Source organism: Falco rusticolus, chromosome 3 (assembly GCF_015220075.1).
Source record: "Falco rusticolus isolate bFalRus1 chromosome 3, bFalRus1.pri, whole genome shotgun sequence".
NCBI lineage: Eukaryota > Metazoa > Chordata > Aves > Falconiformes > Falconidae > Falco > Falco rusticolus.
The window spans coordinates 115,319,874-115,462,142 of NC_051189.1; the positions used below are offsets into that span (position 1 = coordinate 115,319,874).

General features: G+C 49.3%; 3 protein-coding genes across 14 annotated transcripts in view; 1 reads left to right on the plus strand and 2 right to left on the minus strand.

Moving 5' to 3' along the window:
• Positions 1-9,036: 9,036 nt before the first annotated feature.
• Positions 9,037-48,454, plus strand: RUNX3 (RUNX family transcription factor 3). Its single transcript, XM_037380522.1, has 5 exons — positions 9,037-9,365; positions 10,368-10,524; positions 15,282-15,386; positions 33,860-34,024; positions 46,176-48,454. Exons 1-5 carry the CDS (start codon positions 9,105-9,107, stop codon positions 46,697-46,699), a joined length of 1,212 nt encoding a protein of 403 aa, XP_037236419.1. The 5' UTR covers positions 9,037-9,104; the 3' UTR covers positions 46,700-48,454.
• Positions 48,455-84,236: 35,782 nt separating this feature from the next.
• Positions 84,237-117,373, minus strand: CLIC4 (chloride intracellular channel 4). Of its 2 annotated transcripts, XM_037379584.1 has the most exons (7): positions 117,214-117,267; positions 113,886-114,077; positions 98,318-98,427; positions 92,563-92,688; positions 91,108-91,214; positions 89,307-89,488; positions 84,237-88,479 (listed from the first exon to the last, which is right to left on the minus strand). In XM_037379584.1, exons 3-7 carry the CDS (start codon positions 98,371-98,373, stop codon positions 88,315-88,317), a joined length of 636 nt encoding a protein of 211 aa, XP_037235481.1. In that variant the 5' UTR covers positions 98,374-98,427; positions 113,886-114,077; positions 117,214-117,267; the 3' UTR covers positions 84,237-88,314. The 2 variants fall into 2 exon arrangements, with proteins under 2 accessions (XP_037235481.1, XP_037235480.1); XM_037379583.1 differs by lacking the exon at positions 113,886-114,077 and having other exon boundaries at positions 117,214-117,373.
• Positions 117,374-135,228: 17,855 nt separating this feature from the next.
• Positions 135,229-142,269, minus strand: part of SRRM1 (serine and arginine repetitive matrix 1) — a 20,001-nt gene continuing 12,960 nt past the window's right edge. For 7 of the 11 annotated variants that reach the window (XM_037378980.1, XM_037378979.1, XM_037378981.1 and 4 more), the window contains 6 exons: positions 142,006-142,047; positions 140,068-140,172; positions 139,263-139,724; positions 138,171-138,357; positions 137,248-137,442; positions 136,046-137,034 (listed from right to left, as the gene is read on the minus strand). In XM_037378980.1, the coding sequence (XP_037234877.1) occupies positions 136,930-137,034; positions 137,248-137,442; positions 138,171-138,357; positions 139,263-139,724; positions 140,068-140,172; positions 142,006-142,047 (1,096 nt within the window). In that variant the 3' untranslated portion in view covers positions 136,046-136,929. Of the gene's footprint in view, positions 135,990-136,045; positions 137,035-137,247; positions 137,443-138,170; positions 138,358-139,262; positions 139,725-140,067; positions 140,173-142,005; positions 142,048-142,269 lie in introns of those variants that run through there. The other 4 variants (XM_037378983.1, XM_037378982.1, XM_037378978.1 and 1 more) reach the window with 3 other exon arrangements.

Below are 142,269 nucleotides of genomic sequence, written 5' to 3' on the forward strand. Positions count from 1 at the left end.
TTTCAAACCTCTTTCTACCTTGACAGCCAGCAGGCACTAACCCAACACACTGCAGAAACCATTGCTCGGGCAGGCGGTATGACCATCCCACCCTGTGCTGGAGGAGATGAAATAGCCTTAACACATCCAACAAGAGCAGGGGCATGGGAATATGCTCCTGAGTTGGGGAATTCACAGCTTATCTCCCCAAACTTTCACCGGAGACATCCCACCTCCCGCCCCCAACCACCTCTGGGGTCCCTCTCCTGCGGTTCGGCGGGTGAGCAAAGCCGACCCTCGCTGCTGGGAGATGAGAAGACCCCAATCCTGCCAAGATCCACCCCACCTGAATCCCACCGACGGCAACGGACGCAGGGAGTGCCGGCTACAGCAGGATGGGCTCGTCCCCATTGGATTTTGAGATACCGAGGATGCGAGCGCCAGCCTGCCGGGGCTCACAGGGCTTTCCTCGGGCTATCGTCACGTCTTGTGGGGCTGGTTGAAAGCAGGGGCTCCTCACTGCTGGAGCTGGGATGCACACACGGTGCTGGGACCACGTTGTGTGGCAGGGCCTGGTGCGGGGGGTTTGCCACGGCTGGTGGGGGGCAGATGGGGGACCCAAAGCACTTGCCGCAGCGCGGCCGGGGTCCTTGGGGAAGGCAGAGGCAGAGCTGCAGCTTGAACCCAGACGTCTCGCTTGCCCCACTTCCTTCTCCCAGAGCCCACCCTTCTGCCAGCGGGGGGCTGCTGCTTGGTGGGAGGAGAAAACAGAAAAACATCCTCCAAACCCACCAGTTTCGGAGGGTCAGGCAGGCACAGAGTGGCTTAGAGCCCAGGACATGGCTGAGGCTGTGTTTTGCAGATAAGATCCCCTCTCTCCGCACAGAGCTGGCTGCTCCTGCGAGGCTGAAAGCCGCTACCGTTTTGTCTGGGCAAGTTCTCCATTTCTATCGTCTCCAGCCCCAACCTGCTGTCAAACTGCTCCAGCTTCATGGGCTGCTGTCTGGGCTGGGGCGAGGAGCCTGCTGGTGGTGTCAGCCAGCTGACCCAGGCAACAAGCACCTCCTGCTCGCATATGAACTTTTATAAGAATCTTCTGAAAAAAAAAAAAAAAAAAGACAAAAAATGAGCTCAGTGAGCGCAGGGCTGGAGGGTTGATGGAGGCAAGCAGGCGCAGTTCCCATTCCAGGCTGCTGGAGATGGATGAGGAGCAGTGATTTAACAGCAGTCCCTAAATAATGTTGCGTTTGATTTGTCTGAGTTCATCGCCAGAAACCAGAAAAGTACCTTCTGCGTCGTTTTTGGCCTCTGACTAATTCCTCCGAGTCGAGGATTTGTTCTGTGCCTAGAGGGATGCGTAAATGCCGGGTGAATTTGCAGGCTGAACCCTCTTGGGGGCTTGTTTTCTGGAGCAACTCTACAACCGCCAGACTTGTTAGTGGGGGGTGTCAGGCAAATTCACATCGATGAGAGTCTTCATGAAAGAAAATGTTTTCACTGGAGAAAATAGTCTGAGGAGGGAGCAGAAGGAACGCAACTCAGAGCCCAGCTGGTCAAAGCAGCCCAACGGCAGCCCTGCTGCGAAACAGCATCACCCAGAGTTATTCATAGATGTGAAAGTATTGAATAATTGCAAAAAGCAGGTGAACCTGGAAGAAATGGTGCAGACCTGAAGGACAATTTGTAAATTTGGAGGTGCAGTCCTGGCACTCCTGTTTGCGTTTCTCCAGCTGTATGCGATGCCGCTTGGTGCAGACCCCGCAGCTCCATCGCACTCCCTTGCTCCAGTCGGTCCCATTCTTCTCATGTCTGACCCCTCCCTTTAAATAGCAGTTTTGGGGGGCTTTTCCAAACCACTCTTTTGCTGGAGAACAACTAGCAGCCACCCTGTGCTGGCACCACTCTGCAAAGCTCATCTGCCTGCAGACAGGTGGGGAAAACCCTCGTGCAGATGGAAGCTGCTGGATTAGGCACGTTTATAAACGGCGCATTTATAAGTCACCTCCTGTGATCTGCGTTCCTCCCAACCCACCGGCTTTGCCACTGTCAGGGCTCAACCCATCCCAGGGAAAAGAAATGGGGTGACCACCTTGGGGGGAAGATGGGGAGAGTGTTGGGGCTGAGGCAGGTGGGGAGGAGGTGCCCTGGTGTCACCAAGAGCCACCACAGGCATGCCAGCAGCTCTCCCAGCAAGGTGTCACAGGCTGAGGTTTGGGGGGAAACTCTCCACCTCCAGCAAGAAGGCATTCCAGGGAGGGTTTGGGAAATTCAGCAAAGCTGCCGCGAGGCATCTCCGTTGCCCTGTGGCCGGTCAGCGTGAGGCGGCATGACCCCGTCATCCTGTCCGGAGCAAGATGCAAACGATGCACGAGGCTACTGCAGAAAGCACATCTGTGGTCTGCCTGGTTAAAGGGGTGTCCGGTGTGGTCTGGAATCAGTGGGGTGCCCTCAGGGTGACCAGGCTGGTTCTCTTTGCAGTGCTGATGGCCAACAGGGAAGTTAAACAGCTACGGTGTGTTCGCACTTGCCTGTAAAGCTGCTTTTTGCTGAGACGTGACCCTAAGATGCTCTATCAGACCTGACCCCAAAAGGAAACAAGTTCCCTGTCTGATGCCAGCGGTGGCCGCAGGCAGCTGCCACCCCCTCCTGCCCCGTTTCTGTCCCCACATCCAAGAGGAATTTGCTGACACTGCAGCCCTGAAGCAGCTACACCTTCGGCTGAGATCTGCTCACAGCTGGGTGCCCTTCGCAGGGCGGCAGGTGGACGTGTGGGAACGTGAGGGGTTCCCCAGCTTTGCTTTCTCTCGTCATGTCTGACATCCCCAAAGGGACCCGTTGGCAGCCGGTGCCCGGTGCAGCCTCGCTTCACCCCATCAGGGCTCGAGCACGTACCCCAGCCGCTGTTTCTGTGTGTGGATGCAAGACCCTTCCCCAGAGTCCCTGCAGGCTCCCTGCTGTCCTGCAAACCTCAGGGAGCGCTGAGCACCCCTTTGATACCCACCATCACCCCAACATTTTGGGCCAGGCTGTAGGGAACAGCATTGAAAAATGCTCTTAGGGAAACACCATTGGATGTTCAGCCACTGCACGGGGACGGGAGGCCAGTTTTCCCACCCCACTGGCGATGGGGACAAGCGATGGGGCAGTTTAGTGAACGCACAGCGATTTTCCGAGGCAAGAAACGGCTTTCTGCAGCCTCTTTCGTGTCGCAAGAGTGCTTTGCTCAGCACGTGCAGGAGGATTTCCCTGTGCCCTGGCTCTCTGCGCTCTGCTCAGAACCCCTTCCGTGACAGCAACTCCTGTGAACGTCTCTCCTTGCAATTAGAAATTATATCGTGTTTTCCTGCATCCACCCCGTTGTACTTTTCTCGTCGTCATGTGCCTTTCGGTTCCTCTTTCCACCATCCAGACGTTTCCCCTTTTTCTTTCCTTTGGAATTTTTTTTATTTCTCCCCCTGTCGCGTTTTGGGTTTTGAAAGGCTGGGCACCGCCCTGGGATGGCTGCGACCGCTGGCCCCGGTGCTCGGTCCCTTCCCTCCTGGTTTTGGCTGGGCTGGGCTCCAGGGGCTCTGGGGAAGGGGCTGTCCAGGGGTCCCAGGAGCCCCACAAAATGCTCACCATGACTTCAACCATCTGCTTTCCAGCATAGGGAACAGACACGCTGGAGATGTCTTGATGCAAGAAGAGTCCTCATTGCCCGTAGGGTCTGGCAGGAGGTGTCGTGCCCCCTTAAAACCCCTCCGAAACCCCCGAAGAGAGAAAAACTCCCATGAACTTGAACAGCTCTGAACAAAGCCCAATGTTTCCAGTTGTTCTATCCACCTTTGGGCATTTTTGGAGGAGATGGGATGTCCTTAGGTGCTCCATAACCTTTGCATGAATAGTTCCTTTTCTCTGCATAAGCACATTCTTAAAGGAGCATTGGGCTTTCATTCTCCACTTACTCCAACCGTCGTACTTCTCTGTTCACTTGTTTAAATCAAGCATAAAGCTCTAACTGTTCTTTGAATATTTATGACTAGTTTTTATCTCATGCCATGCATACAAAACATACTTGATTTCTTTCCTAAAAGTTTTTTCAAGTGCAAAGTTTTAAAAACATGTGGCTTTTATTGCAGGCAGGAATGAATAACAGCATTCCACCAGTAACCACATTAAATGGAACAGTAATATTCATATGCGTAAGGGCAAAAGCTGCCTTGTTTCCTATTTGCAGTTGAACTCTGAAATTAATTAAGAACTAAAAGGATCTGACAGTCATTAGGATCTTTTAAAAAGGAGTGGAAGTGGCAGATGGGACCCACGCTCCAAAAAGCTCGTCCATGCTATCAATAGCACAGAGGATGTGAGCCCTGAGCATGCTCCTCATTGTCGGGCCGGTGTGGGGAGAGGAGAATCGCCGTCCTGAACAATGAAGAATGGCACTTTGGTGACCTCAGAACCGCAGGATTCACGTCAATTGCACTCGTGCTCCTAAGTCACTTTGCAGCTTGTGAAAATGCCGTCTCATCCTGTCGGTGCCGCACACGCTCGAGTATTTGCTCTGCACCCAGAGCGCAGGGTGCCAGCCAAAGGCTGGTGCCAGGACAGTGTGGGTCCCAGCTCCCTGGGCACACTGTGGGAGGGAGGATAAATCCCCCCAGAGCAGCAGCATTGCTCCTGGTCCACTCCAGCGCCTGTGCCTGGGGCTCACTGCTCCAGTCCCTGCGTGGCCAAGGATGTGGGTGCAGGTGCAACACACGTGGAGTGTCCCACTGGGGACGCTGATGGAAATGAGGGCTGGTAATAAAGTACACTGGTATAAAATGGGGAGAACTGGAAGGACAGGCAAGCCCCAAAGCTGTAAGAAGAGTCAACGGGCACTTCTCCTGCGATGGCCTTTTCTAGTCATTCAAACAAAGCTGAATGAAACTCGGCCCCGGGCAACCAGGTGGGAATCTAACATTGATCTTCCCCGGTGACAGCATTTCATGCCAGGATCTGAAACTCTTGCTAAAGTCTTGCTTCTCCTCCTCCTCTTGCTGCCTCAAGCAAGGATCCTGGATGCTGGGGCTGCGTAGGCAGACAGCAAGGTGGAACCTGGCAGCCGCAGCTCCCGTGGGGTTAATGGATGTCCCGGCTCAGGATTTGATGTCATGCTGCAGCCCTGGCCTTGGGAGCGGGTGCTGGGATGGGTTCCCCCACCACGGGCATCACCCAACCCCGGGGCCAGCAGTGCTGAGCAGAGCCCGGTGCAGCCCTGCTGGAGTCGTCAACAGGCTGCTCCTGCTGCTGGTGGCTCGCCCGAGCCCAGGCTTCCCCTGATTTATGTCTGGGGCAGCCACTGCCTTTTCTCCCCCCCTCCCCCGTTTCCCCTTATTTCTTCCCTTGAGCCCCACAGCTTCCTCCCGCAGGAACCTCTGCCTGCAGTGCCCATAATTGCCCCATGGGAGCCCGTTTTAGCGGCGACGATCAGGGGTTAAAAATTGTCACCATGGTGCACCCCATTGGACCCAGCATCTGTTGTTTGATTTATGAATGACTAGCACGCTCCCTCCCTGCGTGCTGCTCTCAGATCCCCTTCCCTTCGCTACAAAACAGATCCAGACACCCGCATGGCCCTACTGAGCGCTGTGCTCCTGAGAGCTCTGAGGCAGGGTTTGCGATGAATTTTTAATAGAAAGCTTCCTCTAAGCCTCTGCGCTCACTTCCTTGCCGTCGAAACGAGTGGCTCTGCTGCTAAAGAGCAGCTCAAATGAATTAAAAACTCCAGAGGAGCCTGTAAGGGAAGCAGTCCCAGTGAGTAATGATTTAAAGAGCCGCTGACCTCCCCGCAATGCGAACAGTAGCTTTTAAGTATTTGCAAAGAGGCCCATACAAATCCTGGGTCTTATCCTCTTATTAACCTCCCCTGGAGCACGGGGAGGGTAGCGGAGGAATAATCCCCATGTGTCGATGTCTCGTAGTTTGTGGAGGACCAGAGCGGTGTGACGTTTGCCCCCTGCCCGAGTCTCTGACTCCGGCTCTGCTGGAAAGGATGATCCAAAGGAAAGCTAATTCCCGTGAGGGCACAGCAGGATGGGTGCCCGTGGCTCTGGGGTAGCTTTGCTCACCTCAACCCCTCCTTGCAGAAGCAAGCTCTGCACCTCTGGGGGTCACCACCCAGTTTGGGGCTGGGGGAAGCCCAGTTCGCCACTGCTCGGTGTGGTTGGCGTCTTGTTTTATATCGCTGCCAGCTGGCAACTGGCTTTGCACCGACACGACAGGGAAGCAGGGGGCTGTGCAGCGGGTTATGGGGGTAAGTCTGCATCCCAGCACCCTGAAGTCAAGAAGCAGCAGGGGTGGGAGGCCAGAGGGTGCTGGAGAGGGCGGCTTTTGGATAGAGCGGGATGCGGTACCCTGCGCACCTGGGATTGCGTGGGTACTTGGGGATGCAGGCGCATCCTCAGCCAGGGTACTTTGGCAGGGAGTGCTATGTTGCTTCGAGGACCCCGAGGCGATGTAATGAGGGGCCCTTTCCAACAGGTTGCTCCCAGTATAAAAAATGGGTTAGAGAGATTTTAGACAGCAGGGCTGTGAGTGGACATGGAATGGACAAAGCCACCGAAGCAGGAGAAGGAGGGAATTTAAACCTGGAAGCAGCCATCATACTGCAGGGAGACAGCTGCGCTGCTGGGACCGAGCCTGAAACCACCCCATGGATGCTTGCAGGACAGGGTGGGCAGCCAGCATCGTCCCCCCACCCTGTACCACCCCAGGGCTGCATCTCTGAAGGGGGGGGGGGGGGGGGAGGAGGAGTGGGTGACACCCCTGGGGCTGCCCAGGGGTGCAGCTGGGGCAAGGGCGGTCGGTTCAGAGGCCGGCGGGGGGGGGGGGGGGGTAGTAGTTTGTGGGGGGCAGTAGCGCCCGTGGAGGGGTCAGCAGAGCCCGTGGGGGGGTCAGAAGCGCCCGTGAGGGGCCCAGCAGAGCCCGTGGGGGGGTCAGCAGTGCCTGTTGGGGGGTCAGCAGCGCCCGTGGGGGGCTCAGCTGAGCCCGTGGGGGGATCAGCAGCGCCCGGGCCGCCCCGTCGCGGACCCCTGGCGCCAACTAGCGGCTGCGCCGCCGCACTACACCCTCGCCGCGCATGTGCGGTGCTGCTCCCCGTCCCCTCCCTCGGGGGGAGGGGGACACCGGCGCGGGGTGGGGGGACACACCGGGATGGGGACGTGCCGAACCGGCGGCAAAACCCGCCGTGGGACCATGGGTCGGTTCTCCCCGCCCGAGGCTCTGGGTTTTGTGTGCCCCCGTCCCGCTGCTGAAAGGGGGGCGAAAAATAGAACCAAACCCGTGGCCGCTTTCACCTAAAAAGGGCAGGATCCAGCGCCGGTAACCGCGGGGGCCGCCCGACGTGCGGGGCTGGCGGCCGCGGCCCCCGCCCCCTCGGGGCCGCCTGCGCGCGGCGCTGCCCCCGGCACCGGCTCGACGGAGCCGCCTCGCCCGGCGCGGCTCCGCGGGGGCCCGGCTGCTCTCCCGGGGGGGGCGCAGCCAGAGAATCTCCCCTCCTCTTGGGTAAAAATAATAATAATATATAGAGATATCTACCTTTTTTTTTTTTTTTTTTAACAAAACCGAGTTTTTTCGGGGTCTGGCGAGCAGCGGGACGCGGAGCACGGGCCGGGCTGGCCCCTCCGGGCACTGCGGCTTGCGGAGGAAAATGCTTCATTAGTTTGTGGAGGGAATTCAGGAAAAAGGGGGATATTTTTGCTGTTGGGGTTTTGGGGTTTGGGGTTTGGTTTTAGGGTTTTGGGGTTTTTTTGCTTGTCTTAAGGAAAACTGCGTTTCACACCGCGCAGCCGGGAACGCTGCAGCCCGGCCGGCTCCGCTCAGACGGGGCCGTCCCGGTCGCTGAACGGCAGGGGCGGGCGGAGCTCAGCCCCGCCGGGAGCAACCGGGCAGCGGGCCCCCCCCGGCTCTGCCCCCGCCTCGCCCCCCCGATTCTGCCCCCGCCCGCCCCTTGGTTCGGCGGTGCCGCGGCCGGGGCTCCGCGGGCAGCCGCGGAGCGGAGCGAACCGCCGCTTTCGTTCTCTTCCCGCAGAACCGGTGGCTTCGCCACGAATTTTCTCGCCAACGATTCCGGCCGAGGCCGCCGGCCCTGCCCGCAGCCGCAGCCCCGGTGGAGCTGCCGGAGGCGCTGGGCGCTGCGGGCGCCCCGGGACGGCCGGGGATGGAGACGGTTGGGGTTTTTTTAGGGGGGGGCAAGCTGGGGAGCAGCGGTTTTCAGCGCAGGCCGTGGGGCCTGCCGCCCCCCCTCCCCCTCCGTCGGGCACGCGTGTGCCGATGGTCCCCAGCGCCTGCCCCAACGGCCCCCGCTCCCCCCACGCTCCGTCCCGCCACGGTCGAGCCCCCGCGGGAGGCGGCAGCGGGAGCGCTCCGCGGCGGGGAGGCGGTGGGGCCGCGCTGCATCCCCGGCCGCTCTCGGCCTCGGCCCCAAACCGGCCCCATCGCGCCCCACAGCCCTCCGGCGGCGGCGGCGGCTAGAAGCCACCGGGGCCCCGACGTGCGCCCGCCCCGCCGGTCCAGCTCAGGGGGAGGGCGTGGGTCCCTTTGGTCACGCCCTTTTCGAGGAGACCACGCCCCTCCCCGCATTTCCCCGCCCCTTCGCCCCTCAGGAGCAGGGTGGTGGGCGGGGAGAAGGCCCCCCGCGGCCCCTCCATTGGCGCGGCGCCCCGTCCGTCAGGGCGCGGCCCGCCCCCCCGGGGCCGGCAGTAAATACGGTACCGGGCGGCGCGGCTGACACTTGGGAGCTGGTTTCGGGGCCGCCCGGAGGAGGGGACCCGCTAGCAGCCGAGGGCGCCCGGCCGCGACGTGGCTCTGCCGGGGCTCCGCGCCGCCTTTCCCCGGGCGGGGCGGACGGGACCGCAGCGAAACCACCGGGAGCGAAGCCCGGAGCCGGGCGGGAGCGGACACCCCGCCCCGCTTTCCCCGAGCCGCCCCGCCGAGGACGGCGATCTGCCGGGACGGAGCGAGGCAGCGCGGGGCCCGGCCGCCGCTGCCCCCGCCGCGCCCCCCCACCGAGCCGCGCCGCTGCCGAGCGGTGGGCACCGGGCCCCGCCGGGTCCCTCCTCGTCCCCCCCGGCCGCGGCGGCTCCCTGACGCCCGCCGTTGTGATGCGTATTCCCGTAGACCCGAGCACCAGCAGGCGCTTCACACCCCCCTCCACGGCCTTCCCCTGCGGTAAGATGGGCGAGAACAGCGGGGCGCTGGGGGCGCCCGCCCCGGGAGCCCGGGCCCGCCCCGAGGTCCGCTCCGTCGTGGATGTACTGGCCGACCACGCCGGCGAGCTGGTGCGCACCGACAGCCCCAACTTCTTGTGCTCGGTGCTGCCGTCCCACTGGAGGTGCAACAAGACTCTGCCCGTCGCCTTCAAGGTAAGCCGGGAGCTCCGGGGCGAGTTGCTGCCGGGCGGGTGGCCCCGGTGGCTCGCAGGGACCGGCTCTGTGCTTGCCCTCTGCCCCGACCCACTCGCCTCTTTCCCTCCACCCCTTTCGCTTCAGCTCGCTCCTGACATCACCTTCAAGGGAGCTCGGTTTATTATTTTTAATCGTCTCCGCATTGCCCCGCGGTCACAGCATCTTAGATATTCCGTACAGTTAGGAGCTCTCAGGCAACTTTGAAGTTTAATGAGAGTGGAGGTTAATTACCTTTCTGGGAGAGGGAGAGAGGCAGGGAAGGCAGATCTAATCTGCAAAAAAAAAGAAAGCGAAGAGCTGAAGCGTCGGCACCGGGCTGCGCTGCCCGGGCTCCCCGGCTCCGCTCCCGCGGGACGGCGTGACCCGACGGGGCGCCCCCGGGCCGGGCGCTGCCGGGGCTGGGCTGGGGGCAGCGGGGCTGGGGGGAGCGAAGCCGAAACCCAGCGGTGGGGGGAGCCGGGCAGGCCGGCAGCGGGGGCCCGGGAAGCCCGGCAGGGCTGCGGAGGTGGGGGTTGCCCACCGGGTCCTGGTGCCGGGGGCTCGGGGCTGCTCCCCGGGGTGGGGGTGGGGGGTGAGGGCTTTCCCACCCCCTCACCCGCGGGTTCCGCGCTCCCCGCCGCGGCCGGGCTGGGCGCGCAGCTCCGCGCTTGGCAGCGCTTTTTCCCCAAAAAATCAAACAAAAATAAAAGCACAAACACCCCCAGCGGGGCCGAACGCGGCCTGACCCCCCCGCCCTCCCCCGCGGAAGCCCCTCTCTCCCTTTAACCCCTTTTTTAACTCATTTTCCCCGTTCCCCTCCGAGTTTTCAGCCTTCCTCGGGAGTTCGGCTTGCTTTTGGTTTTGCTTTGGTTTTTGAGGGGAAGGATTTAGACGGGGCTGGGGGGGAGACACGCACACCGTAGGGCAGGTTAGTTCTGCCCGCAGTTAATTTTAGCCTAAAATCCTTTCGTCCTGCCCTAGGTCGTAGCCCTCGGAGATGTGCCCGATGGGACCGTGGTCACGGTGATGGCAGGGAACGATGAAAATTACTCGGCAGAGCTCCGCAACGCCTCCGCCGTGATGAAAAACCAAGTAGCAAGATTTAACGACCTCAGATTTGTTGGGAGAAGCGGCAGGGGTAGGTACCGGCCAGGAAATGGTTGCTTTTTTTTATTATTTGCCTTTTTGGAAAAGAAAACCAATATTGAGTTTTGTTTTGTTTTATTTTAACGGCTGGTGGTTTCGTTGTTGCGGATTGGGCTTGTGTAGGGAGGAACCGCGCGGGATGCGGGAGGGATGCGGGAGCGGCGCTTCGTCTGCTGCCGTGGTGCGGGGGAAAAAAAACTTAAAACCCCCTTATTAATAAAGCCTCGGCGGTGGGGCGAGGCAGCCCAAACTCAAATTCTGCCGAATTTCTCTCCTCAGCGAGATAAAAGGAGGCGGTGTGTGCTCGGTGTGTCCCCTCCGCAGGTGAATGTGCTCAGGGGCAATAACCCACCTGGGCAGCTCGGTGGGTTTTGGTTGTTTTCTAATTTTTTAAAATTTGATTTTCACTATTTTTCAAGTAAAATAATAGCCTGGTGCTTGGCATGAGGGGCATGCCGTGGGCAGGGTGCGGAGAGGCTCGGTCGGTCGGGAGATGCGGGCGCAGGGCAGTTTCACTCGTTTTCTCCACGCTTGTTGCATGGAGAAGTGGGACAGAAACGGAGCTTTGGGGCTGTAGAGGTTGGCTCTGTCATCCAGCTTTGAACGGGTCACACTGCTGGGTTTTTCAAAACAAACCGTCAAGGGGGTCGGGCTGTGCCATCGGGGGAGAGGGAAATAAATCCCCAAAATGCTGAACGCCAATGGGTGTCGGGGTGCCCTTCCCTCCTGACTGGTCCCTCGCAGACCTGAATTTCAATGAGTATCGATAGAATTTCAGCGTTTCATCAGCCTTATAAACGCTGCAGCTCGAAGCACTTAATTGTTCATTTAAACCAAAATAAGAATACTGTATTTCAGTGACCATGTGGCAGCATTTTCTCAACGGCTTCGAACATACACGCACAATGTCAGATATATTTTGACTTCTCTGCATTAATTAAAAGCAGTGATGTTAGGAATTATTTGCATGTAATAACTGTTTACTTGTTCCTCTTTATGAAACTTGAATAGTTTACATTCTTTCATACATTTCCTTTTTCCTGTTGGCTCCTTCTCCATGTTGCAGTTTCTTTAAAACTCTGCACTTAACTGGTTGCAGGTTGATGGATGGAAAATGTTTTTCTTTTATGAATTAAGCTTTCATTTCTGTAATCAATTATTCTCTTAGACTCTTTTCTTTCTGTGTGTGTGTGTTGGGTTGGGTGTTTTTTTTTTTTTTTCATCCTCCTTACACAAATTTCCAAACTGAATGCAACCCAATCTCAGCTTGATTCTTGAATTCATTATTAACTTAATTCCTTTGCATTCCCAAGCTCTGAATTAACAGTAGTTTACAGTTTTGGAAAGCACTTGGGTGAAGAGTCTCCTTCCTCCGGCAGAGTCCGGGCAAATACTCATTACAGCAGTGGAAAACCTCCGCTGCCGCTAACAGGCTTTGGCGTGGGGAGCGTAACTCAAGTGCTGAGTTGAATATTTTTTTTTTATATCTCTATATACATATTCTTGTGGAATGAGGCTGTGTAATATTTGCGAAGGCATAACCTTGTCAGGGCTCCCTGGGGCTGGCGTGAAGGCGGCGCAGTGGGGTTTTCTCGCAGCGTGAAGCGTGTGCTTAGCTCCCCGCGTACGGCCGTGCTGGCCCAGAACGGGCTCTTTCAAACCGATTTAGTGTGAAAAATCGTTTTTATTGAATTTTTATTCTGGGTGTCACACTTGCTTTCCCCTGTTTGGTTTAATCTCTGAAAGCCTGGTGCTGGTTGAATTTATTCTGGCAGAAATGTGGCTTCGTTGCAAAATGTTTTGGTGGAGCAGAGCTCTGTGTGTCTGCGTAGAAATGTTTGTGTAAATCCGATGTGTGGACGTGTGCATCTGTAAACACATGCGGTCTGCCCGCCGTGAGCAGCCCGTACGTGTGCCTGAGCTGCAGGAGCCCTGGAAAATTGGAAGCAGAGAGGCTCTCGTTTTGAAAACAGGACTTGAAATAGTTCAGATTTGGGTATTTTTTAGTAGTAACGTGTCTGGGATTGTTCCCCGGCACTGTGAGCTGGGAAGAACAAGTCCTTACGCCCTACCCCCCACCCCTAAAATTACCATCTCCATGTGGAAGACAAAGGGAGGGAAGAAGGACCAGTTTCCCCCTGGCTTCACAAAAAAAAAAAAAAAAAAAAAAAAAAAAAAAAAAAAATTAACCCCCCTTTTCTGCTCATTGTACTGTGTAAAATGAAAGCCAAGGCCAGCGGGGTGCTGTGATGCTGCTGCACCCCACCACCTGCTCTCCCAGCTGGAATAACCTCACACACTCCCCCACCACCACCCCCCCGGAGCATCCCCCAGAGTCGCGCGTCCTCCCAAACCCACCCAGGAGCTGGGATCCAGCCCCACGCAGCCAGCGAACTGCGGCCGGGGCAGGGTGGGAATGAGTAACTTCAGCCCAGCTTCCCGAGAAGGCGGGAAATGAGTAAAAATGATGCTAAGTAATAATTGTCATTTTCGATTCGTGGGAGGATTTTTTTGAGAGCTGTTCAGAGACACAGAAACGGCCTGGCTGGCTCCACGGAGCGGCTGTCCTCCCTGGAGAGGGATTCCTGTCTGCAGCGTGCAGGGGTGGGGAACAGAAATGCAGGGAAATTATTTCACGTGGAGGATGAAAAAATTATTTAAAAAAAGAAAAAAAAAAATCAGATGCAGCAGCAAGTAGGGGAGCCGGGCACAGAGCTGCTGGGCTCCGTGTTCTGTGTCTCACGCTGGGCTTGCCTGCACGCTGCCTGCTCCCTCGCATGCAAAGGGGCTCCTTCCCTTGCCTCTCCTCCCGCGGAATTTCCTAAATAATTGCTCCTAATAATCCTCATCCCTGTGCTCTGGTTCTGCAAACGTTTTGCCAACAAATACTTCGTGTTGGTTGGGTTTTATGTGGCCGTGCAGGCGCCTGGGAGCCTTCGTGCTCCGCAGGCTGTGGCAGCACGGCTCTTCCGTGCAGGTTGTCAGCGTGACAGTGGGGATTAAAATTGTATTTGGGAAGGTTAAAAAAGGAAAAGTCCTTTTTGTGCAGAAAAATGAGCTGAAGGTTTGTGCGCTGTTTAGTCCTGGTTTAAATGCTGAGGCTAGGGAGGGATTGATGCTTGCTCTCTCCTTTAAAGCCAGATTTTTGCTGTTTTGCTCCCTTCCCCACGACTCTCCCACCTGGGATAATTGCAGGATGTTCTCCAGCGGAGATAATTTCATTTTTATGTGTATTCTTTTTTTCCTTCTAGCTGTATAAATACGATTTTGTTTTGCTATGGGTATTCTCAGGTCCAACTCTGTAGATAGGTGATGGTCAGGATCTGAAAACCCCTAATCCCTTTAGGGAAAAGGGAAAGGAGGTGGTTTCTTCCTGCATATATTTGTGAAATAAAGGCTGGAGGAGTTGAGGGCTATTGCACGGGCATTTCCAGCCGTATTCCTTCTGGGGTTTATACCTCTGAAATACTCGATACCTTTGAAATCCCACAGTGGTTGCTCTTGGGGGGCTGGTTAGAGTGGTTTGCTCCCTGGCGTTTGCAACCTTCCCCCTTTACCCTTTACCTTTACCAAGGGATTCCTGAACCTTGGAGGCTGCGGGAGAGCAGAGGCATCGAGCAGGCGATGGCAGCCGATGATGGGCAAGGAGAGGGCAGAGGGTCTGGGGTGGGGGTGCTGAGGCCGCAGGAGGTGAATGGGTTTGGGGTCGGGGTGGGTGCTGGGAGAGGAGAGCAGGGTGGTACCAGGGTGCAGGTGTGATAACACCCTCCAGTGCCAAAACTGTGTTCGGGCTGCGGGTGGAAACTTGTTCTGCTGAGGCAAGGGGTCACTGTTGTGTTCTTGCAAAACTGGGCTCCCAAGAGCCTTTAGCTGCTCTACCATTTTTTCTTATTTTTTTTTTATTTAAAAAAAAAAAAAGATTACAAGCTCGGTGCTTCAAAAGCATCTCCAAAAGCCCCCGCGATGGCATCTGAACTCTTTCCCAGCAGTGGGTTCCTGCTCTCTCGTCAGGGCTGGGAGCAGGGTATGGTCCCCGCAGCCAGCGGGACCACCTCTCTGGTGGCCACTTTGGTGGCCAAAGCTGGCTGGCTCTATTCTGGTTTTGTTGTTTCCAATTTCTGGCCCCCATACATGGGTTGTGGGTGCCCATGTGACCGCGGCGCAGCTCCCCACCAAACGTCCCCGGGGTGGGTGCAGCCACAGGACCAAAGCCACCAGGATTCCCCTGCTGATGCCAGCACCCATCACCTGCAGACCAATGCCATCTCACCAGCTTGCTCCTGCAGGACCATCCCATGGGTGCCAGGACCCAAATCAGTCCCCTGCAGAGGGGGTCCCGCATCCAGCATTGTGTGTCGGATTCCCATGGGAAAAGGGGAAGCATCCGGGAAAGCACCAGGAAGCTGCTGTGGGTGGAGGGGTCGATATGGGGACAGGGCAGGGGGGACTGGGGACACAAGTGACTTTTCCATCCAGGAAGGTCTTGGCTCCCGCTCTGAACTGGGTCCAAGCCTGTCTCTGCTGCAGCCAGCTGAACCCCAGCGGGAGCCGGCCGAGCTTTGTGTCTCGGCAATAATGTCTCATAAAATTAAATGATGTGTGTGTTGGAGTTCGGTGGATGTGGATATTTGTGTCTGAGCTTGCTCCAGCAGGAGCCTTTCTCTCCCACAAGGGCTGAACCCACATGAATACCCTCATTTCTCTCGTTGATGTGTGTTTTTATTTTTTTCCCCGCTTCGCCCTCCTTAGGAAAAAGCTTTACCCTGACGATCACCGTCTTCACCAACCCCACCCAAGTCGCTACCTATCACCGAGCCATTAAAGTGACCGTAGACGGACCCCGGGAGCCACGAAGTAAGTGATGTGTTTTATTTGGCAGCCGCTGAGCAGCGAAGGGGGCGTGTGGGGGGCTGAGCTCTCTGTGGCCAAAGGATGCAGGTTGCCCCTGCAGCCAGGCAAAGCCAGGCAGGGCAGGCATCGTTTGCAGCGTGCAGGGCTAACGAGCTGGCATTGGCGTGGCCGAGAGAGCCCGTGTGACTTGGCTCCTTTTATTTTCTATGCATGGCAGAGCACGGCGTGGGTCCCTGCCTGCTGCCTGCTCTTGTTGCACTCCGTATCCCATCGTGGAGGGATGGTTTTATAGGTCCAGTCCGCTATAAACGGGTGGGATGTGGGATGTAGGGAAAACGCTTCAGGCTTCAACAGCAAAAATACAAAGAGCTTGCACCTGGTGGCGTGCAGGGCATCGCTGGCGAGGATGCAAAGCCAGAGGTGCTGTGCCTGGCTTTGGAGGCTGGTTTGCTGATTCTTAAGCTAAAAATGTTTGCAGGTTTCCTTCGTCCTGTGCTTGTATTTGCCTGTCTGTCCGCACGGGCCCAGGAGAGCACCTTCCCCTTTTGGTTAGCGGTGGTTTCGTTTTTGGGTTGTCAAAGGCTCTGACCGGCAGTGCCCGCGGCCGGGGGCTGCGCTGCTTGAGAAAACCAAAGAGACGAGTAAACCGCAGAAATGTCTTTCTGTTTTGATCGAGTAGGTGCTCCTGGGTGCAGGACGGTGCCTCCTGGTTGAGGGTGGCTCTTGGTGAAGGTGGCTGTGAATCGCCCTCGCTGGGTTGGTTTTTGGCATCGGGCTGGTTGGAGCTCACCTTGGCATCGCCCGTGATCCAAGGAGTGCAAGGAAAGGCTCCGGTGGCATCAGTGGGGGAGTTTTCCTTTTGCCACGAGTAGGATTTGCTCTGTGGAACCTCCTGTGTGGTGGGGCCTTGTCCCCAGGGCCTCAGTCTCCAGCTTCTTGCTCCCACTTTGCCTTCCTGCTCACTCAGCACCACCCTGGGGACTATAAAGCAGAGTTTGTTCCCTTTGCGTGTAAAGCTGTCAGTGCCCAAATTGAAGGGAAACTGTTTGATCCTTCTAAATATGCTTTAGAAAATATTTTCTGTTGATGCTGTCGTTGGGCCATCGGTGCCCCTTGATGTCAGGCCAGGTGGAGGCTGTTACCTCGGTGAAGGAGTTTTATTTGCTTCAGGGTTTGTTGGATTTTTCTTCCCCCTTGATTTTTATTTTGGAGCGTGAAAAGCTTTACGGGAGCCTGTCGAGCCGCCGGGCTGGATTTGCAAAGCTGGAATCCAGGCGATGCTGTGCTGTTGGTTTTTCTTTTAAGCCAGAAACACAAGGCAGGTCCCTGTTGTGGGGCTGTGGCAACAAGCAAACGTGGGTCGTGGTGGGTGCTGCAGCCACCAGGAATGGGCTCAGCCTGGGGCTGGGAGGGGAAAGCAGGGAAGGGTTGGGCAGGGAGTTTCACAACTCTCCCAGGTCAGGAATAGAAACCAGGTCTCCTGACTCTTGGCTCAGCCCTTTATCTGCTGCATCAGATCGCCTTTCTAATAATAATAATAATCAGGAATACATAAATAATAATACAAGGTAAGATAGTCGCTACTCTGAGCGTTTGGTTTGCTCTGACTTCACCAATAGCCAGTGCTCGCCAAACCCCTGCTGAATCATACCTGCTCCTCCTGAATTTCAACAGCTCGGCTGATCGCTCCCGATCTTTCATTTACATTTTCTGATACAGAGGCGACGGCTTCCCAGCCAGACGGGGAGCTGGGGGGCTGAGCCGTGGGCATGCTCGCCCTGTGCTCTTTGGGTTGGGGCCATGCCTCTGTTTGGCATAATTAAGCAAAACTGGAGGATGGAGCAGCTTGCCCTGGCTCTGCCTCGGTGTGCCTGAGGGATGCCCTCCCTGGGATGCCGTCCTGGCCTGCAAGGTCAGCAGTTTACTGCTTTCTTTTTCTTTTTTTTTTTTTTTTTTTTCTCTCTGATTTGTGGACCTCAAAATGTTTGTGCTGGGGTTGTAGGCACCTTGAGGAGGACTGTGTGGTGGTTAGTTGCTGCTTATGCCCTTAGCTTGTGTGGACACCAAAGGTTGATCTCTTCCCCCATCCCTACAGCCCATAAATTGCTGATTGAAGGAGTTTAGACCCAAGTTGTGGGGCTTTTTGTATTTTTTCAGATGATCATAGACTTGTTGGCAGTGAAGGTCATATTTTGACTCCTAGTTTGTCCCTGGGGCTTGACTATGTGATTGATGAAAATGCAGTGTCTTGCACCGGATGAAAAAAAAAATAATTTAAAACAGTCTTTTTTTTTTTTTTTTTGTGCCACAGTTTGGTTTGCGTTTTCTAATGAACATGAAATTTTAAAACATATAATTACATAATGCCCTTTGCCCTTCCCTCTCTGCAGTCCTCTGCAGAAACCCTTGGTGTGGAAATACCGGCTGCAAGATGACCTGGGCTCCTTCATGGAAAACCACCGTGGTTTTCCTGGTTATCCTGCCACTGGGTGGCTCTCCGGCATAGCACCCCTTGGTGCGCCGGCATCCACCAGGCTCGCCAGCAATGGGAGCCGACAGAGCCCAGTAATAACCAGTAATAACCACCTTTGGCCAAACACCATGGCTCGCGCTGCCATCCCCTGCTTGGCTTTGAGAGGCGAGAGCTGCCAGGAAGAATTGCAATTTTTATGTGTGTGTATATATATATTGTATACACTTTTAAGCATATACGTATGTAAACGCATACATATGTGTGTATATATCTGCATGTATATGTGTGTGCATAGAAATATATGTGGTTTTTTTCACCCTTCTCGGCTGTAGTGCTCAAATGAGTGGGACACAGTGTGTGTTGGCTCCTGTTGAGCAGGATCAGTGCTGGCTGGGACTGGAGGCTGGATGTGGGGCTGGCGTGAGTGGGCAGAGAAGCACCCTTAATGTGGAAAGAATTGGCCATTTGTCTTGGTATCCTGGGAAAGCCCTGGGCATCGTCTTCTCAGATGCAGTGAAATTCCTCCAGCAAACGTTCTTGTGGGGTTTTTGGGCCAGAAAGGCGGCTGGGCTCCACGCCCCACCTCTGAGCATCCCATTCATCTTCCACCCCTGTCCCATCGCTTCATCTCAGCCCTTGAGCAAGTCTTTTAACTAAAGCTGCACCCAGAAAAACTTCTGAGGAGTTTAAATTGAGTTGAGATGGGGAAGAAATCGCAGGGAAGCGGAGAACAACCAGAGCCCCTTGTGGGTCTGGGGGATGAAGCCGGGGGGGGGGGGGACCAGGAGAGCTGGACCATGGTGCTGAGGACCCCCAAGCACATTCCTTTGAAGGACCCACAGCCAAGCGAGGAGCAGTGCCAGGGCTGATAAAGTGGTGGCTTTGGCCAAGCCGCTCTCGGCTGCGCTGCCACAGTCCCTGAGCATCCCCAAGCCATCAAGCAGCTCCCTCCCAGAGTCCTGCTCCCTCCCAGATATAATTTTTTTTTTTTTTTTTTGCATGCTCAAGCTCTTTCTGGGTTAGATCTGGAGAGAAAAAGGACATTCTGTCAAGTTGGCACCTTAGCTCTAAACAAATAGCACAGCGGGTGCCAAGTGTTGACATACTTTGTACAAACAGGAAGTAATAAAATATTTGAACTTCCTGTGGAATTTCCTTCTTTTTTTTTTCCCTTTCTCTGCAGTTCTTTATTTAGCAAGAACCCAACTCAGCCGAGCTGCAGCCCTGGTGCAAAGCCCTGTCGCATCCACAGCTGCTTGCAAAATAATCCACAAGAAGCAGAACATGGAAAAATGAATAGCTGGAAGCTATACAGGGATGTTTAGTCTGTTCCTGGGTAAATGGGAGCATCTCCAGGGCCTCCCCCATCACACCCACCTGCTGGCTGCCTTCCCTTTCCCTTCCCTTCCCACTGCTCTCGCCTTCTCTCTGCTGTCACTTCTGCTCTCCTCCTCCCGGCTCCCCTTTGCAGCACCAGCCCCTTTCTGCCCATCTCCTGGGAACTCTTGTGCAAAGTCTCTTTCTCTTAATTTTTTTTTCTTCTCTTTAAATGCCTTTCCCCCCATCCTTGACTCTTTTTTTTTTTTTTTTTTTTTTTGCTGCCATTCCATCTTCCTTAACCTCTCTCCCTCCTTCCGAAATCTCTTCTTCCCTTAACCCCTTGTTTCTGATTTCTATCCCATCCCTGCTGTCCTGGCCGCTGTGTTGAGGAGGAAGGGCAGAGCAGGAGGACTTGATCACTCACCATAACCCTTGTGGGGAAGCACATCTATACTCAGCCACGCTCGTTTGGGCTAAACCCATCCCTCTGGCTGCGAGCATGCACGGATCCCTGTGTGCCGATGCCGGTGTGGTGGGAAGGGGTGCAAGGCAGCAGCGCTAGGATATGCAGAGTCTTTTCTGCTTACACGGTGAGGGCTTGGACCACGTTGAGTTTAAAATTGCTTTCTGAGGTTCAGTGCTGCCGAAGTTTGGGTGAACAGAGCTGGTTTTCTTCCCCTGGCCAGCAAAGAAGGCGAGTGGAGGAGGGAGCGGGATGCTGGAGCGAGGCACTGGGTGCTGCAGCCCTTGCCTGGCACCACGGACCTCCCCGCTCTTACGTTGCGGTTTAATTTTCTCCTGTCCTGTCCTGAATGATGAAACAGGTGTGAGGAAGGGAGGGCTGTAGCCTGGGTTTCCCTGTCTGAAGAGCATGGGGCAGCAGGGTCCCTGTGTATCCCCCCCTTGTTGCCCACTTGGCCACAGCAGCAGCGCGAATGCTTGTGGCGGTGCTGGTTTTTGGTCTCTTCCTGCCCTGCTTGTTTCAGGTGTGTGTCCCAGATTCGGTGCTTTCAGTCGTGTCCTCGCTTGGTGTGACAGGACCAGCGGTGTGTCCCCACCCTGCAGCATCTGCTGGCTCGGGCAGCAGGATGGAGGGGGCTTGTGGCTGGGCTACCACCAGCCAGGCAAGAGCATTTTGTATCCCCTTCTCCCACCGTGTTGTCCCTGCAGGGTTTTTCTGGTGGGTCCCCATCCTGCACAGGCACAAATCCCCTCCGTGCCGCTCTTCCCTCCCCAGTAGGTTTCCTGCCCTCCATGTCCCTGGGGAGGGAGCAATGGGGCCATGCCAGGAGTGGTGCCACCCCACAGGGGACACTCCAGCGGCCACTGCTCCCAGCGTGGCCCTGAGCACCCACTGCAACCTCGCGCGGCACGTAGCCAGCGGGTAGAAAGGCTTCTCACCTCCCACGGCTCTGAGTCGTTTCCAAGAACCGCTGCTTTTTGCTTTCATATTTTTGAGAGCCTCAGCTGGGTGAGGGTTTCCCTCCCCACCTGACCCCTGCATGTGACATCAGCCTGAGCTGCAGCCTGGCCCCATGCTCTCGGCTGGGAAATTAAGAGTTTGGGATTTGCAAAGGGTGGAAACTCCCTTGTCGGTGCCTGTGCAAGGTGTTAGTGATATCTGTGTCCCCAGGGTGCTGGCAGGCAGTGGGTGCGAGGCTTTGGCTTGGGTGCTGGCTGCCCTTGAGCGCCTTATGCATTGGGGGTCTTGGCTTCAAGTATGGGGTAAAAAAAACAAAAACAAAACCAAAAAAAAAACCCCAAACCTGGAAGAAAGATTGACTGTACAGGGGAAAATCCTGTCTGTAAATCCAGCCTGAAGATAGCTTTGTCACTCAACAGCAGCGTCCTGGGGTGGCTGCGGGAGGAGGGGGCACCCAGAGCTGGGGCACCTGCTGCAACGGCATTTCTTCCAGCAGCGCTTGCACTGCCCAGGTGGCAATCAGGGAGGAGAAAGCGTTGTATCAGCACTTACTGGGGATGACACATACCTTGCTGTGGCTTCTCTATCCATCTCGAGGCCGTGCTGATAAAAGCAGCACCCTGAACCACCCGGTCCTGTGTCGGACCCGCCAGCCCGGACACACCTCGGCACCGCTGCCCACACACCCCTATCTCACTGCCTCCATCTCTGTTCTCATCCCACGCCCAGCGCCTCGCTGGCCCCAGCTCCCCGCATCCAGGTGCATCTGCCAACCACCCTGAAAAGCCTCTCTCACTTTTTTTTTTTTTTTAAAATTTATTTAAGGTGTATCCGAATTCATTTTTCTTGAGCTCAGAGGAGTCTGTGCGGTGGGTTTGGTGTTTTGGTTTTTTTTCACCCTTTTACTCCTAGTGGATGCTCCAGTTTGAGGCTAGAGAGAAAAATGGTGCGCAGGACCGTGCTAGCAAGGCAAGTGGTCCCCCGCTGCTTTCCCCATCCCTCGTGGCTGTAGATGAGTCTGAGATTTACTACCAGAAACAGCAAAAACTGAAACCCCGTTTTACTTAGGGAAGGGAAAAGAGGTGCAATATTTCACCCCTAGTGAAATATTTCATCAGAATAAGCTCTGCAGAGACCCCAGTACGCTGCTGACAAACAGAAATCACCAGGCATCCCCTGTAAGATGATGCTGCCCTAGTTTGAGCCTCCCATCCTGCCAAATTTAATCTGCAGATGTGGGGCCAAGCACCTGGGTTTTGCATTTGCCGTGGGATGTGCTGGGACGCTTCAATGCTTTAATCGGGACAGTTGCACATGTGGAATTGGTCAAAACGTGTGGAATTGGTCAGCTCATGTGGAACTGATCCACGCAGTCAGCGGTCACTCCTCAACACCATCTCGGCACCGGGCTCGACCCCCAAACCAGCTCCGCTCTGCTCTGCAGCCCCCAAGCGTGGCAGGGGTGTTTATTTGGAGGCGAAGGCAGCTTGCCCAGAGCAGAGGCTGTGCTGTGGCTGGGGGAGGCTGAAGAGCAGAGTCGGCCCCTCTCACTGTGGCAGCGTTCAGATTTGGGGGGTTTCAGAGGTGGGGGCTTCCCCGTGGCATGGACTTCTGTGCTCCTGTTTGTTTTTCCTGGGATACAGCAAACTCGATTCCTTTAGCAGTATCGTATTTTCATGCCTTCATGGCTTAAATGCCATCAAAAGTATAAAATGATGTGTTTAATATATTGCAGCAGTGGTTATTTCCTTGCTCACTTTGGGGTTGCAATGTCTTTAAAAGCACTGATGGATTCTGGGGAGATTTGTGCCTCCTTGGTAATTGCTTGTAACTGAGAGCATCTCTTTAGGGCTTCTCTCGTTTGCACCGTTTTGAGGGGGGGGGGGGAAAGAAAGATGGAGCAGAAACATGCCTGTTACCTTTGAGGAAAGTGACTGATCCATTAGTTCCCATCCTGGCCCTGCCGTTGTGCTTCACGGAGGGGAAATTGCGGCACTTTTGGTAAAGACCGAGCCGCTCTCGGGGAGGAGCAGAGCCGATGCCAGGAACCCCACGGCAAAGCTGTCGGTTGCCCCCGCAGCCTGGTGGGGGTTTTGTCCGACCCGTCTCAGGATGCTTTGTTGCGTGGACCTGCGTAAATCTTGTAGGTTTGTGTAAATCCACACCGTGCTTCCTCCGCAGGGCAGGGGAGGAGGGGGCTAAAAAAGGCTGTCTTACAGTTTTGTTATGATTTGAAACAACTCTGAGAGGAGACAGGGACCTGGAAGAGCTCGGTGGGGTGTGGGAAGGTGTGGGGCAATGCATCGTGGCTTTCCAAGATGCCAGCTTCATGAATCTGGAGAAATAAAGTAAAATCTGTAGCTCTCCCATTCCAGGGACACGGGGAAATCAGGATCTACCAAGCAGCAGCCGCAGGTGCGAGTCAGTGAAGGACAGTCTAAAATAGCTGAGGACGAAGAACAGGGAGTGGGGCAGGTGGGTGGGATTATGGGATGGGAGCCAAAGAGGAGCAAGGGCAAAATGATCCCCTGCTGCTGTGGTCCTACAGGCAATTTTGAGACCCCCCCCAGTCTGCGGTGTGCCTAGGGCAGTGACATCCTGTTTTTGCTGCGCCTTTTACCCTCAGAGATTTGATACGGCTTTGGCAAGTGCTTGGAGAAGGGAGAATAAATTATTAGAGGGTCTTGTGCTTCTCAGAAGCTCAAATAGAGACCCAGGACGGGGGCTGCGTTGTGCCAGTATTGTACGACTTCAGATCTTTATCTTGGCAAAAAGGCTTCCTTGTGGGGATACATAAAACTTGAACTTGAGATGTTTCTGTAATTAAAAGCAGGCTCAGTGCTGAAGTGCTCCCGTGGGGTGATAGTTTTGGGTATTATTAGGGTCTTTTGTTTTATTCCCCTGCTTGTCCTTAGCTAGATATAAATACACAGACATTTCCCAGTTTGTCCGGGAATTAGTAAAAATAAAAGAGGAGGGGGGGAAAATGGTGACGAAAAAGGAAAAATATGAGGGGGAAAAAAAAAGGAAAAAAAAGACAGCTAAATCAATCAAACCAACAAGATCATTTAAATAAATAAATGTCCTCACCACTTCCTGGACAGTTATTTGTCGATGTAAAATTACTATAATTTGTTCTAATTTAAAATGCGGTGCTTAAAATACGCTGATTTCCCACTTCTGGAGACCAGTCCTCTTCCCTGGGGAGGAAGAGGAGGAAATCCTGAGCGACACTTTCTCACTTCCTCGTGAACTCTCTGCCCTGGATGTGCTGCAGCCATCTGAGGTGGGTGTTTGAAGAAACCCGGGGGGCTCCGTACGACTGCCTGGGGGCTTCGGCATCGCTCCTGGGGGCTGGTGGGCCACCTGCCATGGTGCTTCCCCACCGTGGCCCAGGCGTGATATCCGTGGGGATACCAGGCTAATCCCAGCCGTGCTCCAGCCTTTAGTTTTGCCAGATGGAGCCTGTGGGTCTCTGCTTCTCCCCACATTGTTCCAGCCCTGTGGGGGGCCCTACCTGGAAGAGCAACGGGCTCTGGATGGGCCGTAGGCTTTTTGGGGGTGTGCTGAAACCAGGCAGGCACAGGAAATTCTCAGTGAGAATGCAAGGGATTGTAATATTTTAATTTTATCACTGGTTTTTGTGTTATCCCTTCAGCTGCCATTAGGGTTGTTGGCGCCTGGGATGGGGCACTTGCATGGACGGTGCCCACGAGCCCTGGCCGCTCCGTCCCTCCTGCACGGGGACTGTTCAGCTCCATCTCACCTTTCCCTGTCCCGTTTGCATTTTGGATGGAGACAAATGAAAAGCAAACGTGAGCGGGCTGGGCGGGTGGCACGGCATCGGTGCCACCACTGCGCACCCCACCAGGCAGCTTGAGGGGGGCACGGTGCGCTGCCTGCTCTCATCCCCCATCTGCCAGATCCCTGAAAAACCTCCGTAACACCCTGTGAACCAGGGCCCTGGCAGTGAGCGGCTGGGCAGGAGGCAGAGGACAGGGTTGAACCCGCATCTCCCGGAGCACGAGCACGGAGGAGGCCCAGAAGTGGTGGGGCAGCAGCTGGCCCAGGGTGGGGAGTGATGAGGAGGTGCCGGCGCGAGGCTCGGGGCTCTGCGTTGGTGCAGGAGCCCTTGCAAATCGGTACTTGCTGCGAAGGAGGGTTTCTCTGTTTGTATTCCCATCGCTAATGTGTTTTGATCCCAGCGGGGAAATTTGCACCCTTTGGTATCTGCCGAGACGTCCAGGGCATTGTTTTCTTGCAGAGGCAGTTCGGACGCTGTTGATACATGCATCGAAAGCAATTATGTTAAACTACCTCCTCCTCTAATTTCTTATAGGCACTGCTATCCAGTTAACCCCTTCGGGGTCCAGTCCTGCAAAGACAAGGCGAGGGGGAATTGGGGCTCTAGGGGTGGGTGGATAAATATCCCTCCGGGAGAAAAGCAGCCCAGCACTGGGTTTGTGTGGGTCGGGCTTTGCAAGACCCCCCAGCATCATGCGGGACCCGCTCGCCCCTTGGCAGGGCTCAGGGAGCCCCAGGGGATGCTCAGGTGCCAGGGGCTTGCACAGCATTCCCTGGGGAAAGCAGAGCGGGGACAAAGGTTGCCCGACAGTGCTCAAAGCAATGGGTGTGCATCACCTGAGCCTTTGGTGTTACAGCTCCAGGCTGTCATCCCGGCCTCAAAAGAAGTATTAATAGAGCAACCAAAATTATATGGGCTCTGGTAAATTCACTCCTCTAATTATTTTATTTGCCCCATATAGTAAATTCCACCTCTCCTTTTATAATCACTTGGTGCATAATAACTTCAAGATCATTTCACTTAAAAATGACCAGTATTTTCTAAGCGAAACACTATTGGGAGTCAGAATGGGGAAATTATTTTTGCTTGCATTGTACAAAGAAATCTTTGTTGAAATTGGTTGCGACACCTCCCGCTTTTGAAAGCTTCGGGAAAACCCCAGGGCACAATTCTCAGCTGGGGTGGAAGAAGCATACCTGCCTCTGCTCTGGCTTTGAAAATAAATCAGAATTGAAGAAGTGGGCATTGATAGTGTATTTGGAAGAGGTTAAAATGGAGCAAAAGGATCCTGTGGTAGATGGGGAATGTTTGGAGAATTAAATTTCACTGAAGGCTTCTTCCAGAAGGATGTCGGTGGTGTTTCGATGCTGGGCACAAGGGTGAGTTGTGCCAGGTGTTGTACAAATAAATAGCAAAAGAAATTCCCGCTGGGTCCAGCAGCACGGCCCAAAGGGAGCTGTGCAAAGGGGCAGATGGGCTGGGATGGCTTGCAAGTGATGGGACACGTCAGCACTAAAAAGGAGTATTTGTAAGCACTGCGGCAAGGATGTTGGTGAGCTTCACTCCTTTGCAAAGGGGCAATGTTTTACCCTGTGCCTCAGTTTACCCGTTTGTAAAGCAGATCTAATAATTTGGTGGGCAACAGGTGATGCAGGAGCACTGCATGTGTGTGGAGGTTGTTGTCAGTGAGAATTTATCATGCTGTAGCTGAGACTGCATGTGGCAGGGTTATCAATGAAGTGCAGCCCTGCTTCCCTCGGGTGGGATTTGCAAGCTCGGAGAGACGGTGCAGAGGGTCACAGATTGGAAAAGAGGGGGGGGGGGGGGGAAAGTCAGTGCTAAAAGGCAAGTTTCATTTCAGGGAAGACAACAGCTAAAGGACCAGAACTATCAAACAAAACCACAAGATCACATCAGATGTCAGGGCAGGACACATCTTGTTTCTCCCTCTCGAAAGGGCTTATCAGCACAACCAATCACTTTAATGATGTGGCAGAGGGAGGAAGAGGATTTGACTCAGAGTGAGACGAAATGTAGATCCTAAGACCCTTCTCTTCCGCTGCCGGAGACCAGTCACCTGTTCTACAATCAGCCAGAGATAAATCATATCCTGCAGCGGAAGGTGCTTAGACATGATTTTGCATTATTTTATTTTACTCTTTCCAGTGAATCTACGCGCTGTAGTGTGAGAGGAGGGGACAGGGGAGGAAGAAGAGGGACCGAGCAAGCAGAGAGCATCCCCGGTGCCTGTCTCATCCTCTGAGCCCTTGCACCAAAGGTGATGGCAGCAGGAAGGTGCTGAGCAGCTCAGCCCCGTGCTGCTGTGCCTCCCCGCACGGAGGTTCCCAGCTGAGCACATCCCGAAATTGCGTGCAGGAGCCGGCAGCAGCTCGGCAGCCCCGGAGCCTGGCACAGCCCCTCTGCCTGCAGTTAGCTCGTGCACAGCTCCGCTTTTTTGGCTTTGGAAGAGCGGTGTTGCAGAAAGGATGAAGGGTGCTGTGCAGGTCACGTTGCTCTTGGGCTCTTGCTTCCACCGTTGTGCTGTGCGTGCTGGCAAAGCTCGGCAGGAGCCGTAATTATCGGACATACCAGCCAGTCTCTGGAGATGGAGCTTGGAGCTTAATCCTGGGATCGGGGGATATTAGCATTCAAATGTCAGGGCTCAGCTCCAGCTCTGTCCTAGGGTGAAGGGGAAACCCAGCACTCGAGATCCTCAGACCCTGAGAAAGTTTGGGTCTGATCTGGGTTACTGAGAGCTGCCATAGCCAGCTGGCTGCCCGGCAGCCTCGCAGCGTCAGGTACAGCTCATACCCATTAGCTGTACCACATTCCTTGCACAGGTCTGAACCCAGCAGATGGTCCTCCCCATCCTGGGCAGAGTATCCTTAGCCAGTGTCACCCGAAGGAATTTGATGTGCTTGCCCTAATGGAACAGGTTATTAACTGGGAAAAACCAGCTATACTGGTACCACGCAGGTTCCATTTCAAGTTGTTAGATAGCAGGCATTAACTCACTGTAAACTGGCATCACTCCACTGATCTAGGTAGTGACAGCTAATACATGCAGTTGAAAATCTGATCTCAGACGTGACTGAGGCAATACCAGATGGATGTACTTGAGATCCGTCTCCTTTCTCCCAAGCACCCAGCTTTGAAATCTTTGAATCGGGGGGTTTTGCCTAATTCCATGAGAACTGGACCACAGCCCATAAATGAATTTTGCCTTCCTGGAAATGGGAGCAACTGCAGAGAAGTCAGCGAGGTTGGTGGTTTTTGCACCCTGGTATGAAAGCTGCTGTATTTCCCACAGATCTGCACCAATCTGCTGGTTTGTGACACTCGACGTGAGATTTTCAGGTCTGCAAATCAAAACTTTTAAAACCCACCTAATTCACTCTCTTGTCTCAGCGTCAGGCTTTCAGAGGTCTTTAAGGATGGAAAGATGCAGGAAAGCACTTGCAGGGGTTTTTCTGCAAGGCATGAGTGGGCTAAATGCTTAAACCTGACAAATTTTACCGAGTGTATCGCCGAGAGTGCCCCCAGCTTTCCCTGTGCTGTGAAGTGTTTTAGGTATCTTTGCATATCTAGAAAGACTCCGTCTCCCTTCTGAAACCCTGGGAATGGGGAGCTGTGTCCTTCAGGAATTTGTGCCGAAGGTGACTGGAAATTTGGGCGTGATGTTCCTTTTGATTTGAACATGGGCCACAGCTCTCGCATCCCAGGAGCTTTTGGAACTGCTACCTGGAACTGGATTTCTGTTTAAATAACTGAATTAATGCCCTGCTTTGTTTTCCTTCCAGAGGGCTTAGTTTTGGGGTGTCCCAGTGCAATAAAGGACCACAACAGGATTTAGCAGGAGCTGCCCCACTTGCAAGGGCTCCCGTGGCAGGGTGGGCAGGGAGAGAGGCAGAGGCAAAGTCAAGGGACTAACCCAGAAGCGAGACGAGATTAGGGGCTTGCAAAGGCAGCTAATCAATACCAGGCTGCCTAGAGCGAGCATCTCTGCCGCTGCTGGAGCTTCAGACAGTAAAAAACCTACTGTAAATGCAACATATCTCTGTGCTTCCTGCCAGCTGGCTGCGAGCCAGCCTATTTCCTTCAAAAAGAGGGATATTTATTTTCATCCTTTTAGAGGCAGCCAATTCATCTCAGACCACCACCAGCTAAAAAAGCTTTATAAATTAGCAGCTTGCATTTTTATTTTTTTTTTTGGTAATTCTCTCCCCCACCCCCTTAAATATTATTTTCCTTTCGTTGTTCAAGTCGGTGTAAATCCTCTGCCAGGACATGCGAGCCGAGGCGCATTGCGACACACTCCCCTTTCTCTCCAAGCTGGAGAAAGACAGTAGCGGTAGTGTCTCACGAAAGCCAGAGGAAACCAAAGCAAAGCCTCGCCGTGACTGATTCTCTTTCCAAATGGCGTAAGCAGGCCAACTTCAAACATGTGAATAACGAGTTATCTGTGCTTGACTTTGTTCGGCAGCAGAAGAGACAGTTCCTTCTAATGTTTTCCTCCTGTGAACTTCTGGGCTTCAGCTTTTCGAAGCCGGCTGAAGTAGCGTTGGCACTTGCTGGCTGCTGCTGCTCACCGGAGCTCGGTGGAGATCTCCACCATCCTCTGTGGAGACATCATGTTTGAGTTCCTTCCAGCTGTGGACAGCCCAGTTCCCATCTCCACGCTGTCCTCCCCTCCCTCTTCCACTGGCCGTGGGGCTCCACCAAGTTCTTCTTGGCTGGGAATTCCCCATGGCGAGTCTCGAGCCAGAGGTGGGTTTCCAGGGAAGACCTGAGGGATGCTCATGTGTTGTGTTAGAGGTATGCAAAGATGAAACCACCCCAACATCTGCTGTAAGGGACAGACCTGCTGTTCCCATAACGCGGGCGTTTCACATGTGGCTTGTTTCTGGAGCACATGCTGGGACTTGATAGTCTCGCCGATTCTCAGACTGGGAAAAAATTCAACCCTCTGTAGAGGATTGGCGCGTCTCTCTGAAGTACCTATTTTGAGGGCTACAAGAGGGATTTGAAAGGTGTTTTTGTGCATTGAGATGGAGTTTTATCCACTGCTGATTGCTTTCTTGTGGTCCATTCTCATAGACGTGTAGAGACTGAGCCGCTGGGTTGCGCGCAGCGTGGCTGCGCGGGCTGCTCCTGGTGAGCTCCTTCGTGGTGAAGCCGTGGAGTTTGGCTGTTATTATTTGAGCAGAGTCTCGGGTGGAGGATGGGGGGAGCTTGCCGGTGGGTTGCTTTGAAGGTGGACAAATGGAGGCCTCTGTGGCCGCTGACGGCTCGGCTCGAGCTGCTGCCCCAGCCCACACTACCATCTCCTGGTTCTCATCGTCCCCTCAGCGGAGCTGAGGAAATGATCTGCAAATGTGTGTGTTAATGAACATCCCCCCCGAGCTGAAACGCTCCGCATTTCCTTCACTCCAGCTTGCCGCCAGCGTTTCACAGCAAGACGCCTGGGGAGAGCCAAGCCACTTCCCACATCTGCTCGCCCGTCCTTTGGTAGCACGGTGCTGTGGTGGGGGACGGAGGCAGACGTGACACCCAAATCCGAGCCCGCCGAGCTCAGAGAGCAGGCTGTGCAGCTCCTTGGCTCTCCTGACTGTAACCTCAGCTACACCTAAACACAGATAAATCAGGGGACTGGGACCCCCGGGCACCCCAGGGAGTGTTTTTTCAAATCAAATCTGCCAGCTCTGAGATTTTGGTATCACTCAAGCCATTAAATTCCTGGAGCCCCTTTCTACCTTTGATCAACTTTATATTCTGCATCTCAGTAATGTGGAGAAATAAGCTGCTTTTGGTGAACACCATAGACAGCCCCCGCCCCCCCCCACTGCCTGGAAACCCCATCCAGGGTCCCAGCTCTGGAAGCCACATCAGGTTGCACACTCCTAGAAGGAAGAGCAGGGTCTTTTTGGTCTTTGAAATGTTTTAATGCAGAAAACATGTCTTTAAATCATAGCTTTGAGGGCCTAAGCCTCAGTGCGGTGCACACTGTTTCGCTGTCTGCATTCCAAGGAAACACCCAAAACTTCCAGTATGCTTCTTATTACTGGCCTAAAGTCTCAAATTCACATCGGCTCGTCTAGCTGGGAAGTGTTCAATGGGATCGCTCCTTTGATATGCTGATACAGATCTTGTTATTGCATCAGGATCGTAGGTGATCTGTCAACGTTTACATCATGTCATGTTCAATATCGGACTTAACTGATGCAGAAACCCGATCCAGCGTTAAAACCCTTGCGCTGTTGACAAGAAGTGCCTCAGGTCAGTAGCTGCCATCGTTTTATAGTACTAAGGGCTGTTGTTTCCATAAATATTGACCTGCAAGCCAGTGCTAGCACAGCTGGAATTGCAGTGCAGGATCTTCAAGCCCACAGCAGGTTTCATGCCCCAAAATTCATAGGTCAAGGCGATGAAAAGACTTCTCAGCCAGATTTCTTGGGATAAGGTCTGGAGCTGTTTGAAGTTGATTGAAAATCCACCCACTGGCTTCGGGAGGCTTTGAGTCAGTCCTTGGGTTAAGCTAGAAACCACCTTCCTCTTCTCTAAGGTATGAGCTATTGTTCACTTGACGGCATTGGTTTCCTCTCCGTGACAGCTGTGGGTAGATGGGGAAGGGCTTTTAATGAAGCCAACCGCTGCAGAAATTAAAAAGCTCAGGTTGTTCTGATGAAAGAAACCCATTAATAGTGATTCTCTCTTGCGTGACAAAGTCTGACGTCTCTAGCTCTAAGTGACAAGTGGCAGGAAGTTCTGGGGAGACAGCCTGTGCTAAAGAGGGTTGGCAGCCCAAGTTGCTGGGTTTTAACTCATTCGCTGCCTTGTTTCGTATGATTTAGCACTGCCAGGTCCCACCCGTGGAGATGGGGTGGGATACTGGGCTGGGAAGTATGGGAAGGGTCCTGATCCCACCACTGCTTTCCTCTGAGTTTTCACTTCTAAATGCATTTGCCTTGACTTTATATTTGCCTCAAGTTTTCTACTTTCTTTTTATCGGGATAGTTTTAGGATTTGAGGGCTTTTCCTGGGTCTCCCTGCAAACCAGCCCCTTCTAGAGGATGTAAGTACAGCACTGCTATTTACTTGAGGCTTAAAACCCCCACGGGGCTGTGCCTGCGTTCAGACAGCGTGAGGACCTGGGCAACCACAGCGCAGCATGATGCAGCCACATGAAGCCCTCAGTTAAGTCGTACAGCTGAATAATCTTTAAAAACATTATCAGCATAGGCATCGTTTGATATAGTTTTCAGGATTTTCTCTGTCACATGCCAGATACTACTGCAGGATAGGATTTCAGCTGAGATAGAGGCAGAGGATTTCACTGCCATTAAATTTCTGTGGAACTTGGTCTTTGAAGTTCTTCTGGCTCCTCTGCTAAGCTTTGCCTGAGAAAACTGGTTAAAGGTAAACCATGAACCTATTTTTCTTTTTCTGTGCTCAAACGTGTACTGAAATAACAAAATGTGGACCAAAACAAGATACTTCACTGCACATGCTTTCCCCCCTGGGGAAAGCACAAATACTGTGTGACAGATGCCGCTTGCGTCTCCGAAGGCCCTCAGATAACGCAGAGATGCCAGAGGTCTAGGGACACACAGAGATTCAAAGAGATTGTTTATGGTGTCAACTTGAGGTTTTCTTGGTTTACTTCACACAGCAGGGAAAATATATTTTCAAAATACCGCTGGGTTTTGCTTTCTGCTGGGAGTTCGTCCTTACCAAGTTTTGCTCTCTGGCGTCAGCACGTTTGGGCTTTTACACACCTGGGAGCTGGGGGACTGTAGAGTTTGAGGGGGATGGTGGGGCTCACCTGGATGTGGAAGTCCCAGAGAAGGGTAGAAGCCCCTCAAAAACTGTGGCTGGGGGCACTTTGCTGTTGGGGTACCCATGGAGCGACGCTGTGGTAGGGAGCTCAGTGGGGAGCACGAGATCCCCTCCTGAGTCAGGGCTCTCGTCTCCCGTCTGAGCCGTCCAGCGTCTCCACAGACAGCCTGGCAAGGGCAGCCTGAGAGCGATGAGCCAAGCGAATGCGAGATCAGAAGATACCAGACATCAGATTTAAAGAGGGGGAAGTCTGGGGACTTTCTGTGACTTCGCTATAAATTGACACTGAGCTCACGCTACGCAGATGTGAGGGGGGAGGGAAGAGAGGGTGCGAGCAAGAGGTGGCTGCATTTTTCGCCTTTTAAATGTGTCACTTTTCTTCTTAAAAGCCACCAAGACCTGAACTTGACTTGGTGGATGTTAGGCCGTCGGGCTGGATCTGATAAGGCCCAGCTCTCAAAAGAGCTGGAGAAGGGTTTCTTCCCAGCTCCTCTCCTATCTCCTCGGCATGCCTGCACACCTCCAGTGCCCCCGAGCTCTGCTCTCGATTCCGCCAGGATAAGGCATTTGCCACCTTGGGAAGGTCCTTTCATGGCAGGTGCAAAGAGCTGGGGGTGTTGCACGGCTGTCTGGCTGCGGCAGGTAAAGAGCAAGGAGAATCCAAGGTCTGAACCCAGCACGGGTGTAAAACCGAAGCAGCTCCAGCTTCTCTGGAGTCCCTCCAGCTTTGTGCGGGTGTAACTGAGACTGGAATCCGGCCCAGAGAGAGTGAAGCTGTTTGGCGATGATTAATATAGTAAAATGCAAAAGTTATGTATCAAGTGTATTTCATGCGCCTCTTGCCTCGGGACAATTAGCATAAATTTAATAATTATTGCCCTGTGCCAGCAGCTGCTACCTAAGGAGCTGGGAGTGCTTTACAAATGCTTATTAGTTGCTACCCTGCCTGGGGGAGGTAGGTGAATAGTCTCCCCGTTTTATGGGTAGGAAAAGAGGAACAGAAAGCAGCAGTGAGATGGCCAAGGTGTGGTACCAGGGCGGGCTGCTCCCATCCCTCCTCCTGTGCCTTCTCCAGCCCTGACTGGCCTTGACCCTGTTGGGTGGGCAGAGCTGGGGAGGGGACTGGAGTAGGACGAGCGTTTCTTCTTCGTGCATTGAGCAAATGCTGTAGAAAATACTTAAAATTCAGTGTTTCTTTTGCCTCTGTCAGGAGATGGGGTTTCTCCTGCCTCGCACCTGTCTCCCCTCCTTGTTCAGAGTGAGTGAGGGCTGGTGCAGGCTGGTCGCTTGGGCACGGCACGGGGCATCCTGACGCTGGCCCCCACGTCCCGCTCCGTGATCGGATACTGACTTGCCAGATGATCTGGGGCCTCCTGCACTGGGTCAGTCTGTGTCCCTTCTTTGGCAGGCTTCATCTGTCTAAACCGCGAGGTCTTCCCACGTGTGTGTGCCGTGCAAAGCCCCGCAGGGAGCCGAGCTCTGCTGGCGCCACCACGCATTACCCCCGTGCGAATAATAGCAAACCACAAATACAGAGGCTGCGCTGACTTTGTGTGTAACCAGGGTGCTCTAGCCAAAGGGTAACTGATTAGATATCAGACTCTCTTATCGTGTTCCAGGGCACAGACAAAAGCTAGAAGACCAAGCCAAACCCTTCACCGACCGCTACGGGGAGCTGGAACGGCTGCGCCAGTCCATGAGAGTCACCCCAACAACACCCAACCCCCGTGGATCCCTCAGCACCCCAAGCCACTTCGGGTCCCAGGCTCAAACTCCAATACAAGGTAACTGGCTGGGTGTCCCAGCCTGGCGTCGCACCCTGAACCCTTGTGCTCCCCACACAGCTGGGCTGGGGCTGGAGCCGTCCCAGCAGAGCGAGCTCCCCCCCGGGGCGTGTGTTAGGGCTGGAGTCCAGCTCTCCCCTGGGTGAAGAGCCCTGCCTGGGGGACAAGCCAGCGAGAGGTTTGCTTGGGTTTCTTGACCCTGGAAGCCTTTTTGCTCCTACTAAATCATCAGATGGCTGCTGAATCGTAAACCCAGGCCATTTCGCTTTGTGCACCATGAGATACAGGGTCTTAGGAAAAACCGAGCCGTTTCAGCAGGAACGCGAGGGAGATCAGAGCAACATACTTTGAATCCAGTAGCTTCTTTGACATGAAGGCACCCGCGTAGACGGTTAAGCATCAACTAGAAAGGGTGTATTATACTTTACATGCTAATACAAATGGTTTCTTATCTTGTTGCATTGTGTTTATGCCAAGTCTGGTGATCCATCACCCAACTGCAGCATAATTCCCCACACGTATGCACACCTGCATGGGCGCACGCGTGCGCACACACACACACACACAGAGGCTTTGCTCTTCCTGTATTTGCTATTGGCATAGCTGAGCCCTCGGGCATTCCCTGGGAATCTGCATTGTAGCTTGTTGCCAGGAAAGAGGTAGGAATTGCCACCGGAGCTACCCAAGAGAGGTCAGTCACCTGAATTCCAGCCCCACACTAAGCATTGCGTTTGAAAATACCCAGTGCCGTGCACTTGCTTCCTACGCTTCTTAGCCCAGCCAGATGCCACAAGGATATAGTCGGAGACCATTCTCCTGTCCATGCGTGCGAGGTGCTCCCTTTCCATGCATTTGTAATCTCAGTGGTGTTTTTCTTTGAAAATCAGCAGAATTACTAACGAGGATTTAGGGGTTAGTATTTAGAGCTGTTTGCTTTTTGAGTTTTGGTGAGAAGTGGCCCTTCTTGGAAGGCTGCGTATGAAAAGGTTGAAAAGCTTTTGGGTTGCATTTTCAGAAGTGCTGTAGATGTTTGAAAACCTCAGTGTCATTGGCAAAGAGGGTGTCTCAGGTGCAAAAACATGTTTGAAAACGTTACCTGAACTGTAAAAGCTGCCCCACTCCTCCCAACCCCAAATTACAGTGAAAATTTAATTTATTTCTCATTGAAATGCAAATCTGCATGCTTGGAATTTTCATTGATATTAGCACAGTTTATGAGAAGAACCCGGGCATTTTGTGTAGGATTATCATTTGATTTTTGTTTAAAAGAATCAAGAGGGAGAGAAAGAGTTTTATAGGCTCACCCCATTGGCTGCATAATAAAGAAAGAGATTCTTGGGAGAAGAAAAAAAGATGCGTATTTTAAATTAGCTCAGTCCCCTGTAGTGCCAGAAACCCAAAGAGCGGCTGTTTGGAGCAAAGAATCAGGTGATGACACAAATTCAACAAGAAAAAAAATGAAACTGGCCACAATCTGCTGTCCGTGCCAAATTCCCAAATGTCAAGTGACAGCAGGAGTGGAGACACACAAAATTAGCCATCTAAAATCATTCCTGCGGAGTAAATCCAAAGTACCAGGAATGCTGCAAAAGGCAGTTCATGCACGCTCTGCTCTTGGCTTCCTTGTTCCCAAGTCGGAGGCACTGTCTTAAAATTACTGTGGGTTCTTACCAGCGTAACTGGGAGCAGAATCAGCTCAGTAATTTTAATCTCAGCCCTGTCCTTTTGACACAACGCTGACTATAACCAATCATAATCATAATAATGATAATAATTTTTAAAAATATATTCTTTCTCTCACACACACATGGCTTATTCACAAAGATCATAATTTTTACCCAAGCAAGTGGAGCCTGGCCTGTGCCAAGAATAACACAGGAGTTAACAGGCCTGTAATTCTCACGACTTGGCACGTTCTTAGGTAACACACACAAGACGATTAGCAAAAAGCATAACGAGATATCGGTTAGGAGGGACGAACGGGGTAGGCTGGAGTTCATCCGGTCCCCGCTATCCTTTACCTAGGTGCTTCCCAAATGTTTTTAGCATCCTTGCATCCCTGTGCAGGGATTAAAAGGGGGCCAGTCATAGGCAGAGAGGCAAGTTTTCCCTCCACGGTCACCTACGCCCCGCATCCCTCCGCTCGTGTGCTGGAGGTGGTTGGCCTCCCAGTTCTGCTGACTGAGCAGTTTGCATAAACGCTTCCTAATCCACTTCTGGCAAAACAAGGCTGGGGAGCTGAGACACTCAGAAACAGCCTCGGCCACTGAGGGGGGGATTCAGGCACCTCAGATTCCTGAATGCAGCACGTGGAGCTGGGGCTTTGAAGCAGACAGGCACGTAGGAGACAGCATTTATCTTTGGGAGGAATTGCGGTCCTCTGGAGATGTGTTTGCTCTGGCCCAGTCCAACCTTTCCTCCTCGGAGCAAAGGCTGTGGCCACAGTGGAGATCACAGCAAGGACGCTGGTGTAAATGGGAGAAGAATCTGGCCCTCAGCCATTTGCAGAAGACTTTCAGTAAAGCAGCCCCTCGAGGTTATAAATAGCCCCTGTGTAAAACGATCATCCTGAGGTTAAATGGTCTCAAACCAAAAACCTCCCGGTAAGAGAAAACCGATCGTTTCTGAAGGGCATGCCAGGAAACATGGGAGAAGAGCATGCTCAGCACCGTGGCTGAGCGGGTCAGATCCTGCTCTCGCCCTGGTTTCCCACTGCCCAGTGTCAGTGCATTTCAGTGGCTTCGGTCTTGCCTTACCCCATGCAGACGGGCAGAGAATCAATCCCTTCCCTTGGCTGTCCACAAATGGATGGGCATTTGCAATCCTCCACACCCCCCATTTCCTTCCTATTTACACCTCTTTGCGGGGAAAACAGGGTAATTCTGGGTTCACCTCAGTGTAGCGGTGGTGAGAATCTGGCCTGGTAGCCAGGCAGGTAGGACAGGCAGACCCTCGTCTCGCCTCCGCCAGCACTGCTTCCCTGGCTTCAGCAGAACCGAGCTGTTTGCTGCCATTGAGGATTTGGCCCAATACTTCTCCAGCGAGGTCTGGAAAATCTGAGGTTTTGAAATCCCGGCTCTCCCGTCTCCACAGCGAGACACCAAGCTGTCATTAGGATGGCTTGAAATGGTTCCTTATTACGGGGCACGCGAAGCCAGAGCCTTGCGTGCTTGCTTCAAGTTTTGTCTCCTAGCTTAAAAAAATCAAGTAGCTCTCAAAAGTGAAGCAAGATGTTAAAGGAACTTGCCTCTGCCCGCCTTTGGCTGCTTCTCGGGGCCCCCTTACTCTGGGAAAATGGGATGGTGACAGACACACATCTTCCTGGGGAGAACCAGGATGGTCCTAGCAACCCCCAATTCTCCACGCGACCCTTTGCCCTTGCCCATGTTTCAGCAGCGATTCATGCTGAACCATTTTATTCCCGTTGCAACAGAGAAGGGGACCCCCCACGCAGCCGGCTCCTGCATTCTAGCTTTGTGGTGGAAACATCTTCAACCACTCAAAAGCAATTGTGTGCATTGTCCAGCAACATGTAGGGGCCTTGTGTGCACGAGGACAGTTGCAAAGTGATTTTAAATTTGATCTACTCAGTAACAGAGCAAGTTGTTTTGATTAATGCACTTAACATCCCCTTGCACACTCTTCATATTGCTCCAGCGAAACCGAATTCCCTTGACTTCACAGGGAGAACAGTAAATGCTGGATCCTTTTGCAAACTCCATCCTGCCTCTCCTGCCCTTAGTGTCTGCTAAATGGTCTGGGAGACGTTGTCTTTGCTGGTGAAGAGCTTTCAGATCTCCTGATCTGGAAACTGCTCAGCTTTAACCAGCTTGATTTCCAGTCCACTACTTAAAGCCAGTGCAGCATTTTTAATGTAGGCCAGTCATCAGCAGAATGCTTCACCATACGCATTTAAAGCAAAATATCACTCTCTTTTTCTTTTTAAATATACATTTTTAAAGTATTACATTACTTTTAAGAAGCCTCTTGGCATAAGCAGTGAGTGCCCTATTGTTTCCGAAATGCAACGTGGCTGCTCTGAGGTTAAGTCCTGAATTATGGGCCCAGCAAATACACTGAATTGCTGCTTCCTAATCCCTGTCCAGATCGACTTATGGTTTCTTTAAAATATCCGTTTCTTAATGGATAAAAACATTCTACCATGGGCAGAGACTAAATTGTTTCCAAAGGAAGCTAGGCAAGCATTAGTGGGAAGAAAACATATTGTGGGATTCAGCTTCAGCCTCAAAGGAAGGAACACGCTTGAGATGGGTTTCCTGCCTGCTCTCCGGCTCCGCAGGCTGCTGTGCCTATCTTTAAACTGCTTTTCTGCTCCTCTCAATTACATTTGCCCGCTGCACACTGGATGTCCCTTAAATGAATTTGGCTTGTAACCATCAAAGAGGAACCGCAGGCCAGTGCTGGATGGGAGCATCCCCCAAGCCAGAGTCCAAGCACCCACGACCGCTGCTTTTGCCACTGACGTGCAGCCACCTCCGTCTCCCAGCCACAGCTCGGGGGGCCGAAGCGCTGCAGTTCCGACGAAACAGCAGACGAGCGAAATTGCAGACGAGCTTGCAACAAGCCCGGCTGAATTTGCCTGAGGCTCCAGGGATGCCATCCTGCCTTTGACTTGGGATTATCAAATGTGCTGGGATTCGCTCTGCCAGATCCAGAGTGCCGCTGGGGAGCCTCCAGCCCGGGGTCCCGCTGCAGGAGGGCACTGCTGGCATTGCCAGGCTGCTGGGCTGCGGCAGAGCGGGGCTGGAGCCTCTGCTCTCACCCCATCGGCCGCCCCTGTCAGCCTGCCACTCCGCAGTGGGTTTCCCATGGCAGACTTGGCCTGGTCCAAACCTGCTCGGCAGGCAAGGTGGTCTAGCTGCAGGCTGGGTTGTAAATTCAGCAACTTCCTTTTATGTAGTCAGGGCTTGTTAATTTTTTTAAATACCCTTTGAATACAGGTAAAGAGCAAAGTGCAGGCAGGCCAGAGGGAGTGCCTGCAATCAAGGGAGCGTTTCCCGTTCAGCCCACCCACCTGCTCCAATTAGCACCGTTAGCTTATTCATTAGCTTTGTGGGATGGATCGGTGGGGATTGAGCCTGATGCGGTACCAGCCGGGCAGAGGAGGGCTCTGGGGATGGTGCGGGGAAGAGAGAGGCTGTCACGGGAGAGGAAGCTGGGAGAGCCTGGCTTGTTTAGTCTAGCAAAAGGCAGGCTGGGGGTGAAGCTGATTGCTCTGTGTAAATACATCCAGGGGGTAAACATCAGGGAGGGAGAGGAGCTAATGTAAGCTATGAAGGACAGTGCTGGCACAGGAGATGGGGCTGAACTGGCCCTGAATGAATCCAGACTGGATGTTGGAAGCAGGGTCCTGCCCAGAAGGGCAGGATGGATCCAACAAATGGCTAGGAGCATCCCAATGGACCTGGAAGAGTTTGCAGGGGAGGGTGAGATGCGGTGCATGATTCACTGAGCTGGGAATATCTGGGAATTTCCCTGCCTGTATAGACAGGGAGGCTGTTGCCCAGCGTATCTGATTGAAGGTGCTGGGAGAGGACCCCGGCGAGTGGAGTTGAGATTTGTGATGCTCAGTGGGGCAGGTCTGCGGGCTGAGTGTGTGTCTGCACGGCAGCACATGGTATTTGAAGAGTATTAGAAAACTGAGCAGCAAACGTGCTCAGCAATCTTGAGGTGGTGCCTAGCGATGCTGTGATAAGCGACGTGTGTGTGTGTGTGTGTGTGTGTGTGTGTGTGTGTGTGTTGTTGTGTTTTGATTTGGTTTTAGTTTTTTTAAAAAAAAAAAAACTGCAGAGGAAGTACTTGCACCCAGTTTGTGAGCTGGTTATATCAGATACAGAACAATTGCACCATGGGCGTGTAACAACGGATGCTGTTCACACCCTCATTTTTTTTCAACACCTCCCCTCCTCCCCCAAAATAAATTTTGCTCTATTTTTTGTGGGGTGGGAGGAAGGGGCTGTTTTCTTTTTTAGTTGGCTCTGACTTGGAAAGGAACAAACTTGTTAACATGTGTGACAGAGGCGTGAGAGCGTGCCTGCATGCGTGGGTGGGGTGGAGAGCAGTGCTTACTCTAGAGATGAGCCGGGTCTTCAGAGATCAAATGAATCTCGTGCACCTTCCCGTACAGAGCAGATTCTCTCCATCTTTGGCCACCTGCCTCACCGTGCTCCCAGATGGAGCCATTATGACCAGGGGAAGGAAGCAGAGAGGAAGAGAGGTCAGAAAAATGCTGAAAGACAACTTGGAGGTCCAAGCATCACAGAAACTAGTAGAGAAAAAATAGCCATAGGTATATACACAGCGAGAATTTCTGTCCCTGCTCTGCCTCGCACATGCATGCGTATTATATACATAAGCATAAAGTATCATTAGTGTTTACATTGTCATCAATCATCGTGGCATAAGACAGGAAAGGAGGGTTTTTTCCCCCCAGGCTAGATTTTTCATGACAATTTTGCAAGACACGTATATGCATATAAATAAAATGGTAATATATGGCCAGGCTGAAGATATTTATGTATTCTGTACACTTGGAGAGTGCCACATTATCAGGTTCCCTTTAAATTTCCTTTATTCTCTTTGCGTGTACCACACACTGTGAGTATTTGTGCATGTTGTGTAATGTACACACATGCTTGGGTTTTGACTTAATAAGCCATTGCATGTTCCCCATGTCTCTAAAACAGGGACCAGAGAGCAATATCATGGGTGCTGTGGAATTGTTCAGGTTCCATACATCACTGCACAGCCCCAGATGATCTGATGATCTTTTCCTCCTGCTGTATGTTGAGCCCCAGTGATGTGCTCTGCACACAAGCCCTGGGTGAGCTTGTTGTTCAGTTGTCCCTCAAAGCTCTTTCTGTGCTGCAGCACTGAAGACGTCCTGATGTCGCTTTTGCTGCCCTTGCCTCTCTCCAGGCAGAGCAGATATTTTCCTGGGTTAGGAGGCAGTGGAAGCCCCCACTGCTTTGCTGGGATGGATGCACATCAGTGCTCTTAGTCCCTAAAACCTCTTGCAGGGTCCATTGCCGTGGCTTCACAAAGGCTTCCAGTGAGCAGATCCACCCAGTCCTGGCCCAGCAAGGGCGCAGGGACCAGTTTCACTCCATCCATGGTCTTAAGGGAGGTGGCTGAACACACCCAGAGAAACCTCTGTGGTCGGCAGCCTCGCAAACCAGCCTCCCCACCTCCATGCTCACGACCAGCCCTCGCCACCCTGCCTGGCTCTGCCGCAAACCAGCCGAGGTTTAGCTCCCATCCATCGCCGCGCAGGCGCTCAGAGGCGGCTCTTTGCATTTATCTCCTTGCCGTCCACCCAAGAAAAGACCCATATTGTCTCCAAGGCAAAAAGAAAGCTGCTGTGTCACTTGAGCACGGTTGTTTTATCTGGAAAGGGGCTGAGCGGCTTTGAAAGCCTGTTTCTATCCAGCTCCACATGCGGGGGGGGGGGGGGCTTGGGGGTCCTCAAAAGGTGCAAATTGCAGCTGCACAATTAAATAACGGGGTGTGTCCCGGCCTCCGCGGTCCCCTGGGCAGCACAGCCCTAACGAGGAGACAGTGGCATTACTAATCAGGGCTTTGACCTTTACATGGCTTTTATTTAATACACATTCCACACTTCCCCAAACTCCCATCCAAAACATTGACATTTCCGCTGATAGATTGGGTCAGATTTTGGAGTAGTTGGGGGACTCAATTCACTCTTACAATGGTTAAATTCTTACAGCTAAATGGGCTTATTCAGTTAGTGCAGCAGCTGGTGTGATTTCGAGAAGAAAATAAACATTTCCTTCAAATATTTTGATTGGCAACTGGACAACTGAAATACTCAAGCTCAGATTGCCAGGGTCCAAAAAAGCAAATGGGGGCTGTACGGCAAGTAAGCGAGGCAAACCGTAGTAAATCCTCAGAGGCAGTACCACCACGCAGATGTGTGTGTGAGATGCGCTGGGGAAGGGGACAGAGAGGTGATTTTTAAAGCCCGTTGCCAGTTGTGATTTCGATGGGAGTGTGGGGCCCGAGGGCACTGCTTCACCCGCTCCTATTTCCTCGGTGTTTGCTTAGCACGTTTCTTGCTCCAGGTTGCTGTTTGATGGCTGGCTGAGCGTGATGGAGGGTCGCTTTGCTGCGGAGTTAGGTGCTTATGGAGGGTATTGATAGCGATGGTTTATTTGGACCTTGCTGGAGCTGTTTCAGCAGAGATCTCCTTGGACGCAGGGCAGGAGGGCTGATGGCCCTGGCTGGGGCGGCAGACATGAGGCTCTGACCTGTGGGGATCCATCAGGTGGAGGGGCAGCCCTGAGGCGAGGGAGCTGAGACGGAGGGGCAGCTGTGAGGTGAGGGAGATGGGATGGAGCAGAAACGCTGAGGCAAGGGCGAAGATGGAAGGGCAGCCGTGAGGCGAGGGCGCTGAGGTGGTGGAGCAGCCCTGAAGCAAAGGGGCCAAGATGGAGGGGCACCCTGAGGTGAGGGGGCCAAGATGGAAGGGCAGCCCTGAGGTGAGGCAGCTGGTATGGAGGAACAGCTGTGAGGTGAAGGAGACAGGATGGACCGCCCTGAGGCAGGGGCTGCGATAGACGGGCGGCCCTGAGGTGCAGGAGCCGGGGCGGAGGGGCGGCCCCGCAGTGCTGGGCTGAGGCGCAGGACGCTCCCCGCGGCGCGGGCGCTGGGCTGGTGCCGGTCCCCGCCTGGCGGCTCCCCACGCCGAGCGCGGGCGGCAGCGAGGCCGGCGCGGCCGCGGCTCCCTCTAGCGGCCGCCTCCCGCCGCGGGCCCGGGCGCTGCTGGCGGCGGGACAGGCCCCGGCCCCGGCCTGGGCCCTGCGGGGAGCCGGGGCCCCTCCGCGCCCCGCCGGCCTTGGGCAACGTGGCGGCGCGTAACCTGCGGGCCCCGACGGGAGCCGCGCTCCGGCCGGCAGCTCGGTGCCTGTGGCCGGTCGGCCAGGGCGGCTCTGGCCCCGGGGGTGGCGGCGGGCAGCGGGCAGGGACGGCCTGCCCCTCCCCGGGCTGCTGAGGGCCCCGAGGAGCCACGGGCCGACATTACACGGCGGGGCTGCCCGCACAGCCCGGGGAGGCCGAACCCCCTGAGATAACACAGAGGCAAAGCACACATGTGGTTTTGGGGCTGTCTGGGGCTTTGGTTTAGCCACAGACCGGTGGGGGAAAGCTGGAGCTTTATTCCGGCCCAGACTTTAAGCCCAGGGCCCAGGGAAGATGAAAGCGAGTTGGTGCCAGTCGCTGGGATGCCCCATGCGCTCCGGCACAGCCAGGGATCGGCTTTGGAAGGGATTTGCTTTCCAAGGGATCCATCCGCACCCCCACACTCTCCGATTTACAGGAGCCCAGCCCTGCAGAGAGATGTGGCCTGGCACCGGGAGAGCTTGCCCGCTGCCCGCACAGCCGGAGCGTCTCTGGACCCACCAGCATCGCTCTGCTTTGCTCGCCACGCACGCAGCCTGTAATTAACACTCTTACACACTTGTGTCTAAATTAGGAGCAGGGACCCACTGCCAAACGTTGCAAGTTCAAGCCAATAAAACGTGGCCACTAAAAAAAAAGAACTCCTTTGAGTGTGTTATAGAGGAAAAGGGAAGTGTGCCCTGAGCACTTACGTTTTATTTCGATTTGCATTTTATGGAATATTATTTATGGGCATGTGAAAGCTAATGAAGGAGCGCGGTCTGATCGCTGGAGATTGTCATCTGCTTTTGGGAAGGTAGTGAGCAGCGAGCTGTGTTTTCTGGGGGCTGGGAGGGAATTCAAGACTGCTTTCTCTCAGTGTATGGCAAAACAGTCCAGCTGCTGGGGCTGCAGTGGCAGGGCTGCGTGCGTGTAAGGAGGAGGCATTCAGAAAATAGCACTGTTCCTCTCCAGTCCAGGGTCAGCCAGGATTTTTGTCCCATGATCCTACCTTATGCTGTGATGCTGCTGGATTGCTAAAACTACAGGCTCTGGTCAAGCTGCTGCTTGCAGAGCTGGTCTCCAGACCTCAGCTCACAGCGCCTGTGATGCTGTGGTTTGGAGTTGTGGTGCTGCTTTTGCAGTAGCGTGGCTTTGGGATGGGGCAGAGCGTCCTGCTGGCAGGTTGCAGTGCGAAATCAGGTTGGCTTGGTCAGTTGTGAGCATTTTTCACAGCGCTGTGCTTTCTAGCCAACCCAAGCACGCTACCCCTTTGCACAGCATGCAACCGGGAAGGCCCTGTGGCCCGGCAGCCGCTTCCACGCTGGGCTCGGCTGCATCCAGCCCCGGGTGTGTGCAGAGCAGTGTGGTTCGTGACGGCTTTGAGCAGCTCCTCTCTTATCTCGCACCAAAGCCGCAGCCACGTTCACAAACCAGGTGCTCCCCCACCTTTCTCCTCCGTGGAGCCTGCGTGGGAAGGCAGGCGCTGCCGATTGCCCGCAAAATGGCTGGAGGGGAGGGAGGAGCCTCCCCTGCCCTTCTCCTTCCAGCGGCTGATGGCTGCAGGACTCACCTGGGATGAGAAAGAGGGTTCAGATCAAACCCCCTCCCTATCTGCTCCTCCAGAGCATGCCCTTGCCACTAGTTAGCTGGAAGGGATTAGCTCAAGTATTTTTTCCTGGGGAAACGCTGTAAGGCCTGGAACACCCGCCCTGAGATGTTAAAAAATGCTTCATCATAATAAATATATATAAAACACACATCCCTGTGCACGCATAGCAAATATACAATCAAATGAGTGTGTCCGTATATATATATATGTGCATATCTAAAAGCAACAAGCTTTTAGTTTTTATCTAAAAAGCCCCAAGTGTTTATCACACTCACCTCACACATTTTCTTGCTCTGAGTCGATTCAAAATCCAGCCGATGTGACAAAAAGAAGTCACTGAGGCCAGGTGGCATCCCACCACCAAAGCAGAAGGGTGCAATCCCCCTGCTCCTGACAAGGGAACAATAAAGGTCTTGGGAGTAAACGGAAAGGGTGAGGAGCCACCTCCAGCTGGCCAAGGCTTTGAGCTTGGTCCCCCAGCCAGGCACTTTGATCTAGAACTGTTGTTTCTAGAGACATCTATCTCATGAGGGGTGTTAAAAGGCTGAGAAAGGCGCAGTCACAGTGTTTCTAGCCGTGCCCTCCAGCATAACCAGCACCAGAGCTTGATGTGGGGCTGAGGTCTCAAGAACAGAGGTTTTGTATCTCTCCTTGGAGAGCAAAACTCATTCCTCTCCATCTCTGATGTGCCCAGGCCAGAGGTGTGCTGGGCTCTGTAAGGCAACGGCACCAGCCTCAGGACAGCTGAGAGAGCTATTGAAAAGCCCTGAGGTCCTCAAAGGATCTGCTGGTGTGGATTCTTATCTCTAACCTGGGCTTTCTGCAGGACGTTGGGGTTCGGCAGCGCCGGGCAGAGATCCCTCTGCAGTTACAAGCTGGCTGCAACCCCCTGTGGGTTTAGACACCACCCCCTCCCCCCCAAGAAAAGGCACTGGGGGGCTCCAGCATTCGAGGGAGCTGGGTAACATCCCCACCATGCTGACCCAAGCCTCCCTTCCCCCAGCAGAAGAAAGCCTGGATTTCTCACTCTCTTTATCCTCTTGGAAGGAGAAAAATACACAGAGAAATCAAGCAGAGGGATATTGTGGCTCCTAGCTTGGGAGTTTTCAGCCGTGTGTTTATCAGCTCCATCCCCTGATGGTATCAGCATGAGCAGGCCACCCACAAGAAGGCTTAGCAGGCTGGTCTGGACTCCAGCTTTTCCTCTCTGTCTCCGTGTGTGTGTATATACACCACCGACTATCCCAGGGACCGGCCGTCTGGGGCCTGCATCCATTTATTTACTACACAGCTGATGTAATGGCTAAACATTTTTTTTCTGTGTTTATGGGGTGTGTTTTTTTAATCTGCCAGAGATTAATAGACCCCTAGAGAAGTCAGCTTAGTCATGTCCCTTCTTGGATAGGAAACAACAAATTTTAGAACAGGAAATGGGACCAACTTAAACAAATGGGTTTAGGATTTTTGTATTTAAGTTCCCCAGCTCTCTTCCTTGGCAGATCAAGAGATGCTTTACCCTCTGACTTTAATTCTTTGGGCAGGGGATGGCCCAGGCTATGTGACAAACTCGCCAAGCCTCAAGGATAGAGCTCTAACCACCCACTTTCTTCCTCCACCCCACAGGCACGTCAGATCTGAGCCCCTTCTCTGACCCCCGGCAGTTCGATCGCTCCTTCCCGACGCTGCCAGCTCTCACCGAGACCAGGTTCTCCGACCCGCGGATGCATTACCCCGGTGCCATGTCCGCTGCCTTCCCTTACACCGCGACACCCTCCGCCACGGGCATCGGGGGCATCAGCATGACCAGCATGCCCACCACGACGCGCTTCCACCACACTTACCTGCCACCCCCTTACCCCGGCTCCACGCAAAACCAAAGTGGACCCTTCCAGGCCAACCCCTCTCCCTACCATTTGTACTATGGCACGTCTTCGGGCTCCTACCAATTCTCCATGGTGGCGGGTGGCGAGCGCTCGCCCACCCGGATGCTCTCTTCTTGTACAAGTGCCTCAGCGGGGAACAACTTAATGAATCCCAACCTGGGCAATCAGAACGACGGGGTGGATGCAGACGGGAGCCACAGTAACTCGCCGACGACCATGACGACTACTGGGAGAATGGATGAGTCGGTCTGGAGACCCTACTAGGAGGAACTCAAAGGGGCACCAGTATCTTTAACTTAATCAGCCACTGTTACGTTACTCCTTTTCGTAGTGAATAAAGCAAAATGATGCCTAGGGAAAAGGTAAACCAAAGTCTCCCAAACCAAAGCAAACCAGGATCTTCTGCATGCAAGCGTGGGCAAACATCAAGCGAAGACGGACCAGGACCTACGTTACATTTCAAGATGAACATCCACGAGGCTTGAATTTGTCGCTTGATGTGGTTCCTTTTGTACATTTTTAAGTATGTGGATTGTACATAGGGAAAAACAAAAGGACGAGTGGAATCAGATGTTTGTTTCTTACAGAACACTTCTCAGTCATCTCACTCCTCTTCCTCACACAAAGCATTCAAACGTTACAAAAACCTCACCCTTCTTCTGCAAAATGTTTCAGAGAAGAGAAAAGACCAGGGAGTTGTCCAAGCCACCTCTCTGTCAATGCAGGAAGGCTGAACTTAGAAAAAAAAGGAAAAAAAAAAAAAAGAAAAAAAACCCCATTGTCTCGTCTCCTTCCCTCCCCACCAGTGTAGGGTCCCTGACCACCAAAGAGCTCCGGGACGACGCCAGAGCCACATGCGGCACGTGAGAGTCTGGTTTACAGCACAACCGCGGGGACTCGGGCACGCGCGGGGGCTGCGTGCTCCTCGTGGCTCAGCCGGCATCAGCCATGTGAACAAGAGCTGTGATGTGATTATTGTTATTTGTTGTTGACGACAGAGGTTGTATTCTTCATTTTTGTCATTGTCGTCATTTTTAAAACAGTAACGTGGTTGATCCTGTGCCTGACAGATCCCCCTTTCCTGTATGTTTACATATGAGATGTACTTTTTATGAGACGTGTTTTGTTTTGTTTTGTTTGCTCTTTTGTCCTGACCTCACCATTCAATTCTTTGCTCCTCTTAGCAAATCTCAGTGATGGTGGCTGAAGTGAAGGCGGCGTTCAGGACAATCCAAGATGCACTTCCAAGCGCGTTAGCTGCAAAAGGGACTCGGGAGCCTTTGGCATGACCCTGCCACCGCTCTCTGGTTCTTCCATTCATCCTCTCTGAGTGGCAACACACGCAGCTGGTGGCAAAGCATCATATTTCTGATTCTTTCCCATGTTTTCGCCCAGAGTGGATTGACACGATGACTTTTTTTTTTTTTTTACTAAGAAACGACTTACACTTGTCAGTTCATACTGAAAGCTCTAACTGAGATTTGGAGAAAGGAGCAATTTCTACTCAGTCCCTTGGTGGTGGGAATATGGTGAAGCAATGTTATCTAGCCTTTTCTGGCCCCTCACCCCCTTTCCTTTCCCCTAAGTGACCCAGAGCATGGGTATCTTGCTGTAGATGACTAAGCTGAAGAAGGGGCACTCAAGGTCCTGCCAACCCATCGGTAGCCAGTTGCATCATGTGGCATTTGGAGGAACCGGGTCTCCCAGGCACCACACGCCCTCATAGCTGATACCAAAGAGATTGCAACCTGAGCGGGACCGTGCCGGGAGCTCGCAGGCAGCAGGAGAGGCGCAGGGGCTCCCCCGAGGCTGGGTTAGCCGCCTGGCTCTGACACACGCTGCAGGGTTACGTCGCCTCCCGCAAGCCGGCTGTGCTTTCTGCTGGCGTGGGAATTCGGGCTGGATTCGGGATTCCTTGTGCTGGCAGGGCTGAGGGTGCATGGGCAGGTCTGCGGGGAGCGTGTAACTGCAGTACTCACTGCCTTCTGGAGCCTGCCCTGCAGCAAGGGGATGCGGACGGTCCCCAGCCCCCAGTGCCACCAGTAACCAAACCTTTTTTCTTTTTCTCTTTTTTTTTTTTTTTTTTTTTTTTTTTTTTTTTTTTTATGAGCATAAGGAAATGGAACCCCCACAGCTGCTCTCCCGGCCCCTCTAAGTTACACCATCACAGCCGCGCCGCCTATCACCAAATCTCAGTTGGCAGCTTGTCAGCACTCGGTTGAGGTACAGAGCGTTGTAATTGCACTACCACGTCAAGACTGGAGCAAGACATCCTGGCTTTAGTTGGAAAGCTGCAATGACCACTCATGAGTTACATAAGCAACGAGAAGAACAACTCTTTTAAATAATAATAATAATAATAATAAATAAAAAAAAAAGCCCTACCCCAGCAAAACTGCAATCTTTACTTGCCTTAGCAACAGCGAGCACCTCTCTGGTGCTTGCCAGCTGTAGAAACTGGACCACGGCAGCCTGTGTTTTGATGCATTTACGTTTATCATCCAATCGCGCCACTGATTGAAAGCACAAAGAAGACAAGGCATTCGTAGTACTAGGTTAATTTAAGACTGTTTGTAGTGAATTTTAAAAAAATAATAATAAAAAGAATGGCAACGATGTTATTTTTATGACATATTGTCATGTGAAGGTGTAAATATATGCACCTCTATTGTATGCAAATGGTCACGAGACAGGCCAACGTTTTTTGCTTTGCACTATAATTTGCTTTTTTTAAAAAATGCACAATCGCTTGTACAGTAAAACCCCTTTGTCTGGCTCACAGAATATTTAACTATAAAATCTAATTTTTGGTCTTATTTGTTATAATAATATAATTCTTAAATGTGTTGAAGGATCCGATTCTTAATAATGCTTCTAATACTTGTATGTGCAGGGTAAAATAACAACAAACAACCAAGGAGGTGAGAACAAAGATCTTTGTAGATAAAGAAGGCTAAAGTTGTTGATTTTTTAATGGTGTCTGATGATGGACATTAAAAAAAAATGCTAGTGATACCAAATAATGTGGTTATTTGTGTAATATACCAGCCCTACTTGAAGGTAATGCCCTATATTTAATATGTAGCCCATCTTTTTAACCTGTAGCACTTGTCACTGGGGAGGGGGGAGGCGGGGAGGGAGGGAGAGGAAGAGGAGGGTCTGCTCCTGTTGAAGTCATTGGAAGAAGCTCTCACTGGAGGGGTCTCTGCTGCGCTGGCTTCAGTGAGAACAGAGTTGGGCTCCCTGGTGAGCGGCTGGAAGTCGTGTTGGTACGAAGCCACAGCAAAGTGGTCAGTTCTGCTTTTCTCTTATCGGTGTCGATGTTCTTATCCAATGTACGTGATTATATCGTCAGGCCTCCGTGTAATCATTTTAATGACTTTCCATGTGGAATAATAAACATACGGTTACAAGTCTGTCTGGTGCCTCCCGCCTGCTCACTTCTCGCCGGGGGGGGGAGCAGGTCTGTGCCCTGGTACATGAGAAGATTCATCACGCTGCTCCTTCACCAGGGGCTCATCCCGGTGCCTTCACCCCGTGTGTGGGGGAGCTCACAGCTGCTCTCGCCCACAGTTTGGCCTGAGCAGGCATTGCGGGGGTGTCTGGGGAGGACGGCAGGCAGTGGGATGCAGGGAGACGATGGAGACGCACAACCCAGGCTCTGAGAAAACCTCTTTAGGCTTCTCCAAGGGTGGCAGGGTGAGTCTGAGCCACAAACGCTGCTCTGGGCTAGACCTGGCAAGGTGATCCCTGCATCCCCAGCCAAGCATCCGACACCCCGACCGCCTCCTGTCATCGCTGCGCTGCTTCCCGAGACACAAAAGCTCTGAGACAAATATTAAACAGGACCCAAATTCCCAGCTGGTGCGAGCCCAAACCCCTTAGCACTCACCACTCGCCTCCAGAACCCAAATGACAGCTGAAAAGCAGAAAATAAAATAAAAATAAATTAAAAAAAAAATAGCCCAGCCTACAATAGCGCCTGATGCCAGTGCACTGTAGGCTGGGGGCTCCCAAGGAGCCAAGGCACTCAACGCAGGCGTTATTCATGAGCCTGAAAAAGGCAGCAGCCGCAGCGTGCCGAGCTGATGCCAGCGCCTTGCCCATGGAGCAGGGCAGGCACGCTGGAGCTGATGCTTCTCCTCTTCTTTGCAGCATCTCCGTAAGTGCAGGAAAGAGGGAAAAAAAAAAAGAAAAAAAAAAGGAAAAGCCCAGACAAAACCACAATAAATGCTAATTCCCCAGCCCTGGCCAACGGAAATATGTTTCAAGTCAAACCCTAGACATACCCGCCTTTTCTTCACAGCTCCTGGGAGAGGAAACACCCCCGAGGTGTAGCTTTTATTTACAGGAACTTTCCATTCCAAACTGATCCGCGCTTTACCCATGGCCTGCAATGAAAAGAGAGGAGGAGAAGGAAAGGGAAAAGAAAAAAAAGACAAATAAAACGGGATTTGTTTTACCGACAGGCACTGGGTTGCCCATGGAAAAAGGGCTTTTGAGGGGTGCAGCCCCTCTGCAAAGTGGGTTTGGGTGATGCTGGTCGGGGCAGTGAGGCTGGGGGTGGGGCAGGCGCTGCCAGTCAAGGCGATGCTGGACCAAGCCAGTGCCGGGGGGGACCACGACAGCGGCTAAAATGTAACTGGGAGGCCCAGGTAGCTCAGCGAGCCGATGGTGTTAAATGTACCCAACACCTGAGGGCCAGATGGGCGTTATTTTTATTTATATGGGCGTTATTTTTATTTATATGGGCGTTATTTTTATATGGGCACCTACCAAGCACGGGATGCGGGGGATGCTGGGGTTGCATCTTGCTGATACACAATTTTTGCACCAGTTTAATGAATTTAAATGGGAAAGCCAGAGCCCAGCGTGGGATGTGGGGTGCATCAGCCCCTCCCAAAGGCCCTTTGGGACCTGAGAGCAGCCACAGATGCCGGCCCTGGGTGCCAGACAGCAGAGCCAAGTACCCAAGGGCTCCCGCTGGTCCAGGGGACCATTGTAAAACAGGGCTGAAGGCAGTGGTGTGGGGCACTCAGAGCAGAAATGTTTGGGGATTCTTTCGCAAATGAAAACTGAAAGGGAAAAAAAACAAACCATCACTGGAGCTTGGATGACTTTTTTTTTTCAGATATTAAATTGAGTGGAGTTTGGGCTAAAAAAGCTCCTAGGAAAAATGAAGAATATTTCCTTTGAGAACAGAGCTAACAAAAGTCTCAGCAAAAATCTTATTACATTCTCTTTCCAGACCAAACTCTAAATCCCAGCCTCTGTTTTAACGACTGTGCTGTGTCCAAACTGCCTGTCTTAGTAAATAAACTTTTAATTTGCAAAAAGTTTCTAAGCTACATGGGACATAGGGGAAGGAGCCTGCCTTGCTGTCGCAGGGTCTCACCTTGCCCTTTCCGTCATCGAGCCCTTAATGAACCTTGCACAAATGAGCCACCAGCATCATTAAGGCTATGTTCCTATGAAACAGTGGGGCCAAATGGCTCTGTGAGGTGCTCAGCACCCTTCCCGCACAACCCAGGACCCCTTGAACCTGCAAACAACCCCCGGTGGACACCCATCACCTGGATCAGCATGAAACAGAACCACCGGCTCCCAGTTTGGCACCCTCGCCTGGGCACCCACGGGGGGGTTAATCCTGCCGCAGGGCTGTCCTGCTGGAAAGGATGGGTGGTTTGTTGGGTTTGGGCTTTTTTTTTTGTTGTTGTTTGTTTGAATACTGCCTATTTAGAAGCTAAATGGAGGAAAACATGGAAAATTCATTAGGGTGTCTGGGAAAGTGTTAGGTTACATGTCATTCACATCTACTTACTCAGCGGGACCTCGCGCCTTGGGGGAGATATGTATTTATATATATATTTTATTTATAGGAGTTTTTTGGTGGGTTTCTCTCCATTCAATTCCCAGACAGGTACTAAAGTGACCCCTTTTGCTTCTCAATCTTCAGGTTTCCCCCCGCCAAAGCAGAGCTGCCCCTTTTGACTTGGCCTGGCTGGGCACTGTCCCCATCCCAGCGCTCCGGTGCCAGCCCTGCTGATCAGCATCTCTGCGAGGTGGCCGCTGCCGTTCCCACCCGCATGGAAAAGGTGGGAGCAGTTAAACCCAGGCCCGTAAAGGGCAAACACGCAGCCACGCCAGGACCTGCTGGCAGCGAGCCCCGGCTGGCTGCTGCTTCGGTGCTGGCTGGCAAGAGGCTTGGCGAGGATGGGAGCTGGGAGAAGAGCAGGCAGGGTGGAGGGCTGGGTCCATGCCCAAACTATAAAACCCGAAAAAAACAATCCTTCATTCCTGATCGCTCAGAATTTCTCAAGTTTGGTGCAATACAAAAACAACCCAATAAAAACATCGGTCTGGGGTTTTTTCACTGGGGTCACAAGAGCTGTTTTGTTCGGCTGCAGCCAGGATGTTTCGTTTTTCAGATCTGCTATAGCTCCTCTTTCTTCCCAGCTTCGGCCAGTCCCGGTGCCACCATCCAGCCCTGAACCACAGCTTGTTCAGCTAAAGTCAACCCCAAATCTTTCCATGTATTACAGAGGAGACTCTCCAATTCCAAAAAAAAAAAAGGGGGGGTGGGGGGGGGGGTGAAGAAAATAAAAAAAAGGCAGGCTGTGTTTTCCCATAAATAGGACTCCAACAACAAACCCTCGCTGCTCGGCTCGTGCCAGGACGCCTGTGTTCCCCGGTGCCTGCTTGCTTCTAGCCCATACGCAGGGAACAAGGCTGGGGCATGGCTGTAGGTAAGAGCTGGCCCCATGGCACGGCACGGCACGGCTTCAGACACTGGGTTGTGGGGAGGAAGGGGCAGCTGAGGCCAGGGCTGCAAGGGGAGCTGGGGCTCCGAGGGATAATCCCCATCCCGGGGTGCACCGTGGCTCTCCTGGCTGGGGAACGGTCCAGTTGGGAGAGTTAGGTGTTCATTTGTGGTGGGGCTGGGGCACCTCTGCCATGCCATGGTACCCGCCTTGGAAATGGCTCCCTAAAGCCGGTTTGGGATGGAGGTTGTGCTTGGGGCTAAAACGGGCAAAAAAGCTGGTGGGAATTCAGCACCCAAATACTTCTGCACAGGTCAGGAGTCTTCCCAGTGCCAGAGTTCAACCCTGTTCCCTGGATCCCCATCAGCCTCCTTGAATCCCTCCCGTCCTGCAGGGATGTCACCGGGCACAGCATCCTGACGGCACCCGCACGCCAGTGCTGGCTGCACCACGGGGCAGCAGCTGCACCCAGAGCAGCAAACATCTCAACCCCCCGCCAAGCACTTGACGTGCCATTCTGCACGAGGCTTAATAACCTACACTATTTTTTATTTAAGCCATGCAAGCAAAGTTGCGTGTATAACTGTTAATTCCCTGACAGCAGCAGGCTGAGATGCAGGGAAGGTGTTGTCTTGTGCAGAGGTTGGGCTGGGCTGGGAGATCAGAAGAGTTTAAATTAAAATAGGTTCATGCCCGGTGAGTCTTTATTCTTGGCTTAACCCACAGAGGCTAAAAACGATGGTAGCGACACGGTGCTGGGATCCCGGCTCGCTCCACCGAGCACCTCCCGCCGCCGTCAGACACCGGGCAATGAAAGCACCTCGACTTCAAAGGGCCAGGGCAGAGGAGGATGGAGAGTGAGGACTCATTAACCTTGGAATTGCGTTAGATTGGGGCGATAGCGGGCTTTAATTAGGTCAGCCGAGGCAGGCAGGGGAGCCGAGGCTGCATCCCGGCGGGAGCACGTGTGTGTGCGCGGTGCCGTTTCGGCGCACCCCCCCCCCAGGTGAGCACCCCTGGGCGTGCACCTGCCTGCGTGGGCAGCGTGCACACGCGTGACCAGGCATGTCGGCGTGGCGGGGGGACGCGTGCCCGGCGGCACCCAGCGGCACCCACCCCCTCCCACCAGCCCCACTCAGGCATCTCCAGCCGGCCGGACCCCCGCGGGGATGTGCTGCTGTCCTGGGGATGCTGTGGTCCTGCAGAGCAGGATCTGGCCTTGGGAGCGGGTCGGGAGCATCAACCCCCGCTACTCCAGCCCCTGCGGGGTCAGTCCTGCCGGTGCTTCGATGGGTGCTGCTTTTAAACATTTATAACATGCCCCAGGCTCCTGGCAAGCAGCACCAGTCACCTCCGGCCTGACACCTCACTCCAAGGAGCACGGGGCTGGGAATCCCACCGATCTCTCAGGTGGGCAACCAAACCAACGCTGGGATGGCACCAGGGAGAGCAAAGCGGTCATGGGGAGAGCAGCGAAAGCACCGGGGTGCTGCCCTGAACTCCTGCCCGTGGCATGGGGCTGCCTGCATCCCCCCTCCCCGCAGCGACGCAGGAGTGACAATAAACCACCAGTGACATTTTGGGGCTGGATTACCCAAATTCTGGCTCTGCCCACATGGTGATGCCGGGCAGGTGGGTGGCCAAGGACCAGGTCAGGCTCTCCATCACTACACATTGGTGATTCCCCTCTGGTGATCCGGTGAACCCCTTCCCCAGCCCCCGCCTGGGCTCTGGCTGAGCTCCAGGAGGGATATTTCACACCGGTGCTACCAGGCAGCAGATTTCCTTTCCATTCTAGCAACTTGCAAAGCCCCTCGGGTCCCTGCAAACATATATAGCTAATTTTTTAAGATGGGGAGGAAAATAACCGTAGCAGACCTGGGTCTGGCTGCAGAGAGGGGACTTGGAGGTGCTGGTCCTGGGGCCGTCCCTGGGGTGGCTGCAGCCCCGTCCCCCTCCCTTGGCAGGTTTTGCTGTTTGTCTTTGCAGCCGGTGGGTTTATTACGACTGGGAACACCCAGGTTTTTTTTCACTGTCTGCCATGAAATCGATACAGTAATTTCATTTCTCAGTCATAAATGAAATGAGCTGTAAAGTAAAGTTGGGTGTTTAAGCCAGAGTGAAAGAATGGATTGTTCTAATGGGGGACGTTAACGAGGGGATTAAATGTTTCTGCGAAACCTGGGGGTCCCCAGGCTGGCCCTGCCTGCTGCCGGGTGCTTTTAGGGCTCCCCGTGCCCCCCCCCCCACGGCTGCGGAGCTGTGTGGTCCAGCGCCCGCGGCCCCCGGCCAAGCCACCAGCATCTCTGCCTGGGTGGGCAGCCATGCTGCGCCCGCTCGCCTCCCCCGCACCCCACCGAGGGCACAGAGCGGCGCCGGAGGGGTTTTGGGGTGCCTGTGGCCAAGGGGAGACCCAAGGGAAGGTGCTTGCTGAGGGATGGGGGTGTCGGGGCAGCTCTGCCGGCCCCTCTTCGCCAGCATCCTCAGCACGAGGAGGGCTCACTTCCAGTGGCGTTAGACTAAAAGCAAATGGGGAAAACCCACCCAAATCAAAAAGAAGGTGTTTCTTAACAGTAGCCTTTTGGCTGACCCAAAGCGACTGGGTTCCTACTTGGAATTTTTTTGGGGGGGACACAGAACCCCGCTACTTTCTGGGGAGGTTGCTGCTCCCAGGGCTGGCCAGTTCACAGCATGTGGGATGTTTTCCCCAGGTTTGGAAGGCGGGCGCTGCCTGGCCGTTCTCACTGCGGCAGGATTCGCCCAGCTCCACACCATTAAACAGTAAACCCAAAATTTGGTCTTTGTTTTCCTGCCCGTAGCCCGGCAGCCTGACCTTGGGAGCCCTCCTCTCCCAGCAAGCAACCGAGACCCTCATCTCCCCTCCTGCCCCTGCCCCATCATTTATTTTCCAGTGAAAAATAACCCAGCCCTGATCCTGGGCAAGAGAGAGCACTCTGACAAGTCCAAAAGTACGAAGGCCATATTATCTTTAAACCATTTTAAAAAGAAGAAAAAAAAAAATACCACAGAGAAAGCCCTATTGGGTCAGGAGAAAATCCAGCCAAGTTCCCCAAGTCTGCCCCCCGCTTCAGTTGTATTCCCCTGGAAATCCTTGCAAAGAAAAACACAGAGCATGAAAAAAAATTTGGTTTTCATTAAAAACCTTGAATGTGAGGGGTTCTGTAGCTTTCAATGGGGCTTTGATTCCTATAGATGATGGAATGTTTTCAGAACATTTAAAAAATGTTCTCCACCTTTCTATCTTATATCGGCAGAAAACTGCGCTGGCGTTTCCCCCCGCCCGGGCGATAGAAGTGGTGAGCATTGAGTGCAGATGCAAACCCTTGCCTTTATTTACCTTGAGGTTTCATTTTAGAAATATGATGATATTTTCTTGTGGCTTTGGAATCAGAGGAGATAATCCACGGGGAGTGGGGGGTAGGGAAGAGAAATGTGTGGAAAACGCTGCAGGAATTTTCTTAAAGGGGGATTTTTTTATTTTTTTTATCTTTTTTCATTGAGAGAAAGCAGGGTCACTCAGCACTTGCAGGCACCCACGTACCTCCCCGAGCACCATCGTTAGGGAGCACAGAGGCATTTCCAACCCTCTAAGTCATCGCTGGCTTCGTGGAGATCATTGTCTTTGCCGAAAGAGATTATTTTATTGCTGCGTTACATCACTGCTCCTGGACGCACCAGCTGGTGGCTTTTCTAAACTCCCCTTTACGTGGCATCAGCCTTTTGTTTTAATTCTTTTGCACTGACTGTAAAGTCGGTTTCTGGCCTTTGCATTTTGGAAGGTGAGGTTTAACGGGCTGGAGGCAGCTGTAGGGAGATGCCCCCTCCCATCGCAGCGATGCCCACGAAGCCCTGTGATGCCGCGCTCCCACCCCGGTGCTGGGCTGGGACGGCCACGTGTCCCCTCTGGAGCCAGGGCTTGTCCCCGCTGAGTGCAGCCCCATTGTGCCCCGCATCCCCGGGGCCTGGCTGCCCACATTGTTCTCTGCAAAGAGCTTTTTTCCAGCGGTTCAGCCAGCCGGGTCCTCGGGGGCCATGCCGCGGTGCTGGCTGCGGCCAAGCTGGGCCACGTCACGGCATCCTTGCTGGGAGCTGGCGCCGCCGTCCCCGTGCAAACCCCAGCCAAGCTGGCATTTCAGGTGGCTTCGTGCTTTCTCTTGCAGGAAAGAAACCCCCAAAGCTTCCACTCACCTTAGCATCCCGGTGCCACGTTAGGGCACGCGGCAGCAGGGAGGTGCGAGCCCAGCCCTAGGTGGCTTGTGCCGAAACGCGGCGCCCCGGCACGGGCTGGTTCAACTGGTCGGGCTGGCTGAGCAGCGCCCGCTGCACCCAGACACACCGCGTTCACCCCTATCGCTGCTTCTTCCCCCCTCCTCATCCCCTTATGTCAGCTCACCTGCTGGTGTGCATTAAAGCCTCGTCTCAATTACCAGAGTCATTAGCCACCACCCAAGAAAGGGCCACCCAGTCTGTGGTGGCAGGGTGCCACCGCGGGTGCCCGGCCCCGCTGCCTCGCGCCGAGGGATCACCTGCAGCGCTCCCTGCCCGTGTTTATCAGCCGTTCCTTCCAGAGGGATTAGAGGGAGCCGAGGGATTTGAATAAACCCGAGGGAGCCGTGCACACGCCGCCGCGCGGGCGATGGATGCCAAACCCCGAGGACATCGTCACTCCAGCCCTGCCACGCTGACCCGACGCCTTCGGAAAAGCAGCTGTGGCTGGTTTTGTAGGTGCTCCCCCAGTCACATCCCTACACAGCCGGCGGGTCCGGCCGATCAGCAGTCCGGGGGGGCCGGCGATGTGGGCCCCTCGCCTGGCCACGGGGCTCTGCCGGCTCTTCTGCAGGCAGGGACAAGCCCGCTCTGCCTGCAGGCAGCTGCCAGGCTGCAGCGCATCAAAGGGTGGGAAGCACCATGGAGTTAAAGCTTCACCTTGCCCCCCACCCCCTCCCCGGGCTGTCCCCAGCTCCCCCAGCCCCTGCCCAGGGGGGTGGTGGTCCCTGCCCATCCCAGCGCCCTGCCCGGGGTGCTGGGGCTGCGGGGGGGGGAGCCGGGCTCAGGCGTGCCTGCCTGCCGGAGCTCACGTAGGCAGAAGGTGCCGCCGACCTCGGCTGCCTCCTCTCCGGAGCGGGAGAGGACGGATACCTTCCCCTTGCACCATGGGCAGTGCTGGGAGCCAAAGGCATCGTCAAACGGCGATGTGGCTGCTCCTCGCTGTAAGATGTGAATGCTGACAGCCACCCCCCACCCCCCCCGCCCCCAGAGAGCCCCCGGGCAACAAGCAGCCAAATAAAAGCTGCCCAGCTCCTACCTACCACAAGAAATACAAACATAATTAATTTTTTTATACATATAATGAAGTTGTAACGTGTTACCCTTGCACTAGGAGCACAGTTACTGCCTCTGTGGCTGCCACTTCAACGCCGCACGTAAAGAGATTGTAAAACACCCTCGCGGAGCCTTCACAGATGCGAGGCTCCCTGTTAATTAGCACGCAGGGTTAATCACCAAAGCCTTTGCACATGTGCTGGCCCTGCACCCAGCAGCATCCCACTGGCCAGCCAGCGGAGGGGGATGCTGATCTGGGCCCCCCTGGAGCTGGAGCATCTCGGAGCCCCAGCGGGTCCCTTGCGTGGCTCCAACAAGCTGAAACGGGTCAAAGTCAAAGTCAAAGGCCCCTCTATAACCCGGCGCAGGGCTGATCTGATGAGCTCTAGCACTTGCCTACAGAGGGGGGGGGGAAAAAATACTTATTAGATTAAAACCAAGCCCCTCTTCATGAATCCTCTCCCTCTTCCTGAGCCCAATCATTTTAAAAAGCAGAGATGGAAAAAGAAAAAAAAAAACAAAAAAAAAAAACCACCATAGCTTTGAAGAGACTTACCCCTTCACAGGAGATACTTCAGCCTTCTGTAACTTTACAAATAAACTTTGCTTTAAAAATTTGACTTGTGGCACAGTTTTGGCAAATTCAGACCCCTTAAATACACCGTTTCCTGCATTCTTGATTGCTATCTGAAGGCTTGTGAAAATATACAGGTGGATGGAATAAATTTTAACTCTTTGCTCCCCAACCTCACCCTCTGAGTCAAAGTTGCTGCTCTAACGCAGAGCTTGGGGCTGCTTGGGAAGGGACTGGTGGTCCAGGCTGTGGACCAAATCCCCGCTCCGGGATGGGCTGAGGGAGAAATAAGAATTGAGCCTAAAGGAAAAAGCTGGAAATCAGGCTCAGCACCAGCTTCCCGCTGCGCAGGATTTGGGGACAAGCAGGACGGAGGGGACAGAGACTCCCTGCTTCACTGGGTGACTCAGTTTGCCTGCTCACGGAACGGCCTCTCGCCGCCGGCAGCAGCTGGGGTCACTTTAACTCACATTTGCAGAAGCCCTGCAAGGCTCTTGCTTCACAATTGCAAAGGAATTTTTATTCTTGGTTTCAAAAAAAAAAAAAAGGGGGGGGGTAATAATAATAATTTATGGGATGCTGGGCTTGAACCTCTCCCAAGCCCAAGGATGGGGAGGCATCCGCCAGTGCCGGTGGTCCTTGGTGGGCAGAGCTCCATCCTGCCCCGTCCCCACGGGCCTGACCTGCCCAGGGCACTGCACCAAACCGCCTCTGACTTTTGGAGAAGGATAAACTCCCCAGGGAACCATCCGACCCCTTTCTCCGTGGGGCAGAGCTTTGCTCTCAGCGAGATGCTTGTGTCCGAGGTGCCCCCAGCCACTGGCTGTGACAAGTGGCCTGGCAGGGTCATGCCCACCAGGTGCCAGCCTGGCTGGGACCCCCCCCCGCCCCGAGCCAGCACCTGCATCCCTGCGGGACTGCGAGGCTTGGACCTATTAGATTATATTTTATTATATATTATAACTAATCCTAATATTTCCTGGTTATTTCCTTTCCATCCATCACTCGGATGCTGCCAGGGCTCTTCCAAAACCGCTGGGGCTCTTGGTGCTGGCTTCTCTCCACTCTCAGACCAAAGGGGCTGAGGGGGAAGGGCAAGCCCACCCATGGGTGCCCAGGGACAGAGCGGGGCTGGGGGGCCCAGGGACAATGATGGTCGGGAGAAGCTGCCAGCACAGTTGTCCCAGCACGTTTCCCCAGCACCGTCTCCTTGCTAAAGGAAACAACTCCTGCCCATCGAGTGAGCAGGGAGATTTCAATCATTTAAATAAAAGAAAAAAAAGAAAAAAAAAAAAGGAATCAAGGAAGCCGTTCCCCGCCCCCGTTCTCCTGGACAAACAGCCTTTCTTAGCCCACATGCAAGAAATAATTTCTTTCTGCCACATCAAGATACTACGGATCTGAATCAGCTGTTTTTACAGGACTCATTTTTTTTCCTCTCTCTTTTTTTTTTTTTTTTTTTTTTTTTTTGCATTTGCCAACAAAAGTACTAAGAGCTTCAGCTCTGGAGATGAAAAATGAGCGGCTGGAAGGAAATGCAGCCCGAAGCCCCAGGTGAGGCGTCAGGGAGGAATCTGTGCTGCCCAGAGCCAGCGCTTTGGCAAGGAAAAGCCAGACACCGAAAGTCCAGTTTCATTTCCACCAGAGCAGCCTACAAATACCAGTGACCCCACTGACTGAAGCTTGTCTGGAAAGCAAAATAAATGCAAATAAAATAATAGTAATTGGAAAAAAAATATAAATCAAAACAATGTATTAAAAATGCCAGCCAGGCTTTTTGCTCAAAGGGGACCCTGGGAGCTGCAGGTACGAGGGGGTCTCTGGTTTTCTTCTGCCCCACAACCCCAGGATTCAGGTGCTGCCCGCAGGCAGGGCAGGGGCAGGCAGGGATCAACCACGCTCCCTGGATCCTCGGATCCTCGGCGAAGGCAGAAGGCAGCTCTGGCTCCCACAGCCACCTCCCGCAGGGCTTGGACAAGGCTCTCCCTCCCCGGGAGTGCAAAGGCAGCACACAGCCCTCCCCGTCCTACCTGCTTAGGCTGCAGGTTTTTAGGACAAGCTTTTTGCTGCGCAACAGCCCAGCTCTGGCGCACATGAAGAATTTTTTTACCCTTGTGTTGGCATGAGGAGCTTCGCAAGAGACAAAACTCGCTCCTGTTCCCACCCCGCTGCTGTCACCGAAATCAGAGTCTTGGGTTCGCTTCCCACGTTACACGTCGCGATGTATTTGGCTACAAGCCATGCTCGGGGACCATGTAGCCACAGTGCATGGGTGATGGACCAAGACACCGGCTCAGCCCCTGCCCCAAAAAACCACCGCTTGATGCCCAGGAGATACTGGCTCTCTTGGCTCTGCCTTTCCCTCCTGGGTCAGCCAGGCTTCAGCGAGCTCGGTACAATAATGCTTGGGTTGCCAAAACCACAAGGGAAATAAATATCTGTTTAAAACAAGAAAAAGTGGGGGGAAGGAAAAAAAAACCCAACTGTCGCAGCCCTGCTCGTTCGGTAAGGGCCAAATCTGAGCCAGCATCATCCCTGTACCTGGAACCAACCTCCTGGACCCAGAAGGAGGAGAAAATTCCAGCCCCTCTGCGCTGGTTGCCACTGCAGGAGGATGCTGGAGGTGCCCAGCAAGATGCTGGTAAGAAACCTGCCCTGCAGAGGCTCGGCTGACCAGGAAGGACACATCCGTGCCAGGATGGTGGGGCTGGGACCGGCCATTTCGTCTCTTTTTTTTCCCCTTCAAGCCCAGACGGCAGCCTTGGACTCGCCTGAGCGATGGACAGAAACACTGACAGGACTTGGACACCTGCATCTGTCAGCCAGGACGTTGCTGAGGGACGGACGTGTGTCGTGGAGGTCCAAACCACCTTCCCAGAGGAGCAGGAGCATCCAAACCTCCCACGGGAATGAAGCCAGTAGGGATGTGGAGTCAGGAGCAGGGATCCTCTCTGGACCACGGTGGCTTTGCTGGTCCCTTTGACTCCAGGGCCACCAGCCTGGCAGAGAAGCCATTTCCCAGCACGCCGAGACTGGGGACAGCTGGTGAGGGAGGGGATTACTCATCTCCACCGGGTTTGCAGCTCCCGGGGGAGGAAGGCTTCTTTCCCTCCCCTGCCCCAGTCTTCCCTCCCACCAGGGAGGGATGTTTGCCTGGCAGGGGCCAGCTGGGATCTCGCTGAGTCAGGCAGGCAGGATGCGGCCGGTTCCCGTGGCTTTGGCACGGAGGGAGCCAGTGGAGCATCGCTGCCGAGCAGAGCTGTGCTGAGATGGGCAAGGGTCAGCACCGCGCACCGGCACCCGCTCCACTGGAGGAGGCAGGCAGCAGCTCCCAGCCGACGGGAATATCCACGTCTAGTGAGAATCGTGGCAGTGATGGGAGGCTGGACAAGCCGCTCGGGTGCAGGCACTGCGCGGAAGCTGGGGACATGGAGCCCACCCCAAGCATCACCACCCTCGGGGGGTACAAGGAGCCCGGCATCTCCCTGTCGGTGCCCACCCTGAGCATCATCACCCTCGGGGGAGTACAGGGAGCCCGGCATCTCCCTGTCGGTGCCCACCTCTCCCTGCAGGGGATGTGGGCTCAGGGCAGAGAGGGGCACATCTACTCGTGAGCCATTGCCCCACTCAGCCTAGCAGGGGCAATTAACAGGAGCCAAACAAGGTGCTGACCCCCCCCCCCCCCCCAGCCATGTCCCCAAGAAGTGCCTGAAGCGCTCGGACACCGGGGCCAGAGAAAGCCCCGTCACTCTGCAGCTCAGCAAAAGGGCCTGGGCTGCCCCCCACCCACCTCGGGCACCCCTTTAACTGAGGCAACAAGGACTCGCCTTTCCCACCCACTCCCAAAGAGCACTGCAGGATTTGGCTCAGGTGCGGGCTGACCCCTCCTGTGGCTGGAAGGAGCTGGTGGCCCTTGCCAGGACAGGCAGGGCTCATGCCCACCGGCCCAGCTCCTGGGAGCGGAGGAGATGCTGGCCTGGAGCAACGAGAGCTGGCACGGTGCAGATGAAAGCGCCCACGAGTGTTTCAAAGCGATGGACAAGACCAAGGGAGAGGATGAGCAGACACAAACCTGCCCCAGACTGGCCATGCTGGGGCTGGAGGAAGGATGGGGAAGGTGCACGCTGGGATCTGAGCTCTGCCCCAGATTTCTGGAATGACCTCAGGCAACTGCTTTCATCTCGCTCTGTCTCTGCAGAACTGGGTTAAACGCTCCCCTCTCTCCTCCTCGCCTGTTTGGATGCTGAGTGGGCTGGAGCACGCGCTGTCACCCAGGTCCTCGTAGGGCCGGTGGCCAGGCTGAGCTGCTCCAGGTCCCATTAGACCCAGTAGCCACTGGGCTCGGACATCCCAAAACACCACATCTATTCACTGCGCAGCTCTGGGACCACCCCAAAAACCCCCGTTTCTTCTAAAAGAAGGTGGAAATACAGAATTGATCCTGACCCTGGCTTTTCAGCAGCAGGAGGAAAACTGGGCATCAAAGGGGAGCTCCTTGGCTCCTTTGCTGACCATCAGCCCCCTCCTCGCTCCAGCTCCAAGGGATGGAGAAACAGTTGCAGAACCCTGCCAGCTACATCAAGGAGTGGAACGAGGAGCTGGTGGCAGGGCAGATCCCTTTGGGCCCTAAACCCCAGGGGTTTGCAGCTGGGGGCTCACATTTGCACCTCGGTCCACACCAGCCATGCTTCGCCCACCCCCACCTCCCAGCGCAGGGACCCATCCCCACCACCCAGACGTGGATGGGGCAGATGGAGAGTGGCCAGGTTGTCCCCAAGTGTCCCCAACAACTCGCTGGTGTTTGCCAGGAAAAGAGGAAAGGGCAGCCCATCTCCCCCCTTGCCCCCCCGTGACCTGGGGTCGGGACCCAGCTTATTAGCGCAGGCACCGGAGGGGAGAGAGGATGAAAAAAGGAACCTGAACCAAAAACCACACGCTGCTGGTTTCTGGGAATGGTTTGCATTGACCACAGGAAATAACACACACGTCCAGGCAGCCTCTGCGGGGCCATTACCACCACGCCGGCAGCGCTCGGGCAGGCAAGATGGGCAGAAGCCGCAGGGGGTCCCAGCCCAGCCCAGCTTGTGGCCAAGGAAGGGTTGGCACCGTCAAGGAAAGGCACAGTGGGAAGGCAGGAGGGATGCGGAGGTCCCAGCGGGAAGGCAGGAGGGATGCACCGACCCCAGCACCATCGCTCCAGCTGTGCCCACGTACACCCAGCCGTGGAGCATCCTCGTTCCCCTCCTCTCTCCAACCACGCAGTCCCGGCACTGATGCTTTGGCATCCCCTCTGCACACATCAGAATTCAGCAAGACTTCTTCTACTCGGAGAAGCCCCCACTACCCCCAGCACCACCATTTCACAGCAAAACCAGCTCGGTTTGAGGGCCACAGCGCAGCGGCACGTCTGCGTGAGACATCAGCTGGCACCCAGGGAGCAGCGTGGTCCCCAGTGTCCCCAGCCATCCCGATCTGTCCCCATCTGTCCCCATTCATCCCCTCTCACTGCTGGTGCCCACAGCCCTGTGGTCTGGGTCTCCTTGGCCAGACCCACCACCCATCAGACCAGGGAGCTGAGCTGTCACCGAGTGGCTGCACCGACCCCAACTCGGAAAAACAGGGGGGGCAAGACCGGCAGCGGGGGGAGCCCGGGCCAACCCGCCCGGGCACATGGCCCAGCCCGGGGCAGCTCGAGCAGATTGTGCAAGAACACCCCGGTCCCAGCCTGGCTTTGAAATGCAAAGGCAAAAAGATCTGTTACGTTCAGGTAGTGCTGTTGTGGTCTAAGGCAAACAAAGTCCACAATATAAATTGGCTGCAATTGCTAATCAACGAGCAGATTCAGACCAAGAGGCATCTCACATGTAAATCGGATTTACCACTAATTAAATGCATAAAGAAGATTTTTCCAGGCATCCAAGGTTGCTTCTGCAGAGTCTGAACACCCACACGCGCACACACCCAGCACCTCTGCAAAACGATGACTTTTTTTTGCACACAAAGCAGTTCATTTCCATGCGCGTGGATTGGGCAACGCCGCCGTTCCCATGTTCCTTTCCCTGCTCCCGCTCATGGGCTGCACGGCGGCAGCATCCCGACCCGCTGCCGGCTCTTGGGTCTCACCCCCACGACCATCCTGAGGCATCGGGATGGGAAACACCAAGCGATGGGACAATTTCAGCCCATTTCCAGGTTTGGTGGAGCTGGGTGAGGTCCTGAAGGTGTCAGGCTCCTGCGGGTTTTGGGAAAAGAGTTGGTTTGAGGGATGAGACCCAAGAGGTCCCATCTCCCAGGGGAACCCCTCAGGTCCAGCTGCTTGCTCCGGCCACGCGGTCGGCACAGGGACCACAAGCTGCTCACGCCAATGGCCACAGCAGAAAGTCACCTGCTGGTGCGGGGCGACCGCTGGCCACGCTCCATGAGCCAGAGCGGGGCACTCGGCACCGGCTGCTCTGGGCCGGTCGGTGCCTGCCTGCACCAAGGGAGGCATTAGGAACTCAGAGCTTTTTTTCTTCCCAACCAGCTTCGGGGTTGGTGTGAGCCAACAGTGGCCAGGAGCCCACACTGGACACCAGGGCGGGTGGGCATTCAGGGGGATGAGCCCCTCTGTGCAACCTGCAAGCCAACCGGGAGCATTTAGCAGAGGAAAGTTTGGAGTCAACAAGCAATTCCCTGCAGCGTGCGCTCACCCATGGGGGTTTGCGAGGCAGCTCAGCCTGCAGGACGGAGCAGCAACTGCTGCCTTCAATGGGTGGTGAATATAAATCACTTGTTAAACCCACCTGAAACTACGGTGACTTCACAGCAAGGAGGAGGAGATGGCGGTGAAACCAAGCTGGCCTTTTCCTCGATCTTCTCCTGGAGCGGTTTTACCAGCAGAGCCCCACGTCGCCGCTTCACTGACTGGCCGGGCAGGCTGGGGCGGTTGGCCCAGGCCGACACGCGGAGAGGCGGCACAGCCTGGGCTGCTGCAACCTGCTCACCCCGGCCGCACGTGCAGAGCATGAACCCCAGCGCTCCCAGGCAGCTCGGGGCCACCCACACCCCAAAATCCCACTGCCACTGCCCTGGGGGGTGCGGGGGGAGGGCGCCTGTTCCTTCGAGGCACGGGGTCACCCCTGAGCATCGCCTGTGCTTGCAAGCAAGGCTCAAACCCCAGCGAGCTGGCATGCCTGCGAGCATCGTCGCGCCACGAGGACGCCGGCACACGCTGGCCCTCATGCAGGGCACACTTGGGACGCGTTACAGCGGGGGGTGCCGGGCGCAGCAAATGCTCCAAGGCCCAGAGCCACGGACAGACACCCCTGCTGCTTCCCAACACAGCAGAGCCCCGTGTCCATGGCATGTGCCATCGGGCGACCGACAAAATGTTCTGCCGAAGTGGTGGGAGGATTAAAGCCCTAATCCAGAGCAGCACCAGCACCAGGGAGGCTGCGGCAGCAAGGCTGCAAACCCGCGGAGGGGGAAGCGTTCCCATGTGGGGCAGTTAAATGGGGAAAACGGTGTCGGGGCTGGGAGGGTTCGGAACGGCCGGGCAAGCTTGGGGGGGTGCTGAGGGTGACAGGCAGCAGCTGGCACTTCTTGTCCCCACTGGGGACAGCCTGCAGCAGGGGAGGGCTGAGCTGAGCCCGCTGCTTCCAATGCTCTGCCCTGGTCACCACCCCTGTCCCCCTGCCCCCAGCAGCAGGGTGGGGGGAAGATGGCCCAGGAGCAGCCCCCAAACCTTGCTGCAGGCTGTGCCCCCCCACAGAGCTCACCCACCGCTCCCTCCTGTGCCAGCAGGGCAGCGACCACAGCATCTGCACCCCAGTCCCCTCCCCCCAGCATGCCCAGACCCCTGCAACTCCATCCCCAAACACAAACCTCCCCTTCGCCACAGCAGCCACTCGCAGCCCTCTCGTAGGGCACCAGCCGCATCCAGGGCTGCCCCATCACCCACGGACCCGAGGACAGGCACGGTGGCCACGGCTGTTTCCGAAGGCAGGTTCAGGAGAGGGGCAGCAGGAGAGGCGGCCCTTGCGCAGGAGGGCAGGGGGCTGCTGGGGCTCATCCCCTCCGCACGGGGACAGTGAGGGGCAGGAGGGGCGATCTGGCATCTCCCACCCGGGCTGGGGAGCCCACCCCACCCGAGGGAGACGCAGGGGCCGGCTGGGCGGCAGACACTGCCGTGTTTCACAACTAAACATGGCTTGCGCTCCCCTCGCCGCCACCCACATGTGGGGCGTGTTGGAAATATCGAGATGTCGAGTTTGTATCTCCTGCTCATCTCCCATTGAAGCATTCCTTCTTGTTTACTGGTCCTCTCCCAGTCACAGGATCCCAGTCGAGCGGAGGGGCCTTCATTTCCTAGGGACATCTTGCATTCATTAGGACATGTTGTTGTTGACTTACAAGGCTGCTAATTCTCAAGGTCCAATTTAGCCCTCAAAACCACTAACATGTGTGCTGGGGAGTTGCTACATCGCTCCCATCAGCCAGGCGTGCTAACCAACGCAGCAAAGCCGGGCACAGGGGCAGCCCCGGATTAAAGCCACCTTCTCCATCACCTTGGTGGGGTGGAGGTTTGGGTCCTCCCTGCTGGTGCTCAGGAGCTTCAGCCCTAAAGGGCAGCAGTACCTGGGGCAGCGATGGCCCTGCAGGAGCCACGGCTGGTGGAGGAGCTCCAATATTTGCCCTCTGCAAGTGGGAATGGCAGGGGATGAAGAGCAGCTGTGACGCCAGGGGATGATGGGGACACCCAGTCCCCCACACCAGCACTGCTGTGGGGCCACGGGAACAGCCACGTGGCTGCAGGAAGCGGGGGGACACAGGCAGCCCCCCCAGCTTGGCACCAGAGCGTGAACCTCGGGGGTGGGAGGACAAAACGCGCGAGCCACGCACCACGAGACAGCGCCGGCAGACGCCGTCTTCAGTGTGAATTCAAGTGGGTTGAGAAGTTGCCTCAGCCACGGCTGAACGGCAACAAGTGACCACAGACGGGCTCCTTGTCTGGGGCTGGTGGTGAGGAAAACAGGTTTGTGTAACTCCCCGTCTTGGGGTATCTCTCCCTACTTCGGGAATGGGGGGGGGGGGGGGAGGGGCAGGTTCCCAAATCGCCTCCCAGCAGCCCCACCAACTATATATAGTGAGCCCAGGCTGTTACCCCGAGCCCCTCGGGGCACTGACTCACGAGCAGGGCTGGATTGAAGTGGGGTGGCTGAAGCAATTACAGCCCCCAGCTGCCGGCCCCACCCCAGCCGGGAAGCTGCAGCCCCCACAGCGGCGATGCCTGAACCACACTTGAAGCAACGCCTGAACCACCGTGTTTACAGGCTGGTGAATGAAAGCGGTGCTGGGTTCCTGCACCCAGCCAGCCTGTGAACCGCCGCATCCACAGGCTCCATGGCGCGATGGCTGGCTGATTGCGCCGGCGGCCGGCGGGGTTTGCAGCCCCCGGGTCCCGCCGGCGCGGGAGAAGGCAGTGAGGCCAGCAGGGATGCAGCTGATGCACCTGCAGAAGGACCACGCTGGGCCACGACCTCTTGGCTGTACCGAGGGTGGCCCTGGCCCTGAGATCACCCTGTCCTCGGCTAACGAGAAGCCGAGACCCCAGACAAAGCTAAAGAAAAAAGTGGAACGGCACCTACCACCTCTGGTCCGTCACTGACCTGGTACAAACCACGTCTCCGTTCATCACCTTCCCTTCCTTCCCCTGGTTTTTGCAGGTTTGGGTTGCACCGTGGGGCAGGACCCCCCTTTCCCTAGGTGTCCGGAGCCTGGTGTGGGACCAGGAGCTAGGGCTTTCCAGCACAGGGGTGTCAGGGGTCACACAGGGTGGCCGAAAGCCCTTCGGAGAGGGATGGCAACCTGCTTCTCCAAGGTTGAGGTGCTGCAAAGGCCTTGTTTGGGGTCACCTGGAGAAGGAGAGCCAGGAGAGGAGTTCCTGGATGGAAAGACATTCACATTGCAAAGGCGGTTTTGGGTGCCAGCTGGCCCAGTGACCTGGGACGGTGCCTGATGTGGGGCTGATGGCAGCATCCGCCGTGATCCTGCTGTGGGCTGGCTCAGACAGCCCTGGTTTCCAACCTGAGCCTGTCCCAGCACACATCAGTCAAGCAAAACCTGCACGATTATCGCTGCCTTTCCAGGCAGTTCCTCGAGCAGAGAAACGATGGCAGCCAGGAATTGCATTAGACCCCTGAGGTGTTTACACAAGGAATAGAAGCAGGAACGCTGCCTGGCTGTACAAATATCTCCACACACATGGAGGAGCTGCTCAAGTCACCCAAGCACAGAGACAACAGCTCCGCCATGGGCCCAAATCGCCACGTTAAGGAGAAGTCTCATGGGATTTACATCCCGAGACCAAACTGCGATGCAAACTAGCGCTCCATCGGGAAACGAGCGGGATGGAGGCAAGCGCCTACCAGGAAAGAGCAGAAGATCATCGGCACCCAGCGGGCTAACGCGTCCCCAGGGCACGGTGCAGAACCAGGGGTGCTCCTGGCCTGCAAGAAGTCAGTGTCTTCATGTGCTGCTCCACCCAGCTAACCTGCCCCAGCCAGAGGGGATCTGGCTCCATCACTGCTGCAAGCGCTGCTCCAGGCAGCACGTCCTTGGGCAGCGAAGCGAGCAGGACTTTCTTTCAAGCATGCTGCACCCTGGGGACGTGCACCTTGGACAGCAAGGGTGATGGGAACTGCTGGGGTGCTGAGGGCCCTTTGGAAATCAGGCTCCTCGAGTGCTTTGGGAAGGGCCAAGAGCGACTCCAAGAGCCCATGGTCAGCACCAAGTCCTGGGAAACTCGCCCTTGGGCTCCTTCGAAAAATTGATTCTCAGGTCATGGCTGAGAGGGACTTGAATTCATTACCATACATTTCAAAAATGCAGATGAAGAGGAGCCTGGGCAGGACAAATACACCTCACTACAGGCAAGCTTAAGGCATCCTGTAATTAAAGGGTTTAACTAATTCTTCCCAGGTTCAGGTCATCACTAAACCGCCCATCAGAGGACTTTGTCCTTGGAAGAAGCTGATCCCAGCCACCGCTCTTGGAATGGCGTTGGGCACACAGGTGACATCAGACAGACCCAGCAAACCACCTGCTGATTAACACCACCATGGGACATGCCACCACAGGGCTGGTGACCTGAAACGACAGGATTCAGCCGGGTTGAATAACCAAGATCATCCCTTTTGGCACTAAAAATCTACATCTCACCATTGGAAAAACAATCCCAAAAGTCTTCAGTAATCAAAAAACACCTCCAAATGCAGGAGCCCGGCTGCACGTAGAGGCCGAGCTGCTCACGACATGACGTGCATCTTCAGAGGGGCACGAGAGGTGGGAGATGGGCTTCCCCACAGACACCCATCCCTTGAGAAAGCTGAACAGCACCAAATTGGTTTAAGGCCTTAAAACAGCAGCTGAAAAATCCAAGTGGATTGTTTCCTACTAGACATATTTGGGAAGGTATTTATTTTATATCTCATGAAAAAAAAAAAAATCCAGGATGTAAGTGAGAAGCCAAGAAAAAAAAAAAAAGAAAGAAAAAAAAAAAAAGAGGGGAGGGGGGAAAGAAAGAAAACAAATTTGAACCGGGAATGTTTTACGTGCAGTATTAAATCTCCAGCACACAATGAATCATGCAGTTCTTGGTCTAACAAGGAGGACTCCAGAAAGTCTGTACTATGAAGGAGTCACTGGAGACTCTAAGAAATATGACAAGCTCAGTCCAAAGTGCACAAAAGAAGGTTTTTTTAGTAAAGGGAAAAGGAAAGAAAAAAATCTAATGGTAAGAAAAAAAAAAATCTCTGAAATTACAGTCCTACAACAGCTTCATTTGTATAATCCTTCTCATACCCAGAAGCTGTTTTTGCAGCACTCAACGAGACTAGAAATAGATGACAAAACGCAACAAAAGCAATATGTATGTGAACTTTTGTTCCAGATCCAAAACGCGTGTTTATGGTGGGACAAGCACACAGGCTCACAAGCGACTATGTGCATACAAATCCCAGAGAAACAGGGCTGGAGCCCAGGGAGCCGCGGAACCTGTTCCCTCGCCCAAGGCACGCTGGTGTTTACATAGACAAACATCTGTCTGGAGTGCTCTAACATGTCCTTCACCCTCCGTGGTGGCGGTTCCCCAGCCTGCCGAGATGACGGGAGATTTTTCCTAACATCTAACCTGGATTTGCACCTCAGGTTTCCTCTCCCGGAGAGCAGTTCGCCTCTGCGGCTTCCAGCTGTGTGGGGGAGATTTGCGCCTCTTCCCGGTCCTTGTTTCTCTAGATGACGTGCATCTTTGTGCATCCCACTCTAGGCTCCTGCTCTCTCTTCTATGAAATTCCAGAAGTAGCCACTTACCTCTGAGGTTTGACCTTGCAGCCTCCAGCTGACTTCCTAGCTTGGGGCAGACGTGCACAGGACAGGATAGTGCGAGGCAGCGAAAACCCTGGGGAAAGGCTCTGCTCTCCCAAAGCTCCGGCACAGCTGCTCCCATCTCTTCCCAGGAGCCACATTCCTCTCTTTAGGGCTGAAGATCCTAATGGATGGATCTGAAAGAAGATCCAGTGTAGCCGTGAGCTTGATTTGGGTCTGGAGAGAGGTTCAGCCAAAAGCTCTCAAAGCTCTCAGGTGCGGGGGAGCTGCAGCAGCGATGCTCAGCCTGCACAAGAGCCTCCAGCACTTACAAAGCCAGCACAAACCATCACGGGGGACGGGGACAGGCCACCGCCGCAGCAGCAGACCCAAGACCCTTGGCCACGGTTTCACCAAGGCTCCCCGCTGCTCTACGGAGATGTTGCTTTACCTGCTGCCCGAATGCAGCTGCTCCTGCCCCACGGCACAGCCACACTCGCCCACTCCTGACGCAGGAAGAGTCACATTTATCTCTAGACCTTCCCAGACCGCTGCCCCCCAGCTCAGGGCCCGGCTGCCCCTTCCTTCTCCAGAGCAAAAACCACGGGACCTGCAACAGCAACAGGCAGCCGCGCATCCTGCATAGAGAACCCCCTCCCACCAGGGACCGGGTGCATCCTGGGGGGCTCCTTTCCCTTTGTGCCCGAGACAAGGAGCGGCCAAACCCCACCAGGAGCTTGCCCACACACCAACTGGCCAGGGTGAGCCCAGACCCTCTGGCCTCCCTTAGCCAAAAGCAGCGATGTCAACAGAGGAATGTCTCGCCTTGCCCAGTCGCACCAAGCTCCAACTGGCGCGATTAATCTTTATAACATGTGGAAGGAGGAATGCACAAGTCAGCAAAGGAGCGGGGCAGGTGGAGGAGTCTCCAGGAAGGAGGGGGGCTGCCTATTTTTTATTTTTTTTTTCTTGGTGGAACAACAGGCTGCAGGAAGCAAAAGATCAACCTGTCAGCTTGGCTCAGCCTGGCGATCAGTCTGGTGCTTCACAAGCAGCGAAAACGCTTTGTGGTTTTGCTCCATTACCACCACGGCAGGGCCTTTCTGGGGGGGGAGCTCGCTTCTCCGAGCGACTTTGATGCAGGATGGATACAATCAAAAAAAATGGGGGAGGGGCAGAAAGCTTACCCCGTGGGCATGCACAAGCACAGCAAACGCGTTCCTTGGCCTTTCATCTGCCTTAATAACATGCTTTCTGTGGCATCTATAGAAACCTGCTAATAGCAAAGAATATGAGCTCGTCTAAAACGTGAATCCAACTTCTCCATGTATTAATGGCTGTGATGGAGCCCGGGGAGCACCAAGTGAGGACAGTCACCCAGTCGGAGAGCAGTGGAGTCTTGGAGCATGTGCTGTAGTTACTGACAGCACCCACATCCTATAAGCTCTCCTTGCTTGATTAGGTGGGAAGTGGGAAGAATTATTGCTTTGATAACACCGGAGTGCCCAGTTCCAGGGAAACTCCTGGACCTTCACCAGGGGAATTCACTACACACCCAGAGGAAAACCTGGTATCCCAAATCATCGCTGGGGCCAGAGCAAAGGGCATCGACAGCAACCACTGCTGCATGGGCCAGCCAGGACTGTCAACACCGTCCTACACTGGGCTCTTATCCTCCACGGTATGATGCTGAAGGGCACCATCAACGTCCAGCATTGAACACAATCAGAGAAAGGCTTGATAGACTCCTTGTCTTTGGTTTTTCCAAACTTGCCATGTCAGATAATTGTGTATTGCCATAGATAAGGCTAATACAACATCTAAAAAAAAATAAATAAAGTATGTCTTTCTGCATGGATGGGGCTCCCATATGGCCCTTGTGAGGTGGAGGAGGCAGCACGGGCTTGTGGTGCAGCATCAGGTGCCAACTCAAGCTGGGTTTAGTACCTGTCCCATCTACTGCCAGGCAAACAGAGACATGAAACCTTCAGATCTCGCTGTTACAGCCTTCCTAGGAGGGGCTGACAGGCACCACGGGAAAGATCAAGGAGTGAGAGGTACTTTTCCATCGGTTCTCCATTGACCTTAAAGCCTCGCTGCACACCTGCAACCAGGGACCTTTGCTTCAGAGCTCCGGCAACCCAATTCCTGTAATGACCACAATCGTTGTCATTAGTGCCTAAAGTGGCACAAAAGCCACATCCCGTGGGCAGGACTGGAGCCCAGCAGCAGAGGTCATTTCAGGAGCCTAAACTCAGCTCTGCTAATTAACACTGGGCACCGCACAGACAGCACAAGCAAGAACCACCCAAGTATCCAACCATACTTCAGGATCCTCAGTGGGGATCCATTAGGGATGGGCCAAGGAAATGCCTTGTGGGAAAGAGATAGTCTTAAAATGCCATAAGAAGAGGCGCTTGTCCCACCGGCCTGCTGGGTAGGCTTTGGGGTGAGGCATCACACAGCCTTCAGCTCCCAAGGGTCCTTCAAAAACTATCCCACATCTAGAACTGTTTTGTCCTGGCTACAGAGCTGAGTGGTTTGTGGCGTTTTAAGAATGGGGACTCATACAACAGCAAACACTCATCTGTGCCCAGTGTTCTTCGCTTGTTGGATGAAGAGGGACCTTGAAAAACACCAGAAGTGCAGGAAAACACCAAGAGTCCCGATGTCCATCTGTGGCTGTCTCTGACCTGCACCCTCAGAAGTCATTGGAGATGCAGCACAGATCCTACAACACGGGGACAAATGTTTAAGTCAAACCCAAATGCACTCACACTGTTAAAACGGGGTCAGCACAGAGCGTTACGGCTGTTTCATTGCCTGTCTTCTCCATCTCTCCAGAAGCCAATCATAGAACCACAGAAGGGTTTGGGTTGGAAGGGATCTTAAAGCCCATCCAGCCCCCTCCTGTGGGCAGGGACACCCCCCACCAGCTCAGGGTGCTCCCAGCCCCGTCCAGCCTGGCCTTGGGCACTGCCAGGGACGGGGCACCCACAGCTGCTCGGGGCAGCCTGGTCCAGGGTCTCATCCCCTTCACAGCAAAGAATTTATCCTTAGTATCTCATCTGAATCCACCCTCTTTCAGTTTAAAACCATTCCCTCTTGTCCTGTTGCTACAGGCTCTACTCAAATCTGTCCCATCTTCCTTACAAACCCTCTTGAGGTATCGAAAGGTCACTCGAGGGTCTCCCCGGTGGTTTCCCTGCCCCAGGCTGGACAGCCCCACTCCCAGCCCGCCCGCACAGGAGCGATGCTCCAGCCCTCTGAGCATCCTCGTGGCCTCTGGCCCCGCTCCAGCGGCTCCGTGTCCTTATGCGGGGGCCCAGAGCTGGACCCAGCGCTGCAGGGGGGTCTCAGCAGAGCGGGGCAGAGGGGCAGAATCCCCTCCCTCCAGCTGCCGGCCACGCCGCTGGGGATGCAGCCCAGGGCACGGGTGGCTTGCTGGGCTGCCAGCCCACGCTGCCGGGCCAGGCTGAGCTTCTCATCCACCAGCTCCCCCAAGTCCTCCTCAGGGCCGCTCTCAATCCATTCTCCAGAAACACTCCCCAGTGTCCCTGTATTGTCCTGCCTAGACCACCAAGAAAAAGCAGCGGGATGTCGCAGGAGGGCAGCGAGAGCCACCGAACCCTGGGGTGGGGGGAAAGGTGCTGCCTCAGAGATGGCCCCCAACTTTGGCAGGGTGCAGAGGGGCAGGAGCTGGGCCCCCCTACTGGTCCCTGGGAGCTGCCAGAGAGATTCCCTGAGCTGAGGCTGACCTCCACAGGCCAGCTGGATCATAACAGCTCTTCCTCTGGACCAAGAGAACCAGGACAGTATTTCCTAACCGTGCACACAGAAATAGGCCCTTTCCCACCAAAACCAACCCGATGTTACCAAGCAGCGAGCACCTCTGGGATGTGGGACTGCCTGCCCCATGTCCCAGCAAGGATGGCTCTGTAGGGACGCTGCCAGCTCAGGATGCAGGAGCTCCAGGGCTTGTTTCTCCTCTCCATCTTCCCAATATAGCCAGGGCTTCTTCCTGCGCATCCCCCCTACTGCTGCCTTGCCTTGTTGCAGAAATTAAGAGGTTGTAAGAGGCATGGGTGCTACAGAAAAGGAAAGTTCACAGCAGTTCATTAAGCTTTTGGTCTAACAGGGCTTTCCAGAGCCCTGAGGACCCCTTCTGCACGCAGAAGATAAAGCAGTACTTCAGGGCCAGGAGGAGACCCAGGAGTCCCGATTCCCCAAGATCCACATCATCCACTCGAAACAGGCAACAACAGGCAGGGACTGTTTGCACCTTTGCACTAACACAGCGCCTGGAAGGGCTTATCCTATCTCCAGTTAATCAGTAGGGCAGCAAACACTTGAGGATTTGGTTTTCAGCTCAGAAAACAACAAAAAACCCCGAAGTATCTCATCAGTGTAGCTGATATTGAGGCTTCCTTTTCCAAGCAGGTCTGAGTGAGCAACGCAAATGCCCTGACACAGAGCAAAGTCATCCCTGGAGGGCAACAGCAGCTCCAAAGCCTCTTGGCCTGACTGAGGTTTTCACTAACAGCTGCTGATCTGAATTCCTAGACGCAGCATTTGCCTCCTCAAAGCCTTGGGTTTGTCTGGGCGTTAGCGCCAAACACGAGAGCTCTCCGGCATCCGAGTGGATCTGCTTTGCTCTCCGCACACAGCAGCAGCCACCAGCTCCCCCAGAGCACAGCATGTGACAGGAACGGGAGAGCATGACCCCAAGGAGCAGTGCGTGGCCGGAACAGCGGGCAATTTCCCCACAAGAAGGGTAGTTTTAAGGTGGTGATGCTGGGGAAGACTTCAGAGCCAGAAAATCAAAAGGATGATTATTAGGCTCATTTTAATGCCTGGAGGAGGAGAGCGAGCAGAGCAAAGCCAACGAAGCTGGCAGGACCAAGCGAGTGGCTTGCAGGTCTGAGACGTTTATACGAGGACGTTGGCCAGATGTGACATGAGCTGCTCTGCGTGTGTCCCCCCGTGCCACTGCTTTCCCTCCGAGTCCAGCCCAAGCCTTTGCGGTCTTGCTGAGCCCTGTGTTCCAGCACGGATGCTGTGGCAGGGTCCCTCACAGCTACCCAGCCAAAGCTGTTTCACCAAGATGGTAACAACCACCTTCCTCTGGAGGCTTAGGAGCAGCTGCGTCCACAGCACAACATTCGGCACGTCAAGAGGCAGGTTCTTCTCTCTCCCGACGCCGCTGCGGGTGGGAACCGCTGGAACAAGCAATGCCAATGGGAAAACAGTGCCTCTGCCACGGAGAGGTCAAAGACCTTCTGACCGTTCTGCCACGATGCCACCAGCCCTCTCATGTGGGTAGCTGGACTTTTTGCCCTTCAGACCCATGGCTCCTTCCTGGCCTGCTGCTAGAAAGAGGAGACTTGCTAGACTAGTGCTGTGAAGAAGACATGAGAAAAAAAGTCTCCCATAAAAAGAATCATTCAGGAAGGCGCCTGGCAGACAATTTGATGTACTGACACGTTCTGCAGAGCCAAGTGTTTATACTGAAGTGAACTCTGTACAGATACACACTCTAGGCTGGGCAGAGATCAGGATCGCAGCAAGGGTGTAAATAAAATTATGAGTGTAACATTGATTCCAGTTTGCCCACTAACAACGTTCCCATTCACTCAAGGAAACGTTCCCAGGAATCACTCCTATTTGCTGTCTGGCAGCTCAGGCTGCGTTTTTCTCCCCCTGTGGAAGCAACGCTCCCGATAAAGCAGGGAGCCTTCCGGCTACTATCGCAGCGTAAAGATACAAAGAGACCTCGCCTTTCACTGCCTCTTCCAACCAGGCGGTGTGGCCAAAGCAGGGATCCTGGGGAATCAGGACTCCTGAATTCCTTCTTGGCCCTTCTGCAAACTCTGGGAGAGGTACTCCACCCTCTGCATGCAGAGAGGGAGGGGGGGATGGTATGTGCCCACGCTCCATTGAAACGGGTGCATAAGCTCAGCTCCCTGTGGACGTGATAAAAATCAATCCTTGGAAGCGGCGTAACCACAGCAGGACAGCGCTGCAGCTGGGTGGTTTAACCTAGATACAGCACCCCAGACACAGCTTTACCCCTTCAGGTCAGGTCAGAGCCGGGGATCTCTCCTCCAGGCTGCGCTGCACAGCGTAGACGCGCACTGGGTGACTCACACAAGGGCACCCAGAGAGTCAGCAGCAGAGCCAGCTACTGCACCCAGAAGCCAGTAACCTGGAGGGACCCCCAACGAAGCTGTGAAGCTCAGCTATTCTTGGAACCAGTCACAACTTGCCTTGGTTTCAAGGCCTTCTCTTATCTTTTGCAGCAACTTGGGCTCATTGTGAAATCTTACCACTGGAGATGTTAACAGCCAGGATTTATGGCTTCTGTAGTTTCCCTTTAATAGCTTCAGCTGGGGAAGCGCTGGCGAAGGATGAAAGATGCTGGTACGGGATGGATGTCAGGAGAAGACTTCAAAGACTTCCAATACATTGAGTCGCACTATGATACTCAGGATCCTTCTCTTACAACCATCCAACATTTTCAGGAGCCTCTCCCTCCTTAAGCACAGGCTTAACCGTTGGGACCCATAGTCAAGCACCTGCGTCTCCGCTCTCGAGGCGCACAGGCAGGGCTCTGCCCTGAGGAGCCCCCGTTCAGCTGCTCCCAGCAGGTTTCTCCTCACCTACAGCACGTTACACAGCAGCACCTTCCTCCTTACCCCAGACTTCCCCAAATCCTTCACTCCCAAAGACGCTATGAAACGCCGGCTGGCTCAGACCGATGCAGTAGCCACTACAAAACCCAGCCTGCACCAGCAAGTTTCATGGGAAAGCTGAGCAAGTTCTGATCTAACGAGTAACTAGCCATAAGAAAAGCCTCATCTGGAGAGGAAGGACAGAGGGAGCCTGAGAAGGGATTTTGCACACTAATATCTGTGGATTGCATTGCCCTGTGGGCTAGTCACACTGTGAGAAAGTTTGCTCATGTGCATCTTTCACTGCCCACTAGCACAAAAGGATCTCAGACTAACTGAACTGGTCTGTCACAGACTGTACACCTGGAGGGCAGGCAGCTGGGACCCAGGACAACCTCACCTCCATCCTGTCAGTTGCCTTCGAGTGCGCAAAATTTCTCTCCCTAAGTAACACAGCAGCGAAGAATTCACCCAATGGCCAGAGCAGCATTATTTCACGCTCCTTCCCACGGCAAGTTGTACTGCATTGCGGCTCCAAGTCCACAACACACTCTGAAATTAGTCAGTCCCCTTGAAGAAATATCACACGGAACATTTCAAATCCACCAACCTCTTGCACGATGCCTGCAGTAAATGTGCATGTGCTGTTGTATATCTGATTCTTAGGCGAGAGGGTGCAGCAAGATGAAGAGCCAACCGCTGCTTTAAAGAAAAAAAAAAGAACACCAGAACACACAAACAAGAAAACACAAACTATAGGAACTCCCAGTCCCTATAAGAAATATTGCCTGAGGAAATTAAAACTATGAAGTAGCTGAAGCAGCATATGCCTGCCTATACCTTAAACCAACATACACAAGCAGGAGCTGTAAAAACTCTCATAATTTTCCTACCCGATGCCCTTACTTGGTGCACCCTGGCTTCACTTGCTCGTTTGTCACAGGTAATGCCACCCAGCAAGCCAACAGCAGTTTAATTTGTCCGAGTGCCCTGAATGACAAGAAGAAAAGCACCAGCTTCATCATTCAGTTTGGTTTCAAACATATCCACAGCAGGAGCCCACGGATACAGATCAGTCCATCGAGATCAAATGAGAAAATACAGCTACAAGCCACAGAATCGGTATGAACGCTAACGTAGCTTTGTTACACCGATGTAACTTCATTCCCCCTGAGCCAGCAAAGTAGATAAACAGAAGGCACTGCGACCAGCAGAGCTAACAAAAGCCGATTTCCTTAGGGCACATGCCCTTGTCCACAAGCACCCCTCTCCACTACAGCAGCCTCAGCTCCCCTCTTCACCCCATGAGCCTCCTGACACCAGGCACGGCGCAGCAGTGCCGTGACTTGTCTGGAGCTGCACGTGTGCTCAGGCCAGCTCTGCTGTCAGAGAGCGAGCACATCAGCTGAGCTCTGCCCTCCAAAGGGTCTTCGTTTAGATAGTCCACGATACTGTCGTCTTTCAGTTTCCTTGTTGGTAGCTACAGATGGGAAACACTATCAAAATCTTTTAAAGGAAATCATCTGCCTTTCAAGAAAGCAAAACCGAGACACTACAAATGGGAACAGCTTGCCCAACAGACAAGAAATGAACTCACGGCCCCTGGAGTCAGGGCCACCCTTCTCAAGACTCTTCCCAACAAGAACTTCACCCCAGAAACAACCTCCAATGGCTGTACAGCTACAGAGCAACAGTTGGACTTGTCAGCTGCTCACAGGGCCCAGCTCTACTGCTTTCTGTTTAAAGGCAGTAAGTCTGTAATGAGACTCAAGCCTCGGGCAGTAAATTGTTGGGGAAGATGACGAGCATCTTCGTCTTTTGCCCAGCATCCCACAACAACTGCAGGAGTATCCAGGAGTTTCAAGTTTGCCTCAGAAAGCTGTGTGCACACGGCATGACATGTACGGAGCAGCGGGGCCTCTGGGAGAAGGCTGTGTTGGGAGCTACCGGGCGCTGGGCTGCCTGCAGCTGGCTGGAGCAGGCTGCTCTGAATTAAAAACAGGAGCCAGCTGCAGCTGTGCTCCACATCCAGATGAAAGCATCACACAGCAAAGGCTGTGGCAGGCAGTAGGGTTATTGAACCGAAGGAGAAACAGGAGCAGAAGCTGTCAAGGATGGAAGATACTGCCAGGATCAGGAAGGGGAGTCAAGACTGTTAGGTCTGTATGCCAGGCAAGAGTCTGACCAAGCTTCCTGTTCCCAGTTCACGTCACTCTTCAAACTTGAGAAGGAAAAAAGGTAAAAATAATGGCTATCTGCTTCTGAGTTCTGCTCCCACTCCAACCACCACTTCTTACAAGTTGCTGAGCCAACCCATTTCTGCGACCCACAGTCCCATTTTCCTATGGGAAGGACTAGAACAGGAGGCTTGAAATGCACATCACAAACCACTCCGCTGCCGAGCTCTGCCTTACTGGCGCCTTGTGCAGATGACTAAGCTTCCTTTTCGGCACACTATCAAACCTGCTGCCTTTGAGTGTAGCTTCTCACAATCAGCTTTTTTAAATCACACATTTAAATTTTTGCCACATTCAACATCGAGAGAGCTCAGCACTGTAAATACTTTCTCCTCTAACCTGCATTCAGCAGCGTGTGGACAGCGAATGCCATTTTAACCAGCATAACCTTCAAACTCATCAAGAGCAGCAGTATCACTTTAATCAGACTCTTTAAAATAAGAATTCCATGTGCAAACTGACAAAGTCATTCTCTAGGTCCTGCCAAGCCCTTTGCCGTAGGCAAAGGAGTTGAGACGTCCCTTAGCATCAATTTTGTTTGTTTATTTATAAAGTTCACGTTTGATCTTTGTTTAGCAACTGTTTTCATCTCTCTGTCCAGTGGTAAGAACACAGAAGTTCTTCTCTTGAGTCAAAGAATCATGAGTTCTCTTTTTCTAGCTCTGGAAACCATCCAGCACCAGCTTGAGAGCTCATCAGAAATTCAGCAAGACCAAGTGCAGTAGGATCCACAGGGAGAAGGGTTGCTTACCTCCAGACTTTTCATTTCTCTCTCGGTTAAAAGCTAGGCTCTTTATGTCATCTTGAGCTAATACTTTTCAGAAATTAGGACACCTGACTAACTTACCTCCCCCGATCTCTGGTTACATTTGAACGCTGTGACTGCAACCCCAAGTTGCTCAGCCACCACACATCTTTGGCAGTCTTGGAAAAATACTAACCCAGACTAAAGAGCTTTGTTATTGCCAGTGCTCCTGCATTTTTTTTCATCAGAGATTAAACTGCTTTAAGCCTCACCACTATGCCTACTGACTTCTGGAGACCACCGCAAACCCAAGCATTTGGGTGTGAACTATTCACCAGTTTAAGGTGAATCTTGCTTTTGCAGAATGAATTCAACGAAGAAAGTAAAGCCCTCGAGCAACAATTCTAAACGCTTGTGATTAAAAGGTCAGTCAACCTCTCATGTTGAGAAGTTCAACCATTCAGCCTGTTAACGCTATCCCCGGCTTCATGTAAGCCCATCAAAGGCGCTCCTTGGCCTCCTGGACCACCTGTGATCCACTCAGAAGGGTTTGGGAACCACTACAGTTAAACTTATTCTTGATTCATGAGTCACTACATCCACCCTTTCTCCTGGAGACTTTCAGAGACAGCAAAAATGTTTAGACATTCAGCTCATACTTAGCTTCCACTGTAGCAAGTGTCCAAAAGCCCTCGGGCAACCACGTCAAATGAGTTCCTTTTCTATCCCACTGAATACAAAGGTTTGTCCAGGTTTCTTTTTCCTTCCATAAAAATCTCAGCTACTCTCTGACAAATTGATTTATTCCTACACCAGTGAGTACTCAGCGATACTTCCAGGGTCTCCTCACCCTTTTAGCTACCTTATTTTGCTGCTGTTTATATGAAAACTGAGTTGAGGAAGCAATTAGAAAATAGTTTCTGGAATTTCCACAGCACAATTAACACTATTGAAGCTTTTGGCAAATAGTATGTTTTAGCCTCTTTGCAATAAGAAAACTGGAGCTCTGATAAAGTGTACCAATTGCTAAAGGAATGAACCAAAAGAAATCAGATCAATCTTCTGAAACGTGTGTAATACCCTATGTAAAATATGGAACTATGCTAACAAAATGCTAGTTAATTTCTAGGATCTTCTTAGTGAAACATCACAAAAGTAAGTATCTAAGGATCTAAGACGGTATTTCCAAACACAGTGCCGATACTTCAAACCTAGTGCCATTAAAAACGCATCTCAAGGTGAATCAGCCACTCAGCATCACTAAATCGCCGCCGCCGCCCTCCCCCCCCCTTAGTACCAGAGCCTGACAGCAATTTGCAATGTATCATTACGCTGAGAACAGGGCAGAGGGCAGAGTACAAACAAAAGGAAAATGATCCCTTAAATATAATTGTGATCTAGCTAAAGCTTTTGATTTGGGAGGAGGGAGAAGGGTGGCACAACACTTCACGGTAGTCACTGCAGTTCTCACACTGCGCTGCTCTCAGTCCTTACAACTGAGGTGAACAGGTATCAACTATTTTCATAATTACTACTTATCAGAGTTTAGGTGGTCCAGATCCTAAACCACTGAAGTTCATTACAAGTATCTAGATCAGTTTTCCTTGGGAATGTGGCAACATTTTTGGAGAGGTAAGCCAAAACTATGAAACCTGGAATCAAGCCAAGCTCAAAATTATTTGGATCAGTGCTGTCCCTGAGAACAGGGCGAATGGCAGAGGTCAGAAACAAGTACGAAACGTTCAGCCTCACCTAGCTTCCCTCAAGCTCTTACATTCTTTCCATTGCTCAGTCAGCAGCTCAACAGAACTGTTTGGGAGGGGGTTCCGTAACTTTCACTGAAGTCAAAATCCAGCTGTTTCTCACTAGGACTTTCAGGAGGAAACTTCCACACCAGACTTGGAAGTCACTTGAGATGTCTTAAAAACATGATCTAGCAAAAAATACAAAAGTGATTACCTAGTCAGAAGCAGCTGTTGCAGCAAATTGCCATTATATAAAATACTTCGCGCATATCCTAAGACTATTGCCTTTGCCAGGCAGGACAAGCATCACCTTCACAGCTCAAGACTACTCCCTCTCAGCATGCTCTTCACCTGAAGAGCGTGTTACGTTACCTTCTGGTCTACCCCGTTGCATTTCATGGAAGTATGTGACCACACTCATACAACTGACTGCAAATCTTATTGCAAAACCCACCTCCGATCACAAGCCTCGCAGTCAATAAAATAATATACTGCTACAAGTATGTACGCTTACCAAGAGCTTAATTGCTGGATTTCTACTACCACAGGCACGTCTGTTACTTTCCTGCACATTCTCAAACTCAGACGATGGCATCCCTGATTACAAGCTCCAGGAATGTCTTCTGGATTCCACAAATTTCCTTTCAAAAACAAAAGTCAGACCCCAGATACACCTCAAACACTCCTAAGACAGACAAGAGATTGACATGATAATGCTTAGGAAGTTTTAAAGAAAACTTCCACTAGTGGCTGGTGGTCTTTGCTCTGAAGACCTAGTACCTAGTTAACATACTCATATTAAAAGCAAGGGTGTATGGTGTTTACCATGGCTAGTTGAGACATATTTGAAAGCAAAAGACAGTAGGGAAACGTGGCTGAAACTCAGAATAAAGGCGCCGAGTCTGAAATCCCTAAAACCTGGAGATGGGACCAATTCAGTCTTGACTCTTGAAATGGCAATTGAGTGGATTACCTGGGTGGAAACAAGTTGAACCAAACATGAGAATTTTTCTGATGTCTTTTTAATCAATTTTCACAGTTAAACTCCGAAAACCTAGTATTCCACAGAAAAAACAGCTACCAAAATTAATGTTCTTAAGAGTTTCCACTTAAAATCTGAAAACCCCCACTTTTCATAATTTCTGTAGGAGAAGTCATTATTTCTCAACTCGTTCTTAACTTTCAGGGGCACAACAGTTTGCTGTATTACTAGAAACAACATGTATTTGCCTCAAATCATGACACCACTGAAAAAAACAAAGGCCAAAAATTGAAAATATAATTACTACTAAGAAGTTTTGTTCTGTAGTTTAGCACACCACATTCGAGTTGTAACTTACACATGAGAGAACTGTAGTCTTCAGAAATAAGAGAAAGATCTGCTTGGTAGTGAAAATATAATTTTATTTTTAACAATAGCTGCCAGCAGTATACTGGTATATCTGTAAAAGATGTTCCAGAGAGTGAAAGACATAAGCAAACTACAATAAATTGTATGAACTCTTCAAGTATTTCTGCAAACAACGCTCCAATTCTTGATGTCCTGTCATGGGAGTTTCGATATCCTGTTCTGCTCCACTATTCTCCCATCCCCCCCCACCCCCTCCAGAAACAAAATGTTGGTGGCACAGGTTCTGAGGCAGATTAAATATTTTTCACTTGGGATAAAGCCTTCTTCTGAAAATATTAATTGGATGTATTCAGATAGTACTCTGAGTGGCAAAGAGTAAAAAAATAGTTGACTGTACTTCACCACTTTTTGTTCTACATTGAGATAGGCATCAGTGGGTTTGGCTCAAGCATCTTCAATTTATTCATGTCTGTGTTCCTTTGATACGAAATGCTAATTTGCTATTTTAGCATAAAAACTTGATTACATCTCTCTTCTTATCATGGAACTGCATGCAACTCTCAATCAGTTTAGACATGCCCATTGCGGAAAAAACACCAATTTTATGGGAAAATGCAAACGTACAAGCTACACGGCTGTGACTGTCCGTGTGGGATATTTACACAGAAGACCAGCAGTGAACAGTAGACGGACGGGAAAGCTCTGGAGTGCATGAAATTGTTTCAGGAGTTCACATGCCTCTTGTTCAACAGACAGCTCTTATGTGTAAGGAATCTCATCAAGAAGGAAAGCTTTGTTACGGAGGGAAAAAAAAAATAATCATGCATATACTATAATCTCTTCTCCCACACAAAAACTGGGTGAAGATGATGGGTTTTCCCTTTATGTTCAGGAAATACACAAGTCACCTGTTTTAATGGGAATTTAAGCATATTTCAGCTTGAGAATAAAGTAAGTTATTCAGCATGCTAATACATGCAACCAACTTGCAAACTGGAATGCCTACTTGAAAGGGTAACTGCTGTTTTTAAATTGTAGAAGGGGCTAGAAGCATCATTTTAAATTTAAACAGGGGGTAGATTAATTGCTGTTTGATGAAATTAAAAATGCATTTAAAGATCAGATTGTAAACAAGTTGACAGAAGTCAAAAATTTACATAGTTATGAAAGGGCTTTTTTAATTAACGTAACGCTGGTGATTGGGGCCAGATGAAAGTGCTCTACCCACACCAGACGCTAAGCCTTTTACACACCACCCTAGCTCGACTCTGCTGCTCTGAAGGGATCACCTACAGAGGTGAAAGCCGCTCGTTCTCCATTAGATTCCTGGCCCCTGCTGAAGCCAGCAAGAGGCTGGCCAGCTTCTGCCACAACACAACAGAACTGTGCTATAGGAAGCCTAAACGATACCAACTCCTTTCACACAGGACAGTTAACAGCTATCATATGGTAACCGCCTCAGAAATTGCTAACCTGGTCCTCATTTGAATTACACCCATAAGGGAAAGCCTCCGACGTTCAATACTCCATTGTACTGAGATAAGAAATACATTAGTTCCAGCGAGAGCTTTAACTTTGTTTACAAGCTTTCAGACACAATCATTAAAATACTTAATGCTGAATATAATGTATTACAATTGTTTGAAGATTGCCTAAAAAGTAGAGAGAATATATTATCTATAAAAGACAACAAGCCTGGTATTTTAACAAGTTAAGTTTTGTGTGCATTGATATGCAGGCAGCGCACACACTAGAAAATTGCATGAAAGTGTTTTCATGCTCACATGCACATAATCACCTGGTGTACTAAAGTGTGCACGCAATGGCTAATTTGCTTTTAAAAGGAATGAGGCGCAATTATCACAACCTCAGACAACTTCCAAGGGCCATCCTGATCTAGGTTTTAAAGTAGAATTAAAAACTTAAAGATATGCCCACAATCACATTGCTTCCTTTTTTTTTTTAAGGAAAAAAAAAAGGCTAACTATACAATGGCAAAGAGCACCAAAGCAATGAGGGCTGGAGTTTTTCACTCTGTGTCATTAAAAATGCTGTTATCTAACAAAAAAAGCTGAAATTGTTCCTCCTCCTAGATGTCACGTTGCAGCAAAGACTGAACCCCTACAGAGGATTATTATGGCTGAGAAACTTTATTCAGGATGAGAACGTGACATTAGAATACAGTAATTATTAAAAGGCTACAGTTAAGTTTTTCCTAACCAGGTCGCTCTGCAGAATTTTCTTTCTGTGCCCTACCACCCCTGTAATAAATCATAATAGGGTCTAAGTGTATCTATGGTTGTCTTCAAAAGACACGTAACAGGATTGCTAACTGCCTTTATATTGGAATTCTAGCTCTAGAAAGGCAAGACAAGGCACCACAAGCCATGTTATACAAATATGGATCTTGTACTGTACCTCTTCTATGTCAAACTAACTTCACGGGTATATAAAGTAGCAAAAGCAGGATGCTTAGAAAAGTCAGGCTGGTTTTCATAAAGCCAGTGCTTACAAAAAAAAAATAATTAGTGTATAAAAGTGTTTACGTGAGCATTTCCATGTTATTGCAGAATGTTAAATATTCCAAGAACAACCTACCAGGAATAGCACTTTCCAGCTTCTAAAATCAGTTAAATATAAAAGTATCTTTACAAAAAAATAGGCATATAAGGTCTAGCATTCTTTGGAGTTGTTTATGATGGTCTTTTAAAAATAACCTAGTAGTTTATTTCATGCATCAAAATCAATGATTTTAAACAAGAAAACTATTCCCTGGTTTAGAAATATTTGAAAATTGCTTTTAAAAAGATTGTAGTGCTATTCCTCAGTGTTGCTGTAAAAAGACGATAGTAGTGCAATGATTACGATTATGCAAAATTCCAGGTGCACAGACAAGCAATTAGGAAAAATTCAACATAAAAGACTGGATTTCACACACCATTTCTTTACAACAGTAATTAATAGATTTCCTTTCAGGAAAAAATGCATACTATAATTTAAGGCAAATGTTATCTTTGAAGGTCACTTTAGCTTTCTTCAGGAAAGAAACAGCTTAAAAAAGTTCCCAGAAAGACTCCCACTTTAATTGCTATCAGCATTCAGTCTTGCATCACTAATCATTGCACTGCTATTCACCATATACAGTAGCTATTTATCAACTAGGACACTAATGTTTACATGTACTTTATGACAGCACGGATTCTGTAAGTAAGTATCACCGGAAAGACCTATACAAAATAAAGGCTCTTAACTACCAAAAAGGAAGCCACTTGCAATTTTTAAGGTGAACAGATGGCAAGCATCCAGTTCTTCTGATTTCATGATGGTAAAGGGCATCCTGACAATTATTCATTTGCTGCAACTCAGAACTGGGGACAAACATAGATTGCCAATTTTTTTAAAAATTTGTTGTTTTTCTTAATCTCATCAAGCTCTTGAAGACACAACTAAACACTAACTCTGAACTGCAAGCTGCCTGCTATAGTACTAAAGCCTAGATTCAAACTTTCTGATGTCTGAGGTCATTCAAATCCAAGCTTTACATTTGAGTCCATTCTCAACCACTACTGTGATTTCAAATCCAAGAGAGTATTTTTTAAAAAAAACATTGCCAAATATTCTGCAAATGGCTCTTTTGGATAATAAGTTCCCTTCTATATGTAAATAGGATAGACAAGCAGGTACAGTTCAACGTGTCATGGATATGACAATTGTCTACAGATCTTCTGGAAAAGCAATAAATTCCAAAATACATAAATATTCCTTGTACCATATAGCAAGACAGCATCCTAAACCAATTCATAGACAGGGACCAAATGTTTGCAAAGGAAAGCAGTAGGGGCAAGATAACCCTTCATACTGAAGGGTTACCCCAGTGCAATATTAACATAACTGCATTAATGATATTCAAACTTGCTGTGAAAGGAGGTAAGGAAAAACAAGCCTATAATTAAGTCTGAAAACTTTAGGTAATTACTGTACCTGGTCTATCCACCATAACTTTGAATAACTGCAAGTTCATGCAAAAAAAATTGCTATCTTATATGAAAAGAGCAGTCTGTTAGAAGCATTGTTATGGAATATGCAAGAAGTCATCTCTTTTGCAGGTGTTTACTTGGTGAGTCTCTTGGCTACATCGCTGTAAGCAATTTCAATTTCTTTGTCTCCAGGACAGGTATTGGTGAATTCATCCCTGCTATAAGCATTTGTCAGGTATCTCCAAATCCCTGTCATTTCCTTGGGAATCTCAAAGTTGCGGTACTTTTTGGCCACCACCTAGAAAAAAAGAAATAGATTATGAATTTACATTAATCAGCTTAAACCACTTTTCCAGTCCTTGTCACGCTCCCGCTAAGTTATCCTTCCAACACGTACACTCAAGAGTCACTTCTAAAGTCAGCAGTTACCTGCCCCTCTGGGATATCCCGGACCTGGCAGCACACTGCCTTGCTTCATTTGTATTACTGTCCTCACCAAACTAATTACTTCTGCACCCAGGCAGAAACTTAATCTGTGGCTCCATCTGCAGTACAAAACTGACAAAGATCATCGGAGACAGTGAAAAGAAATCAAACCACGATTATATAGGCACATCACTCCTGTAGCTATTCTAGGTGGCTACCTCTTTCTAGACTTCAGACTACTTTTTTTTTAAAAAAAAATAAAAATAATGCAATCTCTGTATTTCACGTTGTGTCATTTACTTTGTCATTAACAGACAGATGTGAGAAGACATCTGCTTCAAACATTTCCTGGTCACACGATTTTCACTTTCCTTCTTCGCCCTCATTCTTTTAAGCTTTGCAACTTCCTGTGACCACATTCGTCAGTGCAATAAAATGGGTTTTGGCTTGTGCCGTTTTATCATCTGCTGCCCAACTTGTCCACTGGTTCACACCTTCACTGAACTCAGCTGCTCTATCCCCAAACTAAAGCCCTTGTGAACTACCCAAATCTTCTGTCATTTCATGGACTGTTAATACTGTTGTTAAATTTACATGGGAGCTTACAAACAGCTGAAATTAGCTGGACTCCAGAATGTCATAAACCATAAGCATTTTGTCCTTCATCATCACATGTTATGCGATATACTAGGCATTTACCTTGACAATGTGCAGTTTGGGTAGCAGGTTGCAGTCTGCTAATGTCATCTCATTGCCATCCAGAAACTTGCGGGTAGAAACTGTAATATCCTCCATGCTATTTTCATCTATCTCATCGGGAAGAGGAGAGTTCAGATACTCGTCCAGTTTCTGGAGGGTTTTCAAGAGGCCACGTTCTAAGGCTACAGAGAAAGGAACACTTTTAAGAACCAAAAAGAAAGCCAAACCACAGCACACAACTTTCAGAGCCAATTACATATTAGTGTACAATTACAATTAGATATTAGTAACAGATCTGGAAAAAAATATTAAAAAATCCGCATCACTGTACGGCCCAGAACAGACCACATACTGAAGGATTTTTAACCCTCATATAATTTTTGTGGCAACACTACTGCTGGAGCTGCCTTCATGGACACTAGTAACACTGAAACGGAACTAGAATCCCTTTAAGTATCACACAGATGCAAGTCATTTAAAATCTGGTTTATACATGAGTTTGCACTAATTTAATATACTCTAAGACTGTCCACAAGTGTTTATTTTTGGTTTTAAAAGTGGCTTATGTCAGTTTCTTAAGACTATTCCTAACTGGCTTAAACTAATTAGAATTAAGCTATGCTAGGGTTTATATTAATTTAAACATAATCTGTTTAATGTCACATGCTCAGCTAACAGCCACAACTAAACAGGCAGACTACCAAGGAGGTTTATGGAATACAGCGGCAGAGGGCAGCACACCCCACAAAATGGCAAAAGCATTTCTCGAATTTTTGCAAGTATTTTGCACCTCCCCATTTGAAATACAGCAGAAAGGCATTCGATTCCCTGACTTAAGTTTGCTCTGCAAGTACACTGAGGACAAAAGGTTTGTACTCAACTATTTCAAAGTCTAATTGTGCATCCTTTCTCTCTCCTTGATGTCCCAACATCCATCTACTATGTGGTCTCCACACAGAAAGGTCTTAATCCTTTGAAGAAAGTGACATGAACTAAGCTTATGTCAGGGTTCTGAATGGGAGCCCTCAGTCCTAGAAAGGTCAAATAATCAAGTGTGCAGAAAGGCCTCACAGCAAATGCATGGAAACTCAACTGCTGGGGCATGACACAAATTCTGCGTGGGATTTGGCTCTGGACATTAAAATAATTTCTACTTAGTTCAAGAGTTTTGAGTGGCTGTTGCATAAGTTTCAATGCCAGGAATATTTACAAACCATGCATATCCTACTAAAAAGGATTTTAGTAAATTTAGCATATTTTTTTTTCACAAGAGAACCATTTAGGCTCCTACCCTTCCAACACAACCCCAGAGTGGGATCTCAGGTGATAAATAACATGTATGTAGCTAGGAAGATCAAAGGACTGAGACTTGAGTGTGAAACATGGGACATACGCTAAATAAAGCACAGATACACTAGTTGGAACTCTGCAATGGCCAGTGCTCTTCTAACAAGCACAGAAAATACAGACCCTGTCCCAAAATTATCTGAGACAAGAGCTGAGAAAGGGGTATGAAAAGATGTGGAAACAGAACTATGACACAATATTAGCCTGCATGTTTGTTATGCTGGCTATCTCCCGTATCAGAAACTGAACGCTAACTGAAGTTCTCTTGGGAAGCGTTGAAATCTTTGTCTCTGACCACTAACTTTAAACCACAGGTCTAATTCATGACACTTCCTCAAGTGTCCATCAACAGGCAGCAAAATTTGCCAGGGAGACACTTCATGGTAAAGCTGCTCTGAAAAACACAAAATAACGAAACAACGTGTGCACAGCTATCAGCCCCCAAGCAACTCACCTTCATTAGCTTCTGGTCTAGAATTTTTGATAAATGCAGAAAATTTGGCAAATATATCCATTCCAGCAGTGTTTGACTCTGGATGCTTTGGTGAAAGTTTTAGGTACCTAAAAAGTAGAAAGGAATAGATCTACAGCACATTTAGCAGAATGATGTTCATCAATATATTAACTAGCACAAAAAGGCCCTTTTTAAAAATATTCTACATTACGTATTTACCAATTTATCCATTTCAGACTCAGTTTTTAAGTGTAGTATCATAGACTTCTATTTAAGATTTTTTTAAGCCCAGCACTTTTCAATCACTTTTCAGAGGAATACCAAAGCATGTTTCTGCTTTCTGAATCAGGCATTTGTTTCAAGCACAGAGGGTCTGAAACAGCCCAGGGTCACAGGAGCAAGCTCCCTTTAGCACAGCAGTGCTGCCAAGGGGACTCATCACAGTTCTGTAAACAAAAATATAGTTAGGGACCAAACACGTAACAAATTAAATACTCTTGTCCATCCTCTGTTCACTGGAGATTTTTTTTTTCATTTAAATTAATATCAGCTCTCCCAGAATATCACAGGCTCCAAATCTTTTAAGAAAAAAACCTGGAGTCTTGCCACACTAAAAAGACAAAACAGTTCAGTCTGCTAAAGGCAGTGTCCACATTTTGCAACTGCTTGCCAGCTGAAGAAGAAAGCCAACAGTTTAGAGAAAGCTTGAACACATTTCTCACGCTTGTGCTGTGTAATCTAATTATTTTAAAAAGTATTCAGTATTCTACCATAATTTCCAAAAACTACATAATCAATCTCCAGGACTCATCACTATTCCTAGTATGAAGGAATTAATTTTAAAAAAATTATTTCCAAGTTGCATTTAGTAATCACTGGTTCTGTACAATCATCAACTGCCCCTCTGCTTATAGAAAGCTGGAAGGAGTTAAAAAAATAATGTAACATTAAATACAAAGTTCACTGATATTCCTGGTGAGAACACGCCAAATTCTTGAAGACTTAAGTAACTCCTTACTTCTAGGAGAATGACCGCAAATACAAGTCTCCAAAAGGACACCACATATCTCCTTAAAACAGATTCCCACAACAGTTTATTACGGAGTTAGGCCTAAGTTTCGCCTAGCACGCTCACCTTGATTTATATTATGTAGACACAGCATCAGAATAGCCTGCCCCAGTCATCAAAAGGAAAAGTCATTTAGTCTGAAAACCGCAGGAAGAATGACAGAACTCTACAAAGGCCAATTTTACAATAATCTTTACAAGAAAATTTTTAACATAAAGATGAGGGAGCTAGAGGGAGAAAGGGTATGACAAGCAAGGACTCCAAGCTATTTTCAATGTCTTATCTTCAGTTTATTGATGCTGAAGAACATCTTAATTAGTGCAGAAAACCCCTGAGAGAACACTCTGTTTAAATCTAAGGTGACAAATCATCATTTTAACACTTACTTGGGTGGAGCCAAAACATCTTCCAGGAACTCTTCAATCTTATTCACATCTGTTTTCACTTCACCATTGTAAGTTATGAAGGGCGGATGAGTGCCTGGAGCCAAATTTTGAAGGTCTGCTGGTTTTCTAGGGTGAAATACAAACCAATGCAAAAGTAAGCATGGGACTTCCACGACCCTAGCTTTCATTGCTACCATCACAAAAGCACTGCCTGAGGTTTTCACATACTTGCAGTTTTAAAAAAGATATCACCAGTTTTCTATTTAAAAAGCGACTTTACAGCTTAATTAGCATTTTCAATATGTACTTGATAACAATTAATTTCAAACACTTAAAAACAACTGCTTCCTCTTATCTCGGGCTATATGTTTTCTCAAGTCAATTTACTGTTGACTGGGGGGGGGGGGGAGGATATACATACCACACAAACACACTCCCAAGATCTGTAGTACAGTTTATATATAGCATAATCTACACTCAGTGATAATCCTCCCCCTTTACACAGAGCTTCTCTGGAAATAAGCAAGTCTGATATAGAGCACTATGTATAAGCCATTTATTATGTGCACACAGAATCTGGTTCTAGACAAGGTGACAAGATGCTTAAAATTAAGCATTTAAAAATGATGCTTAAAGCTTCCTCCAGTGAAAAAAGCTATTGACAAATAAGAGCAGCACACTTGGGCAAAGGGAGGAGAATCCTCAACGTTACTATGACTAGATGCAAGAGAAACAGAATCAAGCTAAAATACTCATACGTTTCTGAATCTTAAGTCAGTTTTGGCAGTACCTCCCGTTGTTCACTCCAGTTCCTCTCTCATACTTAGCAAGCTAAGCCAGTCTATTTTATAAGCAATTGGCTTCTCTTCTCTAGTTGTGCCTTGATGCTGAAGTGACAAGGAACAACACTGCAGGCATTTATCTAGGAGCCTACGTGTTAGCTGCGCGTATACACCTACCTACTCCTTCACCCCAAAATGCCTAACTTACTCTTTAATGTAAAGCTCTCACATCTGCTGCCTCAGCAGATTCAGATGCAAAGCTGAAGTCAATAATGAGATGAGGATCTATTACAAGCTACAAAATCTAAAGCACCATCTAAAAAAGCTGCAGCCAATTTCTCCCCAGTACATCATCATGGTATTAGTCCCATGCTAGTGCAACTGCCTCAGTGCAAGCAGAAATAAAATTACAGTACTGCTCGGCACTTCTTCAGTAGCAGCACTTAAAATCTCCCTCTGACGAAGCTATTAACTGCAGTCCAGGATGACTACTCAGAAGGACACAGCCTGTCTGACTTCTCCAAGAACTTCTCCACGTTTTAGAGGACAGTCTGCAATTCCTAGTTCCCCCAGCCACCCCTGTGTCCTAACATCCGACAGTACACACGATCCAGGTGAGGCACGACTGTACAATTACATTTCTGTCAAGCTGACCAGAGCACACACTACAGGATGACCGCCACCTTTTGCTAACATTACACTGGGTGAGGAACAACAAAAGATATCAGCTGCAGAAAGTTTGCCAGGGTGGAAGTTGCCCCTCTGTTACTGTTTGAACAAATCCAAACCAGACCGTAACCTTTGAGCTGGGTTTGTGCGTTGTACAATGTGGCCACATTTGTCAGCCAGCATCAGGCATCCAGAAACTGGATTTACTGGACACTGGAACTACAGTTCAAGAAAACCTCCTGACTGTACCGGACAGGGAAACTAGATGAGTAATAAGCACAAACATGGTCAGTTGGGGTAGCATGAGAAAGCAGTCTTTCCAGGGATAGCACTCATAGGCTCCATAAACTAAGCACAGTTTACAAGTTGATCTTGTAGAAATGCTCCATTTCTTACAAAATTAAGAAACCCCTGACAGAATTTCATGTCCTGCCCACTGGCAGGAAAAACAGCAACAGCCTATAGTGCCAAAGTGTACCAACAACAGATAGGAGCACTTGGCAGCATATGTTAAACTGAATCTCGTATGTAACAGTGTTAATTCCGTTGCCTGGCCAAAAGCAGGTGTTTATTATTAATACAAGAATTTTATCATTTTCAATAAGCTTCTAAGAAGTTATTTCTCACTAATACTTGCCATCAACCTCTTACTTTTAGGATTTCAAGTCTGCCATCGGTTAATGCTTTAAGTAATTTAAACTCTTCATTTAAATACAGTGTTGTAACGCACAACAATTACAGGAAGTCATCGTGGCTCACTTCCAATTTCGCATGTTGGCTAGATAAAATTCCTCAAAAGGAATGTTATTTTAAAAACAAACACAGGCAAGACTACCAGATTTGCACTAATACTATCAAAGAAAAGATTTTATTTCAGAAACAGACTAATGAACTAACCAAAAGTTTCCCAAAGAATCAGAGTTCATCTCAAGGATCCCAGAGCATTTTATTAACCCCTCTTGCCACTCCACTTAGACCACCTGTGTCTTTCAAGAAAAAGAAAGCAGAGATTAACAGCCCACAGCCAAAGCCCAAACATAATACAGCGTTTGACTTCCAGTTTGCTGCTGCTGCCAGTAGATCATAAACAAACCCTGGTTTACCACATAACAAGCCACAGTCTTTGGAGTACCAGGAGTACACAGGAATAGCCTTAAAAGGCTAAGAGTACAGCTTCCCTTAACAGTCAAACAGGAAGGCAATTAAAAATTTTATGGTGAAGTTTACTTCAGAGATAAAGCTGGACAGCTTTGTTTAAAAAAAGAATATTCCCTAACCACTCAAAACAATTCCATAACTAGTACCTGCCCCAAAGTTTACTGGAGTATTTGAAGGTAGGGCCACATACTTAAATATCTGACTACCATTAATTAAGTGGGCAGGCTCTTTAACACCAGAGTTAAGGTATAAATATTTCATGGCTTTACCACAAACCAGAAGAGCAACTAGCATTCAAATCCTATCTTGAAGATCAGATAAAAGCCAGCTCCCAAACGTAACATGCTCTAGAGTGATTTATAAATTACACAAGTACTCCAATGAGTGTCTGAAGAATAACATGGTGTGTGTGGGTGTGTGTGTGAAATGCCAGCAATAAAAAACAACCGTTGCCAGTTCCTAAGCAGTATTTTATACTGCTCAAGTTGTATTCACCTCTGGACAGTCTTTGGTATTTACTAATCTCTTTGTTTAATCTTTGGCTGTCAACATAATTGTGAAACCACACAATCAATATGTTTAAAATGGGATTTCAAAACTTAACTGAATGCAAGCCTGGCCTTGAATATTGTAACAAGCCCAACAAATGATTTATGTACTGCAACTCTGTTCTAGTCACCAGAACAAGTCAAATCTCTGAGCACTGAAATGCTCCTTCTGAACAGGGAAAGAATAAAGCTTCTGTCTGACTAAACAGAAGCAAGAAATGCCTGATTTCTTTGAAAGGGTGGTACATCCCACTTCGTTTGCCTATGTGCATATTTTTGTGTCTTAACAGTAGAACTGAGAACTGCAAAATGTTCTTTTGTTAGCACAGTATGATGTCCAATGCAATTATAGATGGGGAAAATACACGCCACAGAATCAGTCAAACCAGACTCAGTTTTTCCTGTGCCCAAGTTACTTGCTTGCGAACTTTTGTACCCAACCATGACCTTAAGCCTCACACAGCTTGCCTTACTGTTGTGTAGAAATTACGTTATAAGGGAGAAGCATGGTTTCCAAGTAAGCTCATTTTCTTTTTTTTTGGCTAGCAAAATAAATTCAGATGCTTAAAACCATCAATATCCAGCTCTTCCACAAGTTTGTGTCTTTAACAGGAACAAAAAGAAGAGAGGGCAATTGGATTGAATAATGTACTTGTAAAAGCAGTTCCTTGTGACACAATTAGAAGTATTAAGGCAACATCTAGTACCTTTATCATTCTGTTAATTCTAACAGGTGAAAGAAACACCATCTGGTATAAAGCATTTCCACTTGAGCAGTTGGCTGAACTGGATATTCTACAAACAACACTACAAGGAGGTATTAAGACAATCCAGAAGGTTGGATTTGTATTTATGAAGCTTTAAATAAAGTCTAAAAGAAATTAAGTTTGTATCAACATCTATTCAAATCTGAATTAGCTTCAGCAGTCCTTCACCCGAAAATACATTCAGTATACAACAAAAGTTTATTTGACCTATTCCCATGAAGTTTGTTAATTTTGTACTTATTTTGTGTTTTCCCCTCCTCAATACAAAAAAAAAAAAAGAAAAGCTAGCTTTCCTTGTGTAAGAAAGGACAATTTTAAACATCTGCAACTAGTTTAAGTTCTAAAAGTCAGTCTTACATCCCATGCCCCCAACCAATTAACTCAAAGTTGCCAAAGGGACACAAATAAAACCAATTCATCAGGCATCTTTGGCATTTTAATGGTATCTCTCAGACTATTCAGCAGTAAAAATGCTTCCAAGCAGAAAACGTCTCTTTCAACCTTCTTCTCACACCCCCACCCCCCCAATAACTGCAATAGGTTAAATAACACCATCATTAAAATTAACGGAAGTCCAAGACTATGAACAGCACGCAAGCACAAGTTTTACTCCTGAGGTTTCCACACACCACATGCAGTGCTAAATGGAAGATATGATATATTTGGTTTGTGCACGCCGGCAGCAACAACTGTATTTGCAGTAAAATCCCACATGGGCCAGAGAAGATCTTTAAGCTGCTACAAATGCATACACAGTTGACAAAAGCTGCTTTCTCCCTCTCCGTTTGAGTGGACTGCCTCAGCCTTACTACACATGGAAGTATTTAAAACTAGTTGCCAGCACTGAAGCAGCAACTTCAGTGATTTTTAAAAATTGGAACAAGTCACCTCCTTCAAAAAAATTACAAGAAAAGGTTAAGTCTAGCAGGGTGATTTCTTTCTTAACATGTTTTACACTTGGTTCGCTGGAGAGCACTGTATATTTCTGTTGGCTTTATTTCTGAAAATGAAGTTTGTAAGCACTGGCAGTCTCTCCTCTCTCCAGAGTTCAGTAACTAACATTACATTAGCACCGTGAAAACATTACTTCACACAAAAAAGCAAATATAAGGCCTCTGCTGAATTTAGCATTACCACTTCTAATAAAAGTATACCCAATTTAGGAAATTAAGACTCATGGATTAACATCTCACCCTTCTTAGCCACCAAGATATTCATTTCTTAGATGGAGAAGTTCCAATTTAGGTGACACACAGCATTGTGACATATCTGGCTAACACTACACAAAGGGAGAATATTTTAGATTTTATTCCTACCCATTTCACTTCTGTCTCACTCATATTTACCTCATGGACAGATGTTTTCACACTTTTTATTCTTATTGCATAATAATCAATATCTTAAAATCTTTCAAGATGAATAGGCTGTACATTAGTTGCGACAGTTATCCAATATTCATTGGAGATTTGATCAAAGATTGGATGATCTAGCAGTCTTCACCTATGGGATCTCGGTGTGAAGTTAGTAAGTCAGTATTCAGTTATTAGACTTCATGTCAGCTATTAGTTTTACAGGAATTAAATAACCGTACAGGTATTTAACAAGTTCAAGAGAATTTATCAGACCCATTCGTTTTGGTTACAGATACTTGTAAACAACCATCAATGAATGCCCCATTTACATCAAGGTTGCCTCTTAGTATTTATGAGGACAGATTTTCTTTTCAGTTTCAGAAAATAAGCCACGCAAGTTTGAAAAGCCCCAGACAAACATTTGTTACACCAAGTGTGCTGTGTGCTCTTGCTTGTCAGATAAACCAGGTATTTCTTACCTCTTTAGGTCAACCGTTGTGACACTAAACACCACTCCCTTCAGCCAAAGAATCATGAACAGCCTCTGAGAAAAAGGACAGTTTCCTATGCTTTCACCATCACTGCCAGCCTGCAGAAGAGAACAGATCATTAATTAGAAGGCAGGACTGTGCCACCTACACACGCTTACAATTACTGAAAGATCTTTAAAGACAGACTCAGACTCAGTAACAGACCATGGGTTTTACTGCCTGTACAGCCTTCACATCACTAACTCTTCTGAAGACCCTTATAAGAAGCTTATAGCCAAACCTAGTATCACCTTGCAGGAACACTCCTTTGCTCTCAAAGTCCAGCTGACACATCTAGACCAGATATCCTGAAGGTATCTCCCTATAATGCACAATGATGAACATCCTCAGAATACTGAAATACTCTTCAAGGTATGCACAGACTTCTGCAGTGTTTTGTTTTGGTTTTTTTTAATACTTGCACCTTCTAATTATTTTTTGCTACAGACAATGAGGATTTTATTACAGTGAAATCTGCATATTTATGAAGTCAACTAACCTATTTGTCATGTCCTCCAACAGCTGCTCAGAAAATGTAGCAAAACAACATTTCAGACAAAGTTATCTTTCACACTGAAGATGATCCAACCGCTCTTAATAGTCAAGAAAGGGCAGCTAATCGTACCCATCTGAGCAGCCCCACCTTTTGATGGCAGTTTTCCAATGTCAATGTTGTTCTTTGTTCTTTACTATTCTTTTTCCTTCTATAAAGCATAGCTAATTAAACATAGTCATCTTCCAGTTTATTGCTTGTATCTCTTGCTGTGTAGTGCTACAGTGAGCCAACTGCAACCAGGAACTATGAATCTTTATTGTATTGCAGGTGTTGTAAGGAAAGACATTAACTGTAAGTACATAGAGACTTCAGTGACAATAAAGTTATATTCCAAAGGCACTTTTTATAGGCAATTTATCAGTAAGTCTTTGTCCTACCACAACAAAGGTCCATACATAGCAACAGTAAGCCGCTCCAGAGCTCCCAGTGATGGCATGCATCTCATGATTGCTCTGACAATGAAGTATGTATTGCTGAGTTGGAAAATCTTAGTTTTTAGGCTAGAATTAGACATGCAAAACATTGAATCTTGTTATAAAATTCAATCCTCTGAAAAGAAAACCGGTTCACTAGTTAAAACAGCCACATATGTCAGATTATCTTGACATGTACTCTACATTAGGCAAGTTTCAAAGCATTTTATTTGAGTACTTCCAGAAATAATTTTTATCAGTACAATTCTCAAAGCCTCGCTAATTCTTCTATCATTACTATTACCCATTCCCTAGGCCATTTTAAAACATATTGTAGGATATGCTGGCTGTACTCCTCAGAGAAATGACAGAAAACAATTATGTTCACCAAGCACAGACTATTTATAAGTATCTGGTTGGTAAGAGTTTACAAGAACTAAGCTTTAGGACCAGAACTAGAGAAAGGCCTAGACACTCAGGCAAAGGAACTACTTTTTCTTCCATTTTTTCTTCAGTTCTCTGCCAGTTCCCAGCCACACACGGATTGGGAACCACAATGAGGAGAATGAAGTTTGCAAGTTAAGAAGAGTAACAGTACGATTTTCTAACAGCAGGATTTTCAAAAACCAGGAAAACAGAAAGATTTTCCATGAAACTGTGTTAAATTCAGAAACTTCTTTTTTAAAAACTCACGGTGCTTCTGCAGATAAGGCTGATTTCCTTAATAGCTGTCAATGAATACCAGAAAATGAGTATTCATAAATCGATTTATATTGCCTCAAGGTTAAGGTCTCATTTCTACAAATATCCCTCCTGTCAGAGCTGACTATTCTTCTGAATACTTTGCTGTGGAGAATACACAGAAACTTTTTTCTTCAAACCTTTATTAGTGTCATTAACAAAGATCCGAAAGAAAAAAGAAGTTGTCTTTCTGCCATGAATTTCAAAATGCCACCTCTGTCCTTGGAAAGGAACGTAAAACTTGCAGTGGATTAATGATACTAGATTGACTTAAAAACTGACATGTGACTTCTCAAGTGGTCAGGAGACTAAATTCTAAAAGCAGCTATAAAAAGGATAAAACAGTCAATTTGGTTACTCTAGGCATTGTAATTTATACTAGCTCAATCCACAATTTTCTATTGTGCTGTAAGGATTCTAGCTACTATATGGATTGATGTGTTCCTACCTCACAAGATGCTCACATAAGGAAAGACTTCACTCTGCAGTCTATTCCCAATAGCTGTATGCTTTTATGGATGTTAATATTTAACTGCAATGCCATCCCTCCAGATAGCAATGTATATTTTAGAATTTTCCATTACAGTTACATCACTGTGTTTACACTGGAACAAACATTTCCTGCAGGTAAATTATGCCAATGTAGATTTATAGTCATCTATCTACTTTTTCTTTTGGTTTGGTGGTTGGTTGGTTGGTTTTTTTTTACTACATGCAAGATCTTACCGACCTTTGAAAAAACAATATTGAAAAAAACAACACTTCATTCCATCTAAGGAAAATACGTTTTGTACTGCCTGGGCTAATTCACACTCTGAAGTGGAAACAATTCTTTGATGCAGAACTGACCTCAGTCTTCAAGTTTTATGGCAACTTCAACAATGCTACTTAAACCAAAGCACATGAGTTACGGCGCAGTAACGGCACAGGCATGCATGTCCCCATTCAGTTAAGCTTTACCTCACTTCCTCGGATGGAAAAGCTCCCACACATTTACTATGACGTAAGAGGAAGAATGTGGGCATTCACCAAAGTGCAACACCCTAAGAGCATAAAGCCCTGAGGCACCTCACTGGTACTGTTCACACCGCTGTTCTCCAGCGACTCTGGAGCTGCCGCCGGCTGCCACACTCAGCAGGTCCTCAGCCTGTTTGCTTGCACAAGCCATGCTTCCAGGGGTCAGTACATGACCTAATCAGCTCTCCTCCCTCTTCACCTTTTATTTAGCACTTCTGACCGCAAAACCAGGGGCCAGAGCTGAAGCCATATGACATACATTGCCAGAGATCTCATCTGATACAGACTAAGGAAACCTTTAAATAGAAAAAATAAAGGCATGTAATCATAATAAATAATATAAATAAATAATAAAGAAAGAATCATTGGGATGCAACTGCCTGCCATCAATGTACAGATGATCCTCAGCACCAAATGAAGTCCAGAGGCTTAGCTTCAGTACCATAACATCAACAAACGTAATGGAGACATTGCCTGAGGGGAATATTAAGTTAGATAAGACCTAGTCAGCTCCACTAATTTCAAGCCAATATTTGAAAATGCATGAATAGTGTCCTAATGTAAAATAGGCATGCATCTGGAAGACAACTAGTTCTTACAAGTCGCTGTTCCTTTGTGAGTTGTGAATTAAAAAATTCACTGCAGAGGGCTGATTAAGAGCTTTTAAGATCTATGATCCATCATCAGATATAGAAAGTAAGACATTACTCAGAAGCAGAGAACCAAAATACTTTCGGTGATAGCATCAGATGAAAAAGCAAAATGGTTCCCCTATGCACAAAATAAACTCTTTGCAGACAGAACCAAATATGAAGATTTGTTATTACAAAACTTCAGGGTTCTTCCTGAACTCAGGAGTTAGTTATAACATCAAGGCTGCCCAGGTTTTGCCACCTATCAACGTGATAGGGAAAAGTAGTGACCCTTCACCAGCAAAGTTCCAAGGGCACAGGAAAAAAAAATTAATGTTAATGACAGATGTTAAACATGTTTATATCAGACAGACTTCCCGGGATCCATCAACTGCAACAACAATACAGTTTGAAAGAAAGTTAGGGTATTGGATTAAACCACATGCCTTCTTTCATACAATATAATTCCACCATAAAGCTTTATTATTTCTAGTGGAAGGTTTTAGAATTGCCACTGAAATAAACCAAAATCAAATTCAGAAGGCAGTTTTGTTTATTCTAATTAAAAAAAATAAAATATCTTAGCCCATCAGGAACCCAAGGCAAAGCTACTTTTACGTCACAGAACTGAATGAAAAGTTGTTTAAAATTTAAGGTGTAGCACCAAACTGTGGCTTTCATTAAGGTCCGCTTACCTAAGCCAAAACCAAAGTGATCAATGAGGGCCAAAAAAGGTCAAATGCATTTACACTGTAATGCCAAGTGGTACCAAAACTTTGCTTCTCTCCCAACGCAAGTGTAACATTCAAAATGAGCAAACAACAAACAGCATCTGCTTTTGTTTAAGCAAGACAGGCTTTTTGGATTATTTAATCAGAAAAACAAGGATCACAGTCCATTAATATAAAGTGTTCCGAACAAAACCTAATGCATTTTCAAAGCTGCAGTGAACAGCTAAACTGAGCCTAGACTTTTATGTCTACATTCAAACATTTGTCCCACTTCTGCTCCAAAAAATCCCAAGTTATTCTGAGCACATACTGGAAAAGGAATGCAGTCAGAATGCCAAGAAACTTTTGGCTTTAGTGCTTTTGAGCCAAGGAATTCTGCTATGTAACTGTTTGCCCGAGAGGCCCGTTTTCTATCTTCTTCTATTTGATGCACCAAAAGCTAAAGCACTGATCTGTTACAACCCATCATCAAGAACAACACATTATTCTTCTTCAATCACATCAGGATTTTTTTCAGAGGGAGGCGAGTCTGGTGGATGTTCCTGCGAGAGTCAGTTTTGAGACCAGTTTTCTCCACTGGAATACAGCTGTGCTGACAGTAAACTGTAAACCTTTAAATATTACAAGAATATTCTGAAATTCTGTATGACTTAGTCATGCAGGGAGGTAATCATGTAGCAGTGTTGCTTAAGCCCACTATTAGAAGCCAGAAACCTGTTATTGCTTTGTCTTTGAATTCAGGCCATAGTATTCCAGGTGATCTTCAGTGTCTAATCCTCATCACCATCAGAGTAAAGAAAATATTAAATGTTGACTTCTCTATACTAACATCAACCTAGATTATCTGTCAATTTAACAAGATTATACTCATTCTGTACCAAGAAACTTGGAGGTTTTATTTCAATTTTTTTCTAAAACCAGTCTAAAAATCTTTATTCCTAAATAATGCCAACCTTCCAACAATTAGGGCCAATTTTCAGTTCTCACTACCAAATCAAGTTAGCGTTATCCGCTTGAAGTACATAAAGTACATGAAGAACATGTATGATTATGTTCTTGAGTACATCTGTTTCACTGAATTCCAGGTTTTCACTTGTATGGATTGGGACCAAACAGAAAAAAGTGCACCACCACACACGGCAAGGGAAGCTGGTATTTTTCATTTGTATTTTGCTTGTGTTACACTGACTGAGAACTAGCTCTGAAGAGCCTGGCTTTCATTTACCACCAGGGAAAGCACCCTGGCAAACACAGTGTTTAACTTGACTGTGACCCATGGCCAACACTTGCTATGCTAAAGACACCACCAAGTAGTCTGAAAAACTAGCAGCTGCCATAAAGGATTTATCAAAGCAAGAAAAAAACTAAAGATATCCAGTTGCCTTGAACAAAGTTGTGTTACCCTCCACAAACTGACTGCAATTAAAAAAACTTATGTGGCAAAACAGACCTTGTTAATTTTAAGATGTGGCACAGAGAAACATCGGGGCATACATACACCATAGCACTCACCCTACAGTATTTTATGAAAACCAAACAGGGCTACTTTTTAAAGAAACCCAAGTAAGAAAGGGTCAAATAAGAATGAAAGTTACAAGGCAGTAAAACAAGTAAGTATGCTCACGGAGAAGTCAACCTGGTTTATCATAAGTAAAACTTACTGGCAACTCCTAATGCCAAGTAGCTCAGCCCAAGCAAGAGTGCCAGCTACTTAGTGGGGGGAAAAAAAAAAGAAAAAAAAAAATCTACTTATCCCACTGTCTGGAAGACTGAGCTTAGTTGATCCAGCCAGTGCGGAAACCACCTCCTCCCTTTCTCTTCCCCTGAAGCAGTGATTTCATTCAAATGAGATTGTTTTTCCCAAAAAAACAGGAGAGTATATGTAATCATACATCTATTTAAGTGGCTAAACAAGCTAAGGGAAGAAAAAAGAAATCCATTTAAATTGTGAAATGTTTGCCTTTACAGCTGCATAAAAATTAACTTGACTCCTCACACAAGAACCTGCCTGTATTTACTTTATCGAGGTAGTCCTGATGTTTACTGAAAGACTAATAAGAATAACAGACAAGCAAAGAAACTTAAAGGACACAAAGCCCTTATTATATAGTATAGATCTCACAGACTCAAGAATAAAAAAGAATGCTAGAAAATTTTGGACCCAAAGGCCTGCAAAAATTGTTTCAAACAGCAACCAGTTAGAAGGAGCACACTACTATTTTCCCAAACTGGATCAAATGACTGCAGAAATAATAGTAAAAGTCAAAGTGCATCTGATGAGAAATATAATACAGTTCTGTCTCTGCCTACATAAATAAAACAAAAGGGCAGAACATTGGAAGACCATTTCCTGATTTATCCAAAACTATCAAGGGAATCTCTCCCAGGTTTGGCATATCGGAACTGGAAAAAACAAAGTTTGGATGAAGAAGGGAAAAATGCATTTTAGAAGTATCTATTCAAAGTTATGAATTCCCTTCAAAGTTAACTACTGGAGCTATTTGATTATACCACAAAGAAAGTCCCTGCTCCCCTGTATAAGATACCTGCAATCTGCAAAGTCTAGAAGACTAATGTTCCAACAAACAGATGGGGGGGGAAAATCAGAAGGTGTGTTCAAATTTTGACTACACAATCTTGAAATATATCTCAGTTCTCACAAAAAAAAAATCTGCTGGGAAAACTACATGATGCAAACTACATGATGCATACCCATTACTCCAAAACAGCAGATAACAATCACTCTTGCATGTTGCATGAACAGTAAGACCATTAAAAAAAAAAGAAGAGTAAATTAATAATAATCCTACATGGATTACTGTTTTGAGAGGAAACTGTTTAAGGTAAACAAACTGATCCAAGTGAAAAACATGCAGCAATGCAAAACTCCCGAGATGAAAGAATACAGAAAGCAGTGGTTTAATGTTCCACACATGAATACTGAAAATGGTCTGGTAGTATCAGCCTAAATCCTTGCAGTGTCTGCTCAGACCTTTATCTTGCCAAGCTGAATAAACAGAATTCCATCCTGTTTACTGAGCAGTGTTTTCAGATAAGATGTAAAGAATTACATCCATGAAAGGACTATAGCAGTATTGATATAACACCGGGCAAACGCCTCCTCTGCATGGTGCCACTATACCGATTGGTTTGTATTTCTGTTCAGGCTGTAGATGGATGAGCTTCAGGGGTGTTATACGTAATCACTCTGCAAGTCAAAGCATATCTTCAAGGGTCCCCAATGTCTCAAAAGAAAAAAATGAAGCATCATTCAAAAGAAGACAACAGGGGACAAGGTAGCAAGTTGCAGAGACCAGGACTGGAAAAGCGTTGCCTGCAATACACAGTGTTCAGCTCATTCTCACCCCTTCAGGTTTGTTAGTTTGAGAAGGGAGTTGGTTTGTGGTTTTATGGGAGGAGCGGGTCAGAGAGCAAGCTAGAGTCAAGCCCTGAACTCCAATGCTAACTAAATCTGGTTCAACCAGGTTTAATCTGAGGGATGACAAGACAAGGAGGACACTTCTGCTTGTCATTTCACCTTTCCTCTCACCTCTCCAAACAGTGGATAGCCAGTGCCCCAACTTACATGTGAAAGCTTTTGTTTCTGTGTGGTGGGTGTCCTCGTGCCACTAGGCAGACCAAAACTTAACAGGACATTTCAACACACACAAGTGGCACATTATAATAAATGAGTCTGGTATTGCTGACAGCCTCAAGATGTTCCCTGCCACAATAAGCAAAAGACAGGGAAGGTCAGGACTAGGGGGAAGAAAAAAAAAACAAACAAAACAAAAACACCACAGAAAGACAATTTCATCCTGGAAAAGATTCAGAATACCAGAAGGACCTTCACGCCATGTTTCAATATAGATCAAACATTTTATTGCTGATACTGGAAACCTACAGTTAGGGGCAGCAGCAGGCACTGCTTGTGACATACATAACTTAAAACACTCACTTTCATTTTCTTAATAGCACTGAAACTAAGCAGGTAAATCTTACTCTAACCTTAAAACTGAAATACTGTCTACAGGTACTTACACATGCTGCTTGGAGATAATTTTCTTTCCAATTCATCTATTCTGGTAAGTATAAAAAAAAAAAAAAAAAAAAGAGTACTGACAAAAAGATGCTAAAATAGAAAATGTAAAGAACAGAACTAGAAGGACAGGCAAACTAACAAAGCTGAACAAAATCTTAGCCTATTATTCAAACACATCAACAGCTATGCCAGCACAGACCCAACAACAACATTGGACAACGCCTTCCAGCATGTCTGTTCCCTTCTCCCACCAGACATACCAATGAGCTTCAAGCAATGAATGCTTCATAAACATTGCAAAGACATCTGCTTGCTTTAATAATCAGCCAGCGAGAGCTGCTATCACCACATCCATGTGAAAGATGAATGAAAAAGGCCTGGAAACCACCTACTACACACACCTTGCCTAACAGGATGTCACTAGCCCACAGCCATGCAGACAGATCCACATCCAAGAATTGTGATGGGTTGGGACCACCTCATGAAGGGGAAAAAAAAATCCACACAAAAGAGGATAGAATAAAGAAGAATTTAACTGCTTCCCCAACATAGTACTGCTAGGCTCAAAGACTACTTCTGTCTTGACCTCATCTTTATATTAGAATTCACATTTGGCAAAGCTGTTCAATATCTAACATACCATTACAGTTCCTTCCATTCCAAGTGCTCATTACAGCTGACATTTGTCATGCTTATGAACCAATTCTCCCTCTCTTTTAAAAGCTTTTCTTAATAGATAAAAAAAAACTGTTCCACTTTTGAAGGTCCATGTCAACATCTTAAAAGAAAGAGGAACAAAGGCAGCTGGTTTCTTCAGTGTCAGGGCACAGGGTCTCGTGTATTCCAGCATAGCTTTTTAACAAAGCTCACATGTATTTTGAAACCTATCCTGCTCATTTACGCTAACATAAGTTGAAAAGTCACTAAAGACTCACTCTAAGAACAGAGTAAGCTTGTAGCAACCGTTAAGATTTATTAACACTATTAAATGTCTCCAACAAGCAAGCTAACTCCTGCAATTCTTTCACAATGTTAAGATTCTAAATAAAACATCTAACATCATTCTCATCACCTCAAACATCAGCGGTTTGGCACCTTGTACAACTATTACTCCAAATTCACTTTTGTTCCTCGTGTTGCGTGTTGCCAGTAGATGAGCCTATAGCATCACAGACAGTGCAAAAGGGCACCACCTCTGCATCATGCCTTTTCTATGTAATCCTGTTTTCTGTTACCATTACTAACTAAACTCCACCATAAGTTTCCCCAGTACCTTTTCAAATGCTTTTGAACTCGGAAGGTAACTTTTTTCACAATGGAAGTGACAAGATAAGCAAATCCCTCATTATGTGCTACCTAAAAATAAGAAAATATCTTTCAGGAGAAGAGTGTACATTCATTTCCAAACTGAAGACAGCTGACCTCAGGAAGCTCCAAATCAAGCTTACAGCACCTGCATCACAGTCTTACCTTCATATGAACCGCAATGATTAGTGTAAACCTTTATTTGACCTTTATGAGGGAACTTTAAAAAGCTTGGTAACACTGTATCAAGTCAGAAAAACTCTCAAATCACAGCCACAGCACATTCCCCAATTTTACTTTTGTACAACAATATAGGTAATCACTGCTACCCTAAATAGCTAGTCCTTTAAGAAAAACATAGAAAAAATAGAAAACAAAAAGCATAAGGCCAGTGCTCATACCTGGAATTCATCGCAAAAAGCCTAAGCCGATTAATCTATATTTTTATAAGCTGATTGACATCCACCACACCCAGGGAAAAAACAACCTTAGTTACCCCTGCCTCCTAACAAGCTATACCATCTTCGCCCAATGTGTCATCAATCCAACTTCCACATCAGCTGAAATTCCGGTAAACTCAAAAAGCTCAAGAAAATTAACTGAACACCCTGCATTTACTTGAGATGTGGCTATTAAACCAAGGAAAGGAATGCTTACCAGCCCATTCAAGTAGCCTCTTCAGTCATTACCTTTCTGTTAGGCCACCACTGTGTTAAGACATTTGACTGTAATAGCAACTGCCCATTTTAGGATGATGCTATTTTTAGCCCTGTGATGCTATTCCTAACAAAATAATTAGTAGACTTGTCTTGTATACTTTCCTGCAACAAATGCTTACTGCTACCCAATTGTCACTGTAAAGCTTTTGGAAACAGTTATGGGATATTCATGATATATTAAAGTGACATCACAATTCAGTAGAAATTAATTAAGCACTTCAGTTCTTTGGAGAAAAGAAATTATCCCATGTTCATCCTTTGGGAGAATCAGATGAAGAATCAGAATCAAAACCTGCATTAAATACTAACCACCGTTTTCTTCAGTGAAGAAATTAGCTTAACAATATGAATACAAAAACTTGGGATTATTGTGGACAGCCACACACATGACCACCTCCTAGCCTGACACAGGAAAATTAAATTATTCATTAACAGCAGAATCTGGCATTTCTTCCCTGCCATCCCTCTCACCTCAGTGGCAATACCTTTAACAAAGTGATCCAGCTGTAACAAATCTTGCCAAGATAAAAGAGCCAAACTGACTAAAATTTGCTGTTTATCAGCTTGACGCATTCTTGCAATATTCTAGAAGGAAACTGTAAGCAGGCGATTAAATATACAGCACAAAGGATTTCTTTTGCAGTGCTTGAAACTTGCCTTTGGGTACCTAGCATATAAGCTTGGAATTGGCATTGTATATGACAATGATTCTCTTGCCCCACACATTAAATCTGTTAAAGTACACTGCGTGCTTTGGCTACAGCCCGAGACACCTATTTCCAACACCAGAACCACCCCCAAATAACGAAATAAAAATTGTAGGAAAGAACTGCAAGCCTTGTCACTGGGGCTCAGAAGACCAAGTAAAATTTATCTTTGGCATTTAAGAATTCTTCAAATAAACCTCTATGCATGAATCACTTCTGCGGGACAGAAAAACAAATAACTGTTTATGGTATTTTATAACCCAACTTACAGACCTAAGATGAGCAATGAGTTCGACATTAGCAGAGAGGAATGATGAAGAGCTGCTTCAACTTCACCCTGTGCACTGCTCCTTCTCCAGCCCATGTGAGATGCCTAAATGACTTTCCCGTCAAAATGCTAGCCCAAAAGCAATAATCTGGGAGCTTCAGAATTCTCATACGATAAGGAATACAGCTAAAACCCAACTGCCTCCAAATCAGGATGTAAACAGCAACATCCACAGAAGAACGTGCCAATGAACAAAGAAATTGCTCAAATTATCAAAACTCACTGAGACTGCGCTGCAGTTCTGAACCTGTTTCCCCCTGCTAACAGCATATTCCAAAGCTCTAGCAAGGAAAAACATTTATCTTAGACTGAAACCAGCGTTGGAGTTTTTATTTTAGAGCAGCTAGAGAATAAAGGTTTCGAGGAAGGCCTGCCCTCTGTTGCTTCTGGTTGCAATACAAGCAATGTCCAACTCTGTTACTAAAAGGCACCTACATGACTGCATTCTGTGTCCCTTGGGAGATGGTATCCACATTCTTCAGCTGCAGACCAGAGCTTCCTCCTTCGGGAAGTTTTGCCTTATCTCATCAAGCTCCAGTACAGCATGTCTCAGTAGGGTGGCTAACACATCACTTCGGAAGGCTACAGAAATACACTTATGCTTGCTTTGATTTTATTTTTAGACAGAATCACGTAAAGAACTATTTCCTTCATTTAAGAAAAGCAGCTCTCCAAAATACAGATCATCAAACTCTAGCCAAAATTGTAAGGCGTTAACAGAGCCAAAAAACTCTGAAGCCGATCCAGTAGCACTGGCTGATCTCATTAGCTCTTCTCATGAAAATACACAGATATGACTTCACTCCTGGATTACACTCCTATATTTAGTTTATACCTAATATGGACATTCAGTGTACAGAACTAAGTCATTTCCTTTCCTCTTGTAAAGTTCCTTGCCCTTTGTCTAGCCAACAATACAAGGAATAAGTCTGAACTCTCAGAGAACTCCCGCACACAAAGACATTTATAATCAATAGCAGTTTAGCTTATGTTTTTCACTTCAGCATAAACAAACACAGCATTCAGAGCCCTAAAAATCAGACTGTCCCACAAATGCCTGTTTGACCTGAATTAAAAAAAAACACCTCAAAACAAGTTTAAAAACAGTAACTATTATCTTTTCTAGGAAAAAAATATTCTACACAGAGGACTTAAAGCTCTTGAAGTCAAAGCTCTATTTAAACTTGTTTTAAGGCAACATAATGATTTGGGGGCTGGGTTTTTTAACTGTTCAAATGTTCACTAATTCTTAATACAAAAAAACAAGCAGAGTCAGTACCCAAAGAGTGAAACTATATAATCTCAAAGTGAAGAATATGCAAGAAAAGAATAAAAACAAAACAAAAACCATCAACAACAACTTGATTAGCACTAAGTTGTTTGTTAACAGTTTATTTACAAAGAACTTTGAAGATAAAAATCGAATTAGATGGATAAAAGTACAGGTGTAAAATATTCTTCCATGGACAGTCAACTTGCAAGCAACCACCACTTTAGTTAAAGTTTGTTGTCTTAGACGAAGTTGTAGATACTTATGAGCACACAAAACCACCTCACTTTCTCCCACTGTCCAGTGAGGTTTTGTAGAATTGCCCTGCTCAGTTGATTATCAGCTGCAGTGCAAAAGAGAGCATCTATCAAAAAAAAAAATTAAAAAAGACAACAAATCCAATTACTGTCAAGTACAGTTATCCAGTCTCAAAAGTTCTTGTGGATTCTTAAGTGGCATGTCCAGCCCAGCCAGAACTCAGAATTGATGTATGCAACATTACAAAAGTGCATAGACCTTGTGTTAGTCACATCACAGTAAATGTCTCATTTAAAAGATAATCTGAACATGCCTACACTGGTGAGAAAACAGCAGCAGCCCAGGGCTTTCTTTGTCCCTTTTAACTAGCATATACTTTTAAAACTCAAACTTGCAACCTCAGAGTACAAAAGTCATTTTCCAAAGTACACAGATTACTATTTAGCTAGAAGTTCAATGAATTCCCCTACTAGATTCTTCCAAACACAGATTTTGTAGGGGACGACACCCCTTCAAAAACCCAAAAGTTCAGCTACTGAACCAACTACTTCTCTGCTCACCCTACTCACATTAAGAGACAGACAGTAATACTCCTCAAATAAAGAACTCTCTTTCCCCACTGTTTCCTTCCACAAGATGAGGTTAGGATAACCAGTGAAAGACTAGACAGCGACACTGAGTCACTTCAGGCTGTGAGGGCAACGATTACTAACTTCTTATGATGCTAATACTGTCACAGTGCTGCCCACTGAAAGATTATCAGACCCTCCCACGCACCTCCCAACCGTGGTACTGAGTTTACATCAATATTCCTCGTATCTACATGTTACTTCTCAGCAATCAACTATCTTTATGTACAGACATAAAGATATGTATGTATTCTCATTCTCTTCAAATACTTTCACAAGAACTTTGATGTTAAGTATGCTCTTCCCTGCTTCTGTGATTCCCTCACTGCACATGCACACAATCACAGACTGATGTACAAAAGCATCAGCAACGAGACTCAGACTGCTCAGACCCTTGATGTGCATCTACCCTGACTTTTGATCAGTTCCAGGCCCTGAAGTTTGTCCCACAACATGTGCTCTGATACACAGGCTTCTCTTTCCCCTTCAAGCCTCCAATGCACAGCCTGAGACATCTCCCATCTGGGAAAACTGAGGACAGATTTGTCTTTTATAGCAGTATCTGTGCTTGAAGAACACACCTATGGCATACAGCACTTGTATGCACCTCTGAGCAAATGACTCGGAAGCACCACTGCAGACGGCCATACAATCCCAGCCGGTAGATCAGCAGGCTATGAAGGGCAACGAGTTGAAATTCAGGAACTCTGCCAGTTCTCAGACCACTTTGTGGGGAAAGGAGGAAAACTGTTAGACAAGTTAAACAAGTGTCAGACATATTTCAACTACAAAGTAGAACACGAGTTCTCTTGATCGCCTAACTGAGCTGTCTAATGTTAATCATTGGAAAGGGGAGGATAGATGCCAGTGAATAAAACCACTACTCTTGAAGTGTAGTCAGAGACAATTTTTGACTCAAGAAAAGCTAACTCATCTGTATAATCCCTTTGAAAATGATTGCTAGTTTTTAGCTTACTTTCCAATGTTTTGCACTTGAGACCATCTCTGTATTTTTAAACAGTATTGTACCAAGTGCACCAGTTGCTGTATTAGCAATCAGATTCAAATCAAAAAGCCAAGCATATTTCTGGCTATGAGAACTTTCCCAACCAGAATTTAAAGGAATATGGTTTGCGGGCCAAAGAAGGAAGAGGCCCGATTTGTAACAACTAAGCACAGGATATATAAGACGACCGTTACTTCTCAAGTTTATAAAGGGATCCTTTATAATACTCCAGTATTTGCTCACAAGAAATAAGCCACGCATGAAATTTTGCTGTCTAACCTAAATCATATCAAAGGTGGACTGAGAAAGTTCTCAGGTGTTGAGGTTAGTGCATCAAAACCTCCAAATGATGATCTGGTATGTAAGGAGGAGAGTTATCTAACAAGATTATCAAGTGACAAGCCTGCCCCCAACAAGACTGTCTCTGAGAAGCAATGTTGCATGTCTCTAGTCCTGATATTTCCTTATAGTGATGTTCCTTTTATTTTTGCAGCAATATTGCAGGTGTGTGTGTGTGTGTCCCCAAAAAAAAACAACACCAACCAACACCAATGGCAACAAACAAGATCAAGATCATGGAAATGTTTGTTATAAACCAATGTACAGCAGCTATACTACTCCAGAACGACACATGAGACCTTACATAAGGATAAGCACAGGCAATGAGCAACTGCAAGACAAAGGCAGACCTGAACGCATGCAGTTCAGACAAATCACACTCCTCTCACCCAGCCCTGAGCTAGTACCACGTCTGCTGCTAGTGATGCAGACATTCATCTCCTTCCTGCCACAGGCTACAATACTTAACTGAAGAAAACAGATCTGGATCCTGGAAGACATACAGTTCACCTGCCAGATTTGTTTAATTCAGAGATACAAAAATGTAGACAAGCTTCTGTTACAACTGTTGGGAGCAGCTTAGCGTAGGGTATTTATTAAATGTGAAATCACAGCTTTTTTTTCTACTGACAGTACAATTCACAGGTAAACAGATAGCAGATACTATCTGATTCTCAAAACAGGTGCCCAATTTCGCAATGACGTCTTATTTCAAAGCTTCCAGAAATCCAAGGTTTAATTAATTTGCAAGTATACACATGTTACACAGTCGAAGAAGAGAGCAGCACCTTCCTTAACGGTTACCTACATCTACTATAACCCACCTCATGCCAGCAGATACAGGACTAAGAATTTCTTGTTTGTTGAGTTTGTTGTTTTTTCCTTTAACACCAAACTTCTTGATCATCCATGTCTTCACCTTGCTATTACAAGAAGAATGCAATCACCAGCTGCCCTCTCGAACATCGAGGGCTGAGCTCTGAGCAGCTTCCATCCCCGTCTCCTCTGCACACTGCCTTCAAGAAACGGCACAAGTAGTTTTGTAAGCTCTGCCCTGTGTTTTCCACAGATGAGTGGTTCTATTTGACCAAGTCAGTCCACCATGCTTTTTATTTATAATAAAAATCCACACACGATCAACTAAATTGCAGCTATTACAAGTGGCCTATACGAGTTGCATTCAGATCACAATGCTCGGGTTTCTGCCTGTGTTTTCATTACAACAGAGTCTTCACTACTCTAAAACGCCACTAGGGCATAAAAAAAATACTCTTGTTAGACAATGGAAGCGGGCCTCCCTCATTAATAAAACATGTGAACATACGAGGAAACTAAATGAAATCAGATACATCACTACTTTCTCCTAATCAGCTCTGAAAGACTTGAAAAATATTTACAGTTAGTTTAAAAGAGACCGCAGGCAGCCCACCAGCGCTGTAATGAAAAAGCTGCTGAAGCCACCCATTATGTGAGACCAAGAAATAGATTATTCACCTCAGTTTCAGCACTGTAACCCATTTTCTTACCTAAGCATCCTAGATCTGCACATGTGCTGTCACAGACTATGACAAGTTACAGCAGACTGATACACTGTCTCCTTGGATAAATCAAACCAATTTGCTGGTGACAAAAAGCCCTATATAGTTATTCATAACTGGAACCTAACCGCGTGTGCACTCCTCCCCACGCTGTGCCCATCCTATTTTGTTACTGATCACAATTTAGTAAGATTCAAACCCAACATTTTGGGCAGGAAGCCAAAGGGTTTCTCCTGCTTCACAAGTTTTTCTCAAGCTTTAATCCATACCTTTGTTTCATCTTAGTCTGGCTGCTACAATCCTTTGTACACAGGTCATACAGTTACCGCCCTTCAGCCGCGGGCATTTGGCAGAGATTTCTTTTTTGGTCAAGAAGTCTTTCCACTACCTCTGCCTTAAGAGCTTCGGTGACTAACAGTGCACACGTAGAACCAAGACCCCAAATACTGTTTGAAAAGTGATCAGCTACATTGCAAAATACTCTTAACATTCACTCAATAACTTCAGTCTTGTTCTAGATTGCACCCATAACCAGGCGAAAACCGTGCAACACAAAAGTAGGCACTAAGCTTCCCATTTATAGGGCCGGAGGGGGACCTAAATCAAAATCTAATGCTCTTTTAGCCAGACACTATTAGTTATATTGAATAACCATAAACATTCTGCTTGCATTTTATGAAGTGACCATCTTAATGACGCAGGACAAGACTTCTATTAGCTTTACAAAAACACTGTTCCGATTATACTTAACAGCTTCAATAAACTGTGGGACAGGCAGCAGCACCCAGATAAAACAACTATTTTGGTCTGTCTGCCAGGGTGGAGGGTGTTCTTCTTCCACAGGATTTTCCAGGGAAATAACTTTTACTTGAAGATCATGAAGTCAGACAAGAATAACTTCTTTTGTAACCTGAACTTTATCCTAAAGGCAGACAGTATAGAGCTTGCAGCAGCTATTTGTAACACTGGGAAAAGGCTTCCTGGAGGGAGATACTACTGACTGATTAATCCCGAATATAGCCTCTTAAATCCATGCCAATAAAGAAGTTTCAACTGAGAGGGATGGAAAAATTCCCTGCTGTTCCCCTTTCATAGTCTCACATCTTTGCTGGTCCAACACTGATTTAATCACAACCAATACATCTTTCTCACAACTAATTTTACACCTTCTTCCACACTACACCTCATACATGAAATATCCTCACTAGGCTTATTATTCCCCCTGCTCCCAAATCTTTCTGCCATCAATCACTGCTCTCATTTGTTTAAAAATGAGAAAAATCAGCCAATGAACTTTAGGACAGAGGAAGATGAGTTGTCATGTTATATTAAAGAAGTACTGCTATAAATAATTCAAAGTAATCTGTAGTTTAATTGCTGTACTACTAAGTTCTAACCTCTACAGGAAGAACCTAAATATTCTGACTAAAATCAGGTCTGGAATCCTCCACTGCAATGCTTTCCCTGGGTCCCGTTACTGCCCCTCAATACTACTAAAAAGTCTGAAAGGAGAAGTCGTCCAGTGTCATTTAGAGTATTGTTTAAGAAATAAAATCTATAGCTAATATCTTATCTTTAAAGCTCTACGTAGCCTGCTAGAAATTTTCATGTTTGTCATTGTGGCTTTCGCACTAAGCAAGTCCCAAGATCTCAAATGAAGGCTTTTGTTATTTTCTCACTGCAACCGAAAGAAACTTCATCTGAAGAATTAAAACACTTCTTTCCTACGGAGGCTTTCTTCAAAGTTAAGTTTGAGCACAGAAAGAAAAGATCAACGCCGTTTACTCTCTGCACTTCTGATATGAAGTAAAAGTAAGATGCTGCATCACCAGAGCCCTGGAGGATGCAAAATATTGCATCATACTGCAATATGCGAATGCAAAACATGTGGAGATACCATATGGTACCTTTGCCAGATAAGGGCCGGACAACACACGCTCATTCTTCTAGTTCGGCAGAAAAAGCGGCGACGCGTTTACATGTTTGGTGCCTGACACAAAAGTAAGGACTCCTGCGTGAAAATTTAACTCGGATTTTTTATTACCTCGACGCCCAACTCGGGCAGACAATGCAGAGCGCTGCACGGCAGGGGTGATGGATGGTGGTGCACCCAGCAAGTTACTCCTCTCTCCTACGGGTGCCCACACCCTTGCTCCGCGCCAGCTGCACCATTTGCTCTGGGGAAAAGAATTTTCCAGCAAACGCGGGGCCACTTTCCAGAAGGGACTTCTCTGCCGTTCGCCTTATCTCGGCCCTCCCCGCCCCGCCGAAGGGCCCTTTTGTGCGCGGTAGCCCCGCTCCGCCGGGGCGTCGCCGCCAGCCGGGCTCGCACCGCCCTGAGAGGAGCCCCGCGCCGCCGGGGGGCTGCGGGGCAGGGGGGGGGAACGGCACGGATTCCGTGCCGTTCCCCCCCCCTGCCCCGCAGCCCCCCGGCGGCGCGGGGCTCCCCTCAGGGCGGCAGCCGATCGCTGAGGGAACATGGAGCCCCCGCGGGCGGGAAAGCGGTGAGGGGAGGGGGGGGGGGGGGGGGGGGAGGGGGCAACGGTCGGAGCGCGGGCGCTGAGGGGAGCGGCGCCCAGACGGGACGGGAGCGGCCGGGACCCTCCCGCCTTACCTTCACAAACAGCTCAATAACCGGTTCCTTATCACCTTCCTTCAGCCCGTTGACCGGCACGGACAACGCCATGCTTCAGCCTCCGCCCGCCTTTCGCCTGGCCAGCCGGGACGGCGACGCCGCTCCGCTCGCCTCACCCGCCCTGCGCGCGACTGCGGCCCGCCCCGCCCCAGCGGCCCAGGCGCCCGCCGGGACCCGCGCTGAGGGGCGGGGCAGGACCGGGGGGCGGGGCCGGCGCTGAGGGGCCGCCGTTGCCATGGCGGGACGGCGGGGTGTGTGTGAGGCGGTGAGGGGGGGGGGGGGGGATGTCACGCCGCCGGGACCCCCCCGGGGCGAGGGGCCCGATCACCCACCGTCTGGGAGCGGCCTGCTGGGGGCCCGGCCCCGGTGGAGACCACAGGCCTGTGGGCGCTGCTAGGCCCAGGGAGGGGGCCCGGGGGTCGCTTCCCCCCCCGCCCACCTCGGCCGCCATCGCCTCGGCCGCGGGGCCTGCAGCCCGCCTCGCCTGAGGGGAACGGCGGCCAGAGCAGAAACTTTCCCCTCACGGCCACAGCGCCGGCTTCTGCGCCAGCCCGGCCAGAAATACCGTCAATCCTGACTGAGGGGGGGAAAATAAATCTATTTCAAGAGGCAGGGAGGAGTGTTTCCAGCCTAGTTTCTCCCTCGCTATTAAGGTCAGCGACTGAGGAGCCGGACAGAAAAATGCACAAGGAGAATTGGGCAAAACATCGGAAGGAAATGAAACGGTTTTGCCCTTTTTCCAGTCTTTTCACCAAAATAGCACCACAGCCTGCGATCACATTTTCCCCATGCGCCTTCACGTCCAAGCCGTTGTGAACAGAGTGGCTTTTATCCTCCGGCAGCAGCTGCCCTCCCCCCCAGTCCTTCCTTTTTTTGGGAGCTCAGACTCTTTTTATTTTTAATAGTCTGAGCTGAGCTGCACCTGAACGTCTCGGCTGAGCTGTTCCCAGGGTAGGATGCGCTGGGGCTGTGGGATACCCTGGGGTGGCACTGAAGGACTTGGAGACGCAGCTCTCCGCCTGCGCCGCTTTAATGCTGTCTGTGACCTGGCGCTGGAACCAACCGCCCTGTAATTTGTACCCAAATGCCTCCATGCAGCCAGAAATGGCTCCGGATGAAATGGTTACCGACAGAGTATTCACCTCATATCTCTCCAGGCATTTTACTACCCTCAGTTCTGCATAACCGGATGTCTTTAAGCAAATTTCATCTTTGAATGCCCTTGAATTGTTCATTTAGAGCAGGAAAAACTGCTGTCAGCCCCTCTCCCGGTGCTGATGGGGCTGGGCAACCGATGTAACAAAGTCCTTTTCATTCCCATTCCTACAGCTTCTGTACAGCCCTCAGCTCGGCAGACTCCCTGGGAGCCGCTGGAAGATTCGTTTCTGTTTGTTTTACAGAGTCCAAGGAATCTCGCTGATTCATGGGGTGGGACTGTCTAAACTGGAAATCGGTGTGTCACTGTAACCAAACCGAGTCGGGAGCAAGGCAGAAGCCTGGAGTCCAGCCCTGACCAGGAACCTCTCTGAGTAATTGCCCTTAAATTAATTGCAGCCTGTACCACAAAGGACACCGTCGTCGTCGGAAAGTGGGTAGGATAGAGCGGAGGGAAAAATATTTCCCTAAAATGGGATTGTCACAGAGACCTTCCACAAGCATCAGTCTTGGGGTGTTACATTCAGTTTTCCGGACGGCGGAGTGAGAAGTTTGCACCATTTGGGCCAAATGTCCCCAGTAGATTCAGGAACTGGTAACGAGGCGCTTTTCCTGCATGGCCATCGCAGCATGCTGGCGGGGGAAAGTTGTTCCCCTCTGCTGCTTGTTCCATGTCTGCTGGGAAAGGCAAGAGCCAAGTCCTATGAACTGGGGCTGAGCAGTGCCAGGACAGGGAATGCTGAGCCAGGCAGTCCCCTCTCAGCCGAGGACCGAGCCTTCCCCTCTGTGCTTCACCATCCTCTGCCAAAAGCTTCCAAATCACAGGGTTTCGTAAAACTTGAAATACTTTAAAAGCCTCCCCAAAGCAAAGACCCACCTACTTTTGAAAAGGCAATGTTTTCAGTACAAAGAAATCGCTCTCCCACGGTGCTGCTAAAGGTAGGTGTAGAGCAACAAATTTGAAGCCCTCTGTGCTTTTTGGTGTTTTACTAGCCATACAAAGGAGCTGCCAGGGACGTTTTCTCCTTGCTGCCACTGAATTTCTTCTCTCACAAAAGTCTTCACATGCTGTTATCTTGCAGAGCAGCTAATAGCTACTTTATTTCATTTATATCCACAGCTGCACCAGCCTTGTCAGTTGCTTAATATCTTTTCAGTTATTCTACTTTTAGATGGCATTTTCCTGGTTTCCAGCTGCCACCTACCAAACCCCTCATCCTCCCTATTCAAGTGAAACCTCTTTCTCTAACGATGCTCAGAACAGTGGTTTTGAATGTTGAAAGCTCTTGATTCTTTCCTAGTTCTGTAATTGCTGCTTATGTTATTCTGGAAGATGGTGGTGGTTGTTTTTTTTTTTTTTATAATACTTGGAGTTAATTTGTCCAAGCTTTACAAAATAAATAACCAGTCCTCCTAACAATCTGTAGGGAAATGAGTATTACCCACCTCTTACAGCTTTGAGGAATGAGTCAGAGAAGTTAAGTGACTTATTAAAAGCTAAATTTGCACCGAGTCAGGGAGTCAGAACAAAGTGATCCTGGCCCCCCCACCTATGCTTAGATCAGTAGGTCGCTCCCTCTATATTATTTTATGCTGTATTGAGGAGGCTTATTTCCATTTGGCAAAGCAGCAAAACAGCATATTATTGTTTCACTTCACTAGCACTTTTGGCCTTTATGCAGCAATTTTCCATCTCAAACTTTCCAAGTGCTTTTGAAACTGGAGGCATCAGATGTTAAAGATATCAAAGCAAGCGCTCTCCTGCCCCGGCCCTTGCTGTGCATGTTCAGCTGATGGAATTTGCTGCCACACTGACCCCAGGATTCAAAAATGGCTTTTTATTTCTAAGGGGAGTTTTTCAGGCACAGGAGGAGCTCAGCATGCAGGTCATGTTGCAGCTCAGTGGGACCGCATGCTGCATGAACATCCCAGTTTTTAAGCATAACGAAACTGCTTTGAGAAGAAAGCGTGCTGAGGAAGGTTTGGAAGGCAGAAGGCAGCGCACTGGGCCATCCAGTGCCAGCTGTGGCTGGAAGCAAGAGCCTGGCCTGACAGCCGGGTTCATTACAGCTTTTTTAAAGCAATGGGGGAACGAAGCTGTGAGAAGAACCTGCCCACAGACACCTATTAAAAGAAAGGCAGAAACAACACGCCCTGGTTTAAAAATACCAGCATTCTCATTCCAGTGCTAATTCGGGTTCCTGGGTTTGCCTGCAGGCTGGGATGCTGCAAAATCCTTCCCTGGAGACTGGAAGCAGAGGAGCAGTGACCGCAGGCCCAGAGCCCACGTGTCCCAGATGCTCTGCTGCAATGGTGCCCCTTTAGCAGAGTAACTCCCTACGCTCCGATTTCCTTAAGCCTTCCACCCAGGCACCAAGCGGGATTTGGGGCTCCATCCATCACGTGCCACCTAGGATGGACTATTTTGTTACCGCTCGCTCATATTTTATTACCCCTGTGTTGAGCGGTGTTTGGTTTTGGAGCGGAGAGTGTTAGCCCACCAGATTTAGAGGGAGTGCGGGGGAAATCAAACTTCTGCTTGTGTCAGACTGTTCGCGGTTTGCTGTAACTCCCAGCCAGCTGTCCCTCGATAGCTCATTTTCATCCGGGGCGGATGCCAAACTTCAGCATTAACTGCAGGCTCACGGAGCTGGTCCCACAAGGCGCTGAAGCGAGCGGCAGAGGATGAGCAGCGCTGCGTGGAGCCGGACCCAGAGATAACATCTGACACTGGGGAAAAATACTGGGGAAAAACAGCTCGCTGCTGTGTGTTGAGGCAGAATTACAGGAGCAGAGGACATATCCCGTATCATTATGTGGGAAGTTGACTTCATCCCACAATTTCTGGGTTGCTCCTCTTTGGCACGGTCCAAGTTAACACTGCTCCAAGCGCAGAGGTTGGAGGACTAAATGTTTCTAGGAAATGTTAATCAAGAACTTTTAGCAGCAGTAATTGCAACTTGGAGTCATTTAACAATCGATGTACTTTCCATGCAATAGCGTGCTTTTTTTTCTGGTTACTGGCATATGGTCCTTACCCCAGGGAGCTGGATGGTAATTAATGCATTTTGTGGTTAAATGTTTGGACTCAGCATCTCACAGCGCCCGAGGAGAAGGGAGGTAGACAAAGCAGGCATTGTCTGCAGGTTTCCCTGGGCTGCCTTAGGTCCCCTACATTAAGGCACGGTGGGGGCAAGTTTATGGGAACGCTGACACAGGCAGAGTTTTCACCTCGCTTCCTTTAGTGTCGCTGAAACACTGGGAAAGTTAAACTGCTTGCCATCTCCCCGCATTTGGAGGTGATATCCAAGAAGGGGAAAAGGAAAGTTGGCTCTCAGGACCACACATACAACTCAAGTAATTGAATGCCTGACTCTCCTCTTTCAGCGCGAGGCTGTTGCCATGCCTCTCGTCGCCTCTCTGTGTATTTCTCACTGCCCTACTTTCAAAATTCAGATATCAGCCTTTTCTCTACCATGAGCATCAGGAAACAAAGATTGCAGCTTCACTCTTTTGTAGAAAGGGACCTGGAAAGGACCAAGAGGCACAGTGTGAGCCTTTGCTAAGCATGAAGGGAGCTGGAAGCCGAGTCTGGGTGCTGGGAAACTTTCCGGGACACATCCTTACAGCAGCACTGCATGGACACACACGCACCAGGCACCTGGAGTTCCTTCAAGGAAAATGCAAAATCTATTGCGGTTCCAGTGTGAAAAGTTATTTGGGAAAAAACCCAAAACTCCACTGTTTCCTGTGCCTGCTTAAATAAAATCTGTATTTCCCCACCTTTATGTATAGAAGTTGCCTGAAAGTAAATAAATTAAGGTCATTGGCTGTTTTCTTGAAGCTTAGTCTCCGAGTGATCCAAAGAGCTTGGCCGATAATGTGATTTGGTTAAATTAAAAACCACACAACCTGCTTCTCTTGAAATAAAAATCCCAAGTTTGCCTGGCTTTGGTTGATTAAATGGTTAAATCAGCCACACTACCCGAAGCACAGCAAATGCCACCACCTAGGCTTCCTGCTGCATTTCTGTCATCTGAAAAGCCTGAAAAGTTGCTGGTAGCTGGGGACTCCCCTAATGAACTCTTTCCATTATATCCCAGCAGCTCCCAGCTGGGTTTCAACACCATGGACTGGCTTCTGTCACGAAGCTTAAATGGAAGAAATGCTGTTTGATGTGGCTTTTTAATGGTCTGCGAGCTCTGTAAAAGACCCCGGGGGAAGATGTGGTGTCGAAAGCCAATGCGAAGCACCGGCAGCCTCGTGTCCTGCGTGCTCCATTGTGTGTGAGCAGAGAGTGGAAGCACCAGCTCCTTCCCCATCTTTCATCAGCCCTCAAATGGCATCTGCAGAGGATCAGTCCAATTAAAGTAATGACTCGAAGCCAGTGTATCTTCTCTCTGGGGCACAGGCTAACATCAGAAGGGAAAAAAACCCCACCAACACCAAAACCTCTTTATCGCCAGGCTTGCTTGATCCAAAACCACATTATCAGTGTAGGTACCTGATAATCCATCCCAATTTATTGCAAGACTGTCGCCTTTAAAAATACAAACACTCGACATCTTTTCTTCTCAATAAAGATACTACCGATGTTCTTTGCTCCACAACAAAGCTTCCAGCATGGAAGAAACCCTCGAGGGAGGGAAGGGGGGGGTAATTTCTGCTCACGAGCAGCTGCCAAACACGTGCAGGTGACGAAGGTGCGTGGTGCTACCCCACACTGCCAGCAAGGGGAGGGAGAGGACAAAGCAAACAGCTCATTTGAGGCCCCAGCAAGGACCCCAGCTCATCTGACTATGATATATGCCAAGACCCAACTCATACCCAGGGTCTGATATCTATTTCTGTATTTTCACACTTGGAATGGAATAGGCCCTGCCCCAACCTGGCAGTGTCTTGTACTGACCTGGCAGTTGCTGGTGTGTCAGCAGTGATCACAGTCAGCTACCTTCAGAGGGGCCATCAAAACGAAATAATTAATTCCTTCTCCTGGGAGAACAGCTGGACGAGGTGAAGTGATGTGCGCCAGGATCACCTGCAGAGCAGCAGATCATTCAGCACTGCAGTAGGAACCAGTCAGCATCCAAAGTTTTACATCTCTCCTCATTCCAGGGCTGTTTCCACTTCTAGCCACGATGAGGAGCATCGTCCCCAGGCTCAGTCTCTCTTCCCTTCCTGGGTGCCAACACCCAGCCCTGTTTTCATCCTCCTAAGCACTGACCCAGGCCCGTTCTCAGCACAGCCCCGCTGACCTCAGCGATGCATTTGTTCATCTGGAGCCTAAGAGGGTCCAAATGGAGCTACAGCAAGGAGCTGGTGCTGGCCTCGGTGTAACCCTGGGGTGGGTGGCCAGGACACAGCATGGGAGATAGGGTCACTGGTGGACCCTCATGCAGGAGGGAGGATTCTCCACTGCTCCCTCGCTGCCCCAAGCACTTACCTGTTCCCGGTGCAAGAAGGAGTCAGGTCTCTGCTCCAGCCCGGTGCAAGAAGGAGTCAGGTCCCTGCTCCAGCCCGGGTGGAGATGCGTCCCCATCATTTGCATCATGCCCCAGGGAAGGAAAACCTCAGTGCGCTCCTCTTCCCCCTGCTAGGAGCCTCAAAACTGAGCGTGGCACCAGGGCAAACACCCTCCTGCCGTAGGCACAAAAGCCTTTCATGGTGCAAAGCCACTTCGGCAGCCACCGCTCCCCAGCTTTTCCCCAGGCAGCGATCTCGGGCTGTTCCTGCAGCACCAAGCCTTGAACATCAGGCAAGCGCCACTTAAATCCCTCTACAGATTAGGCAGCTCTCAGAAGCGGTGAGGAACCCAGATTGCCTCCCTGTGTGCGTTTGCCCCTCAAGGCCTGGCAGGCAGCAAGATGCTGATGTGACTATTTAATTGTCTTTTTATTACCTAAGGACAGTGGGATTATTGGAGCCCTGCAAAGGGCTGCTCCAGGTATGTAAATCGCAGCCAAAGCCTGTGGGAACCGGGGCAGTAGCGTGCATGGGATGGGGGGTCGCAGGGACCCCCAGCCTTGGTCCCCGTGTGGTTACATGACGTTACTCCAGCAGAAACAGGAGTTCCTTGCAGGATGCTGCTCTCCCAGCTCAGCCACACACCTCCATGCAACAGAGGCATCCGAATTCTCCCAAGGTTTCCAGGCAGTTCTTTGGGCAAAGTCAATGTCTAAGGTTAATTATGTTCATCACAAGGAACAAAGCAAACACCCATCACGGAGCTAACCTGCTCCGGACTAATGGCGTAAATGCCGATCTGACTCAGACAGCGACACGATAAATGTGGATTTTATTTCATCCTATCTGAGTCACAGTGGAAGGAGCCAGATTTTTTTTAAAGGACTCAAGAAAGAAAAGGAAACACAGTCAGGACAAGAAGCCAAGATCTCTCAGTTCTACCAGGACTTAGAAATAATCTTTTTGATAAAATTATTTGTATTGCAGCAGTACGTATAGTGCTAGCAGATCTCTAAACACAGCGACAGAAACTCCTCCACCTTCTTTAAACCTTGCAGCCTGAGGCAGCGCGGCAGTGCCAAAGGAATGCCGTCCCAAAGCCCCGATATGCCCACAGCAGGATGGAGAAATGAACGTAAATTTCCCGAGTCATGGCTTCAGAACTCGCAGAAGCAGCTGTGGTCCTCGTCGAAGCTGCTTTTGCCCTGCAGATGGGTAGAACAACAATCCTGCGGGGCAGAACCAGAGCAAGGATTTCCCAAACCTTCCCATTACAAGAGCCGGTTACAGCACACGTTCTGCCTGCTCAGGCTGAAATTCTGGTATTTCTGAACAGCGGGTATTTGATTTTGCAATTTTAATAATCACCTCTTTAGCCCTGTGTTTTTTCCATATAGCAATTGCTTTAAGACACTCTTCAAGCTCCTACCAAGTTATGATAAATGTCATTTAGAGCCAAAAGTTTAGGCACAAACCTGGGGCAGATACCTGAGTGCTGGAGCCATCCCTCTTCCCCACAGCCCAGCTCAGCACAAGGGCTGCCTGAGCCCACCCAGGCTCCTCACAGCTTCTCGCTGAGCACCAATGCTGCCGAGGTTTTCCCCTTTTAAATCCTTTGCATCTGTCCCGCCCATGCATCGCACTATTTCTAGGTGATCTGGACCGCTTCCCCAGCTGCTCACTGCAGCGAGGTGAGCAACGGGACCGAAGCAGAGCTGCGCACGGCAGCGTGCAAACATTGCTACCGAGGTGGCCGAGACACGGGCTGCTTTCCTACAGCCGGCTCTAGTAGATGCACAAGAGGTTTCTACGATTCAAGTTTCTTTTCCTGGTTTAATAGTTACTCTGGATAAGCAAATGAGCAATTAGCACGGCTACATCTGTGATGTTATTTAAATTCAAATGGCACCCTGGCTGCCCATGAATAGTGGGGATGTACAGTTCAAGACAATAAACCCAAGTGCTCTGTTGGCAGCAGGTGGAAATCCCACTCTCCGCACACTCCTTCTCCCACGAGGATGGGGCCACGCATCCAGCCACACCGGGCTGGCTTCAGGGGACTCACCCCAGGGGTGACGGATTTAGGGCTGCCTGAACATCGTGGCAAACCCTCCCTGCTTTGTACGGGAAGATCCCCGCTGCGCCCGCTCTGTGCCACACCATCTGCCTTGGCAGTATGCTGCTAATCCACTTGTCACATCGGAAGACACCTTGCTTTGCATCGGTGAGCATGATCTGGGGGAAAATTCAATGTGCACAACTGCTCAGGCTTCAGAGCCCAGCAGGGCAAGTCCCTAATTCTAGCGCAGCAAACCTATGTGAGCCTTGGTTACATCCAGACCCACTGATTTCCACCTGACGCCCCTGCTCTCTGCACTCCCGAGGAGATCCCATCCCCATCCCACCGAGGACAAGGCTCCAAGGGGTTATTTCCTTGCCGGCTGTTAGCACAGCTCCATCTCCACTCCTACACACCACAGAAAGCTGAGCAGCAAGGCCACCCCACAGCAGCGTGGTGGCATCTCACCTGTCCTCAGTCCCATCACCCAGGTCCAACATGTGGCATGTCACCGCGGGGGCCACCACAGCTGGTGCTGGGAACTCCGCTCCGTGCTTTTTGCATCCTTGATGTCAGCAGCTCCAGGGAGTTCACGGGCCGGGAGCCGAGGGCGGCTGCCGTGGGGACATCGACGGGCCATGGTGGCAACACACAGCCCAGAGGCCACCACGGGAGGAGCTGGAGAAGGGGCTGGTGCCACCTTGGCTCCACAGGCAAATCTCCACCTGCAATCGGCCAAGATAAACCGGCGCTGCTGGTTGCATCCAAACACCGCCTTGGTTCCTCCCTGATATCCAGGAGATCCACGTGGCGCCATGCCAGGATCTGGCCGCCTGCTCACCCAGCTGGGAAACTGGTGCCCAGCACAGGCAGCAGGGGGTCGCAGAGCTCAGAGCCCCCCCGGCACTGGAAAATCTCTCAGCCACAGTGTTAAAGCCCAGGGGGAAAATTACTGCAAGCAAATGGGGTTGATGTGAACAGGGACTTCAAAGCAGTTTTTTCTTCTTCCTTTGGGGGCAGTGATAGATCCTTTCCCCCCCCCCCCCCCCGCCCCAAATCAAAAGGTTTGTGGTTGATAGTAGGTGCGTGTAACGCTTCCACGTCAAAACAGAACCGTGGGGATTGCAGTGGGTGCAGGAAAGAACAGGGGGGACCTGGACCTTTTATAACCTGGAGAGCAAACATTTACCTTTGGGGCAGGATAGCACGGCAGGGCAGGCGTGCTGGGGCTCCGAGGGTGCAGGACTCTGAATTGTTGGCTCATCCTGGGAATTTCAACCTGCAGCATTGTTATAGCATACTCGAAAAGTTGGGGAGCTAGGGCCCCTTCCTCAGCAGAGCCGGGCGGTCGCGGGGCTCACAATAGCGGTATTCAGAGCCACGGCTCCGCCGCAACAGCGTGAGGAAGGTCCCAGTGGAGCCAGCACAGTGCCGGTGCCAAAGCAAGGCCAAGCAGGGCAAGGGGAGCAGCAAAGGACCACGGCGATGGCTAGGAGCTGCCGCAGCTCTGGCAGCCCCAGCCTGTCCCACACGCACGGCCCCTTGCTGCACGCTTTATTTTGGGGTGAATGGCAGAGCCAGGAGGCATTTCTCTTATCCCTGCAACTGCAAAGCTCCGTTCCTCTCCTCTGTTTTCCTCCACCAGTCTGAACTTTATCCAGGTTTGGGATCTGCCCACCAGTGACCCCAGCACCAGGCATCTTTAGGAAAAGTGTTACACGAGTGAATGCATCCCCGAAGCCCTGGGTTATTCCTGCGCCGGCCCCACGGCACTCACGGGTATTGCTCCTCAGCCTCACTGCACAGCATTGCCTCTTGAACAGCCTAAAGAGTCCCAGTTATCAGAACGTTATGTTAATCACATGAGCATCACTGAGCATTTTATCACTAGGAATTTTCCTTACGCCACCAGGGAATGCTAAACCCACTGTACTGATGGGGAAACTGAGGCAGGAGGGAGGGATCCCATTAGCCACCCAGCTTTACACAGTGAGTCAGCATCCCCAGCCCAGCACCAACCTCATCTCCCTCCTCCTCCCCCAGTGAAAAACACCCAGAAAAGGACACCAAGCAGTAAATTAGATTAACATTTGCCGCAGTTTCTCCACGCAGGCAGTGGAAGGCACCAAACGCTGCGCTGAGGGCAGGGAGGAAGGAAACGGCAGCTGGAGAAGCACCAAGTCGCTGCTGGTAACGTGGCTGACCTTGAGGCAAGGTGCTGTGGTGCACCAGTGAGGTGCAGCCTCACTGGGCGAGTGATGTAGCAAAGCCTTGCAGCTGCAGAGCAGCGCCTTCGGCTCAGGCTGAGGGCTGGAGCAACCCCAGCAGCCGACCCAGAGCCCCAAGGGGTTGACTTAACTCACAGGCTGCACCCCCTGAGAGAGTCCGATCGCCCTCAGGACTGGGACTTGGGATTGGACTCGAGGGGGCTTTTTTTCAGCGGTGAGATTTACCCCATGGTGGCCTGGGGAACCCACAGACCACTGACGTGAGCCCTGCACACGTGGAGATGGACTCCTCCAGGGCAATGCCCTCTTCTCCCACAAAACACACAAATTACTCCTTTTTCACACAACTTCCTTCACTTATCTCTGTCCTGGATAACAGCAAGGTGTCCCCTTGCCTTGTCTGGAAAGAAGAGTTGAAGCTGAAAGTGGAGTCTGCCTCCTCCTGAAGCCGCAAGGACAGCTCCCTTTATCCTCCCGCATAAATAATAGAAGGATTCATTCACATGCTTGTAATGGATTAAAAATAAATAAATAAGGAGGAGCTCAATTTTGTTTTGCCAATCATGCACTTAATGTAATTTTCCCTTCTTGTCCCCTTGTGCCAGTGCATGTGGACTCGCAAAGATTTTAATAAGCTGGAAAGGCGCCAAACCATTTCTGTCTCATTAAAAAAATATCAACGTGGTGACAAAGGCAATTTTTTTTCACATCAGTAGTCAAATCCACTCACTGAATTAAAATCCAGCTGACAGGGAGACGATCAGTTTTTAATGGGAACTTTCCCCTTCCTGGCAGGGGGAAGCATGTGGGGGTTTATTCACAAAAGCGATTGAAATTTTTCACAACCGCTCTCTGGCTTCGGTTTCATTTGAAGTATGTAGCCAATTATTTTTAAAACCTGAATGAAAAATTATAAAAAGCCACTGCTCCCCACAGGCAAATGCCCTTCCGGAGCCTTCCAGGCAGCGCTGGGAGCCCAAGCACAGGCTGGACCCCCGGGGATGTTCGCTTCTTCCACTGCTCGTGCTGGGTCAGGGCATGGGCACCACGAAGGTACCCAAGGTCTGTGCTCCTGGGGACGGCCCCGAGCGGGACATGGCATCGGCACGGGTCAGGGGTGGGGGGAGATCCCAAAGGAAGATCTGGCCAAGCAGATAAGTGATGCACGTGCTTTCGGGAGTCCGGCCGCACAAGCTGCAGCTTCTCTCCAGGGACCATCCCCGAGCTGGCGGTGGCAGCTGAAACTCCATTTATTTCAGCGTCGCCACAACAATATACACAAGCTGCAGCTCTGCCCCTGGGTTAAAAACAAAGCTTTTGCAGAGGAATTGAACAATTCTCCCCCTGCCAAGTTGTTTTCCCAACATAACCATTTTCCGTGTTTTCTTTTCAGTAAAACAGAAGGATTCAGAGCTTCCCAGGCTGGGGCTGCGGAGCATCGCCCAAGCCCTGCCCAGGATTAGCAGACGCGGCTCACACGCACAGACCAGCCCCACTCCCCTCCTGCAGCTGGAAGGAGCAACCTGAGCACTCGAGTACCCGTCCAGCAACACCCGTCTCCATTTCTCCGTGAGCTTCTCCTACACCCCGGATTTATCACCTCAACGCCACAGCAAGATCTGTCCCTGAACAGGTCGCGTCACACGCTCATATCGCCGTCAGGTGCCGGTGCCGCAGCCCTCGCAGCTCCTGCTCACTCCCGTCTCACCTCCCTTCTCCCACGCCATCACTGCTGGTCACGCCACACGCTCGGTGCCGCTGATATCGTGAGCGATGGCTACCTGCGGCGCTCGGCCCGAGGGGCAGCATCCTGCCTTTGTACCGCAGGAAGGACGCAGCCGGCCCCCACATCCCTTCGGCTGTTTTCCTCAGCACGGCATGCAGCTCAGCGCGCCACCCCGCCAGGGGAAACAGATGTAGGAGTTAAAATGATTCCTGTCCCCCGACAGGCTGTGCAGCCTCCCCCAGGACCCCACTCGTGGCCCGGCAACTCCCAAGGGATTGATCCTGGATGAGAAAACCCACCGTTCTGGAGGAATCTGCCTCCATGCAAACTCCAAAGATAATTACTTTGTGATTAAAACACCTTGTGCTAAAGGCTCAGAGTCACCCTCTCCCCGAGCCACCAGAGCGCCGCGCTCCCAGCACCGACCCCAGTGCGCTCTTCCCTGCAGCGCTGATTCCTGGGGTCATCCAAAACAATCTTGGCAGAAAACAAAAGCAAAACCTTGCTGAAGGAAGAGGCGCGTACGGCACAGGGCGGCTGCCCTCGCTGTGAGTCACTCTGCCCTCTAAGCCCAGTTTCACCCAGCCAGATGGGCGTCAAACGCTGATTCACCTGCCCTGGGAGCTGGCCACATCCCAGTATAAAATACAACACTCCCAGCTAAGGAAGCATTTTCGCAGCATTTTACCCTCCCCGGGACACTGGGGCTGGCTCCACACAATAGCTGCTGGGGCACAGCCCCCTCCCAGCTATACAAACCTCATAGGAAGCACGGCAGCTCATGTTTTTACATAAAAGACTGGGCGGGGGGGCTGTGGGGACGGACAGGAGGAAACCAACAACCAAACACAAGCCCCTTTTTTCCAGCAGCACTTTTAGCTCCAGGACAAACCGGCTGTGGTCTGCTCTGCTTTAAGCAACAGCTTTCGGTTCATCCCCAGTCGGGTGAAATACCAGCAGGCTTGCTGGCTGATGAGAAGTGCAGATACAAAAATCTAATTAAGTGGCCCACCGAAGGCCAGGCCAGGCCAGGCTTGGCTAGTCAGTCCAGAGGTAGAAATTAAGACTTCTGGGCTGGGTGGTCTCCATCGCACCCGCTCCCTCCCCTCCAACAGCTGCCCACAACCTCCTACAGCATCACCCGTGAGACGTCAGGTTCTGTTCTAGCAGGAGGCTGCGAGCTCCCGGCTTCATCTTGCTCCACAAGGGAGAAGCAGAACCAATGTTTCTTATTAGCCTGCTTGAATTAATTTAAATCACTGATTTTAATCCTGGTTTAAAGTAGCAGACAGGAAGCATCTTTTCAACTCATCAGTTTGGTTCTATTTTGCATTTGTAGTTTCATTTTTCTTAAGGCGGGTAACTGACACAGCCTGTAAGGGGGGGATTTACGCTACTACAGTCTCTTGACTCTAAATTTGAGGCAAATTTTTGTACACTTGATACACCATCCCTGTACACTTTTAAGCTGTTACCACATAATTAACATACATAGTTTTGAAACTGTTAAATACATTTTTCTTTTTTTCTCCCAATTTTTACTCATCACTTTTCCAAGCTGTATTTAGGTCAAAGGTAATTAAAACAAACCGTGAGAATATTTTTCACAGTTGTTTTGCGATGACTGATGATTTTAACAGCCATTTGCCTCCTCAAAAGCTGAACAACTGACCAATTCCCGTGCTACTTCGGTGGGTTTATGGACAAGCTCAGTCCAGCTGCTGCTGCACCGCCTGGACCTGAATCCATTTGAGGAATTTTGCTGTTTGTGCTTCCTTGCTGTTCTTTCCAAGTTCAAGGCAGCACAAAGCACTCCTCTTCCTTCAACACATGCAGAGCTTAAGACGTTTTTTTCTAGAGTTTGGTGTATTTTCTGTATTTTTCTTTGAAAAAAGCATTTTACTGCTTCACCACGCTATGCATCTGTTCTTCATTAGGGAGCATCAAGAGCCGATGCTTTCATGAACAGGGCGAGTCCAGCACCATATTCCTTCTCACACCGTGAGGATTCAGCTTTCCCTTAGTAATGAACCACCCCGACTTAAAGATTATTTTACCATTTTAATAAGACTTTTCTCCCACTGAAATACCCAAGTCTTTGGGTCGTGAACTCAAGTTCTGCACCAACGTTCTTAAAAACAAGGCTTCATGCCCACCTTCCAGTGCCCTTTTCTGAAAGATTCTACACAGAGTAACTTTCCCGTAGGCGTCCCGGCCTCAGGCATCCCGCCCCGGCGAGGAGCGCGGCTGCGGGGAGCAGCTCCTGTCTCTGCTTCTTCAGGAATATCCCAAAGGCCACAGCTCTGCAATAACCACAGCTTGAATTTAAGGCAAAACCCTAAAATACTTTCCTTTAAAGGTAAAACCCACACAGATCCCCTGCGCAGGATCCCTCTGCAGTTAAATCTATACAGCACGCGCAGCGTCCGATTACCTCCCGAACGCTCCACCTGCACCAGCTCCCTGCACCCAGCCCCGCCGAACGCGTTAATAATACAACCCCGGTGAATAATTGAAGACCACCAGCCTTCAGCAGATCACCTCCAGCTGCAAAGTGGCTGCTCTACTATTTTTAAGGTCGATTAAATTAATTCCCGGCCATCTTCCCAAGCCTTAATCCATGTACAGCATCGGGCAGATAAAGAACTCGCCCACGGATTTGCATGCCGATTGCCTCTAGGCAACCAAGGAAGCAAAACACAAATTATCTCAAGTGGACCGTCAGATTTTGAAGCGTGATGGGTATTAAGCAAAGCTCCAGTTTTCCCAGAAGGAAACGTGAACAAGAGAAAGCAGAAGTCAAACCGCTTCGTTCAAGCGGAACCTTGATGGGAACAAAGGCAGGGTTACAAGGTGAACGGTGGGTGAACGTAGTGCATTCAGGAGCGTGATCCCGCAGGAAAGGGGCAACGCTCCTGCCGCGCGTTAAGCAGCCGACTCGGATTTCCGAGACAGAAATCGCTCAGCTGCGAGGCGCGGTGACGGGACAAGACGTACCTCCCGGCATGGGTGGGAACTGTCTCCATCTTCCCGCTTCGTGCTGCAGCCGGCCGGACTCCAGCAGTTACGGCCTCTTTGGAGTTTTCCAGGAGAGCTGCAGTCAAGTTCGAAAGTCAAACTGTTGATCAAGTCCGGCAACACACAACCACCCACACCATTGTTCTCAGATTTAATAAACTTTTTATTATCCTTAAAGAGATATATTAATTTCCCGGTAGCTTATTACAATGACTGTGATCTGATGAAGAGAAACAAAATTCCACCGGCAAGTTCTGTGAATATGAGAGGGGGGAAAGAAAAGTTGTTGTACAAGAGGGAAACCCAGTCGCTCCTCAGCGGAGGAGGGTGGAAAGCCATGCACCACCGTCTCTACTACAAGTCTGGACTCTGGCTGAGAAGCGACTTGAGCGCGGTCAGCGCTGCGGGTGCCTGGCTGGGAACTTGCGTGACATGTAACAATGGGCTTTAAGCAGAGAATTCCAGGTTTTATGAGCAGATGATCCTACACTAAAACATCAGTTATCACACATCACAGCTGCAACGAAACTCAAAAAGACGCTTCCACACCCTGCTGAAAGCTCCTCTTTCTCGAGACTTTTTATACCAAAACACACGTATTTGGAGGTTTAACATTTGAGGAACGAAGTCAGAGTGCAAAAATGCACATGGTGCTTAAGCTGCTCCTCCAAACTAAGGCACCTCCCGTCATATTTAGCATATAAATATTTAGCCTGCATGAGCCAGTCCTCTGGGTCCAGGCCCCTGCTTGGAAGGTCCACTTGTGTCAGACAACGTGGAGCTGGGCACGCGTGAGGTCGCACAGTTCTGAGCCCAGAACTCTGCCTCGGCACCGCCGCTCATCACGCCGGTCACGTCGGCTCTCGGGAAGCACCAGGCGCTTCCCAAAGGAGCGGCAGCACGGCCTGTCCTGCGCATCGAGGCAGTTCGCAAGTGAAGTTTCCGAGTGTGAAGCTGCAGTGGTGCAGCTCGGGAAGCTGGCCCACACACAACTCCCCAGGCCAACTTCCAAAGTCACACAAGGGGAAAAATTTAATAATCCAACACAGAGTTTCTGTAAACCTCGAACTCTTGCACACACACCTGCTATTGTTCCACCTGTTGACACAACAAATCCATCTTTATCAGGCACCGTGGCTACTGCCCTGCCCGTGACTCACTCCAGCCTTACCTTCACGCCTGTGGACTCATTTTCACTAAGTTATACAGTCCAATTAAACTTCAATTTATTATTTTTTGGCATAGTTTGATAGTTATCCCAGCAAGTCACTCATCTAAACCCGCGTTATCTGTCGTTTCCAGCCGGTGGCTGCGACTAACCAGCAAACGTACAGCACGAGCAGACGCAGCACGAAAAGAGCCAGACCCCCGCAGAGGCTCCGCCGTGCTGCGCCAGGAAAGAAAAGGATTGAGAAACACAGGTACGAGGTTAACCGAGAGAGAGTGGCGAACAGATTGGAAGACTTCGGTTTGGGATGATGGGATCTCAATTCCAGAGGATCGAGAGGGAAACTCAGGGATGGAAGTCAACAGTTCACCAGGACAAAGTTGCACAGAACAGCCCCAAATGCTAAAGGCATCGTCCCAGCCAAGTCATTTGGGATTCAAAGTATCCACGCAACAGGATTTAGAGCAGCAAGGACAGCATAACAGCAACAGGATTTAGAGCAGAAAGGACAGCGTCATAGCTCACGAGAGGCCTCTTGCTCTCACCTGACTATTTACACGCAGCAGCGGTATTTGATTGAATGGCAAAGTAGGAAGGAATTAAAATACTGAACTAAAGGCACTTTAGAAGTTATACTCCTCTCAAACAGCGTATTTAGTTGCTCTTTTGAAACCTAAACCATTCTTTATGGACAGATGTTAAGGGAAAAAAAAAAAAAAAAAAAAAAAAAAAAAAAAAAAAAGGAATTACATGAAAACAGAAACTCCAAAAGAAAAAGTGGGGGCACAGCCAGGGGTCTGGGGAGATCTGGTTGCGCTTCCCAGCCTGTCCAAACCCACCAGTGGTCCCGGAGGCAGATGACAACAGGCAGGAGGGACGATAAGCAGTCAGCTACTCAGGTACTGAACGTATTTAAAGAACACCCATCGCTCCTAAGATGAAAAGGCACACAGAGGTCACAAAACCCAGAAGAAAGCCAAGATTCCAGACTATAAAGAACGAGGTGTTAGCCCCCTGTGAAGACCGCACATGCGTACGGTCTTTCAAGACTGAATTTCAGAATTATTTGTGCTGCCAAGGAACATCACGGGGAAAAAACAATGAACGAGGCCAAGAGATTAGCACGGTACGTTGTTGGGTTCTGCAGTGGTTCTTAAGCACCAAATTCACTCAGATGTACTTTTAAAAATCTGTTTGTCCAGAAAGTTCTTGGAATTTATTACACACATTTAATAACAGATGATACTCAACATTCAAGTGTTGTTGAACTAAGTTTACAAGCACTGTAGCATACAATGTATACTTATGCTAAGAAACAAAAGATTCAGCATATAAGGGAGTGCAGAAGGAAGCTACTTTAAAGAAATCCCCTTCCATCCATATCTACATTATACCTGCTTTATTTTAAAACCCTACATGACGTAAAGTAAAAAGACTAATCAAATATCTACACTTACTTGTGCACATCACATCTACTTCAGATGCAGGACAAAAAAATTTTCAAAAGCATGTTCCATTCCTCCTGCCAGAGGAACCTCAGACTTCAGAATTGACTTGATTTCAGAAACAGAGCTTGAATTGTTAAAAAAATTCAACAGTAGCAATCCAGCAAGTTTCCAATATGATTATGAAAAAGGCAGTGAGCCACCAGGATTCCGTAAAGGAACATCCAAACCAGTGTTTACGTGACTAAAGCTCGTTAAATTAAGTTAATGCAAACCTGCCATTCATTTTTTGCAGGACCTTGAAACGTTTTGACTTGCTATGACAAGAGATTTTCACCAGCAAGTATTTTGTTTGAAGCTTACCCACCCTAACAGCGTGCTGACCAGGCAGACGGTTTTACTCTTGCTTTGCAAGAACACCGATCCAGACACCACAGGAGAAGCCAGCCTACTGGATCAAATACTTTTTCATCTATCTGTGTATTCATTAACCCTGTACAAAAGAAAGCTGATTAGCAAATGTAAATGTTCGTATAAAAATAGCCAACATCTGTTTAAATTTAGAAATTTATTTTGTTTAATCCACAAGCTTTATATAGCTTTAGTTAAAAAAACAAAAACAAAAAACAGTGAAAACATGACAATATCCAAAGTTCAGGTTCCTCCAACTTTCAAAGACCACAGCTCCGAAAGTTGCTTATACCATTCAGAAGAACCATAACGAGACAAGATTTATGAATGGGGCAACGACATCTCACAAACAAAATTTATGTAACTGAAGGAATTTTTTTTCTGGGACTGCTGATCATGGAAACTGCCCTTTAAAAAAAGAACATAAAAATACAAATGAAATTCCAGTGTTCCAAATCAACATGTTACATCAATATAAACCCACAGTGTCCTGGTAAACAACATGCTTTCATTTATGTACCATTCTAAATTGCTATTTTTGATTCGCTTTAATGGAGACTATACAGGCAACAGTAGAAAGCATTAAAATGTATGTATTTCCTTGGAAATTCTGCAGTGGTTTTACTTCTGGGCAAGCTTACAAACCACAAAGGTTAGTAGCATAATGTAAGTGGATACAAAAGAAATCAAATGAGACCCTCACAAATTATGCTAAAGGCTTTGTTGAATTTCAAAGAAACTAGGGAATTGATGGTCATGTTTAAAACCTTCAAAACAAATTCCTACTGCTTCTAAGAAGTCTCACTCTAAATGAAATTATGCTGACTGTCAATGAAAGAATGTCACTAGTACACTGTGGACACCTTTTGTAATGTAAATCCATGCCCTTTGTACATGGTGAACCTCAACCTAGCAATTATTACAACAAATGTTATATTCTAAAGCTCAAACACATTTAGCAATTTGAAATTGAATTCTGAGTACAAACCAAATAAAATGTACATTATATCAAAGGATTCAGCCTAGGATGGTGGTGACACTTGCGCCTTCCGCATTGACCTCAGTGCCTTCTCTCGCAGGTGTTTTTCTAGATCATCAAGGTTGTCTTCAGGTTCGCTTTCTGTCTCCTTCAAACAAAGACAAAGCATTTCTTCAAACACCGAAAGCTAAGCCAGGCTGCAGCCCTCCCAGCACAGCAAATCATCGAGTTAAAAAAAAATAATTACGAGGCACCGAGTCGCATTTCTGAGGCAAGGCTGCCATTCAGAACGTCAGCAGCACTGGGTCATCAACATCTATTTGACTCTTAAAAACTAGAGCCTCAGGCACCAAATCCCTACCTTTTTGGGTTCTGTCTCTGCTTCCTGGTCTTCCTGTGTTGAGGTGGTATCAGGTGCAGCCACAGCAACAGCTGCTGCGGCCGCTGCAGCCTTCTCCTTCTTGTGTTTTTTGTGTTTCTTGTGCTTTTTATCCTTTTTATGCTTCTTATCCTTCTTTTTCTTCTTCTTCTTTCCACCCCCTTCTTGATCTGAGTTCTGTAACAAACAATTTAAAAGATATCACACCTTCTCCTTAAGGTTTCCAAACATCGTTAGAACATGCCCACAACCACCCTGGGAAATCTGAACAGACTGAGCAACAACTGAAATTCCGTGAACTCAACACCATCTTCAGAACTGGGGGAACATCACACTTCCAGTCACCCGACAGGAGCAATCCCAGCGGACAGGGGTTGTAATGCGCGGCCGAGCTGTGTCTCAAACCAGAACATAATGCCACACAAGCTCGATCTGCTGGTCACAGAAGTGGCAGGCAAACCTCTGCATAAAAATTAATACGGCAGATGGAGTCTAACTCCCTCAAACACTCCTCTGGTAAATGGCAAGTGTCCCCAGGGAACACTGGGGAGAACAGACAAGGATGCCCAACGATCCGTTCTCTTCCTGTAGGAATAGCCTGCATGCGCACATGAAGACTAAGCATAAAGACGACCACCTCACTTTGTAGACCATGAAACCCATGCAGATTCACGAAATGGGAAAGACTTTTCCTACAGAAGTTAAAATTTATATATAATAGCATTTTTCTTCAGACTCAGAAACGTTAAAAAGTTTGAAACATATATGTTACTATTAAAAATTACTCCAAGAATATTATTTCCGCCCCCTACGGAACAACCTTAGCACTGTTCAGCACCCAAGCCTTCACGAAAATACCTTGCCATACAACCCAGAACAGTACTGCTTCTATAGCAAACAAATACCCTTGCAGGTGATGGGCTCTGAGTTGGGCTTTTAGCCTTTTTTGCAGGTGACCAGTTTGCAGAAGGAGAACGAGACCGTGTAGGAGATGGAGGTCCTTGATGTTTTTTTGGTGCTGGCTCAGGTGATCCTGATGCAGACCGTGATGAAGACACCCGTCTCGCAGATCGTGGACTTGGCGTGGAAGCCCTTAAAAAAAAATAAATAGAAGAGCCACAATTAGAAATATAAGAGACAAACCAAGAACGTAAAAATTAATAGAAGTGCCAAATGAACATATGTGCTTAGAGCTTGGTTAAGGTGCCGCTTAAAAATTGTTAGTTACTTTGCTGGCATATACTACAAAAGGCAAAACAATTTAATACCGCTGTGAATCTGTAACGCAAAAGGATATTGCAACTTGATAGCTTGATAAATACTACTACTACTGTTGTCCAGAAATGATTGCTCCCATTCTTCTGATATGACTAATTTATAACCATATTAAAAGTCAAGAGAATAGCAATGCTCTTTTATCATCCAATGAAGAAAGAGTGCAAGACATTACACTAATCCACATTTTCTTTCTGAAAAAATTAATAAGCCAGCACCGTGCTTTTGACTGTGCTCTAAGAGCAGCATCACAATGAAGAAAAAAAATATCTAGAATTTCAGCAGTTTATCTTGGATAACCAATTATGAAATGATTTATGAGCTAATGAAAAGCGCTGGCTCCCTTCTGAAGTTAGCTTTAGAATAAGAGAACATTTATCTTTCTTTTAACAAAGCTAGCAACAAAACTTATCTCGAGCTTCACTTCACCTGCTCAGTCCCAGTGCTTTGCTGTGCTGTTAGAAGTCCCATCCCTCAAACTCTACATAAAGCCTCCTTAATGCTTCTCCCCACAATACCCTTTATTTTAACAGATGCTTCCAATCTAATAAACTTCCAAAAATCAAAGTTACAATGGTGGAAGCTGAACAGAGCCACCAACATGTGAGCAATCTCAAGATACAGGAACCATTTTGATGCGACTCCCTGGCTATTCCCACTGCATTAAAACAAAACAAACAAAAACCCTCACAAAACCAACATCAAAGACTGATTTTTTTTACTTTGTCTTCTTAGGTTCTGGTGTTCTTGACACCCTCCTGATGGGTCTAGTGCTTGGAGATGGAGACTGTCTTCTCTGGGGTGAAGCTGAAGCTCCCCTTCGTGGTGGTGGTGGGCTTGCAGAGGTATGAGAAGCTCTAGGCCGTGGTGAAGGTGAATGCCTTTTGTTTTGTGGTGGAGAACGTGTTTCCCGATTGGACCTACTGGGAGGAGATCCCTTCCTGTGCTTGGAAGATATCGAAGGTGAACGCCTTTTAGCAGTTGGCGAGCTCCTTTGTTTTGGCGGTGGCGAATGGGAGACTCTGCGTTTCGACTGTGGAGAAGGCGATGCCCTTCGTTTAGGTGGGGGAGGAGGAGAAGCCGTTCTTCTCTTCGGTGGTGGTGAAGGAGAGTATCGTCTCTGTATCGGTGGAGAGTATCTCCGTGGAGAAGGTGAGCGTCTGCGTGGGGGTGGTGATGGAGACCTACAAAGAAAACAAATGTTCAGGTGCCACATCAGCATGTGAGTTACTTACAAGTATCTCGCAGTTCACCCAAGGAGGGGGAAAAGAACTCCTCTACGAATTCTTTAAAACTCCATTTAATATCAAGAAAATCAGCCCAACTAGTGTTATTCAGTATTTGATAGAGCAATAAAAAATATCCAGGCCGCACACCTACCACACAAGATCTCACTAGCAAAACTACACTCCCCTCAGTAAGCTGTGAATCAAGGGACCAGGATCAAGGGGTTTCTTTTCACGTGTCATTGTTGGAAGTCAACAAGCCAAAAGCAACCAGTTCAAAGACAAAAATGCAATACAGTACCTTCGACGAGGTAAGGAAGGTGACCGCCGCCGCCTCGGAGGAGGGGCAGGTGAAGGAGAGCGTCGCCGCCTGGCTGGTGGGGGCGATGGACTTCTCCTCCTCCTACTAAAGACAGATAAAGGGATTTCTTAGAAAGAATCTTGGGGCTCAATTGCAACTTTTCTGCTTTAACTGTACAAAATTATCTTGTTCGTGCACTTCAAAATGAATTATTTTTTTTTAGAACCACTGATGGAAAAAAATAGAAAAGACTTTCTAAAGAGGGTGAGACGACACATTTTACTGTAATTCTCAGTCTACTACAGCAATCGTTAGAATTTCACATTCACCTGGTCTATTAGCACCTTGTAGCCACAGAGGAAGACCAATTCTCTCCCATTTTCTTCTCCCAAAAGCTCACTCCTGGCATCTCCCTTGCACTGAACCTAGTGATCATCTAATGAGTCAGACCAGGGTACCGATCCACCAAAAACATCTCCTTGTCGTCACATGGTGACACGATTGCTAGATCCAACACAAGGGAGGAACTGGGAATGCCCAGCTCTGTCAGCAGAAAAACCCGCGTTCAGCAGCGGTCTGAAGTTGGAACCAATTAAACAGTGTGAAACCGTACTCTTGAAAAGAGCTTTTATCTACGAGTCTGGAATGCAAAATGACTTATTCTTGAAAGGCAGAGAGATTTGTTGCAAAACTGCAGCTATCTAGGTTAAAATTATTGACTACATGAACTGTTTTCTGCTCTGCAAGGTTTACAATAGACTTCTGGGAGGGGAAATTTTAATCAAACTCAAGAGTTTTAAAGAAGAGGAATATTGAATTCTGTAAAGCAAAACGTTCCTGTTTTAAAACCAATTAAGATAAAACTATTGATTAAAGGAAAACATTGAGTAATGAAAAAAGCACAGAAGCTTAACTACATAAACCAAGATTTGCTTTCAAATGTGCTGGCTGCTGTTCTCCAAAGCAATGAGTTACACTTTTTATAGATAAAACAGTTTGCTCCAAAAGACAACGTTCTTTTATGGTTCAAAAAAATATCAGCCTTCAAAAGTCACAGTTGTCCTAATTAAACACGTATTTTCACAATTGTCAGTAGGTAAATTTACCATGTTGCAAAACAGATTAAGAACTTTGGAATTCCAATCTGGTTTACGTAGAATTGTTTGACAAGATCCATAACTAGAATGTCTACATTTGTTGAAGTAGTCATACTTAATCTCATACATCATTAGGTATGCTGCAACTATATTCTAACTAAGTCTTAATTACAGATTGCTCACAAGGGTCATTACACCAGATTAGTAAACCCATCAAGCACCCAGCTTCCTGAACCTTCCTATATTCTGAGATCAACGTAGACCAAAAAATTACACAAGTGTTAACACCACTGCCTACACAAGAGAAGAGAAAATGAAGTCTGTGTTTACTACTAGTTCAAAATAGCTACTGAATTGAGGCATGAGACCTCTGAAATTCCAATTATCTGTGACCCAGAACACCAAGATCTTAATCACTTGTTGCAAGCATACGGTACCGACTGTCAATGGCAGCAAGAATACAAAGTAATGCTCACCCCTCCTTCATAGCTGTGTATGTGCAATAAGAAAACCCTGAAGAATAAAATCATTCAGTCGTTTTCAAGCATCAGGAAGACACTAATAACATTAACGTTAGTAGCTGTTACAGGCTTATGTGAATTAGCAACTGGCGAGCAATGAAGGAGCCTGAGCAAGTGTTTCTCTCCGTGGTTTTTGCCAGTGAAATGGTCCCAGATCCCACACGTCAAGGAACACAGCAGTCTGAATTTCCCTCACCTTACTACTCCGAGTGTGCAAGTCCAAAGGACGGCAAGTACTTACCTATGACAGTATAAATGACAGCCTGTCTAAATGATTTGCTAAACGTAAACCCTATTTAATGGATTAATTTCTAACCAACCTTTTCATCACTGGGGATTGCCATCTCTTTTCCATCTGCATCCTGATAGCAGTGGAGAAAAACAAAACAAAACAAATCTATCTGCCATACATGAGGCAAAAAACAAATGTATTCAAATAAAGTTCAGAGTAATTCTTACCAAATGACCACAACAAGAACACAATCTTGAGACAAGATTGGGCAAACTGGACCCTACTTAATTCTTGTGTTGTGTATTTGCTGACAGTCGCATAGCAGATAAACAATATTAAATAGAAAAAATTA

Excerpts from the sequence above, each read along its gene's own strand:
- RUNX3 (XM_037380522.1), top strand. The coding sequence starts at position 9,105 with ATGCGTATTCCCGTAGACCCGAGCACCAGCAGGCGCTTCACACCCCCC. Across the intron at positions 10,525-15,281 it reads TGTTGGGAGAAGCGGCAGGG|GAAAAAGCTTTACCCTGACG; the intron begins GTAGGTACCGGC and ends CGCCCTCCTTAG. Across the intron at positions 34,025-46,175 it reads GGCTCAAACTCCAATACAAG|GCACGTCAGATCTGAGCCCC; the intron begins GTAACTGGCTGG and ends TCCACCCCACAG.
- CLIC4 (XM_037379583.1), bottom strand. The coding sequence starts at position 117,285 with ATGGCGTTGTCCGTGCCGGTCAACGGGCTGAAGGAAGGTGATAAGGAA. Across the intron at positions 98,428-117,213 it reads TTATTGAGCTGTTTGTGAAG|GCTGGCAGTGATGGTGAAAG; the intron begins GTAAGGCGGGAG and ends TCTCTTCTGCAG. Across the intron at positions 89,489-91,107 it reads TAGACCAGAAGCTAATGAAG|CCTTAGAACGTGGCCTCTTG; the intron begins GTGAGTTGCTTG and ends CTTTCTCTGTAG.